The sequence below is a fragment of the Brassica napus genome, chromosome C6, assembly GCF_020379485.1.
Source record: "Brassica napus cultivar Da-Ae chromosome C6, Da-Ae, whole genome shotgun sequence".
Classification (NCBI taxonomy): domain Eukaryota; kingdom Viridiplantae; phylum Streptophyta; class Magnoliopsida; order Brassicales; family Brassicaceae; genus Brassica; species Brassica napus.
In genome coordinates, this window is record NC_063449.1 from 9,009,983 (window position 1) to 9,154,161 (window position 144,179).

The 144,179-nt window shown below is 39.8% G+C and overlaps 5 protein-coding genes, 3 long non-coding RNA genes and 1 other non-coding gene across 14 annotated transcripts in view; 5 read left to right on the forward strand and 4 right to left on the reverse strand.

Moving 5' to 3' along the window:
- Positions 1-1,057, reverse strand: part of LOC125588735 — a 1,110-nt gene extending 53 nt beyond the window's left edge. The window contains exons 1-2 of the long non-coding RNA XR_007324872.1: positions 236-1,057; positions 75-154 (exon numbers count right to left, since the gene is read on the reverse strand). This is a non-coding gene — a long non-coding RNA (uncharacterized LOC125588735). The remainder of the gene's footprint in view (positions 1-74; positions 155-235) is intronic.
- A 25,241-nt stretch (positions 1,058-26,298) lies between these two features.
- On the reverse strand, positions 26,299-28,821 carry LOC106404200 (nucleolin-like). Its single transcript, XM_048759612.1, has 10 exons — positions 28,724-28,821; positions 28,249-28,303; positions 28,098-28,168; positions 27,916-28,033; positions 27,745-27,837; positions 27,238-27,290; positions 27,046-27,163; positions 26,871-26,957; positions 26,621-26,694; positions 26,299-26,548 (listed from the first exon to the last, which is right to left on the reverse strand). The coding sequence occupies exons 1-10, from the start codon at positions 28,819-28,821 to the stop codon at positions 26,299-26,301; spliced, it is 1,017 nt and encodes a 338-aa protein (XP_048615569.1).
- A 52-nt stretch (positions 28,822-28,873) lies between these two features.
- LOC106404199 lies at positions 28,874-30,622 on the forward strand. The gene is made up of 2 exons (XM_048759613.1): positions 28,874-29,335; positions 29,507-30,622. The coding sequence occupies exons 1-2, from the start codon at positions 28,874-28,876 to the stop codon at positions 30,620-30,622; spliced, it is 1,578 nt and encodes a 525-aa protein (XP_048615570.1).
- Positions 30,623-52,084: 21,462 nt separating this feature from the next.
- On the forward strand, positions 52,085-52,191 carry LOC125589376. Its single transcript, XR_007325568.1, has one exon. It is a non-coding gene; the product is annotated as a small nucleolar RNA R71 (small nucleolar RNA).
- Positions 52,192-59,404: 7,213 nt separating this feature from the next.
- Positions 59,405-61,556, reverse strand: LOC125588736. Its single transcript, XR_007324873.1, has 3 exons — positions 59,851-61,556; positions 59,608-59,649; positions 59,405-59,475 (listed from the first exon to the last, which is right to left on the reverse strand). It is a non-coding gene; the product is annotated as an uncharacterized LOC125588736 (long non-coding RNA).
- A 12,236-nt stretch (positions 61,557-73,792) lies between these two features.
- Positions 73,793-74,744, forward strand: LOC106406233. Its single transcript, XR_001281520.3, has 2 exons — positions 73,793-74,270; positions 74,424-74,744. It is a non-coding gene; the product is annotated as an uncharacterized LOC106406233 (long non-coding RNA).
- Positions 74,745-103,723: 28,979 nt separating this feature from the next.
- Positions 103,724-107,589, forward strand: LOC106404178 (beta-D-glucopyranosyl abscisate beta-glucosidase-like). Its single transcript, XM_048760468.1, has 13 exons — positions 103,724-104,066; positions 104,179-104,248; positions 104,340-104,395; positions 104,487-104,562; positions 104,719-104,796; positions 104,897-104,984; positions 105,144-105,408; positions 106,031-106,140; positions 106,226-106,443; positions 106,526-106,560; positions 106,660-106,762; positions 106,846-106,957; positions 107,150-107,589. Exons 1-13 carry the CDS (start codon positions 103,899-103,901, stop codon positions 107,355-107,357), a joined length of 1,587 nt encoding a protein of 528 aa, XP_048616425.1. The 5' UTR covers positions 103,724-103,898; the 3' UTR covers positions 107,358-107,589.
- Positions 107,590-129,664: 22,075 nt separating this feature from the next.
- LOC106406756 (TSK-associating protein 1) lies at positions 129,665-134,369 on the forward strand. 6 transcript variants are annotated; one of them, XM_013847481.3, is made up of 24 exons: positions 129,671-130,030; positions 130,126-130,183; positions 130,259-130,294; positions 130,385-130,470; positions 130,568-130,637; positions 130,734-130,805; positions 130,911-130,958; positions 131,047-131,115; positions 131,200-131,247; positions 131,357-131,425; positions 131,512-131,559; positions 131,671-131,739; positions 131,812-131,859; positions 132,025-132,084; positions 132,165-132,212; positions 132,282-132,341; positions 132,415-132,462; positions 132,547-132,600; positions 132,675-132,722; positions 132,790-132,849; positions 132,929-132,976; positions 133,050-133,091; positions 133,176-133,345; positions 133,491-134,369. In XM_013847481.3, the coding sequence occupies exons 1-24, from the start codon at positions 129,962-129,964 to the stop codon at positions 134,172-134,174; spliced, it is 2,112 nt and encodes a 703-aa protein (XP_013702935.2). In that variant the 5' UTR covers positions 129,671-129,961; the 3' UTR covers positions 134,175-134,369. The 6 variants fall into 6 exon arrangements, with proteins under 6 accessions (XP_048616429.1, XP_048616426.1, XP_048616430.1 ...); XM_048760471.1 differs by having other exon boundaries at positions 129,668-130,030; positions 132,165-132,341; XM_048760470.1 differs by having other exon boundaries at positions 129,669-130,030; positions 130,126-130,294.
- A 668-nt stretch (positions 134,370-135,037) lies between these two features.
- Positions 135,038-136,902, reverse strand: LOC106404723 (PTI1-like tyrosine-protein kinase At3g15890). The gene is made up of 4 exons (XM_013845407.3): positions 136,649-136,902; positions 136,322-136,472; positions 135,977-136,224; positions 135,038-135,835 (listed from the first exon to the last, which is right to left on the reverse strand). Exons 1-4 carry the CDS (start codon positions 136,690-136,692, stop codon positions 135,292-135,294), a joined length of 987 nt encoding a protein of 328 aa, XP_013700861.2. The 5' UTR covers positions 136,693-136,902; the 3' UTR covers positions 135,038-135,291.
- Between the last annotated feature and the right edge of the window lie 7,277 nt (positions 136,903-144,179).

A 144,179-nucleotide genomic window follows, 5' to 3' on the forward strand; every position in this document is an offset into this window, starting at 1 on the left:
TAGTACTTTGTTATGACATCAACACAAAAGCAATGCGTTAGCGAAACAAATCTACATAGGGAACATTAATTTACTTGTGTCGGAAAGGGTACGTAGCAGCTATTTCAGCCTCGTAGAAAATAAGCTTACATCTTCTTTTCCGGTGTCGTAGCGCCTGCAGGATAAGAAGATTTAATCAGCATATCTTACTTTCAGATATTCTTCATCATAAGTATACACTATTTTTCATCATCACCTTCTGTGCTTCATTAGCAGAAGCAAACTCAACAAACCCACAGCTCACATGCTCACCACAGTGGTCTACAATAAGTCGAAGACGAACAACTTCTACAACATCTTTGAAGATTTTGGAACTGTAAAAATGAAAGTTGTAATATCAGTCATCAAAAACTTGCTACAAGAACGAAATAGGTAATTAAAGGTGCTACTTACATATTTGAAATCAGCAATTCGTTATTGTCGTGAGAAAGATTGGCAACAAAGAGTGTCTTTCTTCGAACGGCATTTTCCTGTAATTTAGCAACCAAGTGTTTTAGGACGACCCCGAGGAGAATAAGTATCTTTAGACTTTGTGACAACAGTTGTGTTATTAAATGCCTACGAGCAGGACATAATTTGAAAGATAACAAGAACAGGTACCTCAGCAAAATCAGGAGTTTCGTCAGCTCCTATCAAAAGGCTTTCTTGTCGAAGGTAGTCTTCGTACCTAGAATAAAAAAAAAAAGAAAGTATCATCTATCAATGTATAGAAACAACTATAACCAAAGTGCTCATAACAAATTTAGTTAAATTCCTTACCAAACCTTGTGATCAATGCAATACCTAATAAACAATAATAATAGCGTTAGTCTTCTGTATCAAAAACTCAAGCAACAAGTTGGAATCAGGTTTGCATAAACATGGAAAATCAACATACTTGGATCGGCCTTGAGCCTTCTCAGGAACATCAAGAAAAATCTTGCGACGGTGAAAATGTTCACCGTTTTTCTTTTCCAGCGCCTAAGTAAAAGAAGAATTTTTATCAGCAATCAAACTTTCAAATGACTACTAAAATACTTTTAATCATTAAAAATAAACTCCTTGTTTGTACGGGATTCAGTCGACTAGGTTGAAAGAACTCGAAACACTACAAGAAAATAGGGGGATTCTGATGGCGGAAATCGTCGGAAATTCGTCGGAATAGACCGATTCTGACGAATTTCCGACGAACCCGTCCGTCGGTATCGTTTCGTCGGAAAAAAAAATTTCGTCGGAATTTCCGACGACTTTCTGACGAATACCGAGAAAAGTCATTCTGACGAACTTCCGACGATATTACGATGCGGATACACGAGACCAGAGTTCATCGGAAAAACTACGTACCGACGGAGAACGTTTCTCGGACAATTCCGACGTAGAGTGTTCCTCGGTGTATTCTGACGGACATATATCCGTCGGAATTTACCGACGGACAACGGTCGTCGGAATATACCGACGAACCTCGTTCGTCGGTATATTCCGACGGAAATGGGGTTCGTCGGTAAATTCCGACGGATATATGTCCGTCGGTATATTCCGACGACCACTGTCCGTCGGTATATACCCATTTTTTTAAAAAAATTAATTTTGCATTTTTATATATTTTTCGATATTAATAAATTTAAAAAATCAGAAATTTAAAACTAATAATATTATAAAATTTAAATTCATAAAAACCGAAATAGGAAAAAAACATTCATAAAGTTTAAAATTCATACAAACCAAAATAGAAAAAAAAACATTCCGAAAGTTTTAAAAAGCCAAAATAAACTAAGATGAACTCGAAGACATCAAACGATCTAGCTTCTGCATAATCTCGGTGTTGAACTTCTTCTGGGATGCCAACTCAGCAAGGATAGTGGCATTCTCCGAACGGATAGTGGCATTCTCCGAAAGGATAGTGGTGTTCTGCTCCTCCAATGCCCCAATCCGTTCATCTTTGTCATGTAGCTCCTCGAGAATCATGGGATCGGCATACGGAGCTTGCGAAGAAGATGCCGGATACGAAGAAGCACGACGGGCCAACCCAACTAAACGGCCTCCTTTCCTTTTAGGAACCGCCTACAAAAATATTTAAAGTAAGTAAATAGGGACAAGTAAGTAATCGACATTATAAAAAAAATATATTAATAAAAAAAATTACCTTTTCAACCATCTCATTTATTTGCAATAGAGACAGGTTGGTTGAAGCTCCCGTGGATTCGCCGTCATCAGAGAGAGGCTGAGATTGGGCAACTATTTCAGCTTCCACCAAATCAACTACACCTTTGATCACGGGGTCCTGAATTTGACCCGTCGTCTTGTTAGTGTGAGCCACCTTAATGAGTTGGAGACGATCAACGGGATTACCGTCATTTGCTTCGATAAAAAAAAACCGCCATTATTAGCCAAGAAATATATAAAATATTTATTTAAAAAATATAAAGATAAATAATAATAAAAAACTTACAAGTTCATCCTCCTTAGTAGACATAGAGCAAGCGCCGAGGTTGTGCACATACATACCTTTCCCGCCACGATCGCTCTTCCGGTTCCTGGAGTTCCTAGAAGACGTCTCTGCAGTTTCTTCCTTCTCCCAATGACCTATCAACTGCTCCCACACCGTCCCGTTGATGAACAGTGGCTTCTTGTTCTTCTGCCAAACTGTCTTCCACGCGTTTATCTGCTTTGTGTAAGAGTCCATGGCCTTCTCGTTGAATTTCTTACGGACTGTTTCCGTAAGATCGGAGTGCCAGTTGAACTCTTGCTACAAAACAAACACAATTTAATAAGTAAATATATTTAAAAAAATGTAAAAACTTTAAAAAAATGAAGAGTTACTATACCGCAAACTGACGAAACCACAACTCTCGTTCGTCGTTAGGGATCACACTCCACTTTGGATATCCAAAACGGAGCATGGAGTACATCATCTGGTTGATGCTCCGGCTAATGCCATTTTTCGACTTGGTGAACCTGTTAAAAAAAATACAAGTTAGCAAGTTAATTAAAGGAAAAAATATAACGGTACAAATAAAAAAAATACTAACCAAGTGCTATGGCCTCGTCGTGGGTTGGGTTGGAGAAACGGGAGATGCTCTCGACCTGGTTGTTGAACCAATAAATGAACCGGCATGACCCCCGTATCCTGTTGAGCAGCAGCGTGAGGGGCAGCGTGAGGGGCAGAGGGAGCTGGAGCGGGAATATATGCGGGAACCGAGTCATGAGACGATCCCGATGCACGGGAACTGCTCACCGAACTACGTCGAAGACGGGCTGCAGGGCGGGCTTCATCCTCGGCCCTAAAAAAAAAATTAATACATCAAACATATTTTCAAATCATTTCTATTTTTAATGTTTTCATTTATATATTTACAAAAGGTTTTATAAACGTTTTAAAAAAACTATTAAACCTTTTATATATATATATGTATACAAAATTATTAAAAATTTATAAATATAAAAAAATGTTGTTAAAAATTTATAAATGAAGAAAAATGTTGTTAAATATTTATATTTTTTTTAAAAAAACGTTTTATTATACATAGTTTATTAGTGGAAACTTATAAAAAATTATAAAAAATTATAAAATTTTTATTATACATGATTTACATATATATATATATATATATATATGTATACAAAATTATAAAAAATTTATAAATATAGAAAAATGTTGTTAAAAATTTATAAATGAAGAAAAATGTTGTTAAATATTTATATTTTAAAAAAAAAACGTTTTATTATACATAGTTTATTAGTGGAAACTTATAAAAAATTATAAAAAATTTTAAAATTTTTATTATACATTATTTACATATATATATATGTATACAAAATTATAAAAAAATTATAAATATAGAAAAATGTTGTTAAATATTTTTAAAAAATTTTAAAAACGTTTTATTATATATATTTCATTACTGGAAACTTGAAAAACGTTTTTTAAAAAAAAAAACGTTTTAAAAAATCAAAAAATGTTTCTAAAAATCAAAAAACGTTTTTAAAAATCAAAAAATGTTCCAAAAAAAAATAAAACAACAATCCAAACAACAATCCTAACTTATATATCCTAAACTATCAATCAAACAACCAAAAATCCGAGATCTAACATCCAAAACCCTAAACAATTGAGATTAAAGAAGGTTTGGGATGATTCTTACATGATTTAGGGTTTGGGGGAGGAATCGCCGGTGTAGAGGGATGAATCGCCGGTTTTGGGGGAGGAATCGCCGGTGAATCGCCGGTGGAGAGAGGAATTTAGAGAGAGAGATGCGGAGATAACGAAGAAAGAAGGAGGAGGGTTATTATATCAGACGATTCCGACGGACACGGGTTCGTCGGTATTCCGTCGGTATAATTAAAATATACCAAATGCCAATTCGCGAAAATTTTCAAGCGGTTTGGTTCTCCCGGGCAAATTTAAATTCCGACGGAATGTGTCCGTCAGTATATTCCGACGGACACATTCCGTCGGTATATTCCGACGGAATTCCGACGACTTAGTGTTTAGGGTGTTGATTTCAAGTTTCTAAATGCAAAATCCAAATCTTTGATAATATATATAGTATTTGCATAAAGATTTAACAATAAAAATGTTTTATAACACGATTTTACACAATAACATTTTTTGTAGTGTAAGCTTATATAAATATGATTGTATAAGTATATAATGTTAAGATGAGATGTTATGAAAACAATGATATGCATACATAAATATTTTAATGAGTTGTTATATTAGAACGGTTGCGATCTAATACTATACTAAACACTTATTATGTGTTATTTTCATAGTTTTGGCATCTAAATTTATAGATTTTTATGATTGAAACTTTATAGAAACATATGTCGTCGGTATTTTCCGACGAAATACCGACGACCTTTCCAATTTTCAATGAAACCCATTGTCGTCGCTATGTCGTCAGTATATTGCGAGGGATTTCCGACGGACCATTAAAAAAAAAAAAAAAAAACTAATCAGAATCTTCTGAATCTTCATCAAACTCCCCAACCTCGGCTTCCGGCTCTGAATGTACGACAGCATCATGTCCAAACACAGTCAAATTCTCAACGAGTTGAACATTTTCCAAATCTTCAACTGCCTGGGCGTTGCTGGTAGACTCTGGTTGCAATGGTTCATCATCATCAGAAGTTCCATCCACTCGTCCTCTTGGGTTGATTTGCGTTACAGTAACCCATGGATCGTCTCTGTACGTCACCCGAGGGTAACTGATGTAGCACACCTATACATATCAATTATACAAGTATTAGTAAAATATATAACATTAATTAATTATATTGGTAAAAAATATGAATAGATTGACATACCTGATCAGCTTGCGAACCAAGAATGAAGGGATCATAATATTGAAGTTTCCGCCGCGAATGAACTGATGTAACACCAAACGCATCAATCTTCACTCCTCTATCTGGGGTGGTGTCATACCAATCACAATAGAATACTACACAACGCAATCCAACCATTCCAGGAAATTGGATTTCCAATATTTCTTTTATGTCGCCGTAGTAGACATCGTCACCAGAAGAAGATGAAACACCAGCATCATATGTTGTCTTAGAATGACCTTTCCTTGTGAATGCATATCCTCGCGTACAAAATTTAGGATATGATTTGACCACATAGTTTGGTCCCTACACAAATTCGCGTATCCAATCATCGAACACAAGACCTCTGGCCAAACCATCATTCACCTATAAATTAAAAACATATATGATTGAAAAGTTAATTAGTTTATATATATTAATTTTAAACTAATCATTTGCATAGGGTAATATGATATATGACTCACATAACTACGAAGCCACGCAGAAAATCCGTTATCTCTAAGTTGTCGAAGCTCATCTTCTGTTGCATGCCTGTGAGTCATACGCAACTCCGCCATATATACACTATATACAAAAATATTATCAATATGAAATAAATTTATTGAATATTAATATAACAATAAATGAATAAATATTTTTACCTCTCATATTGTAGAACATCTTCACAGTTGGTGAGCAAATATGTTTGCAAATGAGCGTGCTCAGTGTCCGTAAGTCTCCGCTTCGTGAATTTTCCACTAAGTCGTCCTATTTCCTTGAACATGCTTGGGACAGTAACATGATATGTTGCTCTCTCCCCTCTATCATCATGCCGAGCAGGTCTTCGGTGTTTTGTATGCACTTCTGGTGGAAAATAATTTTCAGCAAAGATTGCAGTTTCTTCATTGATCACCTGTGCCACTATAGATCCTTCCACCCTGCTTTGATTTTTGACCATCTTCTTCAGATGATGCATATAACGCTCAAAAATATACATCCATCTGTACTGCACAGGACCACCAAGTTCCAATTCTCTTGCGAGATGAATAGCAAGATGTTCCATTACATCAAAGAATGATGGAGGAAATATCTTCTCAAGGTTGCACATGCTGACTGGTGCGTTTGTCTTCAAATTATTAATACCCTCTTCAGTCACTACTCTGCTGCATAAGTCGCGGAAGAAAACACTAATCCCTACATAGATAAAAGACATAATTTTCGTAAGTATTAAGTTTTTATAAACATAATTGTTAAATATAAAAATAAATTAAATTGTAAAAATATAATATACTTGCAATTGCTTCATGAACATTACGTGGCAATAATGCTGAAAAAGCAAACGGAAGGAGGCGCTGCATAATTACATGACAATCATGACTCTTCAAGCCAGTAAACTTTCCTTCGCTTCTATCAACGCAGTTCCCCAAATTTGATGCATATCCGTCAGGAAATTTCACTTTATCTGTAATCCAATCAAAGAACTCTTCTTTTCTAGCACCATCCAGCCGATAAATGGGAAAAGGGGCCGTACCGTTCTCATCAACGTGAAGTTCAGAACGATCACAAATATCGACTAAATCCAACCTTGACTTCAAATTATCCTTCGTTTTACCTTGGATGTTAAGGACTGTGTTCATCAGATTATCGAAGAAGTTCTTCTCAATATGCATGACATCTAAATTATGCCGCAATAGATGACTCTCCCAATATGGCAGATCCCAGAAAATACTCTTTTTGTGCCAGTTATGTAGCTCTCCAACCGCATTGACTCGAATGTTTTCATGTCCACCTACATCTGGCGTCCTTTCTGCATCAAAATACCTAAACTGCTTCAACAAATCTTTCCACTAACTTCCTCAGGTGGACCATCAAACACCTGCTTGTTCTTCGTAAACGAAGTCTTACTCCTGCGGTATGGATGATCAGGTGGTAGAAATCGTCTGTGACAGTCAAACCAACACGTTTTCCTTCCGTTCTTTAGTTGGAAAGCATCTGTGTCATCTTGACAATATGGACATGATAGCTTCCCATGTGTTGTCCATCCAGATAACATACCATATGCTGGAAAGTCACTTATTGTCCACATAAGTACTGCCCGCATCTGAAAGTTTTCTTTGCGCGAAACATCGTATGTCTCAAAACCATGCGCCCATAGTTGTTGCAACTCATATATTAGTGGTTGAAGAAACACATCTAGTGATCTTTTAGGATGATCTGGCCCGGGGACGAGAATTGAGAGAAACAAAAACTCTCGTCGCATGCACAAGCTCGGCCGTAAGTTGTACGGTGTCACAATAACTGGCCATAGAGAATACTGCCTTCCATGCTTTCCAAATGGGCTGAAACCATCAGTAGATAATCCAAGATAAACATTTCTTCTCTCTTCCGCAAATTCTGGATATGTTGACTGGAAATGTTTCCAAGCCTTTGCATCTGAAGGATGTCTAATCTCACCATTTGTGGAATGCTCTGCATGCCATCTCATTGCTTTTGCTGTGCGCTCACACTGATACAACCTCTTCAATCTTTCCGTCAAAGGCAAATACCACATTCTTTTGAATGGGATCGGAACTCTTCCCCTCGTCTCCTGATAACGAGGTTTCCCACAAAATTTGCATACATTCCGTGTCTCATCCGCTCTCCAGTAGATCATGCAGTTGTCAATACATACATCTATCACTTCATACGGTAGTTGAAGACCTGCAACAAGTTTCTGAACCTCGTAGTATGAACCCGGTGCAAGGTTATCCTCAGGTAGAATACCTTTGACAAAATCAGTAATCGCATCCATACATTCTTCAGCCAAATTATAGTCTGTCTTAATACCCATTAATCTAGTTGCAGATGATAAGACTGAATGACCATCTCTACAATTTTGATACAAAGGTTGTTTTCCTGCATCCAACATGTCAAAAAATCTCCTAGATTCGGGGTTTGGTTCTTCCCCTCTATAATGATCATGTACCATCTGCTCAGTACCTACACCATAATCTATATCCGTTCTAGATTCTTCTAACCTAATATCAGGCTGAGGTTCACTAACAGGCTGAGGTTCGCTAGTACTACCATATTCATAACCAGTTTCCCCATGAAGGTACCAAACTTTATAATTACGTGAAAACCCTTTCATATACAAATGAGTCCAAACATCAAATTCTTTTATAACCTTATTATTATTGCAAGAAGAGCAGGGACATCTTAACATACCACTTTTTGCATCCGGTTGCTGTTGAACAAGCCTCATGAATTCTCCAATCCCTTGAACGTATTCTTCCGTAAGCAAATTGGTGTTCGGATCCAAATGAGGTTTATCCATCCACGAACGATAATAAACTTCTGAAGACATGATTTTCACGGAATTGTTATGACTAAAGAGAATGAAGAGAGAATGAAGTGTGAATGAGTTGAATGAGGAGGGGTTGTATTTATAGGAAATTGCTTACGGACCTCCGACGACTTTCCGACGGAATTCCGACGGATGTAAAGCAGTCCGTCGGAATTCCGTCGGTATTGTCCAATCTCAAACGGCTATACAACGGTCATATATATTTGTCGGCAACGGTCACATGGTTCGTCGGAATTCCGTCGGTATTTTCCGACGAAATTCCGACGACTTTGCTGTTAATCAGAATGTCGTCGGAAATTCGTCGGAATATACCGACGAACTTCCGACGACTACAACGGTTACATTTTTTATCGGAATATCGTCGAAAAGTCGTCGGAAAGTTCCGACGAACCATATTTTGTCGGAATTCCGTCGGAAATGGCCGACGGAATTCCGACGACTTAATTTTTTTGGATTTGGTCAGAAATTTGTCAGTATTCCGTCACAAATGTCCGACGACCTTGGTGTCCGTCGGAACCTCCGTCGGAATTCGGTGTGTTTTCTTGTAGTGAAATGGGATGATCAAAGACGTTTTATTAGATCGATTAAATGGGTTACAAGAGTGACAGGAGATTAAGGAAACAAGCCGGAGCTCGAGGAGCAAACCGGGAGAGACACAAAGCGATTAGGAGTAAAGAGAGACTAAAACCCTAGATCTAGCCGCTCAGTGTGTGTCACTACAAGAAAACCTGCGTTTTCCGACTGCATTTTGCGACTAAAACTGTAGTCGCAAAAACTCACGACTAATTTCCGACTCTTATGCGACTGAATAGCGACGACGAAATATTAGTCGTACATCAGTCGGAAAATAGGGACGTAGTTGTTAAGTCGCATAACAGTCGCTAGTTTCCGACTCTCGGTCGCAAAATAGTCGCTAAGTTTACGACTGATCTACGACTATAATGTGGTCGGGGAATATTAGTCGTTGATCAGTCGTAAACTTAGCGACTATTTTGCGACCGAGTCTGGTCATAAATCAGTCGCTAAGTAGTCGGAAAAAACCGGTACAACACGTGGTAAACATTTTTTCGGCAGTGTACCTAATTTTTATCTGCAGTCGGAATTTAATCGCTAATTAGTCAGAATATTTTCTATATATAGTCTTTCAGCGTTTTCTTCTCTTCACTCGTACAAACCACACAAAAAAATAGCAAAAAAAAACGAAAGTTAAAAAAAAAAACTAACGTTATAAGTTGTCTTATAATGTCTGGAAATTACAATTATTCAAATTTTCGAGAGTGGATGTACAAGAGGATCGATGAGGAGACAGGAAAACTTTCGGAAGAGTTCATAGCGGGGGTGGAACAATTTATGACATTCGCAAACAGTCAGTCTCTAACACAAAGTAATGGCGGTAAGTTTTTCTGCCCGTGTATTGTTTGTCAGAATGATAAATTTCTCGCGGGAACAAAAATTTGGAGACATATATATAATAGAGGATTTATGCCAGACTATTATGTTTGGTATAAACATGGAGAAGAAATTGATATTGCATTAGGAACGAGTTATGTTGACCCGACACATTTAAGTGGTAGTGATCAAGAAGTTAGTAATGAGGATAATTATGTAGATATGGTGAATGATGCATTTCGTGATAATGTGAGTTTTGATAACTATCAACAAGAAGATAGTTATCAGAATGTAGTAGACCCGCAACGGAACCATTCGAAGAAGTTCTAAAATTTGTTAGAAGGAGCACAAAATCCTTTGTATGATGGTTGTCGTGAAGGGCACTCACAGTTATCCTTAGCTGCTCGGGTCTTGCAAAACAAGGCAGATTATAATCTGAGTGAAAAATGTGTGGATTCAGTATGTCAAATGTTGACAGACTATTTACCAGAAGGAAACACAGCAATCGATTCACACTACGAGACCGAGAAGTTGATGCGCAATTTAGGGCTCCCATATCATACAATTGATGTTTGTATTAACAATTGTATGATCTTCTGGAAAGAAAATGAAAGGTGGGAAGAGTGCCAATTTTGTGGTGCAGCAAGATGGAAGCCTAGGGAAAAAAGACGCAGAACCAAAGTACCATATAGTCGTATGTGGTATCTACCTATAGCTGACAGGCTGAAGAGAATGTATCAGAGCAAGAAGACAGCAGCGGCAATGAGATGGCATGCTGAGCACCAAGCAAAGGAGGGGGAAATGTGTCATCCATCTGATGCGGCGGAATGGAAACATTTTCAAGATATACATCCTCATTTTGCCGAAGAACCTCGTAATGTTTATCTTGGATTATGTACTGATGGATTTAATCCGTTTGGGATGTCTCGTAATCATTCGTTGTGGCCCGTGATCCTGACTCCATATAATCTACCCCCTGATATGTGCATGAATACAGAGTATTTGTTTCTTACAATTCTGAATTCTGGGCCAAATCATCCGCGAGCTAGTCTTGATATCTTCCTCAAACCTTTGATCGAGGAGTTAAAATAATTATGGTCAACTGGGGTTGAAGCATACGATGTGTCCTTAAATCAAAATTTTAATCTAAAAGCTGTGTTACTATGGACGATAAGCGATTTTCCAGCGTATGGCATGCTATCAGGATGGACGACCCATGGTAAATTGGCTTGTCCAATTTGCATGGAAGATACGAAGGCTTTTTATCTACATAATGGAAGAAAGACGTGTTGGTTTGATTGTCACCGCAAATTTCTTCCTCATGATCATCCACTGAGGAAGAATAGAAAGGACTTCTTGAAGGGAAAAAGCGCGGTAACTGAATTTCCACCTAAATCTTTGACTGGTGAGCAAGTTTACTCAAAGTTATCGGGTGTCAATCCACCGAAAATGTCTGTTTGCGGTGGAAATGGTCATGAAAAGAAGAAGCCTGGTTATGGGAAATATCATAACTGGCACAAGGAAAGCATTTTTTGGGAGTTACCATACTGGAAGGACCTGATACTCCGACATAATCTTGATGTGATGCATATAGAGAAGAATTTTTTTGACAACATCATCAATACTCTTATGAATGTCAAAGGCAAATCGAAAGACACAATCAATTCAAGATTGGATATGGCAGTATTCTGTGATCGGCCACACTTACATGTTGATACTGCTGGTCAAGCTCTATTTCCTCCTTACATGCTGGACGAAGATGAAAAAAAACGTTTATTGGAATGTGTGAAACATGCAGTTAAATTCCCAGACGGATATGCTTCAGACTTAGCTAATTGTGTTGATTTAGAGAACAACAAATTTTCTGGTATGAAGAGTCATGACTGCCATGTTTTTATGGAGCGGCTACTTCCGTTTATCTTTTCAGAACTCCTAGACCAAAATGTCCATCTTGCGCTATCGGGTACAAATTAGCTATTGTTTTATTTATTTCGAAATGATAAACCTTTATAATTATAGTAAATATTACTAATAAATGCATTTTGAATACTGTAGCCGTTGGAGTATTTTTCCGAGACCTTTGCTCGAGAACCTTACAGAAAAATCACGTCCAAATGCTTAAACGAAATATTGTTTTGATCATCTGCAATTTGGAGAAGATTTTCCCACCATCATTTTTCGACGTCATGCAGCACTTGCCTATACATCTCCCCTACGAAGCTGAACTAGGAGGACCTGTGCAATATAGGTGGATGTATGTTTTTGAAAGGAATTTCAAAAACCTGAAAGCGAAAGCAAAGAACAAAAGATTTGCAGCCGGCTCGATTGTTGAATCATATATCAACGATGAGATAGCTTACTTCTCAGAGCACTACTTTGCTGACCATATACAAACGAAATCAAGGTAAACGCTATCATTATTCCTCGGTTTCAGTTTTTATGTCTATGTGCATACTTTTTATTTAAAAATGTGCATTAATAATTTTCATAATCATTTGGACAGGTTCACAAGATTTCATGAAGGTGAAGTTCCCGTATATTATGTTCTTGGAGTGCCAGATATATTTACACATGTAGGTCGTCCAAGTGGGGAAATGCAAGAAATATGGCTTTCCGAGAAAGACTATAGATGCGCACATGCATATGTTTTACGAAATTGTGATTATTTTCAGCCATTTGAGAGGTATAATTTGATAATATTACCATCTTCCGTATTGATTTACCCAACTATAATTGCTCATATTAATATTGGTTTGACTAATATAGGATGTTTGAAGATTTCCTTACTGCCAAATATGCAGACCTCTCTGAAAAAGACCTCTCTGCGGAGAGAGCTGACGAATATCATATATGGGTAAAAGATTATGTACGTCTGACTAATACTTTTATTTAACTATGTGTCTATAATAATATATAAATATATATTGATTTAATTATATATATATATATATATATATTGCAGGTTAGCTATTGGAGCAACACACATCATTTTCCTCAGTGGGTTAAAGATATTGCGAATGGACCCATGAATAAGGCCAGAACATGGCCCATCTATTTCACAAGAGGCTTTTTGTTCCATACGCAAAAGCATGGCGAGCGAAGAAAGACATGTAACTACGGTGTGAGTGTTAAAGGGGAGAGCTACACAAATGCATCTGATGAAGCTGATTACTATGGGATCTTGACTGATATCATACAAATTCAGTATGAGGGGTCGGTCGATTTGAAAATCACACTTTTTAAGTGTAAGTGGTATGATCCGTTAGTTGGTAGAGGCACTCGGCGGAGCAATGGTGGCATCGTCGATGTTCTTTCATCGAGGAAATACCATAAATACGAACCATTTATTCTAGGTACGTATTTTATATTGTAATTATACTTTTATGATTTGATACTTAATTTAATTATACTTTTATTATTTTGTATCAAACTTGTTAAACTCTTATAAGAGGAGTTCTTTTGTATCAAATGTTTTAGCTTGTTAACATTTTCAGTTTTTTATTATCAATTGTTCCAAACAATAAAAAAAACAGGAAATCAAGCAAAATAAAATTCAAATCACAAAATTTGGAAATAAATCTCGTTATACAGTCGCTGATTTGGCCCAACAAACAGTAGCAACGTAGTCGCCAAATGGTAAAATATAACGACTGATTCCCGACTAAAATTTTGCGACTGATTCCCGACTAAACTTTTGCGACTGATTCCCGACCACTATATTACGACTGATTTTGCGACTGATATTTTCCAACTGATCTACGGCGAAAATACATGACCTTATTACTACAAAAAGGTCGCAGACTGGTCGGAAGAGAAGTCGCAAAATCGTCGCCAAATGTTACGACTGAATTAAGACTGTTCTATGACTATGTACTGTACTCGTAAAACCGTCGTACATCAGTCGCTAATTTCCGACTGATTTACGACCGTTTGTTTTTTGCGACGCGTTGGTTTCCGACCTCATGTTCAGTCGCAAATCAGTCGTAAAGTGTGATTTTGCGACTAATTTGCTACCAATTGTGTAGTCGGAACATACATGTTTTCTTGTAGTGTGTGCGTAAAGTGTCGATCCCCTTCTTGTTGTTTCATTCTCCTCATTTATAGGCTTCCTGTCCTTGATGCCCTAATTTCGATCCTCTTTGGGCCTTAGTTCGGGGAGGTCGAGTATACGGGCTTGGGTGGAGTTCCTCCGAGCCGGGTGCTTTTGGTCGGCTTTGCCAACGGCTAAAAGCACTCTAGGGCCAAGCTGACGACTCTACTCGCCGAGCTGAATAAATTAGCCCAGCAAGTTATTCGATGGGCCTTGTGGAGGGATGTAATCCATATCCTACAATAAGCCCTCCCAGTTCACTTGTGAACGGCGTAGCGGTCTCAATGAATTTGTGGGTCAGGTTCGTTCGGATAACAGGTTCTAGCGCGAGAGGAAGTCCTCCCCTCGTTAGTCGTTAAGCGTTTTTGGTCGCATGCTGTTTTTACTCAGAACCGACGAAGAGTGTCTTTTCTCGTCTCTCTAGTCGTTGTTTGACGCGTTTAGTCGCTCGAGTAGAGACTATCATGACCTGCTTGCTTCTTTCTTTGTCTTTACGATGGGGGCATGATTTACTCGGGTGACAGATTACTTCGGGTGAAATGATGGGGCTGGTTTCGTTGTTCGACCGGGAATCGATTTAGATCAAAATCGGAGATTGATTCCGTTTTGACTATCCAATCGGAAGCCGGTTTAAACGAGAAACCGAACCGTCGCGAGTAGGTTTCTGGGCATGTAGGCGGCCCTTGAGGCCCATTTAGGCCCTTATAGACCTAATGATTGTGTTTGGGAAACGTGCCCTCGTTTTTACTATAAGTAGGTCTTTCCCTTTCGCTTTTGTCATTCTTCTCTGCAGACTCAGGTATTCTGATTTCTCTCCCTTTTCTCTACTTTTACTTTCTCTCTCTAGATACATCTTTCGTCGAGTAGAGTTGTTAGTTTAGTCTGTTGGTTTAGTCGTCCCCAGAGTTAGAAAGCATGCCTCCGAGAAGTCAATTATCGCGCGAGGAGAAGGGAAAGGATATCGCTACTTCTCCGAGTCTGACTAGAGACGTGACAGCGAATGGTAGTCCGCTGGATGAGTTCGACCTGATTCATCGCGATGCTCTACGAGATACAGAGAACATATGTCTATCCTAGCGTCTTTTAGTCGCTGATGCCCACAGGCAAATTCGTGAAGAAGGCGCGGATCGCGTCGAAGTTGGGAGCAGCGACATGAGCGGTAGTGGTTCTGAAGCGTCTAGCCAAGCCTCGAGACCTTTGAGACGAGTTCATCGGAGGGTTCGTTTCGACCAGATAGACTGCCGTCCAACGATTTATCATCCGGGCGGGATCTTCGAGGAGCTTTCTCCACTCTCGCCTGAATTACTACGTGATCCGCGGGCTCAGTCGTGGGGGAATGTGTTCGGTTCATGCTCCTCTCACCAAACTGTGAAGGATTTGTTAAGGGAGAATGGTGGTGCCGGCGTTACCTACATCATCCCGTCTACCGAGCAACGTCCTTGGTCACCTCCGGTTGGCTACCAATGCGTGTACGAGTCCTACTTCGGAGAACACACGAAGCTCTGGTTTCCAATCCCTCGGTTGGTAACGTCGTACGCGTTTCGTCGAGATATTGTTATTTCTTAACTGCTGAATGGATCATTGCGGAAGCCGTCATGTTGATGGTTATGGCGGTGGAGATAGATATCTTGATGAGCGTGAGGGTGTTTGAGGAGCTGATTTTCACGAAAGCAGAGCCAAACGGGATCTTCTCGGTAAAGATGTGTGCGAACTACAATGTCTTGACTGGTCACCCAAACAAGACGCAAGATTGGCAGCGTGCGTACTTCTACGTCAAGTCCGACGAGCACGCCTTCGAAGAGCCTCCCGGGGACTACTACCGCGTTTTGTGGAATAAAGAACTTGGTAGAGATTTATCTGTTTGGTTGTGCTTTACTCGATGATTCTAATTGCTTTTTTTTGTATTTTCAGTTCATCACCCGAATACGATCGCATACCCAGAGAATTTCTTCGAGAGTGCTCAAGCGATCGCGATGCACAGCCATCTTCGTTGGCCGTATCTCAGTCGAGAGTGGATACGTCGTCAACAAGCTAGGATCGCCAGAGGTTAGTTCTCTCGGATACCTTAGGTCAAAACATCATGGTTTCCGTATTAAGTCTTTGTCTTGTTCTTCTCGTCGCAGTTGATTGGGAGTCGAGGCTTCCTTGTTTTCTCGGTCCTCACAAATCGCGTCTCTCTCTGTTTACTCGGAAGCAGAAGAAACTTCTCAAAAAAGCCAGAGAAATGGAGGGAGTTCCAGATTTGAGCGCTCTGCTGAAAGGGAAACTGCAACTGCTTTCGAGGAAAACTACCTCGGATGTTGTTCCGGAATCGACCAATTCTGAGGAAGCCGGGGCTTCTAAGGGAAGGGACTCTATCATAGTCGACGAGGATATCAGTGCAGAGCCCTCAGCTTTAAGTCCCAAAAATAAGAAGAAGAGCAAGAATTCGAAGAAGAGAGTCACCGATGAGGCTCCTGGTGCAGACGTTCCTCTTGGAGAAGCAGCTTCTCTTGGCGAGGCTTCTAAAAGCTCGAAAGCGAAGAAGAAGAAAGAAGGGAAGAAAAGGCCCCGAGAAGGGACCACTTCTCCCGTTGATCACGATGATATGCTAAGAGAAGGACGAGAAGCCACTCCAGAAGATCTCGTCGGGGCAGATCCAATTGAAGCGGTTCCTGAGGATCGCCCTAAAAATAAAACGAAGAAGAGGTCGGTTGAAGCGGTGCCGCGGGCAACTGCTGACGGAAACACTCCTGTTGACTCTGCGGGAAAAAGAGTCTTTCCCCCGAAACTCCTCTAGAGAAGAGAAGAAAACTCGCAGCGTCAGAAGGCGGTTCTAGGAGCGAGTCTGCAGCGAGCGAGAGGTCTGCTCCTGATTCGGCGACGAGAAGAGGCGTTCGGTCCGAAGGTTCCCTTACGAGGAGAGGGGGGGGGGGGGCGAATTTCCATACCGTGATCAGTTTTCTTACGACGAGAAGACTCCGTTTATTTTTAACCCCCTTCGATGCGCGGAGTTGTCGCGCCAGATCCGTGGTGGGACGAGGGAACTGCCATAGATAGGATATCTCTACTTCAAAGATGAATATGTTGATGCCGCCTTCACAAGACCACGGGTAACTGCACTATTCTTTTATCCTTTTCTCCTTATTGAACGAGTGGGTCGAGCCACTTCGAATAATCCTTATTTTATCGTTTTGCAGAGTGACGGGAGCATGAACTTCCTCGTCGAGAAGTACGACAGTACCCTGAAGCAGACGATGATTCAGTTGGGATCTTCGGAGAAACTTGCTCAGGCGAGGCTGAAAGCCATCGAGAGAGTGAGAGCTGAGCATAAGAAAGCCAACGAAAAAGCTGCTAAGGAGAAAGAGGTTCTCCGAGTAAAATTCGAGTTTACCGGCGTTTAGTTCCTTAGTGTTTTTAAACACTTTGCGCATGACGAGGTCGCCGAGTTCGAGGGGTCTGGCCCAGACCTTTTTGTTGTAGTAGCTCTCTATTTGATGCTGATAGTTTTGGATCCGGAGCAGAGCTTGTTCCCGACGTTCTTCGATCTCGTCGAGGGCGTCGAGCAACATCTTCTTGTTAAGTTCTACGTACTGGGGCATCTTCGAACGTCGGAGGCTTGTAACGTTGACCTCTACATGGACCATAGCCTCGACACCGTATGCAAGGGAGAAAGATGTTGATTTAGTCGAACCTCTTGGTGTCGTGCGGTGACTCCACAGGACTCCGTCGAGTTCATCGGTCCAATGTACTTTCTTTAGATCTAGGCGTTTCTTGATGCCGTCAATGATAAGCTTGTTGGAGGATTCCGCTTGGACATTCCCTTGCGGGTAGCGAGGGGTGGAATGGCTTAATCGGATGTTCCACTTACTGCAGAATTCCTTGAAGTTGCCCGACATGAACTGCGATCCGTTATCAGTAACAATTTCGTAAGGCAGACCATGGCGGATCTCCTATCTATGGCAGTTCAGTTTTCTTACGACGAGAAGACTCCGTTCAATTTCCATACCGTGTTCAGTTTTCTTACGACGAGAAGACTCCGTTTATTTTTAACCCCCTTCGATACGCGGAGTTGGCGCGCCAGATCCGTGGTGGGACGAGGGAACTGCCATAGATAGGAGATCTCTACTTCAAAGATGAATATGTTGATGCCGAAGGACTCGCGAAGCTTGGAGGTTACTCGTGAAAGGGCGAGTTGTTGCTTTGGTCGCGTGCGCGACTACTTTACTCGCTTAGAAGCCTTTGGAAAGGCAAAGAATTTATACGGGCAAGCCTCAGGGACGAGGAAATGCCTTGAGATGATAAAGGGCAGCGGGACGGAGATCCCGCAAGAGATGATCAATGTCTTCGCCGAGCAGGAGAAGATTCATGAGGCTGTGGCTACAAAACTTCACGTGGATCCGCTGCCTGACAGCGATCTTACTCTTTCTCCGCTAGTTCTTCCTTCTCGCTTCGTTGAGGACAGGTTTCGAGCACCATTTGATCCGTATGGTCGAACGCGGATCTGATCGGACCGGAGATGGCTTCTCAACTCATTACCTCACGCGAGATCACATAGGAGCCGTTTGAAGAGCCGATGGTTGATATCACGTCGGCCCCGACAGAACACGCTGAGGCTCCGAAGAAGGATACCCTCGAGGAGTGCCCGGAGAAGGATAACCTCGAGGAGAGCCCTGAGAAAGACAACCCCGAGACAGATGGTATCTTAGTCCGAGAAGAAGGGACTGAGAAGGTAGGCACCGAAGACCCTGTTCTAGTCTCGGGTACTTCCTCCAAGGAACGAGATGATGAGGAGGAAGAGGGTGATCGAGCTGAGAAGACGTCCTCGCCAAAACCCAACGTGGAAGAGACAAACAGTGAAATCGAGAAAAGAAGCGTCTCAAGCGTCCCGTCTTCTAATGCGGACCTTCTTGTTCCTATTTCTGCTCAAGTGGAGGGCCCGATTGCTCCCGTTACTGAAGACCCCGTGGATCCTCCTGCTCCGAGTGTGCTGAACGGGGACGACCAAGATTCTGCTGCTTGACCCTCTGCTGATGTTGTATTACTTAAACTCTTTGTGTTTTCTGTTGAAATGTGTTTGTGGTCTTGATAGACCCTTTTGTTGTATGATTAGACAGATTTTTACCTTGTCGGCGAGTTGCTGTTTTAAGCAAACTTTAAATTCATGTGTTGTTGTTTCTTATCCGTATCTGCGATGTTTTTAAGTAAATCTCAGTTCGCCTAAAAGTTTCGCAGCGTGTTCGATTAGAAACGATAGGTGCTTGATCTTTGACTTTCGCAAATAGATAACAAAACAAGCCGCTAAGGGACTTTGGTCAGTTCTTGTCGTGTTACAGCCGAGATAACGTCTAAGTACGCCATTCTATTTCGAAGATAAGAGACTGAATCTAAGAGTGGAAGGTTCTTTTATCCGTTTTTCCAGTGACATTCGGGTATGTTTGGGTAGCTAGTCCGTTACTCGATAGTCGAAAAAAGGTAAAGATTTCACTCTTTTTGGTCGGTCAATGCTACTTGGGCATAGGTGACTCGCGACCGTTGGGTCCTTCAGCTAAGTGTCTGATCGGGGCATAGCTGAATAGTGGAATGTGAGTGTCCGCGTACCTCCTGTTGGCGGTACGGGAATCGCTTGATGCGATGAACGTCCTACGACGGGCGGGGTTCATCGATCGTCACTTACTCGATTGAGATCTAAACAAAGAACAAGGTTTTGACTTTGGTTTTGTTACAGATGGGCCCGTTAAGGCTGCCTACGTACCTCGGTTGAGGATCAAGACATTGGTAGTTCGATTTTCCCGAGTAAAAGTGGCTGTTAGAAGCGCATTTACTCGGTTGAGTGGAAGTGACCGCGGAGGTGCATCTACTCTGTTTTTTTTTTTGGGCGGCGGCGACGCTTCTACGAGTAGAAACGGTGTAAGTGCATTGAGTTCCATGCTCGAGGTACTGCTTCTCCGCGCGATGTTTCAAGTCGGTAAACGCCTTGTTTGACGACTTTGACGATCTTGTAAGGTCCTTCCCACCTAGCCTCGAGTTTACCGCCGTTTAGTTCCTTAGTGTTTTCAAACACTTTGCACATGACGAGGTCGCCGAGTTCGAGGGGTCTGGCCCAGACCTTTTTGTTGTAGTAGCTCTCTATTTGATGCTGATAGTTTTGGATCCGGAGCAGAGCTTGTTCCCGACGTTCTTCGATCTCATCGAGGGCGTCGAGCAACATCTTCTTGTTAAGTTCTACGTACTGGGGCATCTTCGTACGTCGGAGGCTTGTAACGTTGACCTCTACGGGGACCATAGCCTCGACACCGTATGCAAGGGAGAAAGGTGTTGATTTAGTCGAACCTCTTGGTGTCGTGCGGTGACTCCACAGGACTCCGTCGAGTTCATCGGCCCAATGTACTTTCTTTAGATCTAGGCGTTTCTTGATGCCGTCAATGATAAGCTTGTTGGAGGATTCCGCTTGGACATTCCCTTGCGGGTAGCGAGGGGTGGAAGGGCTTAATCGGATGTTCCACTTGCTGCAGAATTCCTTGATGTTGCCCGACATGAACTGCGATCCATTATCAGTAACAATTTCGTAAGGCAGACCATGGCGGTAGATAATGTTCTTCCATACGAAGACGCAGACTTCTTTGTCCATGACTTGAGCGAAGGCCTCAGCTTCAATCCATGTCGTGAAGTAGTCGGTGAGGACTAGAACAAAACGTCGTTGTCGGGAACTGGGACGGGGTCCTATGATGTCCATTGCCCATCGCATGAACGTATATGGTGCTGTTGTCGTTCGTAACATTTCAGTTGGGCAGTGGATACTTGGTGCGTGCGTTTGGCATTTGTCGCAACTTCTCGCGTAGGATTCGCAATCTGCGTTCATTGTCGGCCAGAAGAAGCCTAGACTTCTCACTTTGATTGCCAAGGTGCGACCGCCTGAGTGGTTGCCTCCGGCACCTTCATGCGTCTCGACAATAACCTTGAGGGTTTCGTCTCCATGAATGCATTTAAGGAGTACTTTACTCGCGGTCTATCGATGGAGTTCATCGCCTAAGACGACGTAATGAGCACTGCGTGCTTTTAGTCGGCGTGCTTCCCATTTCTCGGCTGGGAGTTCCCCTTTACTGAGATAATCGATGAACTCTGTTCTCCAGTCCGGATCGAACCCGTCAGTATCTGGTGCGGTGACCTCGGTGACTGGGGCTATGATGACCGTTTGGTCGGTCGAGATATCGATACTTGGCTTCTCAATGCGGTGTATTGGGATGGTTCATTTAACCTGATCTTGAAGCTTGCTGCCAAAGGCCGCGAGGGCGTCGGCACAGACGTTTTCGCCTCTGGGAACTTTAATGAGTTCAAAGAATTAGAACTCTGCTGCTAAACCTTGGACTAACTTGAGGTAAGCGTCCATCCGGTCGTTGTGGGCGTCGTTGTCGCCGCTAAACTGACTGGCGACTAGCTGTGAATCATAGTAGGCGCTTAGACGTTTAGCCTTGACAGCTTTTGCTAAGTGGAGTACGGCGATCAGAGATTCATATTCTGCTTCATTGTTCGATGCTGGAAGCCGAAGCTAAAAGACTGTCGGATCAGTTCTCCGGTCGGGGACTATAATTGGACTCCGGCCCCCGCGCCTTTGTTAGTCGAAGATCCGTCAACATGAAGGGTCCAGTTTGGGTTCGGGAGTGCGAGGTCTTGCTCCAGTTCCGGAGCCAGTTCTACTAAAAAATCCGCAAGAACCTGGGAATTTGCTGTCGTTGGGTTCTTGTAGGTGATATCAAGTTCACCGAGTTCGATAGCCCACTTTGTTAATCTCCCGAACCTGTTGGTGTTCTGAATTATTGTTCGAAGGGGCTGGTCGGTTAGTACCTCCACCAAATGTGACTGAGAATACGGGCGAAGCTTTCTTGCTGCTTCGACGACGGCCAGTGCCATCTTGTCCAGAGTTGGGTATCACGTTTCTGGTCCCGTCATACGCCTGCTTGTGTAGAAGATTGGTTTTTGTTCGCCGCGGTCTTCCTTTATCAGAACACTGCTGGCTGCTGCGGGGCACACCGCGACGTAAAGAGATAGAACGTCGCCGACATCCGTCTTGGCGAGTACAGGCGGTGTAGTCAGATACTGTTTGAGTTGAGCAAATGCCTCTTCGCACTTCTCATCCCAGATAAACTTCTTATTCCCTCGCAGGAGATCGTAGAATGGTAAACACTTGTCGGTGGATCTAGAGATGAACCGATTGAGTGCATCAATCCGACCCGTGAGCCGTTGGACTTCTCTACTATTTTTTAGACTTGGGAGGTTCAGGACCGCCGAGATCTGATTCGGGTTGGCTTCGATTCCTCGTTGTGTTACGATGTAACCAAGGAATTCTCCTAAGGAAACTCCGAACGTGCACTTCGTCGGGTTTAGTTTCATGCCGCACTTGTTGAGTGTTTCGAAGCAATCTTTTAGATGGCGGAGGTGGTCGGCAGCGTGTAGCGACTTAACAAGAATGTCGTCAATGTATACTTCCATGGTGTCGCCCAGCTTATCTGCGAACATTTTGTTCACAAGCCGTTGGTAAGTCGCTCCTGCGTTCTTTAGGCCGAATGGCATGACCTTATAGCAGTAAGTTCCCCTGTCTGCGATAAAGGCCGTTTTCTCGCGATCGTTAGGGTGCATCATGATCTGGTTGTACCCGGAGAAGGCGTCTATGAACGTGAGCATCTCGTTCCCAGCTGTAGACTCGACTAGACGGTCGATATTTGGGAGAGGATAGTTGTCCTTCGGGCAGGCTTTATTTAAGTCAGTGAAGTCGACGCAGACGCACCACTTCCTGTTCTTCTTTTTGACTACTACTGGTTTTGCAAACCACTCATGATAGCGCACCTCAGCGATTGAGCCGGCACCGAGTAACTGTTCGACCTCTTCGTTCACAGTTTTTGACCTGTCGGGCCCAAGCTTTCATCTCTTTTGTCGGATGGGCTTGAAGGTTGGGTCGACATTAAGCTCGTGAGTCGTTATAGCTGGATCATTCCCTTTCATGTCTACCGTGGACCATGCGAACGTAGACACATTCTTCTTGAGGAAGTCGAGAATTGACTGCTGCATATCCTCAGATAGATATGCGCCGATTCGTGCGGTTCGGCTAGGATCAATGTCGTCAATAGGCATCTCGAGAACTTCATCTTTCTGGGGGCAGACTTTTGAGATCGGAGGAGAGACAGGGTTAACAGGTAGAGAAGAACGCTGGAGCTTGATGGTGGCGATCAGTAATTCTCTAGCGGCCTTCTGATCCCCTCGCAATGTTTTGATCGTGCCGTCCATACAGGGAAACTTTATACACTGGTGATAAGTCGATGGGATTGCTTGCATTGAGTGTATCCAGGGGGTTCCAAGTATGGCTCGATAAGGTGCCTTCGTGCTTACAACGGCGAACTTGACCGTTCGAGTAACTCCACATGCGCGCACCGGAAGGCGGATTGTCCCCAGTATTGTTTCAGAATATCCATTGAAGCCAGTTAACGTTCTGGAGGACGCTTTAATGTCTTCGAGGTCCACTCCCATCTTTTGCAGCGTTCCTCGGAAGATGAGATCGACGGAGCTCCCCGTATCAGTAAGTACTTTGGTGACGTCGTACTCCCCAATTCCAAGAACAACAAGAAGAGGGTCGTTGTGGGGGATATGAATCCCTGCAGTGTCATCAGGTGAGAAGATTATGGGAGGATGACTTGGAGACGTAGTTGGCCACCTTTGCGAAGTCGCGACTCGCCGGCGGTAATCCTTGACGGAGCGAACGGAATTTCCGTAGGGAGGAGAACCACCCATAATGACATTCAATCGCTGTCTTGTTATTACTCGCTTGGAGTTCAAGAAGGCGTGCAGATCAGCTAATGCGTTGTCGTTGTTCTGCGACGGTGTAGAAATGCCTGACGTTTTGGTTTGTTCCAACCGTCTTTGGAGATCTGTGGGCTTTTAGCGGTTGAGGAGAACGCGAAGATCGCACACGTTGGCGTTGAGTTTGTATTGAAGAACACCACTGGGGCACTTTGGATGCTCTTTGGGCTCGGGACCATCGGTCGAGATTCGGCGAGACTTCCTTGCGTTCAGCGTTAGCTGGAGATCATTGTTCTCGGAGCTGTTGTCGTCTTCGAACCTGAGCTTTCGTCTGAGGACATCTCTCAGATCTCCGAGTATAGGCGCATCGTCGCTCTCTTCGTCTGATGACAGGGTTTGTTGAGAGAGTATAACCTCAATGCGCCTGCGGTTAGCTGGGTGTTCTTCATCGGCTGAGGAGTCTTCCTCACCGTCATCTGCTGTGTTTCGTTTTGTCGGCCTTTGCCGGTAGCTTTACGCTGGGCCCTTCTTTCTTTATTCTTGCTCCAGCTTTTGCTGTTTTTGGGCTTAGCTTTTAGGGGCTCGAATTTGAAGACGCCGCTGGCGAGGGACGAGAGGTAGTGCGCATAGAGTGATTTGCACTCTATCGTATCATGTCCTTTGACGTCGTGATATTTGCAATGTATGGATCGACGGTTCTGGAAGGGCCCGCCGTCGGACCTGCTACTACTACGGTTTGAGTCGCACAGACAGTATCAGTTAGCTCGCCAGACGAGTCGTGCTCTCTGACCCATTTGTTCCACCCTTCTCCGCAGACTACCATGGTTGAGACCGGCACGTTATTCTCGTTGACGATATACATGTAACCGTCTTTTCGGCCGTTTTTGTCGCTAGGAGCGTGCTGGCGTGGTTCTTGTCGCGTGTTGGCATTTTTCGTCGCTGGTGCTTTCGGTGCGTTCATCTTGCTGAGGATTGCGTTTGTATCTTCTTCCATTCGGATAAAGTAGTCAGAACGCGCGATAGCGTCTTGGAGCGACGTGGTTGGATTTTGGTATAAGTCTTCTCGAAACTTAGAGCGAACCCACAACGTGTTCTGCAGGGCGTCGATGGCGATGCCGTCCAGGATTTCAATCCTTGAGACTACTGCTTTGAACTTCTCCATGTAGTCGCGGAGGCTCTAATCTTTGGTTTGGTTAAGGTTCCACAGGCTAGAAGCAGTAGCACTGCGCTTTGTGAACATAATGTATGTCTTGAGGAAAGCCGCTGATAAGTCACAGAAGCTTCCGATTGAGTTCTCCTTTAGTTGGGAGAACCAGGTCAGGGCTTGCTCGTGGAGAGTCTCGACAAACAGTTGACAGTAGCCTGTGTCCCTTTCTTCATCGGAGAGTCGAGCCCGTGCCATCGCGGTATTGAAAGCCGTCATGTGTTCCACCGGGTCTCCTCCGGGCTTGTATTCAGATAGGCGCAGCTTCTCTATCTTCCTGAGTTGCACACTGGTCAGTGTGCTAGTGAAAGGGGTTCGCGAGGTTGCGGCGAGTACGCTCTCGATTTGCGGAGTCGCACTAGTAGCCTGATGGATCTTCTCGCTCATTTGCTGAAAGCTGAGTTTGAGTTCGGCGATATCGCGTATGGTTGCGAGATCTGGTCCTACTGTGGGAGCATCGGCGTGAAGGGTTTCAGTAGGTTCCGAGTCGTCTAAGATGTGGTCACCACCCGTCGCCGTAGGGTTTGTGTTGAATAGGCGACGGCGTATCATCTGGTGATGGCTTGTTTGGCCGTCTGGAGCGGTGAGTGCTGCGACCAAAGCAGCTAGTTGGTCGTTGGTTGTCTTTTGAACTTCGTCTTGTCGAGCGAGTCGAGCCATGACGGAGCTCATGAAATCTGCGGGGACTGGCGGCGCGGCTTCAGGCGTAAGGGTTGGTTCTCCTCCTGGAGCGCCGAAGGCGGCGGCGTCTTGAGCCATGTAGATCTAGAACGTTACTTTAGTCAGCCCCACCGTGGGTGCCAATTGTTTGTACGGGATTCAGTCGACTAAGTTGAAAGAACTCGAAATGGGATGACCAAAGACGTTTTATTAGATCGATTAAATGAGCTACAAGAGTGACATGAAATCAAGGAAACAAGCCGGAGCTCGAGGAGCAAACCGGGAGAGATACAGAGCGATTATGAGTGAAGAGAGACTAAAAACCTAGATCTAGCCGCTCAGTGTGTGTGTAAAGTGTCGATCCACTTCTTGTTGTTCCCTTCTCCTCATTTATAGGCTTCCTGTCCTTGATGCCCTAATTTCGATCCTCTTTGGGCTTTAGTTCGGGGAGGCCGAGTATACGAACCTGGGTGGAGTTCCTCCGAGCCGGATGCTTTTGGTCGGCTTTGCCAACGGCTAAAAGCATTCTAGAGCCGAGCTGACGACTCTACTCGCTGAGCCGAATAAATTAGCCCAGCTTGCTGAGCTAGGTCTTGTTATTCGATGGGCCTTGTGGTAGGGATGTAATCCATCTCCTATACTCCTCACCTTCTTTGCTTCATCAGCAGAAGCAAACTCAACAAAGCCAGTGCCCACATGATTGCCCATGAGGTTGCAAATAAGTCGAACATGAACAACTTCTCCAACATCTTTGAAGAAATCGATGCTGTCAGGAAAAAATATTAGTCATGAAAGACTTGCTCCGAGAAGAAAAGAGGAAATTAAAAGTGCTACTTACATATGTGATATTTCAGTTTTTTCGCGAGGGAGATTGGCAACATAGAGCGTCTTACTTCTTGAGGTGGCAACTGCCTGAATTTAACAGCCTAGTGTGTTAGCACGACTCAAAAGGAGAAAAGCACTTCAATTGCATAACAAAAAGAAGTCTCATAAGTCATCTTTAGACTTTGTGGCAACAGTTGTACTGCTATTAAACGCTAAGCATTTCTTTTAAGCCTGACATATTTTAAGATCATAAGAAAAGCTACCTCAACAAAATCGGGAGTTTGATCAAGTCCTTTCATCAACATAATCTTATGATCGTCCATATATGCACCATTCATCATTTTCAGCGCCTACAGTTCAAAAAAAAAAGATTTATCAGCTATCCTACTTAAATTAGTTTTAGTACTTTTTTCATCATTAAAACAAAACTAGTCTCACCACCTGTGCTTCACAAGGAGAAGCAAACTCAATAAAGCCATACCCGACATGCTTACACTCGCGGTTAACAATAAGTCGAACACTAACAACTTCTCCAACATTTTTGAAGAACTTGATGCTGTCAATGTAGAGGATTAAAAAATATCAGTCATGAAAAACTTAAGCAACATGGAAATTTAAGATGCTACTTACATATGTGATATTTTAGTTGTTTGTGGAGAGAGGTTGGCAACAAGGAGTACGTTCTGAAATTAACAACCAACTGTGTTAGCAAGCACGAATCTTTAGAGGAAAAGGACTTGAACTGCATAACAACAAACTCATCCCCAGACTACGTCGCTGCTTTGTGGCAACAGTTGTGTTACTAAACGCTAAGCGTTTCTTCTGAAGCCTGACATATCATATTTTGAAGATGATAAGAATAGTTACCTCAGCAAAATCCGGAAGTGTCGTTTTATCTTCTTCTATCATAAAACTTTCACTTTGAAAGAAGTCTTCATTGTACCTGGAATATCAAAAATAAACCCGTGTGAACTCTCCATGTGTAACAAAAACGTATGTGCTCTTTAAAACAAGTGGTTAAACCCTTACCAAACCTTGTGATCTATGCAATGCCTAATTAACAAAAAGAAGAAGAAGATAGCGTTAATGGCATCCAAACTCCAGCAAATGGTTTTACAAAAACGGTAATCAATTTACTTGGGTGGAAAGGTTCTCTGCAAATTCATTATTTGCCACATCAAGAAAAATGCTGCGGTTGTGCAAATATTCACCGTTCTTTTGTTGCAGCGCCTACATGATAAAAGATTTAATCAGCAATCGTACTCTCAAAAAAAAAAAAAAAAAAATTTACATCATTACTACTCTCACCTTATTTGCTTCGTTAGAAGAAGCACACTCAACAAAGCCACAGCCCGCATGCTCACCACACTGGTCTAGAATAAGTCGAACCCGAACAACTTCCCCAGCATCTTTGAAGAAATCGATGCTGTCGAAATGGAGGGCAAAATATATAAGTCATGAAAAACTAACTCAGAGGAAATTTTGCTTACATATCTGATATGATAGTTTTCTGGTGTGAGAGATGGGAAATAAAGAGAGTCTTCTTTGGTACGGCAGTTGCCTGAATTTAACAGCTATGTTTGTTAGCAACAGATGTGTTATTAATCGCTAAACGTTTTTGAAGATAATAAGAACAGGCACCTCAGCAAAATCGGGAGTTGCATCAAGTCCTTCAACCGGAAGGCTTTCTTCGAACCTAAAATATTATATCAAAAACTTAAACCAATGTGCTATTCATAACAAACTCAAAAAGGTAAATAGTTAAAAAGTCCTTACCAAACCCTGTAATCTAGGCAATACCTAGAAAAAAAAAGAAGGCGGTTAATCTTCTGTAATGGTATCAAAACTCGAGCAATAGGATAAAAGAAGTGTTACAGAAACAAAAAAAAAAAACACAATTTACTTGGGTGGAAGGTACGTCGCTATCCATTGCTAGCTAGTTCAAGAAAAATTTTACAGTCGTGCAAATAAAGTTATCTCCAAACTCCTTGTCAAGCGCCTAAAGCCTCTGTTGCCAAGTCTGATTCTCCCAAACCAAACAGCATTCGTTCAAGGGAGATTACTGGTGGAAAACACCATTCTAGCATCTGAGATTGTGCATGGATATCATCGAGACAAGGGTCCTAAGCGTATCACTATTAAGGTTGATATCGCCAAAGCATTTGACACCCTTGACTGGAATTTCCTCTTCAACTGTCTACAAGGCTTAGACATCCCCCATTTCTATCTCTGCTGGCTGCACGCGTGCGTAACATCCCCAAGCTTCATGATAGGCTTCAACGGCTCGGTTCAGGGCTATTTTCGAAGCACTAGAGGGCTTCGTCAGGGGGATCCACTCTCCCCTTATCTCTTTGTTGCTGCTATGAACTGCCTAAGTCTAATGCTGGACAGAGCGGCCGCTGAAGGTAGAGTTGGGTATCATCATCATTGCAGAGAAGCTAAACTGACCCACCTATGCTTCGCTGATGATCTCCTCCTATTCTGCGATGGCTCTCTGGACTCGGTGAAGACTGTTATGGATGTTTTACAGCAATTTGCTGAAGTCTCTTGTCTCAAAGTCAGCATTGCCAAATCTTCCTTCTTCTCTTGTGGCCTGTCAGAAGATGAAGCAAACAGAATCAGTCAAGAAACGGGACTGAGCCAGGGACAACTACCAGTGCGCTACTTAGGGGTTCCTTTGGTTACAAGGAAGCTATCTATGTCAAATTGCGAGCCTCTAATTCAACAGGTAAAAAATAGAGTTAATAGTTGGAGCGCTAGGTCTCTATCCTTCGCAGGAAGACTGCTTCTTATTAACACTGTCATTGGGGGTATCTCTATCTTCTGATGCTCGACCTTCACGATTCCTAAACAATGCATCAAGGCAATAAATTCTATTTGCGGAGCTTATCTATGGAAGGGTTCAACAGAAGGTCACCACTCCGCTAGAGTTTCTTGGGACACTGTCATTCTACCTAAGTCAGAGGGAGGATTGGGTATAAAGGACTTACACCATTGGAATAAGGCATGCTCGATCAAGCTTATCTGGCTACTGTTCTTCAGATCAGGGTCCATATGGGTCGCTTGGTTCTCAAAGACTATTTTGCAAAGCTGCACTAGCAATTTCTGGATAATTAAGGAAAAACAGAGCCATTCTCATACAGTGAAGAAGCTAATTCGAGTAAGGGACCTTGCTTACCCGTGGATTAAGGTCAAAGTTGGGAATGGAAGAACCACTCGGTTCTGGGTGGATAATTGGTCTCCATTTGGCAACTTGAGAACCTTCCTCAACCTAAGCCAATCATCTACTCTTGGAACTCGAGCAACTGCTACAATAGATGATCTGTGCAGAGAAGGGATTTGGTCTCTCCCATCCCCACGCTCAGAGCAACAGCTATCTCTTCATGCCCACTTGACCACGATCAACCTATCAGAAGAAGAAGATACCATTTTTTGGATGCCGCAAGGTAAAAAACTATCGACCTTCTCTACTGGTATGATCTATGATCTTCTAAGGGAACACAAACCTCAAGTTCTTTGGCACAAGGCGGTTTGGACCTCTAGAGGAATCCCGAAACAAAATTTCCTCACTTGGTTGGTGCATCTCAATCGTTGTCCGACGAAAGACAGAATCGTTGGCTGGGGATTGCAAACTGATCCTAGGTGCGTCCTGTGTAACATGGTCCTGGAGACAAGAGACCACCTCTTCTTCGACTGTAACTTCTCCTTCTCGACTTGGAGCGCCCTAGCAACAAAGGCAAGAACACCGCAGATTCGCCAGTGGAACCAGGTCGTCAACTACATGCAGTCTATCCAGGCTGCTAAACACATTCGACTGCTACAACTCCTCGCTTGGCAGACGGCGGTCTACTTCATCTGGACAGAACGAAACAGTCGAATTCATAGAGGGAGCTTCAGAAGCGTCGACTCGATCACGTCTGTTGCCTCATCGTTGATAAAGAACAAGATCTCCAGCCTTCGTAACTCCAGCCCCCAACTCTCTTCCTCAATGATCCAAATTTGGCTCTCTGATTGATTGATCAAGCGATTACCTGCCTCCACTCTCTGTTTTACTCCGTCGTTCTGTTTCTTCTCTGTGGTTTACTAAGGTTTCTTGACTGCTGGGCCTTGCCCTCCTTTTGTACTGGGCCTAGGCCTCAGAAACACTAACCTATTATATATATATAAAAAGCCCTTTGTCAAAAAAAAATATTCACCATTATTTGTTGGAATGAAAAACTTTATAAAGATGGAAAAAATGTTTAAGTGTTTGATCAAGTTTTGTGAAGAAGAAAGGTTTTATAACTTAGAAAAAGATTTATTATTATTTGAAAGTTTGTTACAAACTTGATTATTTTTTGGTGATACAAAATGAGAAGATAGTGGAGGTATTTATAGCCTCCAAAGTACAAAATATCTTACATATTTTTATCTTAAATGTAGAAAATTCTATTTAAAAATCTAGATTATTTTATCTTAATTATCTAGATAATTCTATAAGAATATCTAGATTTTTATTTTAAGGAGGTGGATGATTTTCTAGAATTTGAGCTAAGTTTTGAATCAACACATGATTAACCCAATAATGTTTGATCCAAATCAAGTTTATTTTTCAACACCCCCTCTTAAACTTGATTTGGTTACTCCGAGTAAGCTCCTCATCTTGATGAAGTCTTCTCGCTTGGGTGGCTTAGTGAAGATATCAGCTACTTGATCATTTGTCTTCACATACTCCAATTGTACATCCATCTTGGTAACACATTCTCTTATGTAGTGATAATGAGTATCGATGTGCTTACTCCGATCGTGGAAGACTGGATTCTTTGCCAATGCTATTGCCGACTTGTTATCCACAAAGATCTTCGTTGGCTCCTCTTGTGGTAGGTTCAGCTTCTTTAGAAAGTTTCGTAGCCAAATAGCATGGCAAACACATGAAGTAGCTGCCACATACTCCGCTTCACAAGTAGAAAGAGTGACAATTGGTTGCTTCTTTGACATCCGTGTGAAAGCGGTTTCTCCAATGAAAAACACGAAGCCACTTGTGCTTTTCCGGTCATCTACATCTCCACCCTAATCGCTATCGCTATATCCAACAAGCCTGTAATCTTCAGAGATAGAGTAGTACAAGCCAAAGTTGATAGTACCTTTGATATAGCGTAGGATCCTCTTAGCTGCCTTGAAATGAGTTGTTGTTGGATGCTCCATGTATCGACTCACAACTCCAACTGCGTGTAGGATGTCGGGCCTTGTGCACGTTAGATAGCGTAAGCTTCCAACCAAACTCTTAAAGAGTGTTGGATCCACACTCTCTCCTTCTTCTTCCTTTGATAACTTGACTCCACATTCCATTGGCGTGCAAACTGGATTTGAGTCATCCATCTTGAACTTCTTAAGCACCTCTTTAGCATAGCCTTCTTGAGTAATGAAGATTTCATTTTCTTCTTGTTTTACTTCAATGCCAAGGTAGTATGACATCAATCCAATGTCGGTCATCTCGAACTCCTTTGTCATCTCCATCTTGAAATCTTCAAACATAATCGGATTGTTGCCAGTGATTATTAGGTAATCAACATATAAGCATGCAATCAATATATCATTGTTTTGAGTTTTGATATAAAGTGCATGCTCATATGGACACTTGATGAAGCCTTTCTCCTTGAAGTACTTATCAATCCGAGTGTTCCATGCTCTTGGTGCTTGCTTTAATCCATAAAGCGCCTTCTTTAGCCTTAAGACTTTGTCTTCTTCTCCTTTGACTATGTAGCCTTGTGGTTGCTCAATGTAGACTTCTTCCTCAAGGTCTCTATTTAAGAAGGCTGATTTTACATCCATTTGATGTATCCTCCAACTCTTTTGGGCTGCCAATGAAATGATTAGTCTAACAGTTTCTAAGCGAGCAACTGGAGCAAATACCTCATCATAGTCGATCCCGGCTCTTTGACTATAGCCTTTTGCCACCAATCTTGCCTTGTACCTTTCAACTTCTCCTTTAGAGTTCTTCTTTGCCTTGTACACCCACTTCACACCAATTGTCTTGTGTCCATTTGGAAGTGAAGCTAACTCCCATGTATCATTCTTTTGAATCAACTTGATTTCCTTATCCATTGCACTTCTCCATGACTTCTTTTCTTGGGCTTCTTCAAAGTTCATAGGCTCGCAATCCACAAATAGACAAAATAGAGTAAGATTATCTTGATTTTCGATTACCTCGTAGATGTCTTGTAGACTTCTAAAACGTGGAGTCCTTTCACTTGAGCTTTCATCTCCTTGAGAACTTGTTGTTAGTGAGGTTGGTGGTGTAGCTAGCTCTTCTCTCGGTTGCGCCACATTCTCTTCTTCAAAGGATGGAAAGAAGTTGTAGTCTTCGTTATTTGATCTCCAATCCCATTCTCCTTCTTCATCAAAGATGACATTCCGACTAATGATTGTCTTCTTTGTTTCAGGATTGTAGAGCTTGTAGCCTTTGGAGTTAGCATCATACCCAATGAAGATGTACTTTTCACTTTTGTCATCTAGTTTGCTCCGCTTCTCGTCTGGAACATGAGCGTGAGCAATGCTTCCAAAGACTTTTAAGTACGACACACCGGGCTTCTTTCCGCTCCAAGCTTCTTGTGGTGTCTTTCCTAAAACACTTTTTTGTTGGAGATCAGTTTGATATATAAACCGCACAAGCAACTGCTTCCGCCCAAAACTCCTTTGGTAGCTTCTTACTCTTGAGCATGTTTCTTGTCATCTCAAGTATTGTCCTATTCTTTCTTTCCGCTACTCCATTTTGTTGAGGGGTTCTTGGCACCGTCAACTTTCTCCGGATGCCATTATCTTCACAATATTTCAGAAACTCTTTGGACATAAATTCTCCTCCTCGATCCGATCTCATGGACTGGATCTTAAGACCACTTTCCTTCTCAACATGGGCTTTGAAATTTTTGAAATTTTCAAACATTTCTGATTTTTGCTTCAAAAAGTAAACCCATGTTTTTCTTGAAAAGTCATCGATAGAGAGAAGGAAATAGTTACTCTTACCAAGTGAATTTGGTTTGATCGGACCAAATACATCTGTATGTATGAGTTCTAGTGACTTTCTTGCTCTTGTCTCCGACTCCTTTGGAAAACTCATCTTGAATTGCTTTCCAAGTAAGCAACCTTCACACACACTTGATTTGGATGATTGATACAAGGTAATCCTTTCACCATTTCTTTCTTGGAAAGTAGCTTTAAGCTTCCAAAGTTGAGATGCCCAAATCGAAGATGTCAAAGCCAAGATTCCTCCTTGTAGCACATCTTGAGACATCGTGCAATGTCATTTTGAATGTTTAGGACAAACATTCTATTGCTTTACATTGGCACCTTTGTGATGAGATTATTTGCATTATCTCTTAAAGAAAGGCAATTATCTTTTAGTCGAATGTCATAACCTTTCTCTAAGAGTTGTCCTAGGCTCAAGATGTTGGTCTTCATGCTTGGAATGTAGTAAACATTGGAAATGAATTGATGATCTCCATTCTTCAAGCGGATGAGAATATTTCATTTACCTTTCACCTCCATCTTCGATTCATCTCCCAAAGCCACATTGGTTTTCACCGATTCATCGAGCTCCACGAAAATGCTTTTATTTCCACACATATGGTTGTTTGCACCACTATCAAGGTACCACTTGTGAACCTCATTTGGTTCATCCTTTTTGTAAGCCATCAATAGCATATCTTCTTCTTTACTCCTTTCTTCAACATAGTTGGACTTCTCTTCAACTCTATTGTTGTTTGGAGTTTTGCACTCAGAAGAATAATGTCCAAATTTCCCACAACTATAGCATTTGATGCTTGATTTATCGTACCTTGATTTTGCGTTTCCTCTTCCACGACCTCTTGATGAGTTATCTCCTCTTTGGTTGAAGTTGTCTTCATATGGTCTCCAACCTCGTCCATTTACACCACGACCTCGTCCTCGGAAATGACCGCCACCATGTCTTAGATTGCTTTGGCCACTTTCTTCCTTGTGATCAATTCTCTTGAGAACTTGCTCCACAATATATTCTTTCTTCTTCTTCTTTTCTTCATAAGCTTGTAGTGATCCAAGAAGTTGCTCCATTGTCATAGTCTCCAAGTATTTTGTCTCTTCAATCACAGTAACAATGTGTTCGAATTTCGAATCCAATGATCTAAGAACTTTCTCCATGATTCTCACATCATCTAACTTCTCACCATTTCTCTTTAGGTTATTAGTAACCGTCAAGACTCTTGAGAAGTAATCTGAGATGAGTTCTCCTTCCTTCATTTGTAACGCTTTAAATTCTCCTCTTAGAGTTTGAAGTCGTACCTTCTTAACTTATTCTGCTCCCTTGTAAGATGTCTGATGTTTGGAGTTTTCAAGGCTCATAAGACAAATGTTGTAGTATAAATGATTGTCGAACCAATTCTAAGGGATTTCAAGCACTGAGAATGCAAGTACTTACTTAATCTAAGTGCAACCGATGATTTTAAGGGTTTTCTAAACTAATGATTAATACTAATGCAGTTTCAGAATAATAAAAACGGTAAATGAGTTGACTTTCTTAACTAAGAAAAATGAGAACTCATGGGCATATGAATTAGACCTTGGGTGATCAAGTTTCAAACTAAGGATGGCAGATGAACAATCAAACTAACAACCTTTGGCTAGATGAATGTTCATTTACTAACACATTTCAAACAACAAATGTCTTTGGTTGAATAATATGGAAGCAATCATTACTAACAGGAATAAGGCTATCTTAGCACTTCTAACAACAAATGTCTTTGGCAAAATATGCTAAAAGCTTAGAAGAGTTGTTTCAGGCATTTCATCGAACACCTTTTGGGTGGGAAATGCCTAAAGATCAACTTTTGAGGAGCTAACTCAGAAGGTGCATTATGATTACTCTACTAGCAAGGTTTTGGAATGATCTACTCTAAAACATCCTAGATCTAACCTAATCACCCTTAATCTTCCTAACCCATGAATTCAAATGGTGATTACTCACTACTCTTCATGATTCCTCTTAAACCCATTTTGGATTTCAGATTAATCGTACAGAGGGATACAACAACGAATTGAAAACACAGAATTGCAATAACTAGATGAACAAAGATGATTCAAGAGATGAACTTTCCAAAGGTTTTTCTTAGAACAAAAGATAATCTGTCTGGTGGCTGCTAAAGCTACTTAAAACATAGGTTTTCAGAAGTAAAAACGTTCATAATGAAATGACCAAAAGGCCCTTGAGTAGAAATGAATTCGAGCAAACAGAAGGCGTGCAGCGACCTCCAGTAGTCGCTCTGAGAGGTCGCTCCAGGCTTCGGGAGCGACCTGGAGGGGTCGCTGCGAGACGTCGCTCCGGGTCGCTCTTCGCGAGCGACCTCGCTGTGTCGCTCCGGTCACGTCGCTCCCAGCTGGAGCGACCTTATGGTGTCGCTCTGGCCAAGTCGCTCTCGTGCCTCCGAGCGATGGAGACGCGAGCGACATCGGGGTGTCGCTCTGGCCAAGTCGCTCTGAAAGGGTGTCACAACGACTTCACGGTGTCGCTCTGGTGAGGTCGCTCCCATGCACTGCTCGTCCAATGATCACTTTTATCACCTCTTTTGAGCTCCAAATGAACCCAAATGTCTACAAGAACTCCATGTGGTACTCCAATACCTGATAAGGACTCATGTATGCAAAATGCAACCTAAACATAGCTAAATCCTAGTCTATATGATCAAAATGCACATGGGTGAATGGATAAGACAATTGAAATATGCAAGATATCAACTCCCCCAAACTTGTTCTTTTACTTGTCCACAAGTAAACTTTCTAGAACTCATAGGGAGAGAGGTTTAAAGGTGGGAGCTCATAGCCAAAAGAAACACAACTAGCACTCGATTCAACATCTAATCCAACATGAGCACACTCTCTTATTACACTCTAGCTTCTCTAGGCCTATCTCAACTCATTTTGCCCTTATACTCATCATCAAGCATCCACACATTCAAATCAACCAACTCTCACATTCATTAAGCATAAAACATCAAGTGAATTCTTGCAAATGGTCAATTGGTCCAAATCATTTGGTTGAGTAAGGGAAGGCTTTTATTCAAGTGGGTCAAGAGGTTCAAAATCCATGATCTTTTAAAGTGGTATACTCTCAAAACGAGTAGCCTTGACATTGCACATAATATATCTAAGAAAGGGACCAACTCATGGATACAATGCTCAATCTCCATTGTTCTACCCTTTTCCCAAACATACAAGTTACACAATCACTTCATAATGTCAAACCCAACTCTCATCTCTCACCAAAAGATCCCAAGAACACTTTGCACATAAAACTCTTTTTCTTTGAAATCTATAAAGGATTTTCTCAACTTCTAAACAAATCTTAGCTCTAAACAACTTTGACAACCCCTTTTTTTTCTTTTTTTTTATATATATATATTTTTTCTTTTATTTTGGGGCCCAAGACTTTTCACAAATTGAGCTAGAAGTTTCTCTACTTATCCCATAAAGACTAGTCAATTAAACACAAGAGTTCACTCTTTTCCTTCAACTTTCTCATACTCCCAAATCAAACTTTACAACACTCACCCCCATCCTATGGCTAGACAATAATGTGCCTAATATAGCAAGAATGAAGATCAAGCATTGTCGTTCCCGATACTCTCAACATTATGTGCATGTAAGACTTTCCGAAAAAGGCCTCACTCATCAATCAATGAAGGCTTAAACGGAGGAAGGGATTTTGGGGAGAGGTCTACCACTAGAGGTTGTCAAAAAGATTGGCATAAAGGATGTGACAATTCAAGTGTGTATATCCATGATTCAGTACACAAGGGACCATGAGCAAGATGCATTAAGTTTGTTCAGTTCAAATAAGGTTGTAGTTGGCTTCAAAGACTGAGTTTCAGCAATCAACAAGTTTCAGGAAGAGTTTTCAAGGCTCGAAGCATACAAGTCTTTTTGAGAGGTGCATAAACTACTCAGGTGCAAAGTAGTGTTCTTTACAAGGCATTTAAAATCATTGCTCCCAATGCAAGTGAATGAAACCTATATGCTCTAGACTCTCCTAGAAATGCAAATGATGCAAACTAAATGATTTTTTATTTTTTTTATATGCAAATAGGTATGCAATGCATGACTCAATGAAACAACATCAAAGCAAACATGATCCAATACTTGGTACCTCCCCCAAACTTAAATGACACAGTCTCTGTGTTGTCAAGGAGAGAGAGATACCCAAAAAGAGAAAACTAATATGCAAAAACGAAATGGTATATACAAGGGAAAGTAGAGAAGTACCTTCAAGGATAGTAAGTGGGGGCAGATGCCCCAGCATCATCGTCGTCCGGTGGGAACGTGGTGTAGTAACCTCCATGTCCTGAGCTGTAGCCTCCATACCATTGTTGGCTCTGAACTTCTTCAATCTCAGCTTCACTTTCTGAAGAGGCTAGAGATGGAGACTTGTTTCCAGAGGCGGAAGGCTGAGTGGGTGGGTTCCTTCATTATCGCTGGAGCTGTCTATCAGTGAGTGGGAAACCAAGATTAGTGGGCTGAGGTGGGGGCTGGGGGACTGATGTGTTCGCGAAGGCGAAGTCCGCTGAGCTACATCCAGCAATTCCTCCTCTGGTCAAGACATCGGCCACCTTCTTCATGAACTTGGCTGAAGTCTTTGCTTGCTTCTTCACCGTCTTGCTCAGCGCCTTGCACTTGTCCTTCAGCTTTTCGATTGTTCTGTCTTGTGCCTTGTTCCATCGCTGAAGTCGGCCAATGTGGTCATGAGCATCACGAAGCGCACCAGGGGGAAGGACTCCATCATGTGGCTTGAAGTAGTAGCGTGGAGGTCCATAGATGGGTACAGATTCTTCCCTAGGAGGTTCCGTGAAGTCGTGTCTCGTCGGAACACTCCTTTTCCTTGGTGCAGCAATGGGACCGAGAGACTCGTGTTCTCCAAGAAAGTCTTCTTGGGATAAGTTGAAGCTGATAGCTCCAGGTCTCTCTAAGCTCGTCAGTCTCTGGTTTGGAAGAACCACTTCGACCGGCTTGCCCTGAAAGTAGTAGTGGTAGACGTAGTCCTTCCCATACATCCCACTGAAATAGGTTGCAATCCTCAAGTAAGTGTCATCGATGAACTTAGGCCCTGCTGCGTCCTTTCCCAAGGGAACATTCAGAAATTGGAGCAGTGGTGTGATCATCCCGCCTATCCTAATCTTTGGTTGCGAATCAGTTGTGTACCATACCCAGTCTCTGTAGTGCTCGAAACGATTCACGAAGAAGCTGACCATCCCGAAGGAAGCATAAATGTCGTTGCTTGGAAGGGGCAACGTTCCAGGTGGGGCGTAGGGGCGGATAGCCGGGCAGAGCAGTCGCATGTCTTCCTCGGTGACATTACCAGCTTGCTTCCATGGGTAGAATGCATGGACGAGCATCCTATGGAGGTAGCGTACAGACGGGTGCCGGATATGTGAGTTCTTGTCAGCCCCGGTAGAGTGCTTGTTTCCAGTGATTAACTTCCAAAGCTGAGCGGGGAAGTTTTCACACTTGGGAAGGGAGTAGTCTGCCAAGTCTTGGAAACCCATGACTCTCCCAATGTCTTTGAAGTTCATGTTGTACTCTCTCCCATTGACCTTGAACTTTATTTTGCCCCATCCTTGCCTCACGTGCGGAGCGTCATGGTAAGTGACCTTAAGGGAAGACAAGAACTGACAGGAGACATCCCGATAGGCAGGGTAGGCCATGGTGAGGAGTTTAGGCATCTTCAGGTGCCCCAGCATTGCCTCAATATCAGAATCGAGACCCACCTCCTTCAGCAAATCAAGGTCAGCGAATATGGTTGGAGTCCAAGTTACCCCATTCAGCAAATGATGATACAGCTCTTCCTCAGATGGAGTTTTCACCCTGTCTCTATCCTCAGCAACCTCTTTCCCCTTGGACATCTTGGCCCTCTTTGTAGGAGCCTGCTCATCTGCACTTTCATCGCACTCTCCTCATCTGTGGCAACTGCTATACTCTTTTCTGCCCTCTTCTCTTGTTCCTTTGCCTTCTTTGCAGCCACGGTTTGCTGTCGAGAAGTCCTTTGTGTCCCAGTACCAGCTCGTTCTGAGGCTAAAGCCTTTACTTTCAACGAAGAGTCTTGACTTTCAGGTTCTTGCCTCTCAGCATCCGACTTTCTCTTAGTTTTCCTAACCATTGTACCTGAGAAATACAAAACTTGGAAAGGGATAAGTCGATTGACTTTGCAAATGTAAATTTCAAGAATCAAAGTAATTCTAGAATGAGAGGGTTCTCTAATCAAACCTTTCAACACCTTAACATACTAACTCACCCACTAACACACTCAATTAGGATCAATTTCGAAAAGCCCCAAATCCATGAACCCTAATTTTGCCAAAGTTCAAATTAAGCTCAATTCCACCATCAATTCAACAACCCAACTTGATATATAAGCTTTTCCTAGTCTATTTTACCACAATCAAGCAAGAAAATGACCAAATTTCGATTTTCAAATTCTAGGGTTCATGGACCTACGAATCTGAATTTAAAAACACAATACCTTGCTTTGGATGAAAGGAAATGGGGAATGGGTGGTGAGGAATACACTGTTGGGGCGAAAACTTGGATTTAAAAACAAGATCTAGGAGACTTGGGTGAGAATTGAGAAAGTTTGGAGATTATTGGTGTGGGTTTGTTTGAGAGAGTATGAGTGTTTGTGAGAGGAAGGGAGAGTGAAAAAGATGAAGGTCGTGGATATGGGTAGGTCTAGGGTCGTCTGGTTAGGTTTAGGGTTGGTTAACTCGAATTAAACCGGACAAAATTGAAGAGGTACTTACCTGGACCGGCTCGGGAGCGACCTCACGTGGTTGCTGCGAGACGTCGCTCAAGTCACCGAAAATGCGAGCGACCTCACGTGGTCGCTCTGGTCACGTCGCTCCCCAGTCTCAGAAAACGCGAGCGACCTCACGTGGTCGCTCTGATCATGTCGCTCCCCAGTCACAGAAAACGCGAGCGACCTTGTTGGGGTCAAAATCGGTCACGACGGAATCAATGTCTGAAAGGCCGTAAAAATCGGCATGAACGTTTTTACGAAAAATAAATCTTCGAAAAAGATTTATATTTACGAAAAGCTTGGCGAAAGAAAAGCGAGTCATCGAACAAGAGCTCGAAAAGGGTCGCTACGCAGTAACAGAACACACGTTCCGTCCGCTCACTACGTAGCGACCGAGCTCGAGCCAAAGCTCGGTCGCTACGTAGCGACCGAGCTCGAGCCAAAGCTCGGTCGCTACGTAGCGACCGAGCTCGAGCCAAGGCTCGGTCGCTACGTAGCGACCGAGTTCGAGCCAAAGATCAATCGCTACGTAATGACCGAGCCCGAGCCAAGGTCGCTACGTAGCGACCGAGCCCGAGCCATTGCTCGGTCGCTACGTAGCGACCATGCTCGAGAGCAATCACCCGGTCGCTACGTAGCGACCGAGCTCTTCCGAAACATCGATACGCCATTAGTCCATGCATCCTCGTCTACCTTTCGATGCTATCTCCCGAAGACCATAGCGAACCCATTTCACGATCCCCCGCCATTCTAAGTTATCGATCAAACTTTACCGTGAAAACCGCGGAAAGTTCGTTCTTTATCGAAAGAAGCCGTAATAAACGCTTCGAGTCGGAAAACGGCCCAAAGGGACCTAAGACATGACTTGAAGCCCAACTTACGATTTCTTAACCAACGACTCGTAAGCTACGTGACGGTTTACACTTGATTCCCAAGAAAAGATAAATGTCAAGTTTCCGCGGATAAATACGAAATTTTGAAGATAATTACGAAGATCGGAAAAAATGGAATATCTCCATTTTTATGTTATGACGGCTTAAGGGCAGAAGGGGAAAAGCGTAAACCGACCTTGGAGCCAGTATATAAGGAGTTCTAGGCGAGAGGAATGAGGGAGGACTTTTCAGAGAAAACTTAGCACTTAGAGCGATTTAGGCATATTTCCGTTTTTGTTATTCGAGCTGCGACTCAATTAGGTTATTGTCGTCTTAGGTTTAGAACTAGGAATCTCGCCGACAGCTCTCGTAGCCCAGGCTCTTACCTTGTTGTAACGCTCAAACGCGAATTCGGAATAATATCGACTTTGCTCTCTTATCGATTTCTTATACTTTATCGTTGTCATTATTGTGTTCTTATTGCTTGGCGTGTGGTATTAGCAGATATCTGGGACCTCTGGGAAATTAGGGTTTTTCCTAGTTTCCTTATTTAAACGGATATCGACAGTGCGAATTTCGGTTCCCACAGTTTGGCTCTAGAAGGAGGGGTGGTTACGGATCAATCTAACTCTCAGCCACAAAACGCTTGATCAAAACAATGTCTGAAATACGAAAGACAAAATCGCAGTTCGCAACAACGCTGGTAAGACAACCCCAGCTACCACTGCGCCTATGGCCAACGCTTACGCAAACGCCATAGTGCCTAAAAAAAGAAAAATTGAAAAAACCTAGCCGCGACTTTTTGCCAATAGGAAGTGCTACGAAACGAGCTTGCGATTTCTCTGTCTAAATATAAAGGAAAATGATAAATTTTATCAAATCCCGTAAGCTTGGCTCGTTTCCGAGTTAAAGAAGTTTCAATGTGTAGGAGTTTTACCAAAACACGTTTTCCGAAAAATTTTCGGAAGGGTAAAACTTGTTCCCCCAAAAACCGCAGAAAACTCCTAGGTTAATCGCGGAAAAAGGAAGCGCAGCAAATCAATTACACAGCTCGGTCGCTACGTAGCGACCGAGCTCAAGCCAACTCTCCACTCGCTACATAGCGACCTGACAGGCCTCAGAAAGGTCCTCCTTTGGGTTCTCTTTTGAATCCTCATCGAAACGCTTTTAGTTTCATCTCAATCGGAATTTCCGTTGAGATTTTACGACGAAAACAAGTAGGACTCTTCTTGGCTTGCTTCCACTCGCTACGTAGCGACCTGTCAGACCTTCACTCGCTACATAGCGACCTGTCAGGCCTCAGAAAGTTCCTCCTTTGGGTTCTCTTTTGAATCTTCATTGAAACGCTTTTCGTTTCATCTCAATCGGAGTTTCCGTTGAGATTTTACGACGAAAACAAGTAGGATTCTTCTTGGCTTGCTTCCACTCGCTACGTAGCGACCTGTTAGACCTTCACTCGCTACATAGCGACCTGTCAGGCCTCATAAAGGTCCTCCTATGGGTTCTCTTTTGAATCCTCATCGAGACGCTTTTCGTTTCATCTCAATCGGAGTTTCCGTTGAGATTTTACGACGAAAACAAGTAGGACTCTTCTTGGCTTGCTTCCACTCGCTATGTAGCGACCTGTCAGACCTGCACTCGCTACATAGTGACCTGTCAGGCCTCAGAGAGGTCCTTCTTTGGGTTCTATTTTGAATCCTCATCGAAACGCTTTTCGTTTCGTCTCAATCGGAGTTTCCGTTGAGATTTTACGACGAAAACAAGTAGGACTCTTCTTGGCTTGCTTCCACTCGCTACGTAGCGACCTGTCAGACCTTCACTCGCTACATAGCGACCTGTCAGGTGTCAGAAAGGTCCTTCTTTGGGTTCTCTTTCGAATCCTCATCGAAACGCTTTTCGTTTCGTCTCAATCGGAATTTCCGTTGAGATTTTACGACGAAAACAAGTAGGACTCTTCTTGGCTTGCTTCCACTCGCTACGTAGCAACCTGTCAGACCTCCAGCTCACTACATAGCAACCTGTAAGGCTTCGAAAAGATCCTCCTTTGTGTTCTCTTTTGAATCCCGATCGAAACGCTCTTCGTTTCTTCTCAATCGGAGTTTCCGTTGAGATTTTACGACGAAAACAAGTAAGACTCGTCTAAACTCCTTCGCTTGCTCCTACTCGCCCTTACCTCCATCTTTGTGTTCTCCTTCAAATCTCGATCGAAACGTCTCTTTTTTCGTCTCGATTGGAGTTACCATTGAAACTAAAAAAAAAAAAAAAAACCCGCAAAGACTAATTTTCTCGGGTGGATTCAGATTAATCGTATAATACGGCAACTGTTAACTTAACACCTTAGCCGCCTCAACTATACGATTACGTTGAATCTTTTAATTGACTTCGTATCAGTCAAGTTCGGAAGATAAATGTTAAGTTTCAAAGGATAAACATCAATATCGAAAAAAGGCGAACATACACGAGAAGAGGAAGGGGAAATGAGCAAGCAAAACTGAGAAGAGACAAAACTGCATCTTCGAGAGAACTAAGGTATTTGCGACTTGAAATTTTTGAAATCAAACTTGGAGTTTTCGTAGGAAATTACTAAGAAATAAAAATACCTTTGAGACTGTCGTACAACTTTAAGGAACGTAAAACCTAGGTGGATAGTCTAGCGAACTAAGTCTTAGGTGATTTTTCCTGTCTCGATATATTGTCCCATAACAATTCGTCTAGATCTTGCAAACCGATCTAAACTCTCCGAAAATCGAGAAACGATCGCCACGCATATCAAGCTCGCTTCCTAGGGAGATAAAAAACTAGAGACATGAACGTCGTCTTAAAACCGATTCGTTTCTGGTAATTCTCTCGGAACCGACATATTCCAAGTCTTCAACTTGGAAACAACCAAATTACAGTCCAAGCGTCATCTTTAAACCAACTCGGACTGTCGATCATTCTATTCCTCGAGAAAAAAGTGATGGAGTAGGTGCGTATACTATACTCGTATACTCCCATACTTCAAAAACATATTCAAACAATGCGATGTCTCGTCAAGATCAAGAAAACGCTTTCGACAAGAAAACGCTTTTGACAAAGCAAACTCTCGTAGAAATATGCGGAAAAATATTCATACAATGCGATGTCTCGTCAAGATCATCCTAAAGGCAAACGACAATCTGAGATTCATCTAAACGCTAGGAATTGATCCAAACCATGTTGGGAAAATTCTCAAAGACTATACAGCATCTATCATCGCAATCATTCGTTTAGAAAACCTCTGCCAAACTTCAGAATGAAAATCGATGATTTGCTGAAGTCATAAAGATCTTTTCCGATTTGATAAAGCCACTTTCGTTTAAAAATTTCTACGAGAAATCTTCAATCACCAAAGCATTTCTTTCAGTTTTCGTTGTACCAAGTGAGTCGCGGAAAAGTATCGAAAACATTTGTGACAGAAAACTCGAGAATAGATGTAGCATCGTGCATAAAGATACGCTTTCATCCCGATGGTGGCGAGATCCACCTCTGGTCGACCAATTCGTTCCAGAAACGAATGTGTCATGAGAATCCTTTCATAAAACCTATGAAAAACGTTCTGCGACTAGATCGTAATGAAATAAACTTTGGTAACACTCCATGAGTAACTCCAAGCAACTTTCACCTAGGATCGAAATCACAGCAGAAACGTTTCTCGTGAAACCCACAGAAACAACGCTACTTTAACATATGTTTACATATCACCGATCAACAACCTTCATAAAACTGGTCCCCGTTACTTACGAGAAAAATCCTTCCTACAATCAGACCAAGTCTTACGAAGAAACTTTCTAAAGTTAACATAACAGGCTTTATGAAGAACCATGCGGCTCGCTGGCTTCTGCTTTTCCTTTCCCTCGGTCACATCCGAGAAGGCAGTCGTCCCGCCACTGACTCCAAACTGGTTATGTAGCAAACCTCTTGGGCTTCGTCTTCCTCAGGCAAAAAAGATTCGATTTTTATAAGACTAAAGGTCACATTATACGAAATGTTCGTCGTATAACTGAAACCTAGAGTGGAGAATCGTTTTCTATGACTATCGGCCATATTAGCATGGATAACCCCGGCAAACTTGGCCTATCAATCTTGACAAGCGCTCTTTGGACCCCAGTCAATTACGCCTTCCATCTAAAGGTCCAAACCAATATTTGCCATCCCCTTTAAGGACGATCGTAAACTAACATGACCTTAAATGTTAAAGTACCGTGGTCTAATCCTTGACCTACAACATCCTTGGCTATCTGAGTGAACACATCCCTCACGCCAAGCCAAACTATTTGAGAAACCATAGCTCTATCACTTAACGGCTAAACAACAATCTACGATTTTTCTAAAAACGTCGTGTGACTATTAAGAGAATAATTATCGTATAGCCTACAGTCGGAAGTCATATCGTAAATTCTTCGTAACGAAACTCAGTCCTAACAACCAAATGGTTAAAGGAAGATCTAAACTTTTCGAAAATTGACCGAGTTCAATACGCTCCACAATTCACTTTAAGCCCGTAACGTTTTACCCATAATACGCGGCATGTAAGGAAAAATTCGTAACAAAGCTTCTAGAGCTATACGAAACATCCTCAAAAATGCACGAAATAGATCTCGGAAAGCCAACACTTCACAAAGCACTATGAAGGAAAACGCTTCTTCCCATGGAAAAATTTACGCGACACCTCAGTCCTAATTCGTCGATCGCAAATCAAATTATTAGCATCCAAACAGGAACAACAATTTTGGCTGCGAACATCCGTAGTCAAACAAGAACGTTTCTAAAACGCAGGGCTAAGACTAAACCCTTGCAACATCGCAAAACATCTTCAAGCCCGCGAACATTTCAAGCACGAAACGCGGCATACAAAAGAACAACAAATCTTCAGCCTCGCGAGACGTCGCAGACGCCTGAAGATTTGTTCTTCGACAAAATTTCCTTCCTCGATAAAAATACTTTCTTGGAAGACCAGACAGTCATACGCACTAACATCTTCTCAAAACATATCCTTCGCGAAGACTCGAAACGGTATTTTTTACCATTAAGTTTATTGCTGATCACAACGAACTCTTAACGTCCTAAACAGACTTAGTCATCTCGTGGAGATGACTCTCGTACATCCGACACAAGGATAATAGCGCTATAAAAGAAACCCAAAACTTTTGGTCAGCCTTTCCAGGAGGCTTAAAAATTGTCCTTGGAGAGATGCTCGGTTCCAACCATACAAGTCGTATAAGCCGAGAACCTATCGCAGACTTTAAATCGGTAAGGAATCAGGATGAAACTGAAACGGGATACGTAAGTCGAATTAGTCATCGCACCCTTTAAAACTAGGAGTAAACCTAGGTCTTGCCCTAAACCCAGCGCACTGGTCTCTAACATCTCTAGGCATAGTATCAAAAACCGTGATACGAGATCCCAAAATTTGTCTATTTGCCAATATTCGAGCGTCTTCAGAAATCCCGCAAGTTTACACACTGTGAAAAACTCTCGAAACAGATCACGGATATAGAAGTTCACACAGAGTTAGATTACGAGATGACAACTCGTAGTTTTCCTTCTACACCCATATAAAATGCCATCGGCAGTAACACACCTGATAACCGCTACATAAAAACTAGACCGTAAAGGTCTCGCTGGAAAACAAGTCATAAGAACCATAATTCCAAGACAAACTACGAAAGGCTTGATCCCTTCAACAAGGGTACGTAGGCAGCCGTTATAAGGCACAGCCCCAATCTTATCGCGTTCTACTTTTAGAAGAGCGAGAAGACCACTTACCCCTGACTTTTTCGACCATTAATTCCGCCTAACTCACCTAACTTGCCTAACTTGCCAAGCCACTCGCTAGAACCTCACGCTATAAGCTCATGGTTCTAACGAGCTGGGGGGCTAACTGTTGGGGTCAAAATCGGTCACGACGGAATCAATGTCTGAAAGGCCGTAAAAATCGGCATGAACGTTTTTACGAAAAATAAATCTTCGAAAAAGATTTATATTTACGAAAAGCTTGGCGAAAGAAACGCGAGTCATCGAACAAGAGCTCGAAAAGGGTCACTATGCAGCAACAGAACACACGTTCCGCTCGGTCACTACGTAGCGACCGAGCTCGAGCCAAGGCTCGGTCGCTACGTAGTGACCGAGCACTCGCTCAGTCGCTACGTAACAACCGAGCACTCGCTCGGTCGCTACGTAACGACCGAGCTCGAGCCAAAGCTCGGTCGCTACATAACGACCAAGCCCGAGCCAAGGCTCGGTCGCTACGTAGCGACCGACCTCGAGCAGGAGCTCGGTCGCTACGTAGGGACCGAGCTCGGGCTTGAGCTCGAGCCAAAGCTCGGTCGCTACATAGCGACCGAGCTCTTCTGAAACATTGATACGCCATTAGTCCATGCATCCTCGTCTACCTTTCGATGCTATCTCCCGAAGACCATAGCGAACCCATTTCACGATCTCCCGCCATTCTAAGTTATCGATCAAAGTTTACCGTGAAAACCGCGGAAAATTCGTTCTTTATCGAAAGAAGCCGTAATAAAAGTTTCGAGTCGGAAAACGGCCCAAAGGGACCTAAGACATGACTCGAAGCCCAACTTACGATTTTTTAACCAACGACCCGTAAGCCGCGTGACGGTTTACGCTTGGTTCGCAAGGAAAGATAAATGTCTAGTTTCCGCGGATAAATACGAAATTTTGAAGATAATTACGAAGATCGGAAAAAATGGAATATCTCCATTTTTATGCTATGACGGCTTAAGGGCAGAAGGGGAAAAGCGTAAACCGACCTTGGAGCCAGTATATAAGGAGTTCTAGGCGAGAGGCATGAGGGAGGACTTTTCAGAGAAAACTTAGCACTTAGAGCGATTTAGGCATATTTTCGTTTTTGTTATTCGAGCTGCGACTCAATTAGGTTATTGCCGTCTTAGGGTTTAGAACTAGGAATCTCGCCGACAGCTCTCGTAGCCCAGGCTCTTACCTTGTTGTAACGCTCAAACGCGAATTCGGAATAAGATCTACTTTGCTCTCTTTTCGATTTCTTATACTTTATCGTTCTCATTATTGTGTTCTGATTGATTGGTGTGTGGTATTAGCAGATATCTGGGACCTCTGGGAAATTAGGATTTTTCCTAGTTTCCTTATTTAAACGGAAATCGACAGTGCGAATTTCGGTTCCCACAGACCTCACGTGGTCGCTGCGAGACGTCGCTCCGAGAGCGACTCTTGAGCTCCGGACACCGAAAATACGAGCGACCTCGTGGTGTCACTGCGGAACCTCGCTCCCACGCTCGATTCTTTGCATTGACCGGATCGATGAACCACCTGAACACTACCTCAACACTTTTCCCCCTTTTTTTTTATGAAATATGATGAAAATGAAAATACCAATGCAATATGTACAAGGATACGCATGGGACTTCCTCCCAAATGAGCTTGTTTTAAGTCTCAGCTTGACTTTGCCTCCTTTTGGATTAGGCTGGGGTAGGATCAGACAGTGGAGTTGAAACTCCATCTTCCTCAGGTGCATCTGCCATGTAGAGCTTAACCCTTTGCCCATTGACTATGAAGTCTCTTCCATCAGTACTCCACAAAACTATTGCTCCATATGGCTTAACCTCTTTGACCTTGAAAGGGTCGGACCACCTTGACTTAAGCTTTCCTGGAAAAAACTTCAGTCTTGAGTTGTAGAGAAGAACTTGATCTCCTTCTTTAAACTCTTTTTTTAGGATATTCTTGTCATGGAAAGATTTAGTCTTCTCCTTGTAGATCCTTGAGTTTTCGAAGGCATCCATTCTTATCTCATCAAGCTCATGTATCTGAAAAAGCCTTTTCTCCTTGGCACTCTTGATGTCAAAGTTCAGCAACTTTACTGCCCAAAGTGCCTTGTACTCAAGCTCCACTGGTAGATGGCAAGCTTTCCCGTACAATAGGTTGAAAGGTGTGGTCCCCAGAGGTGTCTTGTAAGCTGTCCTATAAGTCCAAAGCGCATCATCAAGCTTAACTGACCAATCATTCCTTGTAATCCCCACAATCTTCTCCAGAATGGACTTGATCTCTCTGTTAGAAATCTCAACTTGACCACTTGTTTGAGGATGGTAAGGAGTTGCAACCTTGTACGTAACACCGTTCTTCCTAAGAAGTCCCTCAAGCAGTTTGTTGATGAAATGAGACCCTCCATCACTGATTACAACTCTTGGAACTCCGAACCTTGGAAAGATGGTGCTCTTGAACATCTTGATTACCACTCTTGCATCATTGGTGGGACTTGCAATAGCTTCCACCCATTTTGAGACATAATCAACAGCTACCAGGATGTACTTGTTGCCATGTGATGATGGAAATGGCCCCATGAAGTCAATACCCCACACATCAAACACTTCAACTTCAAGAATTGGATTCTGAGGCATCTCATTCCTCTTGGTGATGTTTTCCCTCCTTTGGCATGAATCACATCTTGAAACAAAGTCTTGTGTGTCCTTGAACATGTGTGGCCACCAGAATCCATCTTGTAACACCTTAGCAACAGTCTTGAAGGTAGCAAAGTGGCCTCCATAAGATGATCCATGACACTGTGTAAGGATCACATCAATCTCCTCATTAGCAACCACTCTCCTATAAAGTTGATCTTTGCAGAGAATGTAGAGGTAGGGCTCATCCCAGTAGTATCTCTTCACATCCTTGTAGAACTTCGTCTTGGCATAACCCACAGGATTCAAAGGCTCTTTTCATGTGGCTAGGTAATTCACCAAATCAGCATACCAAGGTTCTTTCTCTTCTGTTGCCTTGACTTCTTCAAGCTTCCTTCCAGTCTCACAAACTGCTATCACTGCTCCAATAGCCATGATCTGTTCCTCAGGGAGTCCTTCATCAATTGGAATGCCACACTCCACTCTCAGCCTGGACAAGCGATCAGCTACACCATTCTCAACTCCTGGTTTGTCCTTGATCTCTAAATCAAACTCTTGCAGCAAAAGAATCCATCTCAAGAGCCTGGGCTTTGCATCCTTCTTCGCCAAAAGGTGTGTCAACGCAGCATGATCTGTGTAGAAAATGACTTTAGATCCCACCAAATAGCTTCTGAATTTCTCAAAGGCAAAGACAATGGCTAGCATCTCCTTCTCTGTTGTGGCATATCTTATCTAAGCATCATTCAGGGTTTGGCTCGCGGAGTAGATCACATGGGTCTTGCCATTTTCTTCTGCCCCAAAACAGCTCCCACAGCATAATCACTAGCATCACACATGATCTCGAAGGAGAGATCCCAATTAGGTGGCTGGACAATTGGAGCACTGATGAGTTCACCTTTCAGCTTCTTGAAGGCTTCTAGACACTCCACATCAAAGCTAAAGGTGGCTTCTTTGCTCAGCAGCCTGGTCAATGGTCTAGTGATCATGGAGAAGTCCCTTATGAATCTCCTGTAAAACCCAGCATGACCAAGAAAACTTCGGATGTCTTTCACTGTCTTTGGTGGGGGCAAACCAACCATAACATCGATTTTGGCCTTATCCACCTCAATCCCCTTCTCTGAAATCTTGTGCCCCAGCACAATCTCTTCTTTGACTATGAAGTGACACTTCTCCCAGTTCAGCATAAGGTTGGTGTCTTCACATCTCTATAGGACCCTGCACAAATTTGACAAACAAGCAGAAAACGAAGATCCATAGACAGAGAAATCATCCATGAACACCTCCACAACATCCTCAATCATATCAGAAAAGATCGACATCATGCACCTTTGAATGGTAGTTTGGGTTCATAGGGAGGAGGAACAAAAGAATTATCACTTGCTGGAGCAACAACTTCACCATCTTTCACTGTTTTCTTCTCTTCCCCAACCTTTCGTTTACCTTTTGCTTCCACAATCTTTTCCAAGATTTCATCATTGATTTTCTCATCAACAATCACCACTTCATCATCTATGTTGATGGCAACCCCCTCACCTTGTTTTTCAGCATCCTTGGTGAGAGCTTTCTGAGGTAACTCCTTACCACTCCTGAGGGTGATAGCTTTCATGGTCTCCTTGGGGTTTTGCTCAGATTTTCCAGGTAAAGAACCTTGTTGGCGATTTTGTTGAGTGTTCATGACAGCAAACTGGTTCTCCAAGGTTCTGAACTTGTTGTTGAGCTCATTGTAGCTTCAATCAATCTTTGCGTGAAGGTTTTTCAACTCATAGCCAACATGCTTCTCACTTCTTGTCTGAGACTCCAAGATTTGTTTTAGTAGGGCATCAGTGCTGCTGACTGGAGGAGTAGAGGTAGAAGTAGTAGGTTGTTGTTGGGCAGGTTGTTGTCCTTTGTTGTTGAAACCGGGAGGAGGGTTTTGTTGAGGCTGATAGCTGCCTTGCTGGTTGTTCCGAGGCTGATAACCACTCTGTTGGTTGTTGGGGTAAGATCTCTGTTGGTAGTTGTTGTACTGAAAGTTTGGCTCTTTCTTGTACCAGCTACCATTGTTGTTGATGAAGCACAGCTCTTCTTGCCCTTCCAAACCATCAACTTCCTGGACAACAGGTGTGGCTTCTTTGTTTGGGTTACCAACAAAGTGCAGCTGCTCCTGGATGGCCTTATCAGCAATGAGAATATCAATCTTATCCTGGAGAGCCTTTAACTCCCTCCTCGTCTGCTTGTCATCTGTTCGATTGCCTCTGTCGTGGTCTCCACTGTAGACTGCATCACTCTTTACCATGTTGTCAACCAGCTCTTCTGCATCTTCCTCAGTTCTCCCCAAGAAGAACCCATTGCTAGTTGTATCCAGTCTGGCCCTGTACTTAGGAAGAGCACCACGGTAGAATGTGCTCAGCAAGCTCTTCTTAGAGAAACCATGGTGTGGGCATTGAGCTTGGTAGCCCTTGAATCTTTCCCAGGCTTCACTGAATCCTTCCAAGCCTTTCTATTGAAAGCTGGAGATCTCATTTCTCAGCTTAGCAGTTATTGAAGTAGAGAAGAACTTCTCCAAGAAAGCTTTCTTGCAGTCATCCCAAGTGGTGATTGAGTCACTTGGTAGAGACTTCCCCCACTGTCGTGTCTTATCCCCCAGAGAGAAAGGGAATAACTTCAGCTTTAAGGCATCCTCATACACACCATTGGTTTTTGACAACCCACAGTAACTGTCGAACCTGTCCAAGTGATCAAATGGGTCCTCTAGAGCCAAGCCATGATACTTGTTGTTCTCGATCACGTTGAGGAGTCCTGATTTGATCTCAAAGATGTTGGCTGCTACAGCTGGTGCTCGGATTCCCAATCTATGACCATAAATGTTGGGGCGGTCATAAGTGCCAATGGGTCGAGCTGCTCGCTGTTGGTTTTGTGGAACGTTGTTGGCATCATTTTGAGGTATGTCTCCAATATCAGTATCCAATCTCTGCAAGTGAGAATGTTGCTCTTCTTCTCTTCTCTTTATAGCACACTCTCTCTCTAAAGCTCTGATGTCTGCGGCTCTTGGAACTAGGTTTGATGGACCCCTGCTCCTCAAGTTCATACACCTGTAAATTAAAGGGAGGTGAAGAAGGAGAATCAGTAACTAAAGAAAATAAAAATGACTTAGTCTCAAGCAAATGACTAAATCTCAATGTTCAAATCTACTTAGAATTTGGCAACGGCGCCAATTTGATGTTTGGAGTTTTCAAGGCTCGTAAAACAAATGTTGTAGTATAAATGATTGTCGAACCAATTCTAAGGGATTTCAAGCACTGAGAATGCAAGTACTTACTTAATCTAAGTGCAACCGATGATTTTAAGGGTTTTCTAAACTAATGATTAATACTAATACAGTTTCAGAATAATAAAAACGGTAAATGAGTTGACTTTCTTGACTAAGGAAAATGAGAACTCATGGGCATAGGAATTAGACCTTGGGTGATCAAGTTTCGAACTAAGGATGGCAGACGAACAATCAAACTAACAACCTTAAGCTTAGACACGATCCTAAACAAACTCTATGTCTAGATGAATGTTCATTTACTAACACATTTCAAACAACAAATGTCTTTGGTTGAATAATATGGAAGCAATCATTACTAACAGGTCTAAGGCTATCTTAGCACTTCTAACAACAAATGTCTTTGGCAAAATATGCTAAAAGCTTAGAAGGGTTGTTTCAGGCATTTCATCGAACACCTTTTGGGTGGAAAATGCCTAAAGATCAACTTTTGAGGAGCTAACTCAGAAGATGCATTATGATTACTCTACTAGCAAGGTTTTGGAATGATCTACTCTAAAACATCCTAGCTCTAACCTAATCACCATTAATCTTCCTAACCCATGAATTCAAATGGTGATTACTCACTACTCTTCATGATTCCTCTTAAACCAATTTTGGATTTCAGATTAATCATACAGAGGGATACAACAACGAATTGAAAACACAGAATTGCAATAACTAGATGAACAAAGATGATTCAAGAGATGAACTTTCCAAAAGTTTTTCTTAGAACCAAAAGATAATATGTCTGGTGGCTGCTAAAGGTACTTAAAACATAGGTTTTCAGAAGTAAAAACATGCATAATGAAATGACCAAAAGGCCCTTGAGTAGAAATGAATTCGAGCAAAAAGAAGGCGCGCAGCGACCTCCAGTAGTCGCTCTGAGAGGTTGCTCCAGGCTTCAGGAGCGACCTGGAGGGGTCGCTGCGAGACGTCGCTCCGGGTCGCTCTTCGCGAGCGACCTCGCTGTGTCGCTCTGGTCACGTCGCTCCCAGCTGGAGCGACCTTATGGTGTCGCTCTGGCCAAGTCGCTCTCGTGCCTCCGAGCGATGGAGACGCGAGCGACATCGGGGTGTCGCTCTGGCCAAGTCGCTCTGAAAGGGTGTCACAACGACTTCACGGTGTCGCTCCGGTGAAGTCGCTCCCATGCACTGCTCGTCCAATGATCACTTTTATCACCTCTTTTGAGCTCCAAATGCACCCAAATGTCTCCAAGAACTTCATGTTGTACTCCAATACCTGATAAGGACTCATGTATGCAAAATGCAACCTAAACATGGCTAAATCCTAGTCTATATGATCAAAATGCACATGGGTGAATGGATAAGACAATGGAAATATGCAAGATATCAATGTCCGAAGCTTCTCCCATGCTTCTTTGGACGTCCTTGCACCAGCAACCTTCTCAAATGTATCTTCATCTAATCCTTGATAGATTAGACATAGAGCCTTCTTGTCTCTCTTCCTTTAATCTCTCAAACCATCATTTTGTGTTTGAGATAGACCACCATCATTCTCCGGTTCATTGAAGCCTTTCTCGACTATCTCCCACACATCACGTGCTCCTAAGATAGCCATCATCCTAAGACTCCAATTGTCATAGTTTCTCTTAGTGAGCAATGGAACTTGGAAGGAAACACCATTGTTTGTCATCTTCAAAAGGAACGTGTAACTCTGATACCACTTTGTTGGAATGAAAAACTTTATAAAGATGGAGAAAGTGTTTAAGTGTTTGAAGAGAAAAAAGTTTTGTGAAGAAGAAAGATTTTATAACTTAGAAGAAGATTTATTATTACTTGAAAGTTTGTTACAAAATTGATTATTTCTTGGTGATACAAAATGAGAAGAGAGTGGAAGTATTTATAGCCTCCAAAGTACAAAATATTTTACATATTTTTATCTTAAATCTAGAGAATTCTACTTAAAAATCTAGATTATTTTATCTTAATTATCTAGATAATTCTATAAGAATATCTAGATTTTTATTTTAAGGAGGTGGATGATTTTTCTAGAATTTTCGGTTAAGTTTTGGATCAACAGATGATTAACCCAATAATGTTCGATCCAAATCAAGTTTATTTTTCAAACATTCTTCTGTTGCAGCGCCTGCAGTATGAAAGAGATTATAAGCAATCGAATTCAAATGACTACCTATCATCAGTAGTATAAACTAAGCTCTCACCTTATTTGCATCATTCACAAAAGCAAAATCAACAAAGCCATAGCCCACATGCTTGCCCGTGTGGTCTCCTATAAGTCGAACATAAGAAACTCCTCCAACATCTTTGAAGAAATCGATGCTGTCGATAATGGAGGATAAGATTAAAAACTTTTCCAGAGATAGAAAAAGGAAATTAAAAGTGCTACTAACATATCTCTTGGTTTAGTTTGGGGAGAGAAACGGCCCACAAAGAGCGTCTTTTTGGTATGGCAGGTTCCTGAAGTCAGCAGGAGAGTGTGTTAGCATGACTGCTAGGGAGAAAAAGACTTAGCAGATTCATTCTAGAGAATAAGACGAGGTGGCTACAGTTGTGTAATGAAAAGCCAAATGTGTCTGAAATTTTTTGAAGAAAATAACAAGAGGTACCTCAGGAGTTTCATCAAGTCCTTCCACTGCGGCAAATTCTTCTATCAGAAGGCCTTCCCGTTGAAGGTAGTCTTCGTACCTGGAATATCAAAAAACCTTGTGAAATTTCAATGTACTCCATTGATAACAAATAGTTAATAAACCCTTACCATACATTGTGATCTACGCAATACCTGATAAACAAGAAAAAAAATAGCGTTAAACTTGTGTAGTGTCAGCAGTAAGTTACATAAATGTTGGGGGTGGATTTACATCCTCCCTCAAGGCCCATTAGACATTGAATTAGGTTCACTTCATTATGAAACCCTAGACATCTTTCTTCTATAAATAAGAAGTTACCTTCTTATTAGAAAAGAATTCTCTCTTCTCCATTTTAGACCTAGAACACTTCTTACAAATGGTTTATGGATTCTTAGATTTACTTTACACTAGAAACCATTTTTGTAATACAATCTTTGATCAATAAACTCTTTTTGATGTTTATTTTTCATTTGATTCTTTCAAGATTTCTTCTAAACCTCAAAAATCTAATCATTATCCTTAGATTCTTTATTGTATGATTCCAACAAACATCACCAGCATAAACACCGTTTTTGGATCAAACAGTTGGCGCTAGAAGTAAGGGGACAAGAAGAACTATCTTCAAAGCATATCAACACTTAGCTACACAAACTTAGCGGCGAGATTAGGGTTTATTTTCCGTACAATCATCTCTCTGCTATTTGTACTTTTCCGGTTTAAGCTCTCACGAGCTCCGGCTTGCCATTACTTTCTCCACCTTTGTAACCTCATCTCGAAATCTAATAAACGCTTCTGTTCGACCCATTTTTAGTATTGTTTACTTTATCCGAGACCAAACTCACCTTAAATATCTCCATCAAAATTGCCGATAAAAAAAAAGAGATAAGTCTCCTTTTCAATATTTTGGTCAATTATCCATTACCACTAAATAATACTTCACACTTTGTGCAAGTCGTGGATTCTTGATTAATTATTTATCAATTATTCATTCGCTTAGTCAATGTTATAAATCATTGCATCCTTTGAACGATTGTTTCCCATAGATAATTGACAAGCTAGCTTGCATAACTCTCCAAAGCATTATTAAATAATTTCTTACGAATTATTTTCAACTTCTAATGTCTTTGTTTAATAGAACAGAGCGTAATTTCACGGTGAACTAAGGGCTAGGCCATACCAGTCAGCTCGGAAGCTTATAGACCCCGCTCATTGTTTGCTCTCGTCTGATAAACGAGCTCGATCACTGCATCACACAAGCTCACCACACTGACAGGATAGTACAATCTCCTCGTCTTCGTTAAAGACGAACCGAGTGACAGGAAGTTCTTACCTCATCTTTAAGACGAGACCGCCGTAGCAAGTGCTGTCTCTTCTTCATCACGAGATCGCCATATCCCAAGAATCCCGAGGACATCTCTGACCTTTGCTTTCACACTGCACAGGGAATTAGTCGCATCTTTCTACCCGACAAAGGCTTTAAACTTGGCATGAGCGAGAGAATAGGAGGAGAGCTCCTTCATGACGAGGAGAAGGTTCAATTGGTTATGATCATGTCGACGACAACCTCTCCAACAAGGTCTTGCTTCTTCGAGTAAGCTCTCTAGACAAGCACGTCGTTACCGGCAAGCTCTTCAAGGCCTCGTTTTGCGTGCCTCCGTTCAAGGTCCATCTCGTCTCACCTCGTCGATGGTTGCTCTTGTTGCGACAGAAGCCTTGAGCTCGTGCGGGTTGACGCCGAGGAACAGTCATGTGCTTTACTAGGCACAAGTCAACGCCAAACAACTATTTGAGTTCAAGCTCATGCAGTACACAACCGAGAAACAGAGGCGATCATGTGATCTCGGCACCCGTGGTTTCTTATGGCTTTATCACCATGATGTCTTTAAAGCTCCATCAACGGAAGCTTCTTGCGGAATTAAAGCTCCATCACTTGCTCCGCGGTCAAGAGGCTAAAGATCATGCATGCACGTCGGCCATCAAGAAGCTCGAGCTCAAGTTCGAGGATCAAGAGGCTCAAGCACATGCACACTCCTAAGTTATCTTCCTCACTAGGTCCGTGGTACTCTCTCGACGCTTCATGCTTAACTTCCGCTTTGAACATGAACTCTCCGAGCATACGAGTTTGTCATCTCAAAGAAATACGAAGAAGAGCTTACAAAAGAAAACGAGCTCTCAACAGTGAGGAACAAAGATAAAGTCAAACATGACAGCTCATCAAGACTTCAACTCTTCTCTGGCAGTTTACCAATTTATCATCTACCAACAAAACCACTTGCCGGTCAAAGCTCCACTTTAAAAGTCAGCTGCAATAATGACAACAAGGCATTTCCTTGGCCCACTATTTTTCTCGGCATCGTTTGGGGACTATGAGAGACTTTCTCCACAAGGAAACGAGTAAATCAATAAATTAGTGTTAAGGAGGCTGGACCTATATGAAGCCGCATGCTTTCGCCGCAGCATCTCAGCTCAAACAAGAGCGACTTGGCGACAAGATAAGTGACGACTAAAAGCAGCCCCAATGGTAACAACGACTCAATGCCGAGAAGCAGCCTAGCTAATGTCACCTCCGTCACGCGCTTTACTCGGGACAGTTGATGCTCAGCACCCAGCTTGACCTCTAGCTTCATCACTTGCCACGGCTCAAGCGAGACTGTCGCCAACTCCACCACTCCATCTACACATGGATGGAAACAATACCGCAAAGACATGTCCACCATGGTGATTTGATTGGACGGTTCGTCCATGGTGGTACGTTCATGATAGATGTCTACGGCGACTTATTCTTGGCAGTTAGTCGATTGACGCTTCATCCATGGCAACTTGCTCCGGCGGTTCAGAACACTGTTTTCACAGATCGTTCGCGCAACCATCCCGGAGTAAGAAGTCTGATCGGAATCAGAAGTATGTCGATGACAGCTCGCCCGAGAAGGTCCGTCTATGACACTTCATTTATGGCAACCTAACCATGACTGCCCGTTCGTAACAATCATCTGCGACATGGGTACGTGCCTAGTTCATTGTCTTATAAACCCTATTCGTAAAATTCGCAGAGATCGATTTCATTTCTCTCTACGAAGTTGGGGGGCTTACTGTTGGGGGTGGATTTACATCATCTCTCAAGGCCCATTAGACATTGAATTAGGCCCACTTCATTATGAAACCCTAGACATCTTTCTTATTAGAAAAGAATTCTCTCTTCTCCATTTTAGACCTAAAACACTTCTTACAAAGGGTTTATGGATTCTTAGATTTACTTTACACTAGAAACCATTTTTGTAATACAAAGATCAATAAACTCTTTTTGATGTTCATTTTTCATTTGATTCTTTCAAGATTTCTTCTAAACCTCAAAAATCTAATCATTATCCTTAGATTCTTTATTGTATGATTCCAACAAACATCACCAGCATAAACACCGTTTTTGGATCAAACAATAAACATAAATCAAATTTACTTGGGTGGAAGGAATGTAGCTACCACTTTAAGAAAAACCTTGTTACGGCGCCAATATTCACCGGTCTTCATTTTCAGCGCCTAGCATGATTTCATCATAAGTAGATGCTAAAAATACTTTAAAATCATTACTATAAATCCTCTCACCTTCTTTGCTTCGTCAGAAGAAGCAAATTCAACAAAGCCACAACCCAGACGATTTTCCACACGCCTGCCCACACGTTTGTCCACACGGCTTGTGGTTTAGCATAAGTCGAACACCAACAACTTGTCCAACATCTTTGAAGAAATCGATGCTGACAAAATGGAATGGAGGATATATCAGTCTATGAAAAGTAAGTTTGATCAAAGTGGAAACTGAAGGGTTCTACTTACACATCTGATATTTCAGTTTGGCTAGGGAGTTTCTCAAGAAAGAGCTTCTTATTAGGTGGTCCTGCAGCTTCCTGAATTTAGGATCAAAGCGTGTTAGCAGCAAGACTATTAGGAGAAAAGGACTTTTAACTTGCGTAGATTTCATCCCTACTATGTGCGTCTGTCTTCCGAGTTTGTGACAACATATATTAAGAAGATATTACCTCAACAAAATCTGGATCTTCATCAAGTCCTTCAATTGTCTCCTGTTACAATGAATAGTACCATAAGAGCAAGAAGATTAGCTAAAACACAAACTTGTTATACGATATATTAAAAGTATCTAACAGAAATATAGCTAAAACACAAACTTGTTATACGATATATCATAAAGTATCCAACAGAAATATAGCTAAAACACAAACTTGTTATACGATATATTAAAAAGTATCTAACAGAAATTATACCTTGGCTGAGTTTAAAGCTGACCATCAGACTTTGTCTCCTTCGCCTCGGATTTATGTCTCCTCAGAACCGGTTCAGTGTCCAAATCATCTTCCGGCTTTCGCTTACCCAGTGAATTAGCTTTGCTAGAACTCGCCATGGGGAAGTTGAAGTTGAAAGAAAATAACCCTACAGAGAAGAAAGCCAAGTTATTTGTATAACAATAAATCTCGTTTGGGGCGGCCTTTTATTGGTTTAGGTTTTACGATTGTTGTGTTTCGGGGATGCTTCTTTTATTGGTTTAGGGTTTTTAAGCACTCTATTGTCCCGTCCAATGACAATTGTCCGAACTAACATAACTGCAAAGTCAATTTAAATATGTTGGGTTATATCTATATTACTGCCTCTGTTTATTAATATAAATCGTTTTAGAGAAATTTTTATGTTCCAAATTATATGACGTTTTTGATTTTCTATGTAAAATTTATTAACACTTAATGTTATATGACCAATGATAATATACTTTCTATTTTATTATTGGTTGATTTGTGGTTAGGTAAATAATTAATGATGTTTTTGTTTAGAAAATATAAAAAATTAATGATTTCTTAATTTATGTGCACAATTCTAAAACGACTTATATTAAAAAACGGAGGGAGTATTAAAGTTTAAATACGTTTTCCGAACTAGCATAACCGCAAAGTCAATTGTCGAATCTATCTATGCCTTTCCTCATTCCCAATTTCTCGGAAATGGTCTTAGGTCTGTCTAGCTGCTCCGATTCTAGGGTTTTTGAAATCACTACTTACTTGTTCGATCTATTTCAAGCTCCGTGATAGATTTGATTGGTTCCTAATTCGAAAATGTGGTCGAATCTTCCTTTCATCTAGGTTTTTTTATAGATTGAGCTAGAGGTTAACAGATTCACTATTGTTGTAGATCTATACACTCTCTTTTGTTTCTGTCTTTTAGTTGGATTGAAGAAAAGAAAGAAAAAGTTCAGCTTTTTTTCTTTGCATAAGCAATTTCAGTTGCATTGTTATCATGTTTGAGCTTTGGTGTTCTTTAGCATTGTAATTATTCTTTATCTGTGTAAGTATACTTATGTTAATTTTTGTTTTGTAGGGTGTTCTTTAAGTGTTTGTTGATACTCTCTCAAACAGTTTTCAGGTGGGAGACTCAGAAAGCGCGCAGCCACCTTCTAAAAAGAGAGGTGCTTTGAAGCAGCTGTCTCGGGAGAATCCAGTTGATGATGAGGATGCTTCAGCTGACTTTGAGAGTGGGACTTTCAAGAAAGTCAGTGATGAGGTTTTGGCTAGTAGGAGAATCGTCAGAATCAAGTGCAAAGAACCTTCTGCTGCGCCACCTGTAGCAACAACCAATCCCTTTGCTGGAATTCAACTGCTCCCTACTGTGGCTGAGTCTAAGTTGACTCCAGCTGAAGCTGTAGTTGAAGACAATCAAAAGGAAACTGATAACGATGAGGACGGTGATGAAGTTGAGAGTAAGAAGGTTGATGATGTCAAAGAATCTGCTGAGGATGATACTTTGTGGGTTACTTTGAGACTTATATTTGCTTCTTGATCTCTTTATATGAACAATTTGTATGCTTCTTTAGATCTTTGTAGGCATGGGCGTTCGGGTACCCGTTGGCGTTTGGATCAGGTTTTTTGGGTTTTCGGGTTTACGCTCCTAGGTCCCATACTAAAATTTTATTAGTACGGGTCGGGTTCGGATAATAACACTTCGGATTCGGTTCAAAATTGTATTGCGTCCTAAAACCCATAAAGTAATCATATATCGTATGGATTCGGGTTATATCGGTTCGGTTCGGATATAACCGAAGTAAAAAACAAAATTTTTGAACCAAAACATAAAGAAAACCATCTAAATTAAATAAAAATTAATCTATCACACATAAAATTGATAAAAATAACAATAAAATGTTAAATTAAGCATGAAAACAAACATCATTTGTAAACAATATGTATTGTTTTATAGAGAGTAGACTTTTTATTTCAATGAGCAAATTATAAAATACTTATTTATTACTAATTTTGTACTTAAACCATTTATTAAAATTTTAATATTTATTATTATATATCATATTACCACAAATATTGAATTTAATAATTGAAATACTTATATATATTTCAAAATATTTATATTGACTATTAATTTCGGATTTTTTCGATTACTTGTGCGGGTTCGGTTAATAACACTTCGGGTTCGGATATTTTTTGTACTACCCTACAAGACCCGTTCAGGTATTTTTTATATTTCTGATCGGATAACGGGTCGGGGTTTTCGGTTCGGGTTCGGTTCGGATTTCGGGTTCCGGATTTTATGCCCATGCCTAGATCTGTGTTTGATCTTTTTTCAGTTTTTGTAAAGCTTGTTCTTGAGATATAGGTTTAACAACTTGAACGGACTAGACCAAAACAGACCAGCCACCAAACTCTCCACGTGTGCTAAATCAGTGCCAGATAATATGGGTTTAAGCATTCATATGTCTCTTACTATTAGTGGGTCTAGGACCAAGGCGGGGGTCTAGGACCAGGGCTATTGACATGTGACATTAAAAGTTTGGGCATTCAGATCTATCTGGTCGATAGACATATAGACTCAATTACCAGTTTTTTGGGTTTGGACCAGTTTGTGTTCATAATTAAATATACAGTTTTTTGGGTTTGGACTAGTTTGTGTTCATAATTAAATATCTATAAAACACTTATAGCGTTTGGTATGTATTCGAGTCGGTTCGGATCTGAACAGATCGAAAGACTCGAACAATATCCAAAAATATCGGAAATTTTATTTGAATATCCAAAAATATTTCTAAAATTATGAAAATCTACCTGAAACCCAAAACCAAAACTTAAAAAAAATATACATAATATTTAAGATATTCCTGATATATCCAAGTATACCTAATATATACAAATATTTCTGATATTATGGATACCGATCTTGGTTAGGACTCAAACCTGAATTGATTTTTGTAGGTCCAAAAAAAAATCCAATAGATGATTAAGTATAGATCCATCCGGATCCAAATCTATATTTTCGGATCGGTTATTTACCCAAACCTATGTAACATATAAATTCTCTGTCCAATGATTAATAAGTTTGTCATCCTACGCTCAAAATTATAAGAGAAATGAAAGGATATATTGTTGAAAAACAAATATTTTCCTAGGTATATATATGCTTATACAATAATTTAATCAAGAAATAGAATAATTTTCGCCCCGTGAATGTGATCAAGTCATGAAAGCTCTTAAGACATATGGGAAAACCTCTGGCCAGTGTATTAACTTTGACATGAATTGCAAATGAAGGAGGGATGAAATTATATCTTGGAATTCCGAAGGACATCAATGGCTCAAAACGGAAGTTATTTGCATTCCTAAAAAAACGATTACAAAAGCGGGTTAATGGTTGGACATGACGATGGTTATCGAAGGAAAGAAAGGAAGTGATGCTACTACCTCTAGAGACTTGTGAGAACTTAAGTTGTGCGATTGCACAGTTTTGGTGCAACTCAAATCCATCTAAAAAGGTATACATTGTACAAAATAGGAAAAGATATATAGGTTCCTAGGCTATGAGCTATAGCTCCACCAAAACTGTGCAATGTATACCTCTTTTAGGATTTCAAGTGGTGTAACGGATGCCTAGCCAAGAGGAACCTATGCTTGCCTGCTACCGAGACCTCTTGAGTTTTATTGAAATGTTGTTGAACACAAAAGGATAGTATTTGTCCCAAAAATGCCTCGGTTAGGTTGTTTGACAGTTACATTAACCTCTGATAATGTTCTTCAAATTAGCCATTTAAGTTCATAAACCCGAATTCCTTTACGTTTAAAATTAATATGAAACTTATAAAAGAGGTTTAGTTTAATGTTGATACAATTGTAAGTTAGTTGGGTTCAAATACATCACAAAGCAGGAAAATATGCAACATGTGGACTAATGGCACCGTGGGGATAAGCGTTCTCGTAGATCCTAACAACTTTATATATCCATTAAAAAGACAAAAGCAGTAATAGTTTATGTATATTTTGAGGTTAAAGAAAAGAATTTTTTACATCTAGAGACACTTTCTCACATTCAAATTACACTACAAGACACTTATCACTTGAGACACATTTTCTTTTGTCAAAAAGACTCTTGTGACCCTAAACTAAAGATAATCTCTCTCCTCTTCTTATTTCATTTTATTATTTTTCTTATTCTACTTTATGTATTTATTTAATTTTATCTCAAGTTCTAAAATATATTAAACAAAAATAATTGTCATAATAAACTCTATATAAAATTCTCTATCTTTTAAGATCCATGTTCATATATATATTATATATATTAATGTGTAAATAAAATGTGGACATGGACACAAAAGCGTGAATAACAGAATTATAAATTAGTTGTGGACATGAACATCTTAACAGAATTATAAACTAGTTGTGGACATGGACAATATTCATTCGATTTCATTCATCATCTTGGGATGTAAATTCAATTCTAATCAAAATTACATTCATCCACATCATGAAAAAACGCAAATTCCTTAGATAAGAAATCTCTGACATACAAGATCTATTACTCTCCGACAAAAGGTAAACGCTTCTTCAATTTTTCTCTCCGCTCATACTCACAATATCATCTCTTTCTCATCTTGATTGAAGTTTAACTGCAGATAATTTATCAATTGAGCTGAAGAAGCCAAGTGTTTGTATTGGAGATAACAGAGTCCGTGTCCACGTTTTATGGTATAATTTTAGTAACATGAGTCCATATCCACGTATTGTTGTATAGTTTTATGGAATCAAAACAGAGAGTTTGTCCACTTATCTACTATAAACACATTAACATCACATATCCACACATTACTCATCACTCATCCACACATCACCCGTTCACAAATCACCCAACCACACATCACTCGTCCACAAATCACTCCACTACAAGAAAACATAATCTTAACGAGGGCGGTTTTCCTCGTTATTTCGTCGTAAAAGAGGCTTTACGACGAATTAGCGAGGAAACGCGTTTGCTCGTTACACGTCCGTCGTAACACATATTTCCTCGCTAATTCGTCGTAACTTAGCGAGGAATATATTTCGTCGTAAAGACGAAGTAGAACGATTCGTCGTAAAGACGTCGCTACAATTCCTCGTAAGGACGTCGCTACAATTCCTCGTAAATAACTCGAAAACAGTTCCTCGTAATCTACACGTAAATACCTTGAAAGATTTTCCTCGCAAAATACACGTAACAACCACGAAATGATTTCCTCGTAAAATGGTCGTAAACATTTCCTCGTTATTTCCTCGTAAATACTTCCTCGTAAAATACTCGTAAACTGTTTCTCGTCATTTCCTCGTAAGATTTCCACGTAAAGAGGTCGTACATTAGCTACGAATTTACTTCGTTTTTATTATTTTACAGAATTTTAAAATATAATAAAAAAATAATTAAAATTATTTAATTTAATAATAAATTAAAATTCAAAATAAAAATAAATTCATATGAAAATATTTTATAAATAAATAAGTTTTGAATTTATATAATACAACAACAAAAAAAAACTAAGGGTCGTTCATCGCCCGGTAGAATTCATCACTCCTCCTCGTAACATCCGCCTCGTTATGTACGTCGCCGGATGACTCGCCATGAATGGGATGTTGTTGTCGCATGTTCCTCAACATGGACTCCCATTCCGGATTTGTGGCCGCAATAACGTCTAAGAAGCCCTCGACTCCACCCATACGAGATTTTGTCGCGGTCAACTCGTTACGCAGCTGAGCGGACTCTCTACGCAGCTCCGTGACTTCATCATCCCGTCGCTGACCATAAGACGATGTCGCTCTCGGAACATCGTTGACGGAACCAATACCCAATGTCCGTCCCTTTTTTTTAGGGACAACCTTAAAAACAAAAAAATAAATATTGTAAGTAAATATTTAAAGTTAAATTAAATGAATAATTAAAAATTAATTTTTTTGAAAATTTACCTCCTCGTAAATCTTATCCACTTCAAGTGTGGATAAGGTGACGGGTAATCCGTCGGTAGACTGCTGGGTCAGCTGAGTCTGGCGGTCTTCAACCCGAGCAACTACGTCGTTGTAGATTTGCTCGGACTTGCCATCTACAAATACGCCCGCCTTGTTCTTGTGGGTCCTCTCGTAAAGTTCCATAAGAGACGGGAGATGTCCCGTCTCTTTGGCCTAAAAAACAGTTAAGAAAGTTAGAATAAATTAATATAATTATTAAAAAAATTATTTAATAAAATATTTAATTACCATTTCCAAACGGACACCGGCGTGGGGTTTTTGGCCCGTAGTGTGAAGCATCGGCCCGTTCCCGTGCTCATCGACCGTGTTACGGGAGTTAGAGCAAGCCTGGGCGATTCTAATCGAATCAGGAAGGCGCCAATAACGGATGAGGCCATCCCACACGTCCGTGGTGAGCTCAGCGGGTTTGCCACGCTCATACCCCTTCACGATCCAGTCACCCTTCCAGTTGGAGACCGTGTCCAACAAGCGAACTTTCGCTTTCGCGTTAAACTTCTTCCTCACCCTCTCAGTGATCCCCAAAGCCCAATTATATTTTTGCTGTTGGAAAAAATAAATTAACAATTAGTTTTTTAGAAAGTATATATATAAATCATGAAAAAATTAAAAAATATATAATTAATTAATAGAAACTTACAGCGTAAATTTTGAACCACGTCTTTCTGACGTAGTGAGGCGTCTTACTCCAGTTTGGATGTGCCATGGAGAAGTAACCCTTGATCGTGTCGGTTACGTCCGATGCAAGACATCCGTCAACCCCCCACCTGGAAAATACAAATTTAAAATATAAATTATTTTTTAATGTTATAAAAGATATTTAAACGAATTAAAAAAATTAATGCAACATACCACAACGTTCCGTCCGGTCGGTCTGGGTCGATGACTGGTAAACCTTCTCTGCCTGGCAGACTGAGAATGTCCTCTACCGTGTACTGCGAGTAAGGAGCACTCGGAGGCACCATCAGATCAGGATGAATATCAGCGACCATCGGAGGTGCCATCGGAGGAGGCACAGGAGGAGGCATCGGAGGAGGCACATGAGGAGCCGATGGTGCACTAGAAGAAGTAGACCCAGAGACTCTCTGAGTGTACTGAGTCTCGGGGACAGTCTCCTGGCCCGAAGAACTGGGAGCGGAAGAAGAGGCCGGGTCTAAACGACTACCCGGCTCACCGAAGATCTCTCTGTAATGGGCAGTAAGTCTTCCTTTTCGAACCTGGAAAAAAAAATGAAATTTTTAAAATTAACATCAACAATATATTTTCCAACATTATCCACCTAATCAACACTAAATAACATAAAATCCGCAAACCTATCTAAATTCCCTGTACTAACCACCTAATATATCCTAAACTAACCAAATTAGAGAGGAATCAGAGAGGCTTACCATTGCTACGAAATGGAGAGGAAGTAGAGAGGAAGTAGAGAGGAAAGAAAGAGTGAGCGGTCGGGTGTATATATAAGATTACATATCGTCGCAAATTCGTCGTAAATTTACGACGAAATAGCGAGCAGTTACAAAGGCCCGTGTTTTTTTTTACGAGGAAATGGCGAGGAATCACAAAGGCCCGTGTTTTTCTTTACGTGTACTTTACGACGATTTTGCTTACGTGGAATTAACGTGATTTATGTTTAAATCTTTTTACGTGGTCTTTACGACGATTTCATCCTACGTGGAATTAACGAGGGTTATGTTTAAATCCCTAGAACCCCAAACCCGAAACCCGAAACCCCAAACCCCAAACCCCAAACCCGAAACCCCAAACCCGAAACCCGAAACCCCAACCCCGAAACCCGAAACCCCAAACCCCAAACCCGAAACCCGAAACCCCAAACCCGAAACCCCAAACCCCATATTCCTTATTTTCTACTTCATATATTCCAAACCCCCATCTTTAATTTTCTACTTCATATATTCCAAACCCCAAACCCGAAACCCGAAACCCGAAACACGAAACCCGAAACCACAACCCCGAAACCCGAAACCCAAAACCCGAAACCCCAAACCCGAAACCCAAAACTCGAAACCCCAAACCCGAAACCCCAACCCCGAAACCCGAAACCCGAAACCCGAAACCCCAAACCCGGAACCCGAAACCCCAAACCCGAAACCCCAAACCCGAAACCCGAAACCCAAATCCCCATCTTTAATTTTCTACTTCATATATTCCAAACCCCCATCTTTAATTTTCTACTTCATATATCCCTAGAACCCCAAACCCGAAACCTGAAACCCGAAACCCCAAACCCCAAATCCGAAACCTGAAACCCGAAACCCGAAACCCCAAACCCCATATTCCTTATTTTCTACTTCATATATTCCAAACCCCCATCTTTAATTTTCTACTTCATATATTCCAAACCCCATATTTAATTTTAGGTTTCGTCGTTATTTCCTCGTTGTCTTACGTGGACTTTACGACGATTTTATGCTACGTGGACTTTACGACGATTTCATCCTGCGTGGACTTTACGACGATTTCATCCTACGTGGACTTTACGACGATTTGTGCTTACGTGGAATTAACGAGTGTTATGTTTAAATCCCTAGAATCAGAAACCCGAAACCCGAAACCCCAACCCCCAAACCCCATACCCTAAACCCGAAACCCCAAACCCGAAACCCGAAACCCCAACCCCGAAACCCGAAACCCCAAACCCCAAACCCGAAACCCCAAACCCGAAACCCGAAACCCCAAACCCGAAACCCCAAACCCCATATTCCTTATTTTCTACTTCATATATTCCAAACCCCCATCTTTAATTTTCTACTTCATATATTCCAAACCCCAAACCCGAAACCCGAAACCCGAAACCCGAAACCCGAAACCCCAACCCCGAAACCCGAAACCCAAAACCCGAAACCCCAAACCCGAAACCCGAAACTCGAAACCCCAAACCCGAAACCCCAACCCCGAAACCCCAACCCCGAAACCCGAAACCCAAAACCCAAAACCCGAAACCCGAAACCCCAAACCCGGAACCCGAAACCCGAAACCCGAAACCCCAAACCCGAAACCCGAAACCCAAATCCCCATCTTTAATTTTCTACTTCATATATTCCAAACCCCCATCTTTAATTTTCTACTTCATATATCCCTAGAACCCCAAACCCCATATTTAATTTTAGGTTTCGTCGTTATTTCCTCGTTGTCTTACGTGGACTTTACGACGATTTAATCCTGCGTGGACTTTACGACGATTTCATCCTACGTGGACTTTACGACGATTTCATCCTGCGTGGACTTTACGACGATTTCATCCTGCGTGGACTTTACGACGATTTGTGCTTACGTGGAATTAACGAGTGTTATGTTTAAATCCCTAGAATCAGAAACCCGAAACCCGAAACCCCAACCCCCAAACCCCATACCCTAAACCCGAAACCCCAAACCCGAAACCCCAAACCCGAAACCCGAAACCCGAAACCCGAAACCCAAACCCCCATCTTTAATTTTCTACTTCATATATTCCAAACCCCCATCTTTAATTTTCTACTTCATATATCCCTAGAACCCCAAACCCCGAAACCCGAAAGCCCAAACCCGAAACCCAAAACCCAAAACCCGAAACCAAAAACCCGAAACCCCATATTCCTTATTTTCTACTTCATATATTCCAAACTCCATCTTTATTTCCATTCCAAACCACAATATCCCACATTTGCTTATTCATAAAACAAACTCCCAGCATTACCTTATTCATAAAACAAACCCCACATTATCTTATTCATAAAACAAACTCCCTCATCTTATTCATAAAACAAATACATCAATCGGATACATCGACATTCTCGTCATCACTAGAAACATCATCATTTTCATTAAACTCGTCTTCAACAGCTTCGTCTGTGGCATCATCGGTAAGATCTTCGTACTCGTGATTATGCGGATCAATGAGAAGGATGTCATCAATTTCTTGTTCAGGTTCCTCGACTTCATTTATCTGTTCTTCTTGCAATGGTGGTTCTTCTCCACTGATGATTCGTCCTCGAGGTGTAACTTTGATCACTGCTAACCAATTTATACCTGAATCTCTCATCCGAGGGTATGGAAGGAAGCTAACTTGGTCTGCTTGTGAAGCTAAGATGAAAGGCTCGAATTTGTTGTACCTTCGTCCACCGTTGACATCAACTACACCGAATTTGTTAGACCGAACACCTCTGTTGACGACGGGGTCGAACCATTCACATTTGAAGAGGACGCATTTCAGCTTCAGTATCCCTGGAAATTCGACTTCAATAATCTCCGTCAAGATCCCGTAGAAATCTGTTTCCCCTTTCACACATATTCCATAGTTACTGGTCGCCCGCTGTCTACCATAGTCATATGTATGAAAAGTATAGCCTCGTGTGAAATACATCTGTGATGTGGTGACCTTTACAAGTGGAGATTGAATTACTTCGTGTAACCACTTAGGATAATCTGCATCGTCGTCGTCATAATCAACCTGCAAAAATAAAGAGAATGTTAATGAAATACAGATAATGTATGAAAAAAAGTTTTAGTTAGTACCTGATTCCGCAACCACTTAATGAAGTGTTGATCTTTCCTTTTGTCTACGTCACTTGTGGATATACCAGGAAATGTTTCTTCGACTTGAGAAACAAATAGGCTGTAAAATCACATTTTATAGGAATGAATCTCTCGCAATTATACAATTAATTATACTTATATGTGTTTCGAAGTGTCAATATATGTTACCTTTCAAAATAACGCATCAATGGATCTTCGCAATTGAGTAGAATATAGGTGTGTGCACTATGAGCGTCTTCTTCACTCGACCACCAAACCTCTTTACACTTCCCACCGAGTCGCCCAATCTGGCTAAAGATGTCTGGAACACCAGCAACTGCATATGTTGGCGCAACACCACCATCATCATATCTTCTTGGAGCTCTTCTCCGTGTACGTACTTTTGACGCAAAGTAGTACGATGTGAAGTGAGAAACTTCTTCCGTCAAACTTCCAGCAATTATAGAACCTTCAACTTTGGCGAGGTTCTTTGCTTTTCCCTTCAAATATTTCATGGCTCGCTCATACTGATACATCCATCCGTAATGTACAGGTCCACGAAGCAATGCCTCATATGGGAGGTGGACAGCTAGATGCTCCATGACGTCAAAAAATCCGGGAGGAAATATCTTCTCCAAGTTGCACAATAAGATGGGAATGTTCTCCTGAAGCTGTTCCACAACTTCTTCTTTAAGAGTGCGTGTGCTCAGATCCCTGAAAAATGCTCCAATGCCTTTTATATTCAAAAAAAATTAAACACATTGTTAGTCATATATTATTTTGTAAATTATTGTGATATAATACACTACGTACCTGCAAGTGCTTCATGTACGTTTGTTGGAAGTAGCTCCGCAAATGCAAAGGGCAGTAGTCGTTGCATAAATACATGACAATCATGACTCTTCATCCCGGAGAACTTTTGACCCTTTTCAACACATCTAGAGAGATTCGAAACATACCCATCGGGGAACTTCACTTCTGATGCCACCCAGTTGAACAACACCGACTTTTTTTCTGAAGATAATCTGAATATCGGAACGGGAACTTGTCCATTGCTTTTAATATGTAACTCGCTTCTTGAGCAAATATCCGGCAAGTCCAACCTCGATTTTATGTTGTCTTTTGTCTTCCCTGGGACATTCAATATTGTATTCATGATGTTCTCAAAGAAATTCTTCTCTATATGCATCACATCGAGGTTGTGGCGCAGAAGAAGATCCTTCCAATATGGCAACTCCCAAAATATACTCTTCTTGTGCCAGTTGTGATGAACACCGTAAGAATCTGGCATATTACGAGGGACATGCCAATTACCACCCCAACGAACTGTTTCGTTAGCTCCGTAGTAGTCGATTTGCGCTTCAATTTGTTCTCCAGTTAGATATGGAGGAGGAGTGTCTCTCACAACCCTTTTGTGCCTAAACAAATTCTTGTTTCTTCGGTAAGGATGGCCAATGGGAAGAAATCGACGGTGACAATCAAACCAACTTGTCTTCCTACCATTCTTCAGTTGAAACGCATCTGTCGTTCCATTACAATATGGACAAGCTAATCTCCCATGTGTAGTCCATCCAGACAACATCCCATAGGCAGGGAAATCACTTATGGTCCACAAAAGCATCGCTCGCATCGTAAAATTCGTCTTCGTTGAACAGTCATACGTCCTCACCCCTGTTGACCACAAATCCTTCAACTCTTTTATCAGTGGTTGTAGGAAAACATCCAGGGACCTTTTTGGATGGTTCGGACCAGGTATTAATATGGTCAAGAATAGTAACTCCCGTTGCATGCACATCTCCGGTGGCAGGTTGTATGGAGTAAGAAAGACTGGCCACAATGAATATTGTCTCCCTGACATTCCGAACGGACTAAATCCATCTGTGCATAATCCGAGATACACATTCCGGATATTGCTAGCGAAATCTGGATGTACTTTGTTGAAATGTTTCCAGGCTCTTGCATCTGATGGATGAGTCATCTCACCATCCGTCTGAGTATGCTCGGCATGCCATCTCATCTTTCCAGCAGTCTGCTCTGATTGATACAATCTTTTCAATCTGTCTGTAATTGGTAGGTACCACATCCTTTGGTATGGTACCCTATTACGTCCCCGTCCTTGCGGCTTGAATCGTGGCTTCTTGCAGAATCGACATTCTTCTAGCTTCTCATCATCTCCCCAATAGATCATGCAGTTGTCGATGCAAACATCTATCATCTCAGAAGGCAACCCAAGACTATAAACCAGTTTCTGAATCTCATAATAAGAATCAGCAGACACATTGTCTTCCGGCAAATACTCTTTAAACAAGTCCGCCCATTCGTTCATGCAACTTTCAGGTAGATTGTGATCAGTTTTAATATTCATCATTCTAGCAGCTAACGACAATTTAGAGAGACCTTCTCTACAACCACTGTAAAGTGGTTGATTCGCCGCGTTTAACATTTCGTAAAACTTTTTTGCATCTATATTAGGTTCTTCATCTCCATCATGAGCTACGAATGCATCAGCTACCATATCATGAACCCTATCATAATCTACCATCTCCTCTGCTGGTAACTATGTTCATTATGCAAATGATGATCAACCGGTTCTTTTTCCTGAAAATTGCTATTACTACTACTAGCTTCATTCTGATCATAATTAAAACCTTCTCCATGTTGAAACCAGATATAGTAATTTGCCGTGAAACCTCTATTTATTAAATGCTTCCAAACATTTTCACGGTTTGCCAGTTTCGAATTGTTGCATTTCCGACAAGGACAGAACATCTTACCACTTTCTTGGGCGAGCGGTGTTGAATCTGCTTGATGCATAAATGTCTCCAGACCCGCAAGGTATTCTTTCGTCACTCTCCCGTTAGCATCTCTATGCATATACATCCACTTCCGCAACTCGTAAATATTCCCGGAGCCAGCCATTTTTTTTTCTTTCACGTTTTTTGTTGTTGGTGTGTTTAAAATGATGTTTAAACATCCATATTTATAGGAAAATTCGAATCTGGTAGTTGTAATTTTGCTATGAATTTACGACGAAAATTAATTAGGTGGGCAAAAAAAACGTGTAACACCTATAAAGTTGGTGGATTCAAAAATTTCCTCGCTAAATACACGTAAACTATTCCCTCGTAAATACCACGCAAAGTTTACGTCGTATTTACGAGGAAATAGTTTTTCCTCGTAAAATACTCGTAAAGTTACATCCACTTTACGACGAAACAGTTTTGTCGTTACGTTACGAGGAAATAACGATGACTTTAGTTTTTCACGTAAATTCGTCGTAAACTCGACGCAAATTTACGAGGATTGTTTTTCCTCGTTAATTTTCGTCGTTAAGCATGTGTTTTCTTGTAGTGCTCATCCACAACTGTCATTTCCATTAAGGGCAAAATTGTTCACAATCTATTGTTGGTCCACAACAAAGTGTGTCACATATAAGAAGTATCTCTGGGTGTAATAGAAATTTAATGTCTCTTAGTGTAAAGTTACACTTTTATATGATTTATCGGCTGGATCAATCGGTTTGGAAGAAATCTATCCACATGTGCATTTTTTAAAGTTTATGGGACCCATGTTCGGTTTAGTTTGGTTATCAAGTCTTCGCGTTTGGTTTAATAATTTAGTTCCTTTGGTTCATTATTTCAGTTTCAGTCATATGTTTGGTGTTATATAACAAAACTCTGCGTTTTGAGTTGGCGTAGATTAATTAGGGTTTCATTGTTATGGTTGTTCGACTATTCAACCTCGCCGCACCGTTAATCTTAAGTCTCCAAACACAAAGATTCCTTTCCGTTTCCTTCCTATACATCAAACCTACAAGTTGGAGCTCCTGCTTCTTGACGACCCTCCAGATTAAGGTAGATGAGATGAGTCCAGTCACATGACTGATTCTCGATCTCCATCGCCGCTTCTTCCGTCACTTCTAGACCTTGACAAGATCTACCGCTAGCTGGATGATGATGATATGCTCTTGAATTTCTCAATCATAATAGTGTGCTCTAATTTTCCAGGGCAAACGCAAAGCATCTTCGCTTGCTGAGGATTCCATCAAGTCTGCTCTCGAAAACTACAAAAAGAAGAAAGCAATTGCTGATGCAGCCGTGGCTTGATTCTACTGATGATGGTTATGATTAATTTCATCTTTAAAAAAAAAAAATTGTTGTGTTTGTGTGTGTCTTCCTTCTGTTTGCTTCCAGCAAGTAGCTCATGATGTTTATTACCTATTATTGAATTTGCGCTTTTTCTTTTGTGTGGAAACTTTGCAGTTTCATTTCATCACATGACTAAACATTTAGAGAATAATATATATACAAAGTATCTGGTTAGCCTGATAGACATGTAACAACTAGTATGTGATACCCAATTTTACTTTGACCATTGCGGCTATGGAAGTTTTCAGCACAAGAGGTTTGTGGTTCAGAGAGACATCATGGCTCTGAAACATCAACAACAACAACATCGACTTCTTTGTTGCCGAGAATGTGGTAAAGGTTTGTCATGGATAGTTTTAATCTGAGACTGAAACTTCTTCATCACCTATCAGGAGAAGATCCAAGAGTGTTGTGAAACTTCATCATCAACACCACAAGGCTGATGCTTTTGTAATTGGAGGAAGCATCAGGAATCATCAATACGGTTCAGCATCTTCCGATGACACTGGGATTGAGCCGGAACAAGAGGAAACGGCATTGTCTCTGATGATGTTATCTAGAGATTTAAGTTTCGAGAAAGGACATAACTCAGTTGTGAACCACTCTTTGTCTGAGTCATCAGACTACTACTCTGTGATACTTGAGACCAAGTCATCTTCAGGAGAACATGTGAAGAGCTTCAATGTGAAGAAAGTTGAGGAGTTTTGTAAGAATGACAAAAGTTGAACAACAATTTAAGGAAGACTCTTAAGCATACGCACCCGTGCTATATTCTTTTTTAACGCAAACGACTAACTCTGTGACTTATATTAGGAAGTGTCGATAATATTTGTAGAATAAAGTTTTGTACAGTGTGATTCTTTGTTATAATGGACTAAGCACATGGAATCCTATAAAGACCTTATTATATCAACTTAATTTTTTTAACCTTAACGAGTTATCGTATCAAATACAAACCTTAAATTCAAATTTTTTTTTATTTCTAAATATATACTGAAACTAACGTTTTTGTGAGTTATACCATTTATGCAAGTGTTGTATATAACTAAAAATGTATTTACGTTTGCGACTGAATCCAACAATGGTTTCAAACGAATACATCCACAGTCCGGCGGAAATATAAAACCCTACTATACTAATACAACAACACATGATTCCCTACTCCTACATCTCCTTCGTTGCATATCACAATTCGGAATGCATGAAATCACAAAAATGTCACTCTCATATATTACATAAATAAAGCATCAATTAAAAACATAACCGCAAGTGCGGGGCCAAAGCCACTAGTATTTAGTACTGCAGAATTGATTGGATATCATATTATTTCCTCCGATGCTCAAATTATAAGAAAATAAAAGGATACACTGTTGGAATACAAATATTTGCCCAGGATATATACTTATACATAAATTAATTAAGAAAGAGATTACCTTTGGTTGTTGAATAATATATTATTAAGAAATGTTTATCTAGTAACAGTTTTCAAATGGAAATGATAATGGTTATTTTTTCTCTAGAATATCAATCTAGTTTGGCCACTACTAGCATCTGGTAATTTCGCAACAACATTTACAAAATTCTACTAGTTTGTAAGTAATAAAACAATCTCATCCACAAAATAAATATTTAAAACTATATATATATTCTTTCTTTTTTTATCAAACCTTGCATTTATAAACTAAGAAGAAGAGTTAGTCACCCTCCTCAATGGAGTTTGACGCAACATACAGAGCGTTTTTCGCTAGGCTATCAGCAGCCATATTACAAGAACGAGGAACAAATTTAAAAACAATAGCCGATAGATATAGGCTCAACAAGGATATATCACAGATGATTCCTTGGAGTTCAGTCACAGATGACTTTCCTGTGAGCAGGTCAACTAGACTTTTAGAGTCTAAAAAATAGATCAAGTCTTTAACACCTGCAATGACAGCATCAGAGATTGCTGATTTTAACGCCAACGCTTCTGCAACCAAGGCCGAAGCTACATACCAGCGAGAGGAAGTACCCTGACGAAGGGTGAGACCAGCATAGACATAACAAATCCAGCCAAAACCACCTGCAGCAGAGCCACTATTCCAAGCAGCATCCACATAACAGTAAGTGGTATCAGTGATTGCTTCGTCGATATTAGAGGGTATGACGATGGGTTTGTACGAGGAGTCTTTGGGTGAATCAGATCGTAGTCCTGTTGGTAAAGAGGTACTTTGCCATTGTCTAGCAAGCACAAGGGCGCTAGTAACCAATTCTGATTCAGAGAAAGACTTATCCTCAAACAGGAGCTTGTTTCTGTTTGTCCAAAGTAGCCATAATATCCAAAGGTATAGAGGTACTGATAGTTCTGATGGAGGGAGGTTGACTAATCTTGTACACAGCCTGAGAAGCTCTGTGATCGAGGTACATGATCTTATTGCAGATGTAAATAAAGATGCAACCAATTCCCATACCTTCTTAGCGAAAGCGCATTGAGTAAAGAGATGAATAGCTGATTCTTGTTCTCCACAGCGCTTACAGGTTCCAGCGACCTGAATTCCCCTCCGGAGCAGAGCATAGCCCACCGCTACTGATCATCTTCTAGAGGAAATGCTTGATTTTTGGGGAGCATTTAACGTTCCAAATGCAGCTTCTCCAGTTGAAGTTTTCATCAATACTTGGCTGATAGATTTTATAGAGTGGATAGCCAGATTTAGAGCTATAGGTTCCTGTCCTCTCTGGTAACCACATCAGTTCATCATTTGTTTCAAAGGAGCTCGGGATGATTTTCCTAATGACTTCCACATAATGAGGCAGGTGGAGTCGTATCTTCGGTATATCCCAATCTGTCGTGCTCGGATTGATCAAATCACTAACCTTAAGGTGCTGCGAGCTGAGAGTTGGGGGGGGGGGGGGGGGGGGCTATAGGACGAGATTGGGAGCTTGTAGAGAGCCAGTCATCATCCCAGACCCTGATGCTATATCCATTGCCTACTATCCATCCTAAACCCTGTCTGAGAACTTCGCGTCCTGCCATGATTCAACGCCACCCGTGGCAGGATGTCTTAGCAATAGGACAGTTAAGAATATCTGCGTCCAGACAGTATTTATTCAGCAGGGTTTGTCCGGGAAGGGAATCAGGATTCTTCAGTAGTCGCCATGTGAGCTTAGCAAGGAGAGCATCATTGAAAGTCTCTATCTCCTTAAATCCAAGGCCACCAGCATTCTTAGGAAGCGTTAGTTTGTCCCATGAAACCCAACACATCTTCCTAAGTTCTCGCTTAACGTCCCACCAAAATCTCGTTAGTACTGCTTGGATCTGTTTACACAAGGATTTTGGGAGCTTAAAGCAAGTCATAGCGTAGGTGGGCATCGCTGCCAACACTGCTTTCAGTAACACCATCTTCCCCGCGACTGACAGAAACCGTGTAGACCAACCATGCGAACGCTGTCGGATCCTATCTACAATATTCGCAAAGATATAGCGCTTTTTGCGGCCAAAATGCTCCGGGAGGCCGAGATACTTTCCAATGCCTCCTTCTGAGACTATATCCAGCGCAGTCTTTACTCTAGTCTTGGCATCAGGATGGGTTTTAGACGAAAAGGTGATCGCTGACTTTGATCGGTTTATACATTGGCCTAAAGCTGCCTCATACTTGTTGAGGATGGAGGTGAGGGACGCACAGCTACCAGAGTCTGATTTACCGAAGAACATGGTGTCATCGGCAAATAGTAGATGGTTAATTGGCGGGCAAGCTCTAGCGACTTTGATACCGGGGAGGGTTCCATCTTGCAAAGCATTATTGCACAGTCCCGAGAGGACCTCTGTACAAAGTATAAAGAGGTACGGTGAGAGCGGGTCGCCTTGCCGGAGGCCTCGAGACGGTTTGACCCGGCCTTGTGGGCTCCCGTTAATAAGGAAAGAGTAGGAAACTGAGTTCTCCATGAGCCAAGCAACAACAGTTGGATTAAATCCAAGGGTTTCAAGGACTGCCTTAAGAAATCCCCACTCGATTATATCGTATGCCTTGCTCATGTCGGTTTTTACCGCCATATAGACTCGTTTTTTTGCTCCGGAGTGGGGCAGATAGTGTAGAATCTCGTGAGTCAGCAGTACGTTGTCAGATATAGCACGACCCAACACAAAGGCAGACTGGGAACGCGATATCAGTACATGGAGCATAGGCTGCAATCTTTTCGTCAAGATTTTAGCTATGATTTTGTAGTGAGTGTTGCATAACTCTATCGGCTGATAATCTGACACTGTCTTCGCACCCAAACCGTTTGGAATCAGCCTCACATGAGTTTCATTGTATCGTGGGTGGAGTGTGTTGTCTTCGAAGAAAGATAAGATATCCCGATACATATCAGGCCCAATGATATTCCAAAAGGATTGGTAAAATCCCGCAGAAAAACCGTCCGGGCCCGATGCTCTATCAGAGTGGATAGCAAATACAGCCGCCCGCACCTCTTCAATTCTAGGCATAGCACTCATAACTTTATTCATCTCGGTAGTGACCTTTTGGGTGAGCGCTTCACGGACAGTAGCGATGGGATCAGAGCCTCCAGCCTCAAACAACGCCTGATAGAAGAGAGTGAACGTGTTGACAATCTGGTCCTCATCATATACTGCCTGTCCCAGCACATTTTCGATGACTGAGAATTTATTTTGGGCTCTACGGCCTCTCGTAACAGCATGAAAGAAACTAAAGTTTCTATCTCCTCCTTTCAACCACTGGATTCGGCTTCTCTGTCGCCAGTATAATTCTTCCTCTTTATACGCGTTTTCTAGTGTTTGCTTCAGGCACTCAATTCTTTCTGAGTTAAGAGTGATCTCTAAAAGGGCTTGTTCCAATGCTAGCTGGTTAGAAGTGATGAGGTCTTTGGAAGATGCAGCATTCTGTTTCACCCAGTCAATAAGATCCCTTCTAACTTGATTGATCTTGGTTAGCACTGAGACACTTCCTGCGCCGTTCCACGAGCTCTCAACAAGGGTTCGGATCTCAGGTTTTTCACCGAGGCATCTATCATATCTGAAAGAGCTCTTCTTACGATTCAGGTGAAGGTCAAAGTGCGTGAGTATAGGACAATGGTCCGATCCTTCGTATCTCAGGTATTCACTTCTTCCAGCAGGGAACATTTTCATCCATGCCACATTGGCCATTGCTCTATCAAGGCGAGACTGTATAAAGTGCGCGTATCGCGTGCCTCTCCAAGAGAGGGAGAAAACTATACATATTCGTGTTCGATTTTTTCTTATGTTTTAAACTTGGGTTGACTGCCTAAAACTCTCTGTAGACCAGTAAATCTTATCTATTCCCACCTATACAATTAACCTCTTGACCAGACCACCACCCAGAGATATTCTCTTTAGATTGCCCCCTAATATTTTTAGTTCTGCCTAGATCCCCTTCTCTAATCTAATTCTGAAATGCAAATTAAAGATTGATTAATAAAATAAAAATGAAATCGATTTGGGCGTAAATAAAAATCAGAGTTTGGTCTGAGAGGACGAAGAACAGAGAGAGAGAAAGAGTATCCCAGAAGAGAGGGAGAATCGAGAGCAGAGAGGGAGACAAGAGAGAGAATGATGCAGAACATAAAGAGAGACGAGAGGGATGTGATGGAGAGAGGCGCAAAAGTTCTTGGCGGAGGAGCTCCAACTTCCTCCAGAGACAGAGAGAGGTGAGAAAGCTCCATGTATTGATTCTCATGGTCTTGTACTGAAAATAGTTACATACGAGATGCTTTTGTATTTTAGACTTTAGGACTCATGTAAGCAGTCCTTTATGCTTGCTTGGATTTTGTGTTGTATACTTATGCAATGTACGAGATGCTTTTGCAATTTCATTTTTGTGATCCAAACTCAAACCCATAAACATATACCAAACTAATACTCATGTTCAGGTTAAACACTCAAAACCAACCACATATTGCAAATACAACTAAGTCTTACAGTCTAAAACTAATACTCAACACTCAAACACAAGTCGAGTGAAACACAACTACTGATTCTTCAATCTCAAACAAATATCGACCCAAAGTATCCTCAACTTCATCCATCTTGCCTCGTTTTCCAGACTTGGTGTTCTCCTCATACTCAAACTCACTTTCGTTACTTGCTTTACCGTCTTTCCTGCTCGATTTCAAGTTGTGTCTCAGCAGTTTCAAATTCATTCCCCTCATCTCTGTCATTATAAATCACTCATCAGACACACAGAAAAAAAAATGAGAAAATTGAAGTAAACAAATGCTCATACAAGTTAATACTTAGCAACAAAAGATAGTTGAACCTCCTCTGTACTGCCAGACATCAAATTATCTCGAGGTTGAATCTCCTATAAACCTGACGTTAAGCTCTTTCTGTCTCGTGGTTGAAGCTCATCCCTACTACCACGCTTTGTCTCAACCGGATTGGTCTTTCTCACTCTGTTGTTTTCGTTTCTTCTCTCATTTCGTTTCGTCACTCTGTTGGGCAGCACGGGCCGGGTTGCAAACGCAATTAACTTGGGTCATCACTCACTGGTTTACAGAGGGGAATAGGCAGTCATCCCTTTAAACTTTTAATATGTTAGTCAACTTTCAAACGCCACTGTATTGATCCAACTCTAACGGAACCTTTCATTTTTTTGGTAAATTTTGTTTTTAAATGGGAGCTTTAAATCACCTACAATAGCCAATTACTACCATTTTTATGATAACTAGCACAATGATCTTTTCTCAAAAGGAAAAAAACAATCAAATAGCAAATTGATCATTAAAATCAACCAACAAAATCAAACAACTGGACTGCAAATATTTGGTAGATAACCATTTGATGTAATAGATATATAGTCATAGTAGTTTGACAGTTAAACAAACCTTTGTAATGTTGTGGGTTTTCTTCAAATTAAACCATAGATTTACCATTTATTTTAAAATCTAGTTCATAAATCTGAATCCGAATCTATTTACGTTAATATTTATAAAAATAAATATCAATAAACTATAGACAATTACTAGATTTGGCAGATTATGTTTTAACTTTTTTTATTTGAACAGCGTATGTTCTAACTTTTCTATTGCATATTTTCCTCCTTTGTGATGTATTTGGACATGCTTTCGAAAATATCAATAAACTACAAAGCTAATGGGTGCATGTTTCAAAAAAAAATTCTTGCTTTTAACGTAAGGGTGGTATATTCTAAAATTCCAATTTTAGAATAGATAATTTCCCAGTAGATAATTAGTGAATAATTACGTAGAGTCGTATAATATGTTATAAACATCAAACTAATAGATAATCATCAATTTTCTGCAAAAACTTCAAAAATTAGTTGACATCATTAAGACTATTTTCACAATAATTTTTTTTCATCAGACAACGAAATGCTATTTTATTACGCAAACTTGAGATAGTTTAGGTAAACAGACCGAAATAAAACAACAAATAAAATAAAATTCTCTATGAAAAGATCTTATCGTCCTAGCTAAAGAGTCTAAAATTTGATTTTCAATATAATCTTAAATATATAAAAAAAAACAACACATATTTGAAGAAGATAAATCCTAGTTTCCGTGCTTAGTGTAAGAGTTTTTTTTTTGGTCAACTTTAACTCTTTATTAACCAAAACTTGAAATACAAAAATTAGACCTCATAATATGAGACAAAGCAAACACTTTTGGCATTTGTTCCACTAACTTTTGTTTGTGACATCACTGAATATATCTTTTTTTGTGCACCCATCATATATATCTTATTAAATAATTATGATAAGAGAAAGACATCGATCATACGTGGCCTTTATTTGTGTAGTGAATTCACTACCTTGATATGCAGCTAAAACGAAAGTAGAGATTTTGTCTCGGCAAGTTTTCCCTCTTCTCGTTGTTGTTAGAAACTAGTAACTAACACATGATTTTGTCACACTTTCCTTACGGTTCTTACAAAATTCCAAAAAAACATTATTATTAGCTCTTTCTTTTGTCAAAACTCAGCCTTTTTATTTTAGTTTATTGGGAGCATATTCAGTTTTTGGAAAATATTTCAATGTTACTTAAAAAATTTATTATAGTTTGTGTAAAATGTAAATCATGCTTTAATAGAGGTAAATATTGATTTTGAGCAAGAAACAAATCCGTCTTATTCAAGAAAATAAAGTTGCTTGTTGTATGGTAAGATGAGGTTATGATGGATATAATGTGTCTCCTCATAATTAGTTTTCAAAAAGTATATATTGTGAAATACTACGATTTCTAGTTTTGATCATTCATAATCGGGAGAATTGCCAAGTGTGACTCAAAACTTGGAGTCAAACCCAAAACAATACCCCAATTTGGGTCAAAGGCAAAAGTAACCTAAAAGGCTATTGAAATTACAACTATCCCCTTGTGACCAAACAAAAAAACGGAATTTTTTTTACGTTTCTACCCCTCGCAAGTCGTCTGTTTAGACGACTTGAAAATAAGTCGTCCAGACGACTTAACTGAAAGTCGTCTGGACAGTTAGTCTTAAACATAATTTAAAAATTTTGTAAAAAATATTTTGATAAGTGAAAAATGGGAATTATGTAATTAACATATGTCTTAGGAGGTATAAATTAAGATATAACAAATTTCAATTGTTTTCAGCATAGATGAGTGAAAGTAGTGAGTCATGATATTCTTTAGTTTATGTTTCATCAACATATGTTGTAGTATTGTATGTGTTCTTAGGGTTAGATTTTGGAAAGCATTAAAACCGTTTTTGAAAATTTTTAAAATTACTTATGCGTGTTCATTTCTGTGTATAGTAAACACTATTTAAGTATAATTTGATTTTATAACGTGGTTAGTTAGTTAATCTAGTCATTTTAGTTTAGGGGTTCATTTTAGGGTCTAGGACGACTTAATATTTTGTCGTCTGAAAACAGACGACTAAATATTAAGTCGTCTGTTGTACATTATCAGCCAGAATAAGTCGTCTAAACCGGACCAAACCTTAAAGTTTACCAATGTACTTTTAAAGCTAACCGGATTATTTACCCAATATATAAGGTGATTTTTTTTTTTTTTGTTTCATTTTTCGCGAAATTCAGAAACCCTAACAGTTCTCTCTCAAAGGCGATTTCGAATTCCCACGATTTCCGAACAAACCATCGTTCTCAACGTCGGCTATCTATCTCACTTCATTCTCACCGTTGTCGCCGCAGCTTCTTCTAACCCTAGCGCCGCCGATTCCTCTAAACCCTAGCGCCGCCGATTCCTCTAAACCCTAGCGCCGCCGCTTCCACTATTTCCGAACAAACCGTCGCCCTCGCCACCGTGGTCACCAACGTTCTCACCGCCGCTTCCTCTAAACACTAGCGCCGCCGCTTCTTCTAAACCCTAGCGCCGCCGCTTCTTCTCTGTAAACCTTAGCGCCGTTTCTCTGTAAACCCTAACGCCGCTAAGTCATCAATCTCGAGGAAAAGATGAACATAAAACGTTGTCTCTATCAATTTACTCATTCTCACCGTTTCACGTTTATTTTTTCAGATCTATAACCGCAATGACGAGTACTCCAACTCCTTCTGCGACTGGAAGACTTGTAAGTAATTTAAGTCGTCTACTAAGTCGTCTGGACTTATATTGTTGTCTTTGATTATTTTGCAGACAAAAAGGATGGATATTCCAGAACTCCCCCGTAGGTTATACACATCAGGGGAAGAGCCAGAAGCCCACAATAGCATTTCGTATCATACGGATAACAGCAAGTTGCATACTGCTCTTAGGAAAGCTCTTACTGATGACGAATTTGAAGAGCTCAAGGAGTCGAGTTTGGGAGTTTTCATCAAGTTCAAGGAGCAGGGATTTGGTTGGGCTTCAAGGCTGGTTCACTACATGCTCAGTTTCAAGCTGGACATTAAGAAGAAGTATGAGATGTGGTCTCTCGTTGGTCCAGAACCTTTGAGGTTTTCACTGTTAGAGTTTGAAAACCTCACTGGTCTAAACTGCGAGTACATCGAGGACCTTGAGACACCAAAATGTGACGTTACCCCAGAGATGGTTTCTTTCTGGGGGATGCTGGGAGTTCATCTGGAAGCTGGGCCAACTACTGATCAGATAATAGCAGCACTGAAGAGATGCGGGGATTGGTCCAGGGAAGATCGCAAGCGGCTCGCGTACCTCTCCATCTTCACTGGATTCATTGAAGGGAGAAAGTTTTCAACCGCTACACGATCTACTCTGGCAAGGCTAGTGATGGATTTAGAACGGTTTGAGAATTATCCATGGGGGAGAGTCGCGTTTAAGGTGCTGATGGACTCTTTGTGGAACAAAGAAATTGCTGGCTGTTACACCGTGGATGGGTTTATACAAGTTCTTCAGGTCTGGACGTACACAGCTATGCCGGAATTGGGTGCTAGTATTGGTGGTCCCAGAGCAGACAGTCCGTCTCCACCGATACTGGCTTACGAGGGCAGCAGAGGCCGCAGATCAATGAAAGCTGCTATCTTGAGTCAGGTATTTACTTCAATCCAAAAGACTGCGCAGACGACTTATTATAAGTCGTCTGGAAGGTCGTCCAGCTGGACGACTTATCGGACGACTTATAATAAGTCGTCTGGAAAGTCTTCCCAGCTGGACGACTTATCGGACGACTTAATTAAGTCGTCTGGAAAGTCTTCCATCTGGACGACTTATTAGACGACTTATTATAAGTCGTCTGGAAGGTCTTCCAGCTGGACGACTTAGTAGACGACTTATAATTAAGTCGTCTATTTAGTATTTTTTTTCAAATATCTAACTCGATTCTTCTATTTACTGCAGACCCGCGTGATCAACTTTGTTGAGAAGGACATTAGTGAAATGTGGCCAAAATGGGACTCTGAGGTTGAGGACCTGCCCGCGGAGAACATCATTAAAGTCATGTATGAGCGGAGACCGTGGAAGTGGACCATGGATTGCTGGGAAGTCACTGGTACTAAGGTCAATACAAAACCTAAGGTTGTGACTCCATCGAAGAAGGCCAAAGAGATGGTTGTGTTGGAGGAGGAGGAGGAGGAGGAGGAAGACAATCCAAGACCTCGGAAGAAAGCTCGTAAAGAGGCTCCTAAAGTGGCTAGTGAAGAGGCTAGAGAAGAGGCTAGAGGGGTGACCAGAGAGGAGTTGGAAATTATGTTCAAGGGCGTAGCTGACTGCATGAAAAAAGGGTTTAATAAGTGCATGAGGGAGTTTAGGAAGTTGTCCGATAGATTGGAAGCTGTGGAGAAGAAGGTTGGTGTCACCAATCAGGCTACCCCTCCACCTCTAACCAATCAGGCTACCCCTCAAGATAAACAGCCTACCCCTCTTGCCAAAGAAACCGGGGGTAGAAACAAACAGGCTACCCCTCATGCCAATGAAACCGTGGTTAGTAACCAGCCTCCTCCTCATCAAACCAAACAGCAGCCTCCTCCTCCTCAAAAGAAACAGCAGCAGCCTCCTCCTCCTCAAAAGAAACAGCAGCAGCCTCCTCCTCCTCAAAAGAAACAGCAGCAGCCTCCTCCTCCTCAAAAGAAACAGCCTCCTCAAATCAAAGAGGTTAGTATCAAATCCAGGGTTAACTAGTTGTCCAGACGACTGTAAAAGTTGTCTGGACGACTAGTTGACCCTGGACGACTTAAACGTAAGTTGTCTGGACGACTAGTTGACCATGGAAGACTTAATTTTAAGTCGTCCAGGGTCAACTAGTCGTCCAGACAACTTTTATTTAAGTCGTCCAGGGTTAACTTGTGTGCAACTTTTATTGCAGAGATGGTTGCCGGAGGATACAGCAACCGAGGCGAACTCGGTAAATAAGATCTTGCCGGAGGATAAAGCAGATGGTGTCACCTCCAAAGAGATTGTTGCTGTCACTTCCACCGATCACCAACCGAGCCTCGCTTCCACCGATCAACAACCGAGCCTCGCTTCCACCGAGCCAAGCGATCCAGTTTCAGAACCGAGCCTGGTTGTATTGGACAAGCGTGCAAAGAGTAAACGAGCGAAGAAACCTGCTCCCACTGTGAGATCTCCTTATACGGCAGAGAAAAAAAAAGATAAAGTGGCAGCCTATAATCCATTTCCGCCAGTAAACAAAGATAAGTTGAAGGAACTCGCTGATTGGTTGAAAACTGATCCGTAAGTGGTTGCTTTACCCATAATAGCTTGATTTAGTCGTCCAAAACTGATTGCTTTTTGTTTGCAGTCATTATTTAACTAAGACCGAGGACAAACCACGTACATCACCAACAAGGTGGTACCACTTCCTCCGGACAGCCAGAGGATGGCTGGAAGACTGCGTAAGTCTTCTGCACACGACTTATATTTAAGTCGTCTGGTAACTTCTAACTTGTTATATTTAATATACAGCATATAGATGCTTGGATTAATGTGCTAAGGCAGAGGTATCAGGAGAACCCACAAGCTTTCAGGAGCGAGCGAATGTGCTTCCTGGATCACAACTTTTCCCAGTCTTGGAGAGAGCAGTATCAGCTCTTCAAAACATCGGAACCTGATCACAAAGGTTTAGGAAGAGTTCTACCTGGTGGGGCGTCGTATTTTTATGACGGATCAATACCTTCATTTTGCCAATCAAACAAGAAGTGGGGGGAGGACATTGATGATATCTATGCGCCAGTGAACTTGGACGACAAGCATTGGGTTGCTATTTGGATATCGATCCCTAAGAGGCACATAGTCGTCTGGGACAGCATACCTTCATCTAGTGTACCAGACGCATGGGATGCGATAATGGAGCCTTTTCTCCAGATGGTCCCTTATCTGCTTGTTGAGTGCGCAGCCACCGACGAAATACGGGTCAAATACGGGTTGGAGCCATACACATATGAGAGACCGCTGAAAGGTGTACCCACGGCCAACAATGGTGATTGTGGCGTGTACGCTGTAAAGTACATTGAATGTCATGCTCTTGGGGTCTCCTTTGACCCTAAAGACTTTGCTAGGTGCAACGCGAAGAAAATGAGGGATAATATGGCGGTGGATATATGGAAGGAGCTTGTTGATCAGCATCTGAAAGAAAATGTGGATGGTGATAAGTTCGTGGGCATGTATGATTAGATTTGTGTTTGTATTTGAACTTGTCTTTGTATTTGAACATGATTTTTTAACGAGCGAAGTATTTGTATTTCAGCTTGTCTTTGTATAGATTTGTAAATATATAAGTTGTCTGGAAGAAATAAGTCGTCTGGAAGGTTTTCCAACTGGACGACTTACAAATAAGTCGTCTAGAAGGTTTGGACGACTTATTATAAGTCGTCTGGAAGGTTTTCCAACTGGACGACTTACAAATAAGTCGTCTAGAAGGTTTGGACGACTTATTATAAGTCGTCTGGAAGGTTTTCCAACTGGACGACTTACAAATAAGTCGTCTAGAAGGTTTGGACGACTTATTATAAGTCGTCTGGAAGGTTTTCCAACTGGACGACTTACAAATAAGTCGTCTAGAAGGTTTGGACGACTTGAAGGGATAGTAGAAGGTAGTCTAAAAATAAAATACACTTGAAGGGATAGTAGAAGGTCGTCTAAAAATAAAATACACTGGACGACTTAGTAGAAGGTCGTCTAAAAATAAAATACACTGGACGACTAAAATTTTAGTCGTCTGGACGGGTAATCAAGACTGGACGACTTAAATTTAGGTCGTCTGGACAACTAGTCAACTGGTTGTGTACATTGTGGTTTCGTATGGCCAGTTTCCTTGCAGTTTGAGCATCTCCGTGCCCTGTGTTTCTTCCTGGGTTTGTGTCCTCTCATCCTAGATAGCTCCAACCAAGATTGCCATCTTGATTTCTTCGGTCTCCCCCGACCACGCTTTAGTTCTGGAGGAAAGCATTCTCGTTCCTCAATATGTTGTGACACGATAGGATATATATTCTCTGAGTATCCTGCATACAGATAATTCTTTGAGTACAGTGGACATACAAGTGTGGAGATATGCAAACCAGCATGTATTCCAGCAGCTATAGCATGAGAGCAAGGTATTTTCTCCACTCCATAGACACCACAATCACACTTTGCATGTTCCAAATCAACCACACAGTCCATTTTGCCACCTTTGACAAAGAAATGCCATCCATCAATTGGTTCGACCGTCATCGTACCCGCTATCTCTTCTCGAACAGCAAGCAAGTATTCAACACCCCCGCTATGTTCAGTTGTGAGACTCAAAGCATCTTGTCTCCTTTTCCAATACCATTTTCCTAACTTCTGCCTTATGAACTCCAGCAGGAACGTAATCGGAAATCCTCTTGCTCGCTTCAGTGCGGAATTAATAGATTCAGCAATGTTGCTTGTTTTTATGTTGAACCTGTTCCCCTTACAATAAACCCTTGACCATAGCCTGACGTCGGCTTTCTCCAAATACGTTGCAAGTTCCGGGTTTGCACTCCGTATCTCAGCCATGTACCGGTCAAAATCGTAAACCGTGTGAGCATAAGCAGCCCCTTTCACCAAGTACATGAGATGTTTCCCTTTAAACTTTTTGACAATGTTATCTTGAAGGTGATAATAACATATTCCTCGGGTTGCCCAAGGAAACACCTTATCACACGCACTTTTAATGGCCTTGTGCCGGTCGGAGACTATCACCAGAGGCTTGTCATGAGATATACAACTAGCCAATTTTGTGAAAAACCATTCCCAAGAAGGTATATCTTCCTCATCCACGATCCCAAAAGCCAATGGGAATATCTGAAAATTGCCATCTTGTGCGGCTGCAACTAACATAGTTCCTCCATACTTTCCACTTAGGTGAGTTCCATCCACCACAATGACCCTTCTCTGATACTTAAAACCTTTGATAGAAGCTCCAAAAGAGAGAAATAGATACTTAAATCTTTTCATAGAATCAAGTTCTATCGCCGTGATAGAATCAGGATTTGCAATGGAGATTTGCTCGAGATATGATGCCAGACGCGAATACCCTTCTTCTGCTGATCCTCTCACCAATCTTTGTGCATATAACAGTGCTCTGTATGAAGTGGTGTAATCAAGCGCCATGCCAAACATGTTCCTCATTGCATCAGTGATATGCTGCGGAGTTATCCCATCAATGATTCCAACACGATCAATGAAAAGACTACCTACATACTTCGGAGTACAGTGTCTCCGCTGAGCGATTCGGTCTCCCGCTGAGCATAAATGTTTTTCCACATACTTTGTTACCCAAAACGTGTTTGTCCCATGTTTGACACTCGCTCTGACCTTCCATCCACAATAGCTAACCGGACATGTTGCCACAACGAGAGTTTTCGTTGATTTGTATAATCTGAAAGAAAACTTACCCCTCACTGCTGCCAACCGCAGCTCTGAAAGCAGTGCACCCTTGCTAACAAAACTCTGGTTGACATAGATACTGGTACCATTCGATTTTCCTCCTTCAATAGCATTTGTCTTAGCATATGTCTTTTGGATTTCTTCAAAACAAATATTATCATCATCTTCCTCGTCCTCATCTGGAACCTTTCCATAAAGACTGTAATCCCCACCATTCTGATCCGTTTCACCAACAATAGAATTATCAGCATCCTCCTCCCCATTTTCCTCCTCCCCATCTTGATTTTCATCTTCAACAAACTCATTATCACCAACATCTTCAAAACATTCATCAGCTTCATCATCATCACCAACATCTTCTTCCCATTCACCAGCTTCATCATCATCACCAACATCTTCTTCCCATTCACCAGCTTCATCATTATCACCAACATCTTTTTCCCATTCACCAGCTTCATCAATATCCCTTTTCTCTGAAACCGTTTCGACCTTGCTGCGGCTTGATACACAAAGACATACTCTATGGGTTTTGAGTATCTCCAGCAAGTTTCGAACTTGTCTATCACTTGTAACATGAATGGGAAGACTGCCTGGAGCCATCATCATTTCTGCTGGTAATGAGTAGCTAATCTCCACACTCACTGTTCTCATGTCCAGGTTATAATCTTCTTGAGCCATTGCAACAAGTTCAGCATGTGTTGAATCTTCATTCAATAAAAACAATCTTGCTCCTTTGAGATCATCAACCACAAAATCCCAACGGAAATCTCTCAACAACCATTCTCCATACACTGCATGTAACTGAAAAATCATCTGCAAATATTCAAAATAAAACACATTAGTAAACATAGAGAAAATGAAGAAGTTCAATAAACATTGCCGCAGACGACTTAGCATTAAGTCGTCCAGAAGACTTAAAGGTAAGTCGTCTAAAGAGGTCACTTTTGCAATTGAAAATTAAAAGGGACGACTTAATTCTAAGTCGTCCGGCTTTGTTTGTTAAAAAAAAAACTTCAGACGACTTATATATAAGTCGTCTACGAGAAACGGGCTAGTTTTGCATTTGACCGAATCGTGTCAGATCTTTGACTATTTCTGGACGACTTATAATTCAGTCGTCTCTGGGAAAGTTAAAATTTCAATATTTTATGAAAACTTGACGACTTACGTGTAAGTCGTCCTAGGTTAGTTTTGTAATTGAAAAATAAAACTTGAAATTTAACTTTCTCCAGACGACTTAGATGAAAGTCGTCCAGCTAAACGACTTAATTTAAGGTCGTCCGGGATAAGCAAGGTTTGACCAGAAAATTGGGAAAAATTCTGGACGACTTTGCTTTCCCGGACGACTTTAAATTAAGTCTTCTGGAGGGACGACTTTATATTAAGTCGTCTGGTTAAAGTTAAATTATGAAGTTTTATTTTTCAATTACAAAACTAACCTAGGACGACTTACACGTAAGTCGTCAAGTTTTCATAAAATATTGAAATTTTAACTTTCCCAGAGACGACTGAATTATAAGTCGTCCAGAAATAGTCAAAGATCTGACACGATTCGGTCAAATGCAAAACTAGACCGTTTCTCGTAGACGACTTATATATAAGTCGTCTGGAGTGTTTTTTTTTAACAAACAAAGCTGGACGACTTAATTTAAGTCGTCCGTTTGACCAGAAGACTCATCAGTAAGTCTTCTACATACAGATGACTTACTAGTAAGTCTTCTACGCGAACAGATCTTGAAAAAAAATTCAAATTCGTACCTTAAACTAGGTGAGATGACTTCGTTTGCACACAGGGTCTTCTCCAACCACCCAGAACCTCAAACGAAAGCAACCGTAAGTCAAAACGAAAGAAATATGGCTCTGTCAACCATAGCCCATATTTTGAATCAAAAGCTTGAGTTTTTTGGATGAATATAGAGAGAAAGTGAAAGAAATGTTGTTTTTAGTTCATAACAATTGAAACAGAGAGAGTGTAAAGAGATTTACGTGCATTAAAGGGCATTAAAAGCTCCAAACAGTTCGTACAAGGTTGTTGCCACTATTCATTGCAGTGGCAATATTGTAAATACTTGAAGAAGATGAGGTTGAGACAGTAAAGAAGCCATTTTCGAAAAAAGAAAAAAAAAATGTTAATGGCATTTTCGTAGATAAAATGCAGGTGTGGGGTTAAAATCTCAAAAAAAAAAGAGTCAAAAGAAAAGGTTAGTTTTCTGTTTGACTTCAAGTTTTGAGTCACTTTTGCAAAAAGCCCTTCATAATCAGGCTCATGTGTCTATTCAGCTGAGTAAGAGTAGTACATTTGTTTCCACAACTTTCTTTTCTTGTGGAAAACAAATGAATGTTAGTATATAGATTAATTTCTTAAGAACATTTTTTTAATAATTACCGGAAAAGGAAAACATGAAAGAAAACCAAATAGGAAAAGGAAATGTATGCTGCATCATATTTTTCTTTATATTTTGTTTGTTTGTACCTCTTTCAAACACCATTTATATTGATACAATTCTAACGAAGCATTTCACTTTTCTGTAATTTTTTTAATGGGATATTCTACAACTAAATGTAGATAAAATTTGGAACTAAAGCACCTACAATAGCCAACTACTACAATTTGTATGAAAACTATGACATTGAAAATCGATTAATAAAATCAATTAACCAAACCAAATAAAATGAAATGGGTTTCTCATGGATCAAATTCGAATCTGACTCTACCCAACTGATCTGGGCGGCAACTCCAAATCAAAGCCTCTCTTTGGAATTCTCTCCCTCTTGAATACTTCAGGTGTATTTCTTTTAAATTTGTTCTTAGGATCTCAAATGGTGTAACTGTCGCTTTAGGACATCTCCATCTCCACTCCATAATTTGTTCTAAAAATAGAGTGGAAAATAAAGTATGAACAAAAAATAAAAAATCACTTCATAAATAGAGTAATCACTTTTTTGTTCTTTCATTATTTTATTGGAAAAATTAGAAAAATGAGACATTTTGAACTTTTATTTGTCACAATAGGACTTCTGATACTTTGAGTAATTATGGACGTATTTTACCCTTCTTTTATGGGAAAAATAGTAAACTAAATTTTAAAAATATTAAAAATATTAAAACTATTGGAAACATAAGTATGACGATATATATGTTGAAAAGTTTTTTTTTTTAAGTGGAATCATATTTTATTTTATCTTCTAGCTACAGTTAGAATACTGATTATGGTTATCTACTTAGCCTAGATATCGGATACTAAGTTTTATACATAGATATATTCAGAGTATATAACGTAAACTAGCATTTCTTATATATTCTAATACAACTATAATTCGAAACGTCATAATCAAGAAAGATGTCTTCAGTATACCTACAACTTGATAACGACATATAACCAGAACCAGTGATATACCTTATCTATATTGTGTGCCATAACCTATTCTGCCATTTATCTTATGTGGCGCTTAAGGAAGAATATGTTTCTCATCTACTCTACTGTGTTATGCGTAAGCTAGGATATATATTCTAGGGAAATCCATAAAATATGAAAACTTCAATATTCGGTTAAAGATGTTTCCTAAATCTAAACTAAATCTACCCTAAATCTCTCAAAGAATATTTTATCCCACGTTTTTCTCCTCCTCCCACTCCCACGATATTTTCCCCTTCGTTCTTTGTGTTTCTTTCTTCTTCATCCACATAATCATCTCTTCTCTCTATCAATACAACATGGTTCTAATCTATGTTAAATCTGGTGAATGGATGTCTAGTTGCAGTGAAGAGTGGAGTTTCGTGGTAGACAAAGAAAGGTGTGGTCGAATGGTAACATTAGAAACTACTACTCTATTGGAGCAGCTCAAGATCATGGTGTGTGAGGATTATGGGGGTGAACCATAATGTCGTTAATGTGGAGTTCAGTTATAAGATGGTAAATCAAAGAGGGAATCCTCCCATTATTATCAGCAATAATCGACAAGTAGGAGTAAATTTTTAAGATTTTTTTGTGGCTAAAAGTTGCAGAACTCACTGGTGGCTTAACACCGAACTCAATGTTTACTGTTTCCATTTTTCCGTCTTTTTCAGTTTGAAAAGGGACAAATAATCTGCTAACTTCTTGAATAAATTACCTGTCAAGACTTATATTCTTCATTCAACACTATTAAGAGAGAGAGAGCAACTCATCATAATCATAATAGCCAATTATTGGCTTTAAAGCATTGCAAGCTCTAAAAATGTCTCAATGTAAAGCTTATGTACACCACCCAACACACGGATTAAGATGATAGAACTAATAAAGCAACCAAGCAAACGCCACACTCAGTTTTTTTTTAAATTTTATTTCACATATTCTTAGAAAATGCACAATGTACTGGTGCGATTATTATTGACAATCATCATCATCCCATTGCATACTTCTGGGTCAAGGATCGGGCAGTGCTCTCGTACTTGACACGGTATGTCTTGTAGGTGTGAGCTATTTCTAGAACCGGTTTGGATCTGTCAGCAATGATTATATCGACAGAAGAACCTGTGGAAAAACCAACATCGATCTCTTTTAGCACTTTAGCATATGCACATTAAAGAATCTATTAGTTTATCCACAAATGTCAAGACATATACTCCCATTACATAATTTTTGTTACCTTTGGTGGCTTGAAGGGGTAATCTGGTGGGAAGTGAATGGAAACAAGAAACACATCTCCAGAGAAAGGGCTATCAGATGGACCCATAATAGTCGCTCGCCAGTGGAACATATCATCACACACATTAGAAGAAAAACACCTAGTACTGCATAATTAATTAAATATCATATTGTTTGATTCAAGTTTGGAATATCTTTCGTTTAATGTCAAAAAATAACAAAATCATCTGTTACTTGACTATCATATACATTTTGTGTGTTGAGTCCTGAATCAAAACTAATGAATACCGGTAATTTTTTTCTAGTAGAAATAAAACGCATGACAAGCAAGTATAAATTTTTTTACCACTAAATTACCATTATTTGGTTAACTATCACAAGTCACTTGTTTTTTTCCGTAATATGAAAGAATGCAAATATTCATTTGTTCGAGTGGTAAGTGTTCATAAAACTGAAAATATCAAATTCTATGATTCACATCTCAGAATATATTCATAATACTGCACAGTATCGATTCATTTCTTACCCTTTTTCGAGTATGTTTGCTTCATCGCATCGGAATATTAAATTCAGATTTTAAAACATGATATAAATAAGGATCACTCAAAGTAGAACGCTCCCAGGCACAGTTATCAAAGCAACTCGTTCATCTATGGATCCCGATGCCGGCAGCTCCTTAGCTCGCCGGTGTCGCCATCTCTTCTCCCCTTTTCATCTCGTTGTCTCTCTTTCTTTCTGTTTCACTTGTTTTGTCCATGAGTTTCTTGTGTGGTTGGGTTTCTTAAGCTCTTTTACCGTCGATAGTTGTGAGAGATGATGTCGGTGGAATCTCTTTATACTCTGGCTCTTGTGTATCCCTTGCCCATATCTTATGAGTCCAGTGGTTCCAGATCTGATTCTTATGACCTGCACTTCATCTTCTCTAGATGGGTCTTCTCAGATTTCAGATCTGAATTAAAATGTTACGACGTGTACGACCTTCCTCGTCTCCTTCGACGATGACCGTTCTCCCTTTGGGGAAGATTGAATATGTCTGGTTCTGGTGTGAGTATGGCTCTTGCTCTAGTCTTTTTTGGCCACTGTTTGTCAGATCTATGGGCGTCAAAGGCCCTGAACACGACCACCAAACTATTCCGGCGATGAACCTCCCCTTTGACGACCCACTGACCATTCTCTGTTCGCGGCGAACACCACTCGCATCTGTACATCCTGACGACCACAAAGACCAACGGCTCAGCTTTGGTTCCGGCAAGTCCCCATGGTTTCATCACGGTAATGGTGAAGTCCTCAGGTTATGGTTGGAATCAATGCTTGTTCCTTCGGAAATTGGAGTCAAGGGCATCTTACTGTCCACCGGTGTGGAGGAGTCAAGTCCTTTAATGTCTGATTTATTTCTGGGGATGACCCTTTCAGCTCTACCATGGGGTGAGCATGGCATTATATCCGAGAGCTACGTCTCAGATTTTGCTAAACTTGAATGCTCTAGTTGCTCTGCACATGTTGCTCAATTTCTCCATGTGTGAAGGCGCATGTTGTTAAATTGCAGCGCCCGCTTCATACACGGTTGGCTATCTTTGGTATATGCCTTATGGGAAACTCAGAATCCTCACACAGCAGTGGAAGCATATATGCTAACAGCTTTTGGCCTGATCTTTCAATGTTTATCTGTGGACCAAAGTTAGCTACTTCAACCTCAAGGAATTGCTCGGTTTCATCTACAAATTTGAGAGTGCTAAAGCTTGTTACAATCAGCCTGTTAAGACTATCCTTTGTGGATAAGCTTAATCAACTTTCCTCTCGACAGGGCCGAGAGAGATCTTCTTCCACCTCCTCCTTCTCAAAGGAGAGACTCATTCCACCAATATCCCTCTTTGTAAGAGGTGACATTCTCCTGGTATGTAAAACTGGGAATAGTTACAAATTTCCTAGCCGTTTGCTACCTTGTGTAAAGGCTCGTTTGGGGCCGGTAGGTGAAACGACTCTCATTCAGATGAGGGTCAAGGTTTTGGATGGTGTTGCGACGTCACATACTATTGTGACTAATCGTTTGTTATTTGAAGATTTTGAAATGCGGTGTAAATCTTTCATAGATTAGATCGTAAGTGACAATTTTGATATCTTGCATAACATCTTATCAAACTGTTATCAGTTTGTGTCTCTATCCTTGTTTTATGCTGAATTATGTATCTGGGATTTAGTCCATCGTTTCGCACATCATGTTATGTATGATGTTGCTTCTACTCTTGTAATCGTTTAATCATAGTAATGAAGACTTTGGTGGGAAAAAAAACATGATATAAATAAACTGCACAAAAATATCCAACTATATTGAATACAATGAAACTAGATCTGGGATGCACATGTAAATCCAGAACTACTAAGCGTAGGCTACTATCTTTTTATGACACAATTATAAATTATCCTATATTTATACGCATTTTAGTTTTTTAATATATAGTTTCATATTTTATATGATGTTAAACTTGAGAAATACAACTCACTGTCAAATCAGGAAAATCATTAGTTGGCGCAAAATTATGAAATCACATTTCTAGGTATAAAGTATAAACTGGGGAGGAGAGGTAAAATCTGTGAAAAAAAATTATTTTGCCAAATCGACAAGCTCAATTTTCTTAGCGAATAATTTTATTAAAATTATTGATTTATTTTGTAAAATTTGATAAAAGAATTTGCACTATCATTTCAAAATAGTGAATCCTGTTTCAGCACTAAAGTGTAAGAGTTTGTGTTGATACTAAAGTTTCAGAATTGTTTTTTGTTGTCAAAAGTTACAAAAACCAGTTTGTTTACCTAAATGATAAAACCCAATTTTTATTAAAAACATAGGTGTTTCAAAAGAAATATTAAAAACACAATTTTGGTCATTTTCTTTCTTAAGTGTCATTTTTTGCGACAAAAACTTAAAAAAAACTAATTGAGAGAATTGTCATAATTTTTATCTATATAAATTTATGTATACATCCGTATTACCTTCACTGCTACATATTGTAAGTTAAATTGATTAGTTATAATACTATATCAAATACTTAAGATTATATATACTCATATTTAAAAAAAAAAATAGTAATCAAATACTTACGATCATATATACTCATAATTTAACTATACTCATCTTTTGTATCTATTATCTAGGAAAAATATTAAATATTAGTTCAATTCATCAAACATGTATTATTCAAACATGTATTATGATATTCAAAAATGAAATATTATACTATCATATACACATTTAAAATAAATAAATAAATAAGAGTCTTTCGTACAAGTGTAAGCAAAACTATATAACAAATACATGATAAATATTTTCTAATACCCAGCTATATTAAATATCTTGCACATGTTAATTTTTGTATGTTATTCAAATAAATATATAACTAATGGTATAATTAAAAAATCACAAGAATTCATTAGAAGTTTATATGCATCAAACAATTTATATAAGTTTAAAATAGAAATTGTCTATAAAAAATTATAAATACAAAAGAATAGCAAAATGGTAATCAATTTGAAGAATGCAATTTCATAAACGGATTCATTATATTTTGATAAATTTAAAACTTTTAGAAAATTTACACTTAAAATAATTTGAATTCATGTATTTTGAGTACAATATTTCCAAACAAAATATTAACACTGCAAACAGCGCGAAGCGCAGAAATGATCTAGTATCTTATAAAATATATATGAGGAAGAGAGACATCAAACGTGGAATTTATTTCTGTAGTGAAATCTTTTTTTGTGTCAACATTTGTGTGGTGAATTCACTACCTTGATATTGCAGCTAAAAAGAAAGTAGAAATTTTCTCTCCGCACGTTTTCCTTCTTCTCGTGGTTGTTAGAAACTAGTAACTAACAAATGGTTTTGTCACATTTTCCTTTTTTTTTTGAAGAAAAACATTTTCCTTATTTCATCACGGTTCTTACTAAATTCCAAAAAAATTATTATTAGCTTTTTATTTTGTGAAAGCACATCCTTTTTATTTTATTTTATCGGGAGCATATTCAAATTTTGGAAAATATTTATCTATAACTAAAAATTTGATTCATGTATTAATAGGGTAGATATTGATTTTGAGAAGAAATAAATCCGTCTTATTCTAGAAATAGTTGCTTGTTGTTTGGTAAGACGAGGTTATGATGGATAGTCGTCGCACCTGTCTCCTCGTAATTAGTTTTAATAAAGTATGGATTGTTTTTAGATTCTACCATTTCTTGTTTTGATCATTCTTTTTTTTTTTTCCATCAGATTTATATTATTAAAAGCAAATGGGCCACGCCCAGATACAAATGTCCAAACATAAACAGGCTACAACATACGCCGAAGCCCCAAACAACTTAGACGGCCCCTCGGCCCAACCTTAAAAAACCGGGCGATCAAAGCCCATGAGAGAAACAAGGAAGCAGGAGAAGAGACACGTGGGATGATCTACACCATTCAGACCGGCATGTGTTTCTCCGCCTCAACTTGCCCTTCATCGACTCCGGTAGAAACCGGAAGAGATCGCCGGACCGCTCGTTTCGCCGGAGCTCAGATACCCGCAGAGCCTCCGCCGAAACCACCTATTTTCCTTGCTTTTACATCATGTCGGAGGTCTTTCTCAAACCATCGAGATCTCCCCCGACACAACCAAACTTCCAACCAGTAGAGAAATCATCGTTCTACCCGCACTGTCAACACGCGGAAGAGATCAATCGAAACACGAGATCATCTCCGCCTTTGAACCGCTTAAAACCCTAGACGCGCGCATCGAGAACCACCTAATTGTTGACTTGACCGACTTCACCTCGGCGGAGAGCTTCATCATCAAAACTAGAACTCCTCCGCCCTGACCCAGAACCAGCTAGACAGTAACCACTTCTAGCTTCGCACTAAACGAACAATAGTAACCTTGACCCAAAAGCTTCGGGTTTCTCATCGGCAGCGCGGATCTATGAAAGCATCCGCACTCCGTCACCAAACCGGCGAAGGTAAATCTAAGGAAGACTCCCTTCCCGGGAACTTGAACCGGCGTCGGCGGAGCTGAAGGAGCCTCCACCCCCCGGAGAAAAGCCGGCGACGACGGATCTGTGGTAGCCTCCATCTCCCGGAACCACAACTCGAACATGCAATCCGATCTTCTCACGCCACGGCCTCCACGCGAGCGCGTCGTCCCTCCAAGCGAGGAAACCACCTTGATGATGGCTCCAATCCAGAGCTCCGACAAGGCACTAAGGAAACCACGCTTTCACTGCCATCGAGCTCTCTGTTCATTCCACCGTTAAAGTCCTTCTCTTTACCAAACACGACACTCTCCGCAACCGAATCCGACCTCGACGACCCATCGCCACCAGACCCTCGAATCGACTCGTGATTTTGGGGATTAGGGTTATGGTTCCGACCCTCTTCCTCCCTCCGCTGCTTTCTCCTTTTACTTGAGCGAATCACGACAATCGGAGGAGACTTCTTCTGTAGACGATGTTGCAGGAGCACCATCTGACTTCAGCTCCGAGGGCGGTTAGGGTCTCGATGAGGATGGCGGTTTGGATGGTCATGTGGAGAGATCCGGTGATTCTAGCGCCTTTGAAGGGCTGAGATGGGCCGAACTCGGTACGGCAAGCCATGAGTCCGGGCATCTCGACCTTGGCGAGTTCGAGCTCGAGACGACCGAAGTCGCCGCTGTCGGGGCGTTTTTTTTGCCACGTGACTCGGTTTCTTGCGGTGATCCCAGTTTTGATCATTCATTAGTGTTTTCTCCCACTCATCTCTCGTAATTAAATAATTAGATCTCGATCCGCGTAAACGCGCAAAGTTTTGTTTTCATTTATTTTTCTATAAACATTTTGTTTTCAATTCTAAATTGATATATATTATAATATATATGTGTCTATCAATTTTTAAAACATAATAAGCATATAATATATTTTTTCATTGAATAAATTGTTTCAAACTTTCACATGTATTTGTATCTTCTTCTATAAATATATTGTCGGATTATTATTTCATTATTAAAATCGTAACTTTATATATAAAGATTAGTAAAATATTATTTTATTATCATATTCAAAAATATTGTAACATTTCACAAATTTAGAAAGTTTTTTTAAAATTAAACTTTTCGCTTCATAAATTTATATTATCGAGTAAATAATTAAACATTTAGTTTTTATTTAATTTTTTAAAATAAACTTTATAGTTAATTTGTTTTCATTGGTTTAAGGACAATTCTCCTAAATAGACAATTTTTAAGTTTTGGTCACAAAAATAGACTACAATAAGAAAAATGACCAAAATGTTTCATTTAGAAGGCAAAATGACACTAATACCCTAGATATAAAAAAAAATAATTAAAAAAATTAAAAAAATAAAAAAAAGATTTTGTTTTATAGTTTTAGATTATATGTTTTCAAATTCGAATTTTTTTAATAAATTTGTGTTTTTTTTTTTGAAATTCTTTTTTTCGAATTTTTTTTCTTTCAAATTTTCTTTTTGTAATTCGAAAATACTTTTTGAAACTATTTTTAAAATTTTTAATATTTATTTTTTATTTTATAAAATTTTATACCTCAATCCCAAATCTCCACCCCTTAACTCTAAACCCTAAGGTTTAGATTAGTTAACTCTAGGGATATAAATGTATATTTACCTATTTAATGAAATATTTTGATCAGTTTCCTCCTTGTGGTCTATTTTTGTGACCAAAACTTTTTTATTGCTATCTTAGGGTATTTCTCTTGGTTTAAAATAGTAAAGATTAATCATTGTTAGATAATATAATTTTTGTTATTTATAAAAAATATTTATAATTTTAAAAGTTAACATCAACAAATATTTAAATAATTAACATATGGAGGTTTAGTATTATAACTTTAAATTATAACTATTTAATTTACAGTATCTATAAATTCAATGGATCATCTATTGTTTAAATGATAAGATTAGAGATTAAATGTAACATGACTTTTTAGGAATATGTCTATTTTAAAAGAAAATTACACATGAATCAAAGTTATGACTTCTGGTTTAATATATAAAATAAGAAAAAATGGAAAAAAAAACTCAGAAAAAAGTGAGATGAGAGGACAAAGACGATTTTTTTTTTTTGTGAACTGTTAGATTATATTCATAACCAACAAAAGTTTCAAAGGTGTTACAGGACTGTGATAAACAATGAAACATCACAGAAACCAACCCAAGCATGTAACAACATCACTCTTACCTTAGAGTCAAGGACAAACTGGCAAGACAAACCAGTCCCTATACCAACCCAACCAAAAAATTCCCAAAAACGTACTGTACTGCAGGGACCTAACCAGAGGAAAGAACTTCCTCATTCTCGAAACAATCGTGTAACCAACTTGGACCTCCCCAGGACCGGCTAATGGTTTATAGGGCAAAAAAATTCTTTTAGGCCCTTTAATAGTTAGAAAACCTGTTTTACCATAATTGTTTTTTAAAAAATTATACTATATAAAATGATATTAAATTTAGATATGAAAATATATTAAATAAAAATATTTAAAATACATGTATATTTATATTTTTCTTAAAATTTTGTTTTTTTTTATTTTAAAAAAATAAAAATAAAAATATTTTTTTAAAAATTAGACCCCTAATATTATGGACCCCGGGGCGGTCGCACTGCTCGCCTCTATATCTGAGCCGGTAATGGACCGCCCGCCACAATGTACGAACTGAGATGTCTTCCTTTAGTGACACTTTGAGCAATGAGAAAAGTTCCACATAGACGATTCTTTAAAAAAAATCATTGCGAATGAAATTTTACACCAATCGGTAAATTGTCAAATTATATTTTCAGTTAATTTTTTTTATTAATTAATTTATATTATTATTATTATATGCTGAGAAATTAAGGAGAGAGACCTATCGTTGCTGATGTTCTAATAATCAGGCTCATGTGTCTAATTAACTGATAAAAATAGTACATTTGTTTCCACAACTTTCTTTTCTTATGTAAAACAAATGAATGTTAATATATATATATATATATATATATATTAATTTCTTAAGAACATTTTTGAGAAATTGTTTGAAATACCACAAATTAAGGTCATCAACACCGGTGAGAACACATATTGAGTTTTTTTTGAAAAAGAATTTAATATTAAGAAAAATAGTTACCAAAGAAAACATGACTGATGTCTTTAAAAGCTCTTATGGAGAGACGAACGTCTCTATGGGAAGAAATGATTTATTGCATCTCTCCTATCGATTACTTTTTTTGCATTTTTTCTTTATTTTTATTTCTGAAAGACTCAAAAATTGTTAACCAATGCGTATGTCCTAAATACCATTTTTCAAAAATATCATCAATCAAAATATATACTAACATTTGGATTTACGTGTTACCGCTATTGATTAGGGTTTAGTATTGAGTGGTTGGGGTTGGATTTATAAATGTTTTGTAAATATTAAAAAAATTAGCTTAATGTTATTTTATTATAAATTTAGGATATTTTTGAAAATAATCATTCAATATTGGTAAGATTCAATATTGGTAAGTTTGAAAAGTGGTATCAAACTCGTAGTAGAATTAAAATTTCTCCAACATTTTTTAAATAATTACCTAATTTTTTTTACTAACTGAATTACCTAACTTTGCAGCATTGTTTTCTTAACATAACATTGTTTTTAGTTACCTCAAAATTTCGACCTTTAGTCGTTAATAAATTGGCACGTTAATACTGTAGATTGGTTAATATGGTAGCTAGTTTTTACTTTGTAGTTAAATGAATCAGAAATTTAAGACCGCAAATACTTCTGTAAAATTTTTCGTCAACAAAAAAAAAATCTGTAAAATATAATTAAATCCAACATAAAAGCGTCTCATATATATATATATATATAATATTACAAAGAGGTAACTGATTTACTTGATTGTGATACAAATAAAAAAACCAGGTAGCTGCCTCAAGTCTCAGCTGCTCCTCTTTCATTGCTTGAGCTCTAGTTTTGGTTTGTTTCCTCCTATAGTTAATGTAGTTCCTTTCAAACTTTCTCTCTTTTTCTACACTCTTAGTAATAAGTTGCGCTACACAACGGTGTAAAACTTACAAAAGTGGTATATATCGTAACATTTTGACCAAAAAAAATAATATTCATGTTATTAAAGATGTATCAATTTAAGAACTTAAAGTGAACGAACACAAATAATATCAGTTACTTTTCACAAAAAAAAAACAAATAATATCAGATTACTAAAAAAAGGAATAACAAAGAATCCGTTACATTTATGGGGCCAACTCGTAAATAGGAAAACGATTTCTTTTGGACAAAGAATAAGCACGTGTTTTGTTTACCCCAACCTAACTCACAAATGAACATGCACTTGTGGAGATGGTACTGAACTGAAATCAAGCTTACACTGACAGAACTCTATATAAGCATAAGCCCTCCTTCCCTTCATCTTCATCATTCCTTCACCACTGTCTTTAGAGAACGAGAGAGAAACACAAGATGGTGAAGTTCGAGAGGGTTCCTTTACTGTTAGGGTTAGTTCTGGTTCTAACTCTTGTCGGAGATCCGACCAAAGCCGATGGACCTGTTTGTCGTCAGGCTGAGAAATTTAGCAGAGCTAGCTTTCCTGAAGGCTTCCTTTGGGGAACCGCAACTGCAGCGTTTCAGGTCCATCTTTTACACTTCTTAATTTCAAAAATTATTTGTTTTATGTTTTGTTTTATATACATTTTTTATATACATGATTTTAATTTTTTTTTTGTTATTATGTCGAATATAGGTTGAAGGAGCTGTTGATGAAGGTTGTAGAGGTCCAAGCATGTGGGACACTTTCACTAAGAAATACCCAGGTATATTTTTTTCTCCCTTATCGATATATAAATGTTTATATATATTTTGAACATATTTAAATTTAAAGAGAATGTTGAAATAAATTTCCAGGTAGATGTCAGAATCATAGCGCTGATGTCGCTGTTGATTTCTACCATCGTTACAAGGTAATAACATTCATTTTTTTCCTCTTCTTATGATTTAAATAGTCTTTTGATGGTTAACATATATATAGTTTTTAAAAATGAATATTAACAGGAAGACATTAAGTTGATGAAAGACCTCAACACTGATGCTTTCAGACTTTCTATTGCGTGGCCCAGAATTTTCCCACGTAAGTTTTTCTTCAATGTTATTCAATATGTTTGTGGTTATTGTTTTACCCAAAAAAAAAATGTTCGTGGTTATTATCATTACTAATAGTCCATGGCTAATAGTTACAAATTGTTAATATATGAAAATAACAAGTGAAATGCAAATTGTTTAACAGATGGAAGAATGTCTAAGGGAATAAGCAAGCAAGGAGTCCAATTCTACCACGACCTCATCGATGAGCTTCTCAAAAACAGTAATCTTTTTCACTTCAAAAACAATATTAATTAAAATTCATATTGATCAATTGATAACTCTTACAGTTATTTGTTTTCTTTTTGTGTGTGGAAATTTAGAGATAACTCCACTAGTAACAGTCTTTCACTGGGACACTCCTCAAGACCTAGAAGATGAATACGGTGGTTTCTTGAGTAGTCACATTGTGTAAGTTTTTGTTTCATGTATATAAATAGATTATTTTCTTGATATATATATATATATATATATATGTATATATGTATATATATATATGTATATATATGTATATATATATATATATATAAATTTGTGTTTTTAATAACTATATATTATTAATAAATACAGGAAGGATTTCACGGAATATGCAAACTTTACTTTCCACGAATATGGACACAAAGTGAAAAACTGGATCACATTCAATGAGCCATGGGTGTTTAGTCGTGCCGGTTATGACGTCGGGAAAAAAGCTCCGGGACGTTGTTCGCCGTACATCGAAGACTACGGACCTTTATGTGAAGATGGACGGTCAGGATTCGAAGCTTATCAAGTCAGTCACAACTTACTCCTGGCTCATGCTTATTCCGTTCAAGCCTTCAGAGCATGCAAACAGGTTTATCTTAAATTACATGACTCTCATCTTTTATTTTTAACAAACATATTTTTATAAGGGCAATTCTCAGAAATAGACTATTTTCAAGTTTTGATCACAAAAATAGATCACAAAGAGGAAAATGACCAAAATGTTTCAATTAATAGGTCAAAGGACTCTAATACTCTAGATATATAAAAAAAATAAAAAAAAGATTTTTTTTATAGTTTTTGATTATATGTTTTCAAATTCGAATTTTTTTATAAATTTTTTTTTCTATTTTTTTTTCAAATTTTTTTTTGTAATTCAAAAATACCTTTTGAAACTATTTTTAAAATTTTTATTTTCAAATTTTTAATATTTATTTTTTATTTTATAAAATTTTAAATCTCAATCCCAAATCCCAAATCCTCACTCCTTAACTTTAAACCCTAAGGTTTGGATTAGTTAACCATAGGGGTATAAGTGTATATTTACCTCTTTAATGAAACATTTTAATCATTTTGATACATAGAATCAATATTTGTGATAAAAAAAATTTCAGTGCTATCGTAGGGTTTTTTTTTTTTTGGTAAAATGTTAAATATCCTAGGGTATTTCCCTTTTTATAAACATTAATCTAACTTTTCTTTCAAATTTATAGTGTGCTGGAGGTAAAATTGGAATTGCACACAGTCCAGCATGGTTCGAACCAGCCGACCTTGACAGTGTTGGAGCTCCCATTGAACGTGTGCTTGATTTCATCCTTGGATGGTAACTAAAACATTTAACACCTTAATATATCCGCACTAGCCAAATATAATATAAGCTCATTGATTTTTTTTTTTTTTTAAATTAGGCATTTGCATCCAACAACTTACGGAGATTATCCACAGTCGATGAAGGATCGCATCGGTCATAGATTACCAAAATTCACAGAAGCTGAAAAGAAACTTCTAAAAAATTCTGCAGATTATGTTGGAATGAATTACTATACCTCACAGTTTGGAGCAAATTTGAAGACCGAAGATACCAAGAACATAAGTTGGACGTCAGATTCTCTTGTTCACTGGGAAAGTAAGTACTCAAATTTTCTTAAGTTGTTCAAATTATCTTTATTGTTCTAATTAATGCTGATACGCGTTGCTTAATTAACCAGACAAGGATGTGGATAAATACCAGATTGGTAGCAAGGTAAATGAATCATTTTATTTATTAATATATTTCTCATACTTAACTTTTCTTTATTAGTAGTACCTTATAAATTTATAATACTAATATTGTTTCTTTTAGCCTGCTGGTGGTAAACTGCCTGTCTATTCAAGAGGAATGAGAAAACTTTTGAAGTATATCAAGGACAACTATGGAAACCCGGAGGTTATGATCACCGAGAATGGTAAGAGAAAATATTCAAAACTCTTTTCAAAAATAAGTTTCCATTTTATCTAACAAATCTCGATTTTGTTTTCTTAATTAAAGGATATGGAGAGGACCTCGGAGACCTTCATAATGATGTGAAAACTGGGATAAATGATCACAACAGGAAATATTATCTCCAGAGGCATCTCCTGAGTTTGCATGAAGCCATTTGGTAAGTAAAAGAATTCAACTCAAACCAAAAAACTATTAGAAAGCATTATGCGGAGGTGTACTTAGGTGCTAGTCTGGTTCCCTCCGGGTTGTCTGGATTACCTGGATTATCAAAAAGAAAAAAAAACTACTAGAAAGCATTTAATACTAATTAATTACATAAATAATCCAATGAACATGATTGTTTTTGTAGCGAGGACAAGGTGAACGTAACGGGATATTACGTGTGGTCTTTAATGGACAACTTTGAGTGGCAAGATGGATACAAGGCGAGGTTCGGGCTTTACTACATCGATTTCCTTAACAATTTGACTCGTCACCAGAAAGTTTCTGGCAAATGGTATGCCGATTTCCTTAAGCCTGGATTCCCAACTTCCAAGATCGTGAGGGAAGAACTCTAAGATCAAGAATCCAAATCATGAATCCTCCGAAGAAAACATAATATATTGCAAGAGATCTTGTTCTTGAGGATTAATATCAGTTTGTGTGTTCTATCTATGGGTCATGTTTATCCTTTTATTAATAAGTTGGTTTCTTTTGATGTTAGCCATACTTGCAAGTTGTTGAAGTTGTCATTGTAATAATAAAATGTTGCTTTCGTCAACAAAATTAATAAGTACATGCTGTTGTCTTCTTTCTGTTCGTGTTAAAACAACACTTTAAATCTGCCGGAATTTGAACGTCACATTTTCAACTCTTATCTCCCTGATATTTTTATTTCCAAGAACTACTGAATATATATCAACTTATTAATACTATATAAAGAAATTACGTTAATATTTTATTTCATTGATATTATAAAGTTGACAAAATGCAAAAGCTCTTAATACTAAGGGTTTTGTTAGTAGGAATGACAGTCTAACTATTTATATATACTAATTTAAGTTACCGTTGGATAATTCCAATTAACTTGAATATCAAGTTAACTCATTAAAGTGAAGTTTGATGGTTTAAGGAAAAAGGAAAACATATCGAGTTTAAAAATGTTTACATATTATTATAGGAAAAGATGTAGCTTCGCCCCTTAGGAAAAGATATAGCTTCGTCCTATATAAAGAGTTCTCATGGAGAGATGTTCCATCGAGAGAAACACATTGAAAAATTTAGTTTTGAGAGAGTTTCTAAATCTAATAATAAGAGAAGTTCTTATAATCTTTGTGTTTGTGCAACTTTAAGTTAGCACACATATCTATGAGTCTCAATCGTTTTTTTAACCTGGCGTTTACACAATTAACAGGACACGTTATTATGGCGATGCAGCTAGCTGGCTACGTTTTAGTTAAGGTCGCTAACAACAAAATTTTCATAGTAGTTTCGAAAGAAAAAACTAAATTTTATCATTTTATCAATTTTAATGGGCACTATTATTCTAACATTATCAACTTTCATTGATTAAAGACAATGTGGTCATGAGGATTTGGACAAGGGAAGATGGCATATGAGAATAAAATACAAAAGTAGAGTTTTACGAATGTCCTTTGACAAATTTAATGGGTACTATCAAATCCCATCTCATAGACTATATTTGCGAAGTGATTTTGCCACATATCCTCTCTATAATCAATTTAACAAAACAAATATGACATGACTACTAAAATTGATGACATGGGTTCTAAAAAAATATGACATGGATAATTTCATTTAATGTTGATTTATATTTTTGGTAAACTTATTAGAAAATGGTAATAATTCATATATTACATTCAATATTGATATTTCTTTTTGGTAATTTTTTCTTAAATATGGTAATAGATCATACATCATCTATAAAATAAATATATTCATATATAACATTTTAAATTTCAAAATATTATTATTTTGTGTAATTATACAATTTGTATTACTAAAGCTTTCAAAAATTTCTACAATTTTTTAAAAATTTAAATATCTAATCGTAAGATCATTAGTCTCTTATATATCTACAAATTTTATAAATATTGTTTAGGCTAAATTTTTGATAATTATACAATTTTATATCATTTTTATTAGTTTTATACAAATTGATTTAATATATATCAAATCTATATTAAATATTAGTAAGAAAATAGTAAAATCTATAATATCTAATTAAATTTATTTTTAAATATAAGTTAGATTTAAAAAAAATTTTATTGTACATGATGTAGAAAAACACCTGGTTATTATTATTATTATTATATTTTCTTTTGGGAAGGAGGGGGAGGGGTAAAATGACTTTTTTAAAACACTGAAATATTCATCTTATTAAAATGGTGGGGTGCCTAGGACACACACCACACCGAAACCAGAGTATGGAAAAACATGAGAGAGAAAAACATGAGAGAGAAAAACAAACTTAAGACATAGAGATAGAAAAGTAGATGCCCGATACCAGTAGGCGTCATAACAGAGGGAAAGAACCAATAAAATGCAGAAAAAACCAGAGCTGGTTATCAAACATGTCTCTCTTCTTCAGTAAGAACATAATTTAACCATTGAGGACCCCAACTGGCGATATAAGATTGAGTTCAGTTGTCTCTCGTGACACTTCCTGCTATACGAGTTGCAGGCAAATTCCTTGACGTATTGACGTGAGTAAAACTCCAAACCGCCATATCAGTCAGCAGTTGTAGGATAGCTTACGTTAGCTCAGCCAGCTCAGGAAAACCATTCGGTTTGAGAAAGACCTCTCTAGCAAGGGCGAAGAACGATTCAAAGATGACGTTCTTTTGCCTTGTGCTTTTCGTACTCTCCTTTGCCCAGTAAAGAGGAGATAGCAGAGTAGGACCTGCGGCTATGAAGCATTACCGAGCCGTTGGAGTGACGTAGGATCCAAGAAGCTCCAATTGTGTGTGAGCTATTTGACCACAAAGCGCCTAAATTACATTTGACCACAAGGTGAAACAAATTTAAGAAAACAGACCCTCGCGAGAAACCATGTGCTGGCAAGGGAATTCCTGACGACGACCACGTCTCCACTGCTGTGTCACACACTCACACACTGAAATGTTTATAATTAATTTATGGTGATTCTCTTGTATGTGAATCTTCTGAAATTCATAATTAGCATTATATAAAAATTAATCACTTAAAGAGGCAAACTTACTAAGTTAACCATCTGATATCTCATTTTTCTCACGGTTTTGTTTATGAATTTTCTTAAGGACTAGTGGAGAACTCTGTTATTATTTTGGCATTTTTGGGTCAGATTTGAATCATTGGGGGACATTAGGAACGTTTTACAGACGATTATGCTTAGGTCTTTTTTCATTCTAAGTGCACTATTATTATATCACAAAATGATAGAAGAAAACTAATTTAAAATGCGTCTCAGATTATTTCAATAGTACCTTATTCAAAAAACATTAGTGGCACGAAATTCCATCATTCAGCGGTTTTCAAACATCATTCCGTCATTCCGCATGCTATCAATAAAAGCGTTGCTATGTTTTGAAATATATTTTTTTGGTAAATTTCTTGAGATGATTTTTTTTTTTTTTTTTATAAAAAGCTTTCATATTAAATAAGGAAAGAAATGTTTGTTAGATACTAAAGAAAGGAGTGAAGACCTTGTGCCGAAGCAAAGGAGTGAAGAGCTATTAATAACTTACAAACTCAACAACAGATAAATGTTGAAGAGCCAAAACTAAGGTCTAGAAGACCAGAATTGGTGAAGATCAGCACCTAAAGAATGACCAGTATTGAGAAGAGCAATGCTCTTATCTTTAACCAAGCGAAAAATATTCCGAATCAAGACTACCTCCATAAAGGTAATCCCTTCATGGGAGCGACGGTTGCGTTCCTTCCAGACCTCAAATAGAACAGCAGCCCAAACCTGATAAATAGCCACTGCGCTGGGGGACCTCTTTGGTAAAGACAAAATCCAGTGAATCACATGATCCCAATTCCTTGGAACCATAGTCAAGCCGAGCTTTTGAGCGCACTTACTCCAACTTGTCCAAGAATAAGTGCAGTCAAAAAACAAATGATCTCTACTCTCATCAGAGAGACCACACAACAAACAGGTAGTTTCAATATCAGAATTTCAAGACTTTACCCTCATTAAAGTTGGATTTCTGTTGAGAAGGAACAACCAAGCATTAGTGGAGTGCTTGGAAATGAGTGTTGTGTGCCAGACCAAGTTTGCTCCAACGAGCGGTTGTTGTCTCGGCCTGATGGCACTCCACAAAATCTTAGAAGAGAAGAGGGAGTGAGTGGTTGAGCCAATGACCCAAGTGGCAGTGTCTTGCTGTGCTGATGGAACAACGACAGAAATAGAAGCCATGGCTTCGAGTTGGAGATCTGATCTTGCCCGGGGCAGGTTCCAAGATCCATCGATAATATAATCCGAGACTAGGGAATCAAGAGGGATACCTAGTTGAGTCGTCGCATAGACTCCCAAAAAGGATATCAGAGGCCCAACAGAACGCCATGGGTCATACCAGAAAAAAGTGTCATCTCCTCTCCCCACAGTGATGCGAAGAAAAGGAAGAGCCTGGGAACGGTACCTGAGAAGGCGCCGGAAAGTCCACGGGATAGAGTAGTTCTTTTCGTTTAAAGACCAAAAGGATCGGTTAGATAGATACTTATGGCGACATCAAGCCACCCAGAGAGAACCCGATCTGAAGAATAAGAACCAGATAAGCTTCAGACTGTAAATTGAATTCCATGAAGAGATGCTCCGAAGACTCAGCCCCCCTTCACTCTTGGGAAAGCAAAGGGCATCCCACGCAACCTTTGCACCATTAGAGTTATCCAGAGTACCTTTCCATAGGAAGGATGTTGTCAAACTGTTGATTAACTGCTTAACACGTTTGGGCAGGAGGAAGGCTGAGGTCCAGAACCCCACAATACCAGAGATCACAGTGGAGATCAGTCTTAAACGACCCGTAATACTCAAACGGCGATAGAGCCAGCCATTAAGCTTCCTTCTAATCTGTGAAAGTAAAGGATCACAGTCCTTGATCGAGAGCTGCTTAGAACATAGAGGAAGACCGAGGTACCTGATTGGCAAGCTCAGAAGAGAGAAGAAACTTCATCTTGATTCTGTCTAGCAGCTGCTGGGACAGGCCAGACGAGAACATGGAGGTTTTTTGGATATTAACCGCCAGACCAGAGAGCTTCTCGAATTGAGAGAGAATGGTAAAAACTCCTGCTAGAGATTTCTCAGACCCATCAGTGAAAATGAGTAGGTCATCCGCAAAAGCTAGGTGTGTAAGCTGAATATGAGAGCAACCAGGATGATAGTCAAAGATGCCGGCCTTAGCTGCATTATCGAGCATAATAGATAAAACATTCATCACCAACACAAAAAAGACCGGGGATAATGGGTCCCCTTGTCGAAGCCAAGTTCGCCCTTTAAAATAACCAGCCGTAACTCCATTAATGGACAGAGAGAAAGCTGGAGTAGTGATACAAGCCTTGATCGCCGAGATAATATTTTCAGGGATATTATACGCATGGAGAGCAATTAGGATGAAATCCCATCGGACCGAATCAAAAGCCTTTAGAAATATCAATTTTAAGAGCAATCCTGGGAGAAGATCTTTTTGAGTGATACCCGTTGACAACCTCAGAAGCCAGTAACACATTCTCCAAAAGTAGCCTATCTTTGACAAAAGCTGTCTGGTTTGGCAAAATCACATCAGGCAAAACACACTTAAGCCTGTTTGAGATGATTTTAGTTATTAGTTTGTGAAGAGAATTCAGACAAGAGATGGGTCTGAAATCCAGACCCATCTGTTTTTGTTTTTGTATGTCTTTTCTGTTTTTTATATAACCAGACCCAACTCTATACGTGTGCCAGAGGTGCAAAAGCACATTGTTTTTGTTTTTTTTTTTTTTTTTTTTTAACCTGGGGGTATCCCAGGCCCTTATGGCCCAGACTAATCCCCAAGGGGAAGTGCAGCCCACGGATAGACTCTCTCTCCGGGTATTCAAATGGGCCCGAAAGCAATGGCCCATATCCATGTGGGTGACAGGATGGGCAGTTCGCCACCGCCTGGCGTCGAACCCGTGAGCATGACAATTGGCCCACAAGGTCCTTCGCCAAGCGGGCTACCTCATCCCGTCAGAAAAGCACATTGTTTTAGACATTGTTTCTTAAATTTCTTTAAGCTTTAGGGTCCTAGATTTCTTTAAAAAGGTTATTATCCAACGTATATACACATATTCCTTTTTTCAAAAAAAAAAAAACATATATACACATGACTGAGATAGAAAGATAAATCAGCAGGTGTTTTTACGGCGAGTTTGTAAAACCCATTCATTTTTACAGGTCACTGCTCTGTAACTAGATTTAATTGGTTTATCATTATTTTGAAAAAACATTTACAGCACAGGACCCTTGCAAACTTTGAGCCGGGCCTCTATATAACCTACACATATTTTTAATTAATATTCATAACTTTAATTGATAATTTAAATTGTGATATGTGTTTATAAAATTGTCAGAAAACAAGATTGCAATTTAGATGACTTCATACTATGCTATGTACAATAGTTTCAAGATTTAACACTTTACATTTCAACTTTTAACATTTCATATCATGTTTTTTCTACCTCATCATTCAACACACATTCACCTTTGAAATACCACAATGATTTTGTTTAATAAAATTCAACACCTAATTTTACTAATTAATAATTATTATTTTTTATATCCAAATTAAATAAACCTAGTTTATATTTATCGATAATGTAAAATGATAGATTTTTATATAAGAAATAAAAATAAATTATTTAATTTATAATGTGGTTATTGGTTTTAAATAATTAAAAACATATAACAAAATCAAAAATCTTTAAAAAGTGACATGTATCGTTGATGGTCCCTACTTTCTTCTTATTCAACATGTTAAATCTTTTCAATACTAAATAATTTATCAATTTTCAATTTTCTAACTTTCAACATTCAAGGTTAAATATTACTAATATATGTATGATTCCAAAAACAGAGAGACCTACAAGGATGACGGAGTTGCGACCTATCAGCTTATGTAATGTAGGGTATAAAATTATTTCGAAGGTTTTGTGTCAACGTTTGAAATTGTTGCTACCCTCTCTAGGCTCAGAAACGCAATCGGCATTTGTGGCAGGACGGCTGATTTATGATAATATTCTTATAGCACAGGAAATGTTCTATGGACTACGGACTAATGAGGCATGTAAAGGAAAGTATATGGCAGTGAAAACGGATATGAGTAAGGCTTACGATAGGGTAGAATGGGAGTTTATTAAGGCATTACTACAGAAAATGGGGTTTCATGAACATTGGATTAAACTAATGGTGGAGTGTATATCACCGGTTCAATATCGGGTCCTTTTAAATGGCCAACCTCGGGGTCTCATTGTGCCACAAAGGGGTTTATGCCAAGGAGATCCTTTATCTCCCTATTTATTTATTTTGTGTACCGAGGCTTTGATAGCAAATATTAAGAAGGCAGAGAGGGAGAAACAATTAACAGGAATAAAGGTGGCCAGAGCATGTCCTTCAATATCTCATCTGCTTTTTGCGGATGATAGTCTCTTTCTCTGTAAAGCTCAAAAGGAAGAGTGTTACACTATTCTAAAGATTTTAAAGGAATATGAAAAGCTTCAGGTCAACTAATAAACTTTGATAAGTCTTCAATTCAATTTGGGCACAAGATTGGAGAATTTGCCAGGCATGAGCTAAGAGATATTTTGGGCATACAAAATTTAGGAGGGATGGGAAATTATCTAGGTTTGCCGGAAAGTCTTGGGGGTTCTAAGATACAAGTTTTTGTCTTCGTACAGGATCGGCTAAATAATAGGATCAATGGATGGACTTTTAAGTTCTTTACGAAAGGAGGAAAAGAAGTGATCATTATATCAGTGATTACAGCTTTGCCAAATCATGTGATGTCTTGCTATCGCTTACCCAAGGTTACTGCAAAAAAACTGACTAGTGCGGTAGCACAATTTTGGTGGAGCCCTGGCGGTAACACAAGAGGAATGCATTGGAAATCATGGGATAAAATATGTGTTAGTAAGGACGATGGAGGTTTAGGGTTTAAAGATATCACTGATTTCAACACAGCGATGCTTGGTAAACAGTTATGGTGGCTGATAGAGAAGTCAAATACTTTATTTTCTTGAGTTTTTAAAGGTCGGTATTACAGGAATGCATCACCCCTGGATCCGATTCGTTCATATTCTCCGTCATATGGTTGGCGGAGTATTGTATCTGCTAGATCTCTGGTAAGCAAAGGACTAATCAAAAGGGTGGGAACAAGATCCTCTATATCCGTATGGAATGATCCTTGGCTCCCAACCTGTTGTAGGCACGGACTGGAGGATAGGCGAAGTTCGGATCTAGTATGAACGGATGGTCTCAAGGGGCCGGCTACTCGTCTAGGGCTTCTTGGTCGCGATTTGTACTTGAGACAAATAAGATCTTTTTTATGAGTTTTCTTAGATTTATGATGGACTGGAAACAAAGAACAACTATATGAATGATTTTTATGAGGTTTTTCTTATATGATCTAAAACGAATTCAGCAACAAAGAAGGACAAGTTGTGGTTCTAAATGATAAACAAAGGAAAAAGATAGAGAGATGGAAGATGGGATCAGTTGCTGGACGTATGTCTCTCTCAACAAGATCAGTGGATGGATTGATGGATAGAGATGGTTCCGGCTCTTGCTGGACGTGTGTCTCTCTCAAGATTGGACAAGGAATGGAATGGATCGATGGACTCCACAAAGAACAATGGCCGGCTCTTTGATATGTCAAGAACAGTGCTCTCAATAGTTTCTCACGACTGAAAGGCTTAAGGTTTTGCTGGGGCAGACTGACTCATATATTATCTTGTCTAAAAAAAATACACGGCCACTCATAAGGGGGATTAAATACCCGATGCAGCTTTGCCCTTCTAGGGGACTTGAAGGAAAACAACAAAGACACTCTTGGACTCTAAAACGAAAAGGCCTAAACAGAAAAGGGCCGACTCTGCTTGGACTCTAAAGCAAGGCTAACAAAGGTCTGTATTATTAGACTCAAAGAAATAAAAAGACTTAACAATTTGCCCATAATGTCTTAACCAAATCGAAATAAATGAACCAGACACAAATCAAAAACAATAAACCGGTTAGAAATCAATTGAAATCTTACATGCTTACCTTAATCGGATCAGACGGCTAGGCCTCTAAACCGGATCAATTGGGACGGACGGGTCAAGGCTGAATGTGGAGATGATTAATCCAGCTTGGCTATGGTCAATAGAAGAGAACTGGATAGAGCCGGACGGGTCTTGAACCTCAGCATGGTCGGTTGGATCTTCAAGCTTTAACTCGACCATCTCTTGAATCAGAAATTGCTTAAAGCTGGTCTGGTCTTGTTCTAGGATATCTTGGACAGCCTTTGTGAATCCAGCTCTTATGACTCGTGCACTTGACCTGGTCGTAGGGCCCTTGCGGACTTGGGGAACCTCAGCTTGTGGTGCTACAACAGCCCCTCCCCCTTGAAAAGGTTCTGTCCTCAGAACTTCTTCATCATCTGCAACATAAGGAGCCAAATCAGCTACGTTGAACGTTGGGGAAACTTTAAACTCACCTGGTAGTTCAAGTCGATAGGCATTGTTGTTGATCTTCTCTAGCACCCGGAACGGCCCCTCTCCTCTGGGGGACAGTTTGAACTTCCATTCGTCAGGGAACCGTTCTGGCCGCATGTGGAGCCACACCCAGTCGCCTGGTTTGAAGATGACCTCTTGGCGGCCCTTGTTGAGTTTGGCTTGGTTCTTCTCAGCCTTCTTTTCAATGTTCTCCCTGACTCGCGGTGCATGTTCTTTACGAACTCGGCCTTATTGGCACAACTCTGGCTAACCTGCATAGGCTGTGGTAGAGGCGAGAGATCCATTGGAGTCTCTGGATTGAAACCATAAATGACCTCAAAAGGCGAATGGTTAGTAATGGAATGTTTGGCATGGTTATAGGCAAATTCAATGAATGGCAAACAACTTAACCAATTCTTAAGATTCTTACCCACCGTAGCTCTCAGTAGCTGAGAGAGAGTACGGTTCACTACCTCAGTTTGGCCGCCAGTCTGGGGAAGACAAGTGGTAGAGAAAAGGAGCTTGGTACCAAGCTTCTTCCACAATGTCCTCCAGAAGTGGCTGAGGAACTTGGTGTCACGATCTGACACAATAGTTCTAGGAACTCCATGCAGACGCACCACTTCTTTGAAGAAGAGATCAGCCGTTTTGCTAGCGTCATTGGTCTTATCACACGGAATGAAGTGGGCCATCTTGGAGAACCTGTCCACTACAACAAAGATGGAGTCTTTGTGTTCTATATTGGGCAAGCCTAGTACAAAGTCCATGGAAAGATCCACCCATGGGGTGTTAGGAATAGGCCAAGGCATATGTAAACTATAAGGATGTGACCTGGACTTGGTCTTGAGACAGACGGTGCATTTGGTGCATAGGCTCTCAACATGTCGCCTCATCCGCGGCCAGTAGAAGTGATCAGATAGGACGCTTAGTGTCTTGTCTCGACCGAAGTGTCCCATGAGACCTCCGTCGTGCGCCTCTCTAGTCAGTAGTTCGCGCATGGATCCGTGGGGAATGCAAAGCCGCTTCTCTATGAACAGGAAACCGTCATGCTGATAAAATGGACCTACTGCTCCTTTGACCGTGTTACTGTAAAGCTTAGCAAAGTTAGGATCAGTAGCATAAGATATTTTAAGTTGCTCAAAACCCATGATCTTAGCCTCCATAGTGGTGATGAGGGTATGATGCCTAGACAAGGCATCGGCCACCACATTGTCTTTCCCCTTCTTGTACTTTATCACATAGGGAAAGGTCTCCACGAACTCAAGCCACCTAGCATGCCTCTTCTTGAGTGTTGTGTTCTTCTTAATCACTGAGGTCATAGGAGCAGCAATGGTACTGAAGTCTTTCACAAAACGTCTATAGAAGCTAGCCAAGCCGTGGAAGCTTTGGACATGGCCAATGGTGGACGGGGTAGGCCACTCCTGGATCGCCTTGATCTTCTCTTCATCAACCTTTAGTCCCTGCGAACACACAACAAAACCTAAAAATACCAATTGATCAGTTCAGAAGACACATTTCTTAAAATTAGCATAAATGCCTTCCCTTTTGAGAGTTAACAAAATCTGTTCTAGATGTCTAACATGATCGGTTAGACACTGACTGTAGATCAAAATATCATCAAAGTAGACCACTACAAACTTACTGATGTATGGCCTTAGGACCTGGTTCATGAGTCTCATGAAGGTACTTGGCGCATTAGTGAGGCCGAACGGCATCACAAGCCACTCGTATAGACCTTGCTTGGTCTTGAAAGCAGTCTTCCACTCGTCTCCTTCCTTCATGCGAACTTGATGGTATCCACTCATGAGATCAATCTTTGAAAACACAGTAGACCCACTTAGTTCATCCAAAATATCATCTAATCTAGGTATAGGGTACCGATATTTGATGGTAATATTGTTAATGGCTTGGCAATCCACACACATCCGCCAAGTTCCATCTTTCTTGGGGACTAGCAGGACTGGAACGGCACACGGGCTTAGGCTCTCCCGGATATATCTTTTGTCCATGAGGTCTTGGACTTGATTTTCCAACTCCTTGGCCTCCTCAGGGCTGACTCGGTAAGCAGCTCGGTTTGGTAGCGGAGCACCGGGTACGAGATTGATCTCATGCTCGATCCCTCGGATGGGAGGTAAGCCGGCCGGTATGTCTTCCGAGAACACCTCCTTGTACCTATCCATGAGGTTCTGCACCTCAGATGGGAGCTCTTGGACTTCCAAACCTACAAAACAACCTTCCTTGAAGACCATTAGTAGCACCTGTGTGTGATCATATAAAATTTTCATAACTTGACCGGAATTGAGGTACAACTTGGTCTTACTTACCTTACTGGCCTGATCCATAGCCTTTTGCATTTCATGTACCTCTTGCGGACTAAGAGGCGTGAGATTGTGCTTCTTGTTGTTGTGGCTGAAGCTGTACACATTGGTCCAACCATATGGTGAATGGTCTCTTTGTCAAACTGCCACAGCCTGCCTAGGATTAAGTGGCCTGCTTGCATTGGAACAACGTCACACTTGACCTCATCATGGTACTTGCCAATGCTGAAGGATACCACCACTTGCACAGCTATTTTAAGCTCGGTTTCATCATTGAGCCATTTAAGGCGGTATGGCCGCGGGTGTGGAGTCTTGATTAGACCTATCTTATCAACAAGACACTTGCTTGCCACGTTAGTACAAGAACCACCATCTATTATAAGGCTGCATACCTTTTGTTCCACGCTGCATCTTGTGTGAAAGATGTTCTCTCTCTGGATAGTCTCAGGATCAAAGAGGGCACTAAGGGCTCTCCTGGTCACAAGTAACTTGCCAGTCTCTGGATAGTCAGTCACCTCTTCATCGGACACAACAGCTCCTACCTCGGCCTCATCTTGAGACTCATACTCTCCATCGGCCTTAAGGACCATCACTCGCTTGTTTGCACAGTCTCTAGCATAATGTCCTTTGCCCTGACACTTATAACAAATAATATCACGAGTTCTTAAGTTTTGGGCCTGTGTTTTACCTTGGTCCGTCTGGTTTGTTCCGGACTGTTCGGACTGATTCTTCTTGTACCGGCTTTCTATCTCAATCGCCTTGTCCTTATCTACGGTCTTGACGGCTGGTGTCATCCATGTGGGCTTACTTCGGCTGGTGGTCGCGGCCTTCCGCTTGATATGTTGCTCTGCCATGATAGTGTAGTGTAGCAAGGTATGGAAGTCTTTATACGGCTGCCTCTCCACCTTATGGGCAATCCGGTCGTGTAAACCGTCTAGGAACTGGGACATCAGGGACGGTTCTGGCTCCTCAACTTCCAGCTTGTGTCGAAGAGACTCAAACTCCGCGAAATACTCCTCCACAGATTTAGTACTGAGACAACTTACGGAAACGTTTTAGTAAGTCCCGCTGGTAGTATGAGGGAATATACGTGCCACAGAGCTTAGTTCTCATCTCAGCCCAGGTGCGGGTTCTCCATACTGGACCGGCCTTGGCAACGTCTCGATCCAACCAGGCTAAGGCATTGTCGGTTAGTTGAGCAGCTGCTAGGGTGATCTTCCTAGCCTCGGAGTACCTGTAGTATTCAAAGATATACTCCATACGCTTTTCCCATGTTATGTAAGCGTCCGGATCAACCTTGCCAGCAAATGTAGGGGGCTTCAGCTTAAGGTCCTCGCCTCCTATCCACGGCTCCTCCTCTTCTCGGTCTCGGCCTCTCCTTCGGCATGGGTCGTCGCCTCCTTGGACCCTCCGTTCTCGGCCTCGTCCGTCTCCGGCTTGGTTCGGTTACTCAGCCTCGCGGCTTTGAGTATCGTCGGTACTGTCAGCATCTTAGTCTTGATCCGACGGGTACGGTTGGCGTCTAGCTGGCGGTCGTGGGCCGTTAGGTCTGCCTCGCTGCTGGATATGAGTAAGCTGCTCGGTTATTACCCTAAGGCTCGCCCTGATCTCTTCATTGGCGGCTTGGAACTGAGCATTGATGGCGGCTTGGTCCCGACCTTCTTCTCCCATGTCTACAAGAATAAACTCACGGGGAAAAGATCAAATGCAAGGGATATAGATGATTTAAATAAGGAACTTGGATCAGATACAAGAGTATCGACCAAGGAAGAAAGTAAATGCAATTAAAAGACAAATCGATCTTGAAAAAAAAAGGAAAGTCAATATATATATTTTTTTTTCCTGAGTTTTCGAAAACTTGGAAAGAAAGTAAATTCAAATTCCTTTTTTTTTAATTGGAAAACTTGGAGAACAATTTTAAAAAAAAAATGCTAATTGAAATCGAATCAACCAAATAAGGAAAGAACAAGAATTTTTTTTTTTTTTGGATTTTCAAAATTGGAAGAATCAAACAACTTTTTTTAAAAAAGAAATCGACAAGAACAATGGAACTAAGAACAAGAAGAACTGAAAGTTTAGGAACTTCAGCTCTGATACGAAAATGTTGTAGGCACAGACCGGAGGACAGGCGAGGTTCGGATCCGGTATGAACGGATGGTCTCATGGGGCCGGCTACTCGTCTAGGGCTTCTTGGTCGCGATTTGTACCTGAGACAAATAAGATCTTTTTTATGAGTTTTCTTAGATTTATGATGGACTGGAAACAAAGAACAACTATATGAATGATTTTTATGAGGTTTTTCTTATATGATCTAAAACGAATTCAGCAACAAAGAAGGACAAGATGCGGTTCCAAATGATAAACAAAGGAAAAAGATAGAGAGATGGAAGATGGGATCTGTTTCTGGACGTATGTCTCTCTCAACAAGATCAGCGGATGGATTGATGGATAGAGATGGTTTCGGCTCTTGCTGGACGTGTATCTCTCTCAAGATCGGACAAGGAATGGAATGGATCGATGGAGTCCATAAAGAACAATGGCCGGCTCTTTGATATGTCAAGAACAGTGCTCTCAATAGTTTCTTACGACCGAAAGGCTTAGGGTTTTGCTGGGGCAAACTGACTCATATATTATCTTGTCTAAAAAAATACACGGCCGCTCATAAGGGGATTAAATACCCGATGCAGCTTTGCCCTTCTAGGGGACTTGAAGCAAAACAACAAAGACACTCTTGGACTCTAAAACGAAAAGGCCTAAACAGAAAAGGGCCGACTCTACTTGGACTCTAAAGCAAGGCTAACAAAGGCCTGAATTATTAGACTCAAAGAAATAAAAGGACTTAACAATTTGCCCATAATGTCTTAACCAAATCGAAATAAATGAACCAGACACAAATCAAAAACAATAAACCGGTTAGAAATCAATTTAAATCTTACCTGCTTACCTTAATCGGATCAGACGGCTAGGCCTCTAAACCGGGATCAATTGGGACGGACGGGTCAAGGCTGAATGTGTAGATGATTAAGCCGGCTTGGCTATGGTCATTAGAAGAGAACTGGATAGAGCCAGACGGGTCTTGAACCTCAGCAGGGTCGGTTGGATCTTCAAGCTTTAACTCGGCCATCTCTTGAATCAGCAATTGCTTAAAGCCAGTCTGGTCTTGCTCTAGGATATCTTGGACAACCTTTGTGAATCCAGCTCTTATGACTCGTGCACCTGACCTGGTTGTAGGGCCCTTGCGGACTTGGGGAACCTAAGCTTGTGGTGCTACAACACAACCACTCGCCCGAGACCAGCCAATAAAAATCAACACAATCTTTACTCAGATCTTACAGTGGATTCTCTTATTGATCCTCATTTGCGAAGATGGAATTCGCCTGCACTTCGGGCTTTGGTGGGCCCACAGGATGTGAAATTGATAGAAAGTATACCACTGAGTAGAACTCGGATGGCAGATCAAGAAGGATGGCATTTCAAAAATAATGTAAAATATATGGTTAAATCTGGATATCAGGTTGAAAGGATATACCCAGATAAGGAAAACCCACCATTAGTGTTTGGACCCACGGTGGATATTTTGAAGGCATATTGTTGGAAAATACGGTGTCCACCAAAAATTAAGCATTTTATATGGCAATTGGTGACAGGATGCATAGCCGTTAAGAAGAATCTGCATATGCGAGGGATACCTGGAGATATCCGTTGTGCGAGATGTGGAGCAGAGGAGGAATCGATTAATCATGTCTTTTTTGAATGTACCCCTGCACTTCAGGTATGAGCTCTTTCGAAGATTCCAACAAATCCAGCTATGTTCCCCACAAGCTCTCTCTTTGTGAACATGGATCATCTCTTTTGGAGAGTTGTTCCACAAATGGAGGATCATCAATTTGCATGGATACTTTGGTATATCTGGAAATGAAGAAATAATAAAGTCTTTAATAATATTGGTGTGGATCCTATGGATACCCTTAAACTGTCTGAAACGGAATCAAAACTATGGGCTGAGGCACAAATATTGAATGATTCAAGGAGGACTTCACAGATAGAGGCTACGATTCTTCCGTCAATTCCAGGAATATGATATTTTACGGATGGTTCCTGGAAAGAAAATGATAGTTTTTCAGGTCAAGGATGGTACATTACCTTAGAAGGATTTGAGGGCTTAATGGGAGCAAGGAATGTTCGGGCTTCACTTTCTCCTCTTCATGCAGAGATGAAAGCTTTATTATGGGCTATGGAATGCATGAAAAACTTACGACAATTTCAGGTTACGTTTGCAACGGATTGTTCTCAATTGGTGAAGATGGTTTCAGAACCAGAAGAATGGCCAGCGTTTGCAAGTTATTTGGAAGATATAAACAGCCTAAAAGTGAGTTTTATCCGTGCAGAGATTATCTATGTACCAAGATCGTAAAACAAGAAGGCGGATAGCTTAGCCCGCAGTGCTAGAAAGGAAACGTCTTTTGTAGTTCACATGGATTAAGATATCCCGGCGTGGTTCGCAGAGTCAATATGAGTCTGTAAAGTTGATGATTCAAAATTCTCACCGTAGTGATTCAATTGTTGAATCTTTTATTGAACAACTCTGCACAGTGCGATCAATGCGTTACTCACTTACTCATTCATGTCCAAGTAGTAAATTAGTTATACACCCACACATATGTTTCACGTTGAAACGGCCTTCTATCGGTATTATTTGTCCGCTCTCGAATGATAGAACACAATAGTTAATATAAAGTTAAAAACCATCACATCAAATCCGTAGACACAATTGGATAAGCTGCTTTTTGACATAGATTAGTCACTTGTTACGGCTTGTTATAGAATGGTTGTAACCTTTTTGGATAACAATTAACAAAAATCAGTGATAAAACCATGGACAAATAGTGTATTCTAACATGTGATTTAAATATCATAATACATAATGTATTACATGTACCATAATATGTTTGTTACAAAGACACACATAGTAATGAACATAACTTATATTATTAGAACATAAATGGTTTTGCAATCCTATACTTTCTACAGATTAAAAAAAAGGGTCACCTGATGCTCTAAGAGGATATTGAAAGGTTCAGAAAAGAGGATACTACATTTTTTTATTATTATAATAGACTTCCTGTGTTTTTAAAACAATGATTTTTTGGTTTCTTCTTGTTTCAAAAAGATTGACATTTTAGGTTTTAAATGCACTTCTCACTGACTAATGTTAATAAACTGTGAATGTCAAGTAATATTAATTGAGAGTAAGTGAATTCTTGAATTATTATTGGGGTTATAGTAGCTGGAAATTGTTTAATGTGAGAATGTACTTACATGCAAATAATAGTTGTAATTTTCGTGTGAAAAAACTAAAATTCATTCTGTCAAAAAGATAGTATTATTTTCTTTGGAAATAACTCCAGTAACTAAATGTAATATACTCTCTATCACTACAAAGAAAAATAGGCTTTACTAGCGGACGAAAAACGTTATCTAACGATTCAACAGCGATTTACGGAACGATGTATCATCGTCCGTCATAGTAGGTATGGCACATTAGATAACACTTTTTCGCGGTGCTATTGTTTCTTCGGAATCGATAGCGCTTTTGTATGCAATAGTAACCTATTTAATAGCGCGTCATTAATGTTATTAGTTATATTATTAACAGCATTTTCGAGAAGTTATTTTTAATTCATATATAGCAATTAATAGTTCCTGCTATATATATTATTTTGAAATTATAGCAGCTAATATTGATGCTATTATATAGCATATTTAAATCATTATTATATTTATATATTTTATTTTATAATTTATATATATTTATTTATTTTTATATAGACTCGATTTTTTTTGTCAGACATTATATTATGAAACATAAACTTCAAAGATTCAACATTAAAACATTCTTGTCAAATATTACAAAAGTAAAGAAATCAACATTGATAGTTCAAAATGTGCTGCAACTAGCATAATAGCATAACAAGTTCAAAAGCAACAGATCTTTCTTACAATAAAACAAGCTTGTCATTTGGCCAAGCCACCGTGCTTCCAACTGCATCACCAATGAATTCAATTTCTGAGTTTGGCCTCCACACTCGTGCCCCATCGTACTCGGAAACCTCTACCCAAACCTTAGAAGCATTGGGACCTAAAGGGACAAAATGCACCTTCTCTGCTGGATCAGTTGAGAACACACGACCTAAAGCCACTCTGTGTCCAGAGTTATTACAGTCCAAGAGAGCGCACTTCTGTTTACCACCTTTGCTGCTACAACCACTGCTGTTACTACCACTCTACACCAAAGACAGTAACAAAGACAATCAACACAATCATCGTTGAATCCAGCTATCATCTAAACAGAAGTTCATACACCAACAAGAATCACACTGCTGTAGTTAAGTAATAAATAAGATGTTTCAGAAACATATCTGAATGGAATTCTTGTTTGATTCTTTTGGTGAATCTTCATCAGGTAGTAGTATCTTATCGATAGGCCATGCAATTTTCCCATGTAGGACATCACCCATCTTGGTCATTTCAGGAGTAGGTCTCCAAATAAAAGCATCAGATTTCACAACCAAATCCACTCTAAGAATTGCAGCATTCGGTCCTAGCGGTACTTGGTTCACTAGTTCAACAGGATCAGTCGACAACAATACACCCTCAGCAATTAATTCTTCTTCTGATTTCCAGTAGTCAAAGATTTGAACTTTTCCAAAAGACGCATCAGTGGGCTAAATCATTAAAAAAAGATAAATTTCAGTAGTCATATATTCAATGTATATTAGGGAAGATTTTAACAATATATAGTTACCTCTGATCCGTTGATGTTACCATTGCTTGATAAGTCAATATCATCGTCCAAGATTAGCTTATCATCTGGCCATGCAATTTTCACTCCAACCGCCTGAGCAAGCCTAGCACAAGTTGATGTAGGTCTCCATATAGATGTTGTTTCTACTGAGACAGACTTCACTACTACAGCAGTCGCATTTGGACCCAATGGAATTCGACCAATCTTATAATAGGGTTCACTAGAGTGGTATTCTCCTTCAGCAACAACGACATCATTGACACAGTATGTTGAAGTAATTGCATATCCGAGTCACTGCAAGACGAGGACCTCGTGGAAGTAGACCTCTCAACGCAACCGGTAACAGATTCTGCATTAGAACATGATGGTCATGTGACTTCATGCCGCCAATAGAGGGAGGATCCAATTGGAGATATTGGCACAGTAACCATCAGGGCCTCTGAAGTTGGATAACCTTCTGCAGAATTTCTTTTTTTTCTTCCTTAGAAAGCCAATACGCAGCTGGAGGCAAGTAAGTCTTCTTTCCCCTAACTTCAGTATGCAAGTTGCTTCTAATACCCATGTCTTCTAAATCTTTTCTTGCTTTGAGGCCATCCTTTGAGTTCCCACTATGCATCAGAATAGATAGCAATGCATCAGAGACATTCTTCTCCACGTGCATAACATCTATGTTATGCCTAACATGCATATCCTGCCATATATTTTACAAGTCTGTATGAGAACAATTATTCTAAATAAACACGAGAAGTAAAATGTTGAAAGAAAAACATACCTTCCAATAAGGTAAGTCAAAGAAAATTGATTTTTTCTTCCACCGCCAGAGATCATCATCTTCTTCGTACTCGTCAGCTGAAACAACATCATCCTCATCTCCTGTTGTCCTTTTTCGCTTACTCTTCTTACTTAACTTTTTCTCAAAGTCGTTTTTAAAATCCCTAAGACTATCACAGATTTCAGCACCACTCTGAATCCTATTTGCAGTACCAAGCTCCACCGTGTTGTCAAACCATCTTTTCCTTCTTCTATAAGGATGATTAGGCATGATACGCTTCCTGTTCCCCATGTAAACGTGTTTGCGACTAAACTTTAGCCACCTATGCGGTGTATCCTTGCCACACACATTACAAGCTTGCTTCCCCTTCACTTTACAGCCAGCTAATGTACCTAAACCAGGATAGTCGGTGATACTCCACATCAACATAGCTCTAAGATTGAAACTCTCCTTCTTAAACGAATCATACACTGCCATACCTTCTGTCCATAAACTCTTCAAGTCCTCTATCAGTGGCTGGAGATAGACGTCAATGTTGTTGCTTGGTGCGGTTGGGCCAGGTATCAACAATGTCAACATAATGTTCTCGGATTTCATGCACTGAGTCGGACCCATGTTGTAGTTGACTAAGAGAACAGGCCATGTGCTATACTTGGTGTTCTGGATGGAGAACGGATTCATGCCATCAGTAGAGTACCTAGTCTTAGGTTTCTTGCTTCAACAGCAAACTCCGGCCATTTGCTGTTAATCTGACCCCAAGTCACTGAATCCATTGGATGTCGCATAGTTCCATCGGTAGAAGCATTTCTGGAATGCCAACACAAGTCCTCCGCCAAACGCTTTGAACTAAACATTCTTCTAAACCTGTCTTTTATCGGAAAATGCCTAAGCACCTTAGCACATTCTTCTGAATCCCTTTCTTCTCTTCGCCAGTATGCTTATCCTTCTCCCATCTTGATTCACTGCATCTTGGACAGCTGACCGAATCCTCATACTGCTTCCTGTACAAGATACAGTCGTTCTTGCAGGCGTGGAAGACATCATACCCAAACTCAAACTGTTTCAGAAATTTTTTAACCTCATCTGTAGACTTAGGTAGCACATTCTCCTTCGGAAGCATGTCATGAATTAACGCCAATAACTGATCAAAATAGCTCTCAGACATCCCACTTTTGACCTTAATCCTGTAGAGTCCCATGATCGCAGCAACCTTCGTGTATTTAGCACACTGAGAGTACAACGGAGTTTCTGCATCCTCCAATTTTTTTCTGAACTCAGCTTCTTCTGGTCTGTCAATACCCGCAAACGCCTCTGCACTCTCCTGCTGAGCTGACTGATGGTCTTCACTTGCAATGAAAGCTGTTCTAAACAAATCATACGCCTCATTCTCATACGAGTTGATATCACATGGCTTATCAAGCCTTATATCTCCGTGTTTAGACCAGAATTTACAAATTTTGTACTTCGGATCCATCCCTCTAATCACAAGATGCTCGAAAACTGTATCACTAGACTGATGGCAGACATTGCGGCAATCAACACAAGGGCAGAACATTTCAGCTGGAACACCTAAACGGCTCGATGAAGAAGACACAAAGTCACTGGCTCCTTTCTCATACTCAAGGCTATTCCTGTCGAGTTTCCACAAGTGAGAGATAAACAGTTTAGCATAATGAGATATACAAAACGAGAAATTAAAAGAGTGTGAAGTGAAGTTAATACCTTGGTAACTAAACCCAAGATTTATCCATGTTTCAGCTCCAAACCAAGTTTACATACAAGAGATTAACTTTATCAACCCACAAAGAACAAAACAGAACGAGAGTTCTTAAATGGAATTGTTTTGTTACTAATTTTACCTGATAGATTTCTTGAACTTTGATTTGACCTAGCTACAAAAGAAGACAACGTTGTTAACAAACCCAACAAATTATAATCTTCATCGAGAAACCTAAAGAGCACAAAAACGATACCTTAATCGAAATCTCTGGAACGAAATCTCCCTGCAACAGAGAGCACAAAAACGAATCAATTAAACATGCAATTAAATCACTACTACGAAAGAGATAAACAGTTAACAATCGGAATTGGAGACAATGTGAGAAAACCCGAGTTCACCTTCGACTGATTGGAGATGGATTTCGATCAGAGGGGACGTGATTTTGCCGATTCTGGATGAGATAAGTAAAGAGCTTGATAATTGAGAGTGAGATTTGATGTGAGCTAGATTCAGAGAAATGAGAGGTTTTGGTTTCAGATTATCGATCGAATAGAGGAAATGGGGGAGACACAAACGAGAGATGGGAGAACCCTAATTTTTGGGGGTTTCTATTTTTTATTTGGAGCTTAATTGATTTTAGGAGCCAAAAAATTTCTAAGTGTCGCGGGCATTACCGCGCTAACTAAAAATAACAGTTTTTATGTTTCTTTGCTATAATACATAAGCGTCTCCTTCAAAACCGTATGCTTATTTTAATTTTTTTAAGTCGACATTCGAACATAGCGTCTCGTAAAAGGCAAACGCTATGTTTAAAACACGGGTATCAAAAACATAGTAATCGTAAAAAACGCTATTATGGTATGCTATTAAAACCCATTATTCTTGTAGTGTATGTTTCATAATGAATGATGTTTTGAGTTAAAGCTAAAAAAAATTCACTTTTCTTTAAAATTAATTTTAAACATATAAACTAAAAGTAACTCAATCAATTATAAAAGAAACTGTAAATTTTTTGATTAAATATTTTCAATAAAGTTAAAATTAGCATAGAAATGCTAAATCATCTTACATTTTCAAACAACAAAAACTTTATAATCATCATATATTATGAAATGGAAAGAGTGAAAAAAGAACAAAGGTTCTGAAATAAATTAATGCATGTAGGATGACCAAGTAGTAAACTCACTGGGTAATAAATAAAATGTCATTGTTTAAGAAATAAAAATAAATTATTTAATTTATAATGGGATTATTAGTTTTAAATAATTAAAAATATATGAAAAAATCAAAAAAATTTAGAAAGTTACATGTATTGTCAGTGGTCATTACTCTATTTTTATTAATCCAATTGTTGAATTTTTCTTATTCAACACTTCAATTGTATGTAGTCTATAATGCGTTACTCATTCATGTCTAAGTAGTAAATTAGTTATACATCCATCCACACATATGTTCCACGTTGAAATGGCCTTCCATCGGTATTATTTGTCCGCTCTTGAATGCGACGACACAATAGTTAATATAAAGTTAAAAACCATCACATCAAATCCGAAGACACAATTGGATAAGCTGCTTGAACTTTTTTCTTTGACATGTCCTCTTGGCTAAGTTGGCCGGTGTCGAGAAGAACACACTTTTAATTTTTAACGCTAGTAAAGAAAGAAATTAAAGAAATTTTACATCTGCATAAGTTTTACCACACGCATTATGAGTTCCCTAGAAGAACCATGAGATAAATATGAAACCAACGTTTGAGTTAGTTACAACTGTTTCTTTTAAAAACGTTTCCGCGCACCCTATGCTTCTTCAAGCTTTAGAACACTGTGTCTTTCGCTCTTGTAATTGAAATATCCGCCATAAGAATGAATTTTCTCGCGCTGGGTTTGTCTCTGTGTCTTGTTCTTTCGAGTTTCCATGGCGTTTCTTGTCAGGTAAGAACCAAAAGAAAAGTGTTTTTTTTTTCTCTCTCTCTTTCAACCTTAACTAAAATGACAGAACTAACTGATGCATTTGGTAATATACTTAGGATGATGGTGCTGCTAGTAGGTTGAGTCATCTGGATCTAATCGAACGTGAGTACCAAGGTAAGCCAGTACTCAGAATCATCAAAGTGTCCATCTTTTCTGGTTTCTTGAATTATTTGTTTTCTTCAATCGCAGATAGTGTCAATGCTCTTCAAGGCAAGGAAGATCAGTGTAAGATCTCTCTCAGCGTCTTCTTTTCTTGAATCTGTTTTGTTCTTAGTGACAGCTTCTACTTTTGTGTGTGTGTGTGTGTGTCTTCAGCTGCAAGTATTCAGAGTGAGAACCAGAAGAACACTACAGCGACTGATAGGAACACTATTTCTCTGTCTCTATCAGATGAATCTGAGGTTAGGAGTTTGGATCTTGATGAATCTGCCTTAAAAGATTTCTGTAAAGTTAGGTCACTGTAGACTTAAGGTGCTTTTTGTCTTCTTTTGTGCTTAGGCTGGAGCTGTGAGTGATGAAAGTGTTAAGAGTTCGAGTCTGTTGGATGACATAGAACTTGAAATTGAAGGTAATTTAGGGTTTTGATGATCTCTCTTAGTGATTCTGTTTTAAGGTTAAAGGTTGAATCAAGAAAGAACCATAAAGTGATCTTGATTAATTGCAGCTCATCTCAATGGTCTTAACCAAGCTGGATCCGCTGATGTTAATGCTGAATCCAAATATGATCAAGTATTATGTATGAAAATAATTTCTCTTCTAGACTAGTTTTTATGAATCCTTTTGTTTGTTCAAGAGTAATTTTTCTTTTGCTGACTTAGTTGTTATGTGTCTCTTGTTTCAGATGCTAAGAGACAGAAGATGTTGGAAGACATCGAACGCGATTTTGAAGGTATCTCAGAGATGCTATCCATAGCTTATTGTTAGTTCCTATAAGCCTCACTTATAACTTTGTATTCTGATGCTTCTCTTACTTGCAGCTGCTTCATCAGCAAGTTTGGAACAAATAAAGACTGATGAATTAAGTGAAGGAATTGATGAGCAACAATGTATCGAACTCTTCCTCACTGACTTTTTGTTTGTGTGATCCAATTGTATCCTTCACTAAGGCAACATTGGTGTCTTTATTACAGCTGCAAAGACACAAAGTTTGCTGGACGAGATCGAACGCGAATTTGAAAGTATATTCTCTTTGAGACCTGTCTTCAAATAACTCTTCTGTTTTTGGTGGATTAAGTCTTGAATCTAATAGATTCTGCTTTGTATTCTGTTTCATTTTCTAACTTGTAGCTGCTACAAAAGATCTTGAACAACTAAAGGTTAATGACTTCACTGGGGACAAGCTTGACGAAGAACAATGTAATTAACCTCTTCATTATCTGATTGCTCTGATCCTTTGTCTCTGTTTAAGCATTTTGTAAATGTTTTTGTGTGTGTTGTGACAGCTGCAAAGAGAAAAAGCATGCTTGAAGCTATTGAACGCGAGTTTGAAGGTTTCTTGAGACACCATTAATTAATATTTGTTCATAATATATGAGAAGAATGTGAGTATCATCTAAGATTTTTTTTTGTGTGTTTTGTGTGTTTTATTCTTTTCCTTGCAGCTGCTGTTGAAGGCCTTGAAGAACTAAAGGTTTCTGATTCTACCGGAAGCAAGGATGATGAAGAACAATGTAAAGTCTCTTGATCCCTTTTAGTTTTCTCTGATCCATTGTCTCTGAAGACGATTCTATGTCTTTCTGCAGCTGCAAAGAGACTAAGCGTGCTGGAAGAGATTGAACGGGAATTCGAAGGTAAAAACATACCTCTCTAAATGTCTTGAAATTTTTTTAATTTTCAGCAAGAAAGTTGTGTGTTTCAAAAAAAAAAGTTGAGAATATGTTTGTATATCATTACTAAGTTCATATCACAGCATTGAGTATTATCTGAGAGTCTTGTCTATTCCCTTATACTTACAGCTGCTACAGAGAGCCTTAAGCAACTTCAAGTTGATGGTTCGAGTGAAGACACAGAACAAAGTAAAGTACTCTTCTCTTAAGTTCTGCTTTTATTTCCCCTCTTCATGTAATTTGAGAAGAGTTTTCATGTATTGTTACAGCTGGAAAGAGGCAAAGTATGCTTGACGAGATTGAACGTGAATTTGAAGGTATCATTATATCAATTGAAATAAAACTAAACATGAAGAATGTTATGCTAAGAATGTGTCTACTTGCAGCTGCTACACGTGATCTTAAGCAGCTAAATGATTTCACTGAAGGAGCTGATGATGAACAATGTAAGTATCTTTTCGTGTTTCTCTCCTAAGATATTCTGAGACTTATGTTTCTTTTATTTTATTTCTATCTCAGCTGCAAAGAGAAACAGTGTAGTAGAAGAGATGGAACGTGAGTTTGAAGGTACATTGACATAACATTTTTTTATCTCTCCTCTTAAGTCTCTATGTTTCATCCTAAGATTCTGTTTCTCTCTAAAACTTGTAGCTGCTACAAAAAAACTTAATTATTTAGCTGAAGGCAGTGACAATGAAGAACAATGTAAGTGATTTCATCCTTTATTCTACTGATTTCACTGAAGGCAGTGATAGTGAGTTACTTACCTATTGTTACAGCTGCAAAGAGGAAGACTATGCTTGAAGAGATGGAACGTGAATTTGAAGGTATCTGCCTAGATTAGTTCATATGCTTCAGATGAAATCTTGAACATGTTCAATATTCTACTTGCAGCTGCCATTGGAGGTCTTAAACAGATCAAAGATGACGAATCTAAGTACACTGAAGAACAAGGTAAACTCTCTAATCCCTTTTCTTCTCTTTGCATACTTCTCATGAAAGTTTTGAAACTCTGTATGAATTCTTGTTTCAGCATCTAAGAGAAAGATAATGTTGGAAGAGATCGAACGCGAATTCGAAGGTACTTCAAGATTATATTAGTACTCTCTCCTAAGCAAAGACAGTGTGTCTGATTTTACATTCTTGTTCTGCAGAAGCTCGAAGTGGCTTTAGCACAAATGCTAATAAAGAAGGATGTAAGACACAATCAAAACTCTTTTAACTCTTCTGTTTCAATGATTGTCTCAGCCAAGTTTCTAAGACAGTTCATGTTCTCACAGCTGCAAAGAAACATAGTATTACATTAGAGTCTCTTGGACTAGGACAGTCAGGTGTCTGTGGCTGTTTTAATCAAGACAAAGCTGGTTTAAAGCAAGACGAAGATGCTTCAATCGCTATATCAACAAAATATAGCATAGAAGAGATCCTCACTGAAGAATCTTCACTCCAGGTTTGGTTTTCTAAACTTTTCTTGATCTGCAAGAAAAGTATAATCAATTGTTTTCTGACCTTTTCTTGCATAACAAGAAAACTATAACAGAAACATTTAATCTCAAAATTCTCTGATTCCTGTAACGTTTCCATAATTTTTTCAGGGCACAGATACTTCTTCTAGTCTCACTAAGTCTTTGACTCAACTAGTTGAGAATCACAGGAAAGAAAAGGAATCTCATAATGTGCACACTTCATCCACAAGTGAATCAGCAGCCACATCAGAGACTGTAGAGAGCCTTAGAGCTAAACTGAGAGAGCTTCGTGGCTTAACCGCTCGTCAGCTCGTGACACGCCAAGATTTTGAGAGCATTATCCTTATGGCTGCAACTTTCGAAGAGCTAAGCTCAGCTCCCATCAGTTACATTTCTAGGTTAGCTAAATACGGAAACGTCATAAAAGAAGGACTTGAAGCTTCTGAGAGAGTCCACATGGCAAAGGCAAGAGCCACAATGCTCAAAGAGACTTCCAGGGAGAAGCAGATCTTCGTGGACGCTAACTTCGAAGAGGCTAAGAAGCTTGCTCAAAGAGGAGACGCCTTGTACGTTAGAATCTTTGCGATCAAGAAACTGTTGAAGAAGCTTGAAACTGAGAGAGAATCTGTTGATGTGATGTTTAAGGAGATTGTGAAAGGTCTTTCTCATCTTCTTGTTGATGCTTCTGAGGCCTATGAAGAGTATCATGGAGCTGTAAGGAAGGCTAAAGACGAGCAAGCAGCTGAGGAGTTTGCGAGAGAGGCAACGCAGAGTGCAGAGATGATATGGGTTAAGTTTCTTAGTTCTCTTTAGAGAACAGTTGAGATTCTTTGTTTGTCTTTAGAGCAAGTCTAGAGCTCTTGTTGGTTATTGTTTTCTACTTTGTGTTTATGTTCTGTTTCAGACTTTGTGTGTCGGTTATATCAGGAGAGAGAGAGATTTGGGAGATAGAGAGGGGAAAACAAATAATGTTTATTTTAGATTTCTAATAAAATAAGCTTCCAATAATTCATAAAAAACTTTTGCATACCTTGTGATATGTCTTGACATATAAACCGAGAACCAAAACCGAATCCAAAAAGGAATCTGAAACCGAACCGAAACTCACAAATAACTGACCAGTTCCTATATTTCTGAAACCAAAAACTAAAAACAAAACTGAAACCTAACCGATAACTAAATAGGCACCCTAATATCTAAAACACATATTATATACCTAAAAATATTAATTAAATTTAGTTTTAAAAATTACCATAGATTTTTAGAATGCTACTTATAAACCAAAATATTCGAAAAAACAAAACACCCAAATATTTTTATCCGTAATGTTTAAAATTATTCGAATTAGCCAAAAAACGGATAAACCAAATAGTTTAAATTCAAAATATTTAAATCTATCTGAATTACTCGATACTTAATCCAAAAGAATTGATTTTTTTCCCTAACTGTCCAAAATTAACAAAAAAAAATAGAAAAGGATTTTTATCGGATATTAACATGTTCCTACACAAGTATTACCCGAACTGAACCAAAAACGAGTGATTCCTATATTTTTAGAACTGAAAAGCTGAAAAAACGAGCTGGAACCGAACCGAAATCCGAACACCCATGCATACCTTATAATGTACCTTGTAATATGTTGGAACTTGTATGTATCATGTTGGGGATGTTCTTAATGTCACAGTAAACAAATCTTTATGATGTTTTCTCATAAAGACCAAGTATGTACTCCATTACACTCCTTTACAAACTCTCAACTATCAAATCATGAACGATTAAAATCAAATGTTGAAACTGAAGAAAACCAAAACCAAATTCTTAGAATTTTTTTTTGTGTGAATCAAATAACATATAATTAATCTATCCTTGTTCTTTTTTTTTCTGATGATCTTTCTCTTATGAAAGAATCTCTGAGCTTTCATCTATATCCTCAACCTCCATTGTTTTTGTTGAAGAGTGGAATACCTTCAAGATAAGCCATTTTCTCCTTAGATTCATTCATAAGCATCTCCACAACCTCAGACATCGTTGGTCTCTTCTCTGGCTCACTCTGAGCACACATTAGCCCTACCAAAACTACCTTTTTCAGCTCCTTATCAACATACTTCCCATTCAGCCTCTGATCCACAATTTCACCATACTTCTTCTCGTACACCAGAAGTAAAACCCATTCGGTAATACCCCGTTTGATCGTCTGGTTTAGCCTCTCTATAGGTCTCTTACCAGTAACCAGTTCCAGCAAAAGAACACCAAAACTATAAACATCTCCCATAGATGATCCTCCACCGGATTCAACACACTCCGGTGAGAGATAACCACTAGTGTTGTTAGCTTTAGAAGCTCCATCTTCCTCTGGCATCAGCTTACCATATCCAAAATCAGTAACACGAGCTTCGAACTCAGAATCTAGCAGCACATTGCTTGCTCTCACATCTCCGTGGACTATTCGAGGTGTTGCATGATGGTGTAAGTAGCTGTACAAATGAAAAAAACCAAATAATCAACATGGATCGAACCTGAAACGTGTTGGCGTCCCCTTACCACCCGACCACAAAGTCCCCGACAATAATCAGTAGATATTTCCAATACATATAATTTTGTTCATGGAGACTTACGCTATAGCCTGAGCAGAGGTTACTGCAATTTTCATCCGCCTGGTCCAATCAAGAAGCGGCTCAGATGAATGAAGATGCGAGACCAAGCTCGAATTTGGTATGTACTCATATACAATGAGCCGTTCTTGTCCTTCTGCACAGTAGCCTCGTGCAGTCAGTAGATTCTTGTGGCGAGTACCGCCTAGAATGTTGACTTCTACAGCAAAACTTATCTCTTCTCTGCTAGCCTTCAACCTCTTGACAGCAATCTACAGAACAACAACAGCAACAAGAACTCATTATTAAACATTAATATCAAAGAGACCAATTAATACAATCCTTCCACGACAAGAACAGGCTCATTACTTGAGATCCATCAGGTAGCTGACCCCAATAGACACTACCAAACCGACCTTCACCGAGTTTGTTGTCATAATTAAAACTGTTTGTGGCTGCGTGAAGTTCTTTTAATGTAAACTCCCTCCATAATGGCTGCTCAGTCTTCACATTCTTTTTCCTTTTGACATCAAACAAAAAACAAAACGTTAGTTTCTTTGTGTGTTCCCTTCTAAAACTAAAGCTAATCCACAACAGCAGAACAGTAAAGAAGAGACTTTTGAACATGAATAGACTCCTAATCTCGAAAAGGAAGAAACTTTCGGAAAAACCCATCAAGATAAACTCAATACTTACCGATCAAACCCTTTTCCACAACAGAGGCAACTAAATAATCGCATCTTTGAACAAGCAAAAACAATCTTCTTTCGTGCCCCAGAGAAGCAAAGGTACCCCCTTTATTTCCTGGAGAATGTAACAGTTAAGCAAAGGAAACTCCTTTGGTACTCAAACTCCGTTTTTTTAATGACCTTTACTTCTTGAAGAAGAGAAACATATATTTTTAGTATCAAATCTTCTTGCCTTTGAATTTGGTTCTGTCTAGCTGTTTTAATTTGAAAAAAGGAATATATATATATATATATACTGGCGTCAATGATTGTGCATATCTGCATATAATTATGGTTGGTTATTGATATATTATTTTTTAAATAAGGTAGGTATTATTTATTTTAAAGTTTTGCCTTTTATGACCTGTTGATGATGAATCATGACAACTAATCACATTTCCTTAAGGCTCCTTGGTGAATCTGCAATTAAAAATTGTCAATAAATCTTGCACTGTTTTAAACAACTGTAATTAATTACATGTTTTTACTGTATCTGAAGATCTTAAGATTTATTGTATGTGAAGATCTTTAGATGCAGGAAAGTTTGTTTGTTCGGATTAGATTAAAACTATAATTAATTTGTGAAAGATATGATATACTTTAGTAAGCGCTTACTAATCTTCCATTGCTTTGAATATCACATCCAACTTACAAAGAGAATAAGTAAAGTGGCGAAAATTACCTGCAGTAATTATAATGACAATCTCAAAGTCCGACCCTGGACCATCTGCATCTTTGCCTTTCACACACACACACGACACACCTTTTGGCCGTTCGGGTAAGATTCACCAACGTATCTCTAGATTTCAGCATCAAGAGCACATCTGTAATGGACAAAACAACCTTGTCACTATATATTATATTTAGTGGAGAGTCGAGACGTTTCAAAGTGCTTATAAAACTTATGCTAAGGCTACTGAAACAAATGTGTCTATCTCAGGAATAAGCTGTTACATCTTACTAGATATAAAGTGCCTCTAATATTTTTATCTGCAGCCATGAGAACATTAAGAAGTGATAACAACTAAATCCTCCAGCTAGGTGTAAAATCATACCTGAATTCCTCAATATACGAAGATGGAAGTTCTTCATCATTTGTATAGAAATCAAAAGATCGAGATCACAAGAACACTTTCTTATTGCTTTAGAAAAATATCTAAAAAACTAAAGCTAAATCACTCACACAATTTGTAAGTGCTTCAACAACATATGCACCAATAAATATAAGACTAGATAACTCCTAATCCTATTAGCAATATCACTTTTAATATTTCCTAACACTACAAGAAAACACATGCTTAACTACGAAAATTAACGAGGAAAAACAATCCTCGTAAATTTGCGTCGAGTTTACGACGAATTTACGTGAAAAACTAAAGTCATCGTTATTTCCTCGTAACGTAACGACAAAACTGTTTCGTCGTAAAGTGGATGTAATTTTACGAGTATTTTACGAGGAAAAACTATTTCCTCGTAAATACGACGTAAACTTTGCGTGGTATTTACGAGGTAATAGTTTACGTGTATTTAGCGAGGAAATTTTTGAATCCACCAACTTTATAGGTGTTACACGTTTTTTTGCCCACCTAATTAATTTTCGTCGTAAATTCATAGCAAAATTACAACTACCAGATTCGAATTTTTCTATAAATATGGATGTTTGAACATCATTTTAAACACACCAACAACAAAAAACGTGAAAGAAAAAAAATGGCTGGCTCCGGGACTATTTACGAGTTGCGGAAGTGGATGTATATGCATAGAGATGCTAACGGGAGAGTGACGAAAGAATACCTTGCGGGTCTGGAGACATTTATGCATCAAGCAGATTCAACACCGCTCGCCCAAGAAAGTGGTAAGATGTTCTGTCCTTGTCGGAAATGCAACAATTCGAAACTGGCAAATCGTGAAAATGTTTGGAAGCATTTAATAAATAGAGGTTTCACGGCAAATTACTATATCTGGTTTCAACATGGAGAAGGTTTTAATTATGATCAGAATGAAGCAGTAGTAGTAATAGCAATTTTCAGGAAAAAGAACCGGTTGATCATCATTTGCATAATGAACATAGTTACCATCAGGAGGAGATGGTAGATTATGATAGGGTTCATGATATGGTAGCTGATGCATTCGTAGCTCATGATGAAGATGAAGAACCTAATATAGATGCAAAAAAGTTTTACGAAATGTTAAACGCGGCGAATCAACCACTTTACAGTGGTTGTAGAGAAGGTCTCTCTAAATTGTCGTTAGCTGCTAGAATGATGAATATTAAAACTGATCACAATCTACCTGAAAGTTGCATGAACGAATGGGCGGACTTGTTTAAAGAGTACTTGCCGGAAGACAATGTGTCTGCTGATTCTTATTATGAGATTCAGAAACTGGTTTATAGTCTTGGGTTGCCTTCGGAGATGATAGATGTTTGCATCGACAACTGCATGATCTATTGGGGAGATGATGAGAAGCTAGAAGAATGTCGATTCTGCAAGAAGCCACGATTCAAGCCGCAAGGACGGGGACGTAATAGGGTACCGTACCAAAGGATGTGGTACCTACCAATTACAGATAGATTGAAAAGATTGTATCAATCAGAGCAGACTGCTGGAAAGATGAGATGGCATGCCGAGCATACTCAGACGGATGGTGAGATGACTCATCCATCAGATGCAAGAGCCTGGAAACATTTCAACAAAGTACATCCAGATTTCGCTAGCAATATCCGGAATGTGTATCTCGGATTATGCACAGATGGATTTAGTCCGTTCGGAATGTCAGGGAGACAATATTCATTGTGGCCAGTCTTTCTTACTCCATACAACCTGCCACCGGAGATGTGCATGCAACGGGAGTTACTATTCTTGACCATATTAATACCTGGTCCGAACCATCCAAAAAGGTCCCTGGATGTTTTCCTACAACCACTGATAAAAGAGTTGAAGGATTTGTGGTCAACAGGGGTGAGGACGTATGACTGTTCAACGAAGACGAATTTTACGATGCGAGCGATGCTTTTGTGGACCATAAGTGATTTTCCTGCCTATGGGATGTTGTCTGGATGGACTACACATGGGAGATTAGCTTGTCCATATTGTAATGGAACGACAGATGCGTTTCAACTGAAGAATGGTAGGAAGACAAGTTGGTTTGATTGTCACCGTCGATTTCTTCCCATTGGCCATCCTTACCGAAGAAACAAGAATTTGTTTAGGCACAAAAGGGTTGTGAGAGACACTCCTCCTCCATATCTAACTGGAGAACAAATTGAAGCGCAAATCGACTACTACGGAGCTAACGAAACAGTTCGTTGGGGTGGTAATTGGCATGTCCCTCGTAATATGCCAGATTCTTACGGTGTTCATCACAACTGGCACAAGAAGAGTATATTTTGGGAGTTGCCATATTGGAAGGATCTTCTTCTGCGCCACAACCTCGATGTGATGCATATAGAGAAGAATTTCTTTGAGAACATCATGAATACAATATTGAATGTCCCAGGGAAGACAAAAGACAACATAAAATCGAGGTTGGACTTGCCGGATATTTGCTCAAGAAGCGAGTTACATATTAAAAGCAATGGACAAGTTCCCGTTCCGATATTCAGATTATCTTCAGAAAAAAAGTCGGTGTTGTTCAACTGGGTGGCATCAGAAGTGAAGTTCCCCGATGGGTATGTTTCGAATCTCTCTAGATGTGTTGAAAAGGGTCAAAAGTTCTCCGGGATGAAGAGTCATGATTGTCATGTATTTATGCAACGACTACTGCCCTTTGCATTTGCGGAGCTACTTCCAACAAACGTACATGAAGCACTTGCAGGTACGTAGTGTATTATATCACAATAATTTACAAAATAATATATGACTAACAATGTGTTTAATTTTTTTTGAATATAAAAGGCATTGGAGCATTTTTCAGGGATCTGAGCACACGCACTCTTAAAGAAGAAGTTGTGGAACAGCTTCAGGAGAACATTCCCATCTTATTGTGCAACTTGGAGAAGATATTTCCTCCCGGATTTTTTGACGTCATGGAGCATCTAGCTGTCCACCTCCCATATGAGGCATTGCTTCGTGGACCTGTACATTACGGATGGATGTATCAGTATGAGCGAGCCATGAAATATTTGAAGGGAAAAGCAAAGAACCTCGCCAAAGTTGAAGGTTCTATAATTGCTGGAAGTTTGACGGAAGAAGTTTCTCACTTCACATCGTACTACTTTGCGTCAAAAGTACGTACACGGAGAAGAGCTCCAAGAAGATATGATGATGGTGGTGTTGCGCCAACATATGCAGTTGCTGGTGTTCCAGACATCTTTAGCCAGATTGGGCGACTCGGTGGGAAGTCTAAAGAGGTTTGGTGGTCGAGTGAACAAGACGCTCATAGTGCACACACCTATATTCTACTCAATTGCGAAGATCCATTGATTCGTTATTTTGAAAGGTAACATATATTGACACTTCGAAACACATATAAGTATAATTAATTGTATAATTGCGAGAGATTCATTCCTATAAAATGTGATTTTACAGCCTATTTGTTTCTCAAGTCGAAGAAACATTTCCTGGTATATCCACAAGTGACGTAGACAAAAGGAAAGATCAACACTTCATTAAGTGGTTGCGGAATCAGGTATTAACTAAAAAAATTTCATACATTATCTGTATTTCATTAACATTCTCTTTATTTTTGCAGGTTGATTATGACGACGACGATGCAGATTATCCTAAGTGGTTACACGAAGTAATTCAATCTCCACTTGTAAAGGTCACCACATCACAGATGTATTTCACACGAGGCTATACTTTTCATACATATGACTATGGTAGACAACGGGCGACCAGTAACTATGGAATATGTGTGAAAGGGGAAACAGATTTCTACGGGATCTTGACGGAGATTATTGAAGTCGAATTTCCAGGGATACTGAAGCTGAAATGCGTCCTCTTCAAATGTGAATGGTTCGACCCCGTCGTCAACAGAGGTGTTCGGTCTAACAAATTCGGTGTAGTTGATGTCAACGGTGGACGAAGGTACAACAAATTCGAGCCTTTCATCTTAGCTTCACAAGCAGACCAAGTTAGCTTCCTTCCATACCCTCGGATGAGAGATTCAGGTATAAATTGGTTAGCAGTAATCAAAGTTACACCTCGAGGACGAATCATCAGTGGAGAAGAACCACCATTGCAAGAAGAACAGATAAATGAAGTTGAGGAACCTGAACAAGAAATTGATGATATCCTTCTCATTGATCCGCATAATCACGAGTACGAAGATCTTACCGATGATGCCACAGACGAAGCTGTTGAAGACGAGTTTAATGAAAATGATGATGTTTCTAGTGATGACGAGAATGTCGATGTATCCGATTGATGTATTTGTTTTATGAATAAGATGAGGGAGTTTGTTTTATGAATAAGATAATGTGGGGTTTGTTTTATGAATAAGGTAATGTGGGAGTTTGTTTTATGAATAAGCAAATGTGGGAATTGTGGTTTGGAATGGAAATAAAGATGGGGTTTGAAATATATGAAGTAGAAAATAAGGAATATGGGGTTTGGGGTTTCGGGTTTCGGGTTTTGGATTCTAGGGATTTAAACATAACACTCGTTAATTCCACGTAAGCTTAAATCGTCCTAAAGTCCTCGTATTCCAACGAGTAAATAACGACGAAGGACTCGTTAATTCCACGTAGGACTAAATCGTCGTAAATACCACGTAGGATGAATTCGTCGTAAAAACCACGTAGGATGAAATCGTCGTAAATATAACGTAATACAACGAGGAAATAACGACGAAACGTAAAAATAAATATGGGGTTTGAAATATATGAAGTAGAAAATAAGGAATATGGGGTTTGGGGTTTGGGGTTTCGGGTTTCGGGTTTCGGGTTTGGGGTTTGGGGTTTCGGGTTTTGGGGTTCCGGGTTTTGGATTTCGGGTTTCGGGTTTCGGGTTTTTGGTTTCGGGTTTGGGGTTTCGGGTTTAGGTGTTCGGGGTTTGGGGTTTCGGGTTTTGGATTTCGGGTTTCGGGTTTCGGGTTTCGGGTTTCGGGTTTCGGGTTTCGGGTTCTAGGGATTTAACCATAACACTCGTTAAAAATAACGACGAAACTTAAAATTAAATATGGGGTTTGGAATATATGAAGTAGAAAATTAAAGATGGGGTTTGGGTTTCTGGTTTCGGGTTTGGGGGTTGGGGTTTGGGGTTTCGGGTATGGGGTTTCGGGTTTCGGGTTTGGGTTTCGGGTTTCGGGTTTCGGGTTTCGGATTCTAGGGATTTAAACATAACACTCGTTAATTCCACGTAAGCACAAATCGTCGTAAAGTCCTCGTAGGATGAAATCGTCGTAACTACCACGTAAAATGATTTAAACAAAACACTCGTTAATTCCACGTAAGCAGAAATCGTCGTAAAGACCACGTAAACGGATTTATACATAAACCCGTTAATTCCACGTAAGTACAAATCGTCGTAAATATCTCGTAGTGTACAAACTTGAAAAAAAAAGGAAAAGGAGAGAAATACCAGATTAACATGTGGCAAGACTTCCAGCAATTATAATACGTAAGTCTCGCCCACATGAATTCTAATATCTTCTCCTTTTCCTATTTTTTTCAAATATTTATAATTTGAATAGGATTTTTTTGAGGATTGTGATTTGAGATAAGGTGTGATTTGGGAGTTTGTGTGTGGTTTGAGAGTGAGAGTTGTGGGTATATTTATAGGAAAGCAAGCCTCGTTAATTCCTCGTAAGGTAAATCGTCGTTAATACCTCGTATAAAAAAACACGGGCCTTTGTGATTCCTCGCAATTTCCTCGTAAAAAAAAAGACGGGCCTTTGTAACTGCTCGCTATTTCGTCGTAAACTTACGAGGAATTTGCGACGATATGTAATCTTATATATACACCCGAGCGCTCACTCTTTCTTTCCTCTCTACTTCCTCTCTACTTCCTCTCCATTTCGTAGCAATGGTTAGCCTCTCTGATTCCTCTCTAATTTGGTTAGTTTATGATAGATTAGGTGGTTAGTATAGGGAATTTAGATAGGTTTGCGGATTTTATGTTGTTTAGTGTTGATTATGTGGATAATGTTGGGAAATATATTGTTGATGTTAATTTTAAAATTTTCATTTTTTTTCCAGGTTCGAAAAGGAAGACTTACTGCCCATTACAGAGAGATCTTCGGTGAGCCGGGTAGTCGTTTAGACCCGGCCTCTTCTTCCGCTCCCAGTTCTTCGGGCCAGGAGACTGTCCCCGAGACTCAGTACACTCAGAGAGTCTCTGGGTCTACTTCTTCTACTGCACCATCGGCTCCTCATGTGCCTCCTCCGATGCCTCCTCCTGTGCCTCCTCCGATGGCACCTCCGATGGCCGCCGATATTCATCCTGATTTGATGGTGCCTCCGAGTGCTCCTTACTCGCAGTACACTGTAGAGGACATTCTCAGTCTGCCAGGCAGAGAAGGTTTACCAGTCATCGACCCAGACCGACCGGACGGAA

Excerpts from the sequence above, each read along its gene's own strand:
- LOC106404200 (XM_048759612.1), bottom strand. The coding sequence starts at position 28,821 with ATGTCTAAGCCTTGTAGACAGTTGAAGAGGAAATTCCAGTCAAGGGTG. Across the intron at positions 28,169-28,248 it reads CAACTCCCGATTTTGCTGAG|GCAACTGCCGTACCAAAGAA; the intron begins GTGCCTGTTCTT and ends TGTTAAATTCAG. Across the intron at positions 26,549-26,620 it reads AAAACTGAAATATCACATAT|CATCGATTTCTTCAAAGATG; the intron begins GTAAGTAGCACT and ends TTTTCCTGACAG.
- LOC106404199 (XM_048759613.1), top strand. The coding sequence starts at position 28,874 with ATGATAGGCTTCAACGGCTCGGTTCAGGGCTATTTTCGAAGCACTAGA. Across the intron at positions 29,336-29,506 it reads GCGAGCCTCTAATTCAACAG|GGTTCAACAGAAGGTCACCA; the intron begins GTAAAAAATAGA and ends TATCTATGGAAG.
- LOC106404178 (XM_048760468.1), top strand. The coding sequence starts at position 103,899 with ATGGTGAAGTTCGAGAGGGTTCCTTTACTGTTAGGGTTAGTTCTGGTT. Across the intron at positions 106,141-106,225 it reads CTTGATTTCATCCTTGGATG|GCATTTGCATCCAACAACTT; the intron begins GTAACTAAAACA and ends TTTTTAAATTAG. Across the intron at positions 106,444-106,525 it reads TTCTCTTGTTCACTGGGAAA|ACAAGGATGTGGATAAATAC; the intron begins GTAAGTACTCAA and ends TTAATTAACCAG.
- LOC106406756 (XM_048760469.1), top strand. The coding sequence starts at position 129,962 with ATGAATTTTCTCGCGCTGGGTTTGTCTCTGTGTCTTGTTCTTTCGAGT. Across the intron at positions 130,295-130,384 it reads TCAAGGCAAGGAAGATCAGT|CTGCAAGTATTCAGAGTGAG; the intron begins GTAAGATCTCTC and ends GTGTGTCTTCAG. Across the intron at positions 132,977-133,049 it reads GATCGAACGCGAATTCGAAG|AAGCTCGAAGTGGCTTTAGC; the intron begins GTACTTCAAGAT and ends CTTGTTCTGCAG.
- LOC106404723 (XM_013845407.3), bottom strand. The coding sequence starts at position 136,692 with ATGCGATTATTTAGTTGCCTCTGTTGTGGAAAAGGGTTTGATCG. Across the intron at positions 136,473-136,648 it reads TGTGGAAAAGGGTTTGATCG|GAAAAAGAATGTGAAGACTG; the intron begins GTAAGTATTGAG and ends TGATGTCAAAAG. Across the intron at positions 135,836-135,976 it reads ACCTCTGCTCAGGCTATAGC|CTACTTACACCATCATGCAA; the intron begins GTAAGTCTCCAT and ends TCATTTGTACAG.